General features: G+C 38.6%; 2 protein-coding genes, 1 long non-coding RNA gene and 1 pseudogene across 8 annotated transcripts; 2 read left to right on the forward strand and 2 right to left on the reverse strand.

The window, feature by feature from the left end:
* Positions 1–20,234: 20,234 nt before the first annotated feature.
* LOC109263825 (heterogeneous nuclear ribonucleoprotein A1-like 3) lies at positions 20,235–21,442 on the reverse strand (annotated as a pseudogene).
* Positions 21,443–24,324: 2,882 nt separating this feature from the next.
* On the forward strand, positions 24,325–93,600 carry KLHL7 (kelch like family member 7). 6 transcript variants are annotated; one of them, XM_019443592.2, is made up of 12 exons: positions 24,377–24,413; positions 40,229–40,359; positions 45,205–45,307; positions 46,105–46,198; positions 46,474–46,598; positions 54,052–54,227; positions 56,678–56,852; positions 69,029–69,171; positions 83,748–83,988; positions 86,391–86,592; positions 91,278–91,375; positions 92,283–93,600. In XM_019443592.2, exons 3-12 carry the CDS (start codon positions 45,229–45,231, stop codon positions 92,564–92,566), a joined length of 1,617 nt encoding a protein of 538 aa, XP_019299137.1. In that variant the 5' UTR covers positions 24,377–24,413; positions 40,229–40,359; positions 45,205–45,228; the 3' UTR covers positions 92,567–93,600. The 6 variants fall into 6 exon arrangements, with proteins under 6 accessions (XP_019299138.1, XP_019299133.1, XP_019299137.1 ...); XM_019443591.2 differs by lacking the exon at positions 24,377–24,413 and adding an exon at positions 24,602–24,715; XM_019443589.2 differs by lacking the exons at positions 24,377–24,413; positions 40,229–40,359 and adding exons at positions 24,607–24,715; positions 25,742–25,843.
* On the reverse strand, positions 59,268–100,193 carry LOC109263826 (uncharacterized). The gene is made up of 3 exons (XR_002078411.2): positions 99,870–100,193; positions 60,448–60,521; positions 59,268–59,385 (listed from the first exon to the last, which is right to left on the reverse strand). It is a non-coding gene; the product is annotated as an uncharacterized LOC109263826 (long non-coding RNA).
* A 26-nt stretch (positions 100,194–100,219) lies between these two features.
* Positions 100,220–117,745, forward strand: NUP42 (nucleoporin 42). Its single transcript, XM_019443594.2, has 7 exons — positions 100,220–100,418; positions 102,840–103,068; positions 105,935–106,029; positions 112,283–112,359; positions 113,093–113,179; positions 115,466–115,550; positions 116,771–117,745. Exons 1-7 carry the CDS (start codon positions 100,307–100,309, stop codon positions 117,337–117,339), a joined length of 1,254 nt encoding a protein of 417 aa, XP_019299139.1. The 5' UTR covers positions 100,220–100,306; the 3' UTR covers positions 117,340–117,745.
* Positions 117,746–144,179: the final 26,434 nt, after the last annotated feature.

A 144,179-nucleotide genomic window follows, 5' to 3' on the forward strand; every position in this document is an offset into this window, starting at 1 on the left:
AGTTGACTAACAACTCACCACTGATAAAAGGGCTACAGCCTTTAAAGTTGGAGGTTACCCTCAAAGGATTTGATATAGTGTTATAATTATGATTTTATAGTCTTCAGAGAAATTAACACTGAAGATGTTTATTGCCCTATAGAATGTTAACCAGTTTTGTGTCTCAGTAATGTTTTCTTTGGCTAACTGTACAGACATTTGTGTATGTGTGTGTGTGTGTGTGTGAAAGAAAGCATTAATGGAAACCAGCTCTTTTGTCTAATTGTGTAATTCCTGGTTCCCACACCAGTAATTTAAATTAAAATTAGGCCCATTCTGAAAAAAAGACTTTGTTCAAGAATTTTGCTTTTAAAAGCTCTGTATTGTTCCACACCTTCTCTGACATATTTACCTTCTTTTCAAAGACTGACAGAAATTCACAGGTACTTGACCTATGTCATTTTCTTCTTAGTTCCCACCCTGTCTATGAAGAAGGGAGCCATCTTACATTCACCCCAGAGTATTGCTTTCTTAATAGTTCTGATGACTTTGTGGTTGTGCCCAATAGAGATAAAGTTTTTGCCCACAGTAGCTCCCTGTAGCTCTCCTTCCCAGCCTATCATCAGCTGTCTGCCACCACGAAGGACTTGCCTGGACCATTTAGATACACCAGTATAACAATCTTACCGTCATAAAATACCAAAGTCTTATTATAATAAAATACCAAAGCTCTGTGCCAAGAGAAATGAGCCCAGGGACCTTTTCTGAAAGAATTTTGCAATATTTGTCACTTCCTTGTATTTGCTCTTTCTGTTATTCCTTATTTGTTTTCCTAAAATAAATGGTAAAACTTAAAATAAGAAGAGCATATGTTGAGGGATTATGAGAATATTTTCTCTTTTTTATTTCTGTTCAAATATCTCTCATCCCCTTTGTATAAGCATTGTTAGCAATTTGGTTTATAATTGCTTTCCAGACAGATTTTCTGTGTATTTTCCTTTTTTTAAACACTATTTTTTTTAATTTTGTTTATTTATTTTAAGAGAGAGAGAGAGAGCAAGGGAGGGGCAGAGAGAGGGGAAGAGAAAGAGAATCCCAAGCAGGCTCTGCACTGCTTCATGTGGGCCCCATGTGGGGCTGCAACTCACGAACTGTGAGATCATGACCTGAGTTGAAATCAAGAGTCAGACGCTTAACTGACAGAGCCACCCAGGTGCCCCTCTGTGTATTTTCAATATGTTCTGCTATCTTGCCAAGAGGCTGTCTTTTTGAAGCCTTTCCTCACAATTATGAAAGACTTTCCCAACAGACTTTGAATGTTGGTATAGCAATGAATTGTATTCAACCTATTTGGAGATTTAAAAAATCATTGTAATTTTCCATTTGTTTTGCCTATTGTTGGAAATGCTTGTGAAATATGGGGAAAGATAGATCGAAGTGTGGAGGGGAGGATAGAAAATAAGAGTAGAACCACTTTCTTACACCATACACAAAAATAAATTCAAAATGAATGAAGGACCTAAATGTAAGGCAGGAAACCATCAAAATCCTAGAGGAGAACACAGGCAGTAACCTCTTTGTTATCAGCCAGAGCAACTTCTTACTAGACATGTCTCTGGAGGCAAAGGAAACAAAAACAAAAATGAACTATTGGAACTTCATCAAAATAAAAAGATTCTGTATAATGAAGGAAATAATCAACAAAACTAAAAGGCAACTGACAGAATGGGAGAAGACATTTGCAAATGACATATCAGACAAAGGGTTAGTATCCAAAATCTACAAAGAATTTATCAAACTCAACACCCAAAAAATAAATAATTCAGTGAAGAAAAAGGCAGAAGACATGAATAGACACTTTTCCAAAGAAGACATCCAGATGGCTAATAGACACATAAAAAGATGCTCAACATCACTCATCGTAAGGGAAATACAGATCAAAACCAGGATAAGATATGACCTCACACCTGTCAGAATAGCTAAACTTAACAACTCAGGAAACAACAGATGTTGGCAGGGATGCAGAGAAAGGGGAACACTTTTGCACTGTTAGTGGGAATGCAAACTGGTGCAGCCACTCTGGAAAACAGTATGGTGTTTCCTCAAAAAGTTAAAAATAGCACTACCCTATGACTCAGCAATTGCACCACTAGGTATTTATCCAAAGGATATAAAAATGCTGACTCAAAGGGGCACATACACCCCAATGTTTATAGCAGCACTATCAACAATACCCAAATTATGGAAAGAGCCTAAATGTCCATTGACTGGTGAATGGATAAAGAAGACATATATATATATATATATATATATATATATATATATATATATACACGCGTGCGTGCACAAACACACACACACACACACACACACACACACAACGGAATATTACTCAGCGATGAAAAGGAATGAAATCTTGCCATCTGCAGCAACATGGATGGAACTAGAGTTTATTATGCTAAGTGAAAAAAGTCAGAGAAAGAGAAATATCATGATTTCACTCATATATGGAATTTTTTAATGTTATTTTTATTTATTTTTTTTATTTTAGAGAGAGAGAGCCAGCAAGGGAAAGGGGAAGAGGTAGAGAGAGAGAGAATCTTAAGCAAGCTCCACACTGAGCGTGGAGCCTGACACAGGGCTCAATCCCATGACCTTGGGATCATGACCTGAGCTCATGAAATCAAGCATCATATGCTCAACTGAGTGAGCCACCCACATGCTCCCACTCACATGTAGAATTAAAAAAAAAAAAACAGATGAACATAAGGGAAGGGAAGGAAAAATAAAATAGGATAAAAACAGAAAGGGACTCTTAAATACAGAGAACAAATTGAGGGTTGTTGGAGGCAAGGTGGGTGGAAGGATGGACTAAATGGGTGATGGGCATCAAGAAGGGCACTTGTTGGGATGAACACCGGGTGTTATATATTAATCACTAAATTCTATTCCTGAAACCAATACTACATTACATGTTAACTAACTTGAATTCAAATTAAGAAAGAAAGAAAGAAAGAAAGAAAGAAAGAAAGAAAGAAAGAAAGAAAGAAAGAAAAGAAGCCTAGAGAAGGTGGAAATTAAAATTGTGGTCTACAAGGTGTCAGTGAGAAGGGAGTTAGAGGGCAGAATTCCCACTGACCTTACAGAGCCACTCTCATATGTGTGTTTGTGGGGTTGAGGGGAGGGCAATGTGGAAGAATGAAGATAAATATAACTTCAGGAGAACAACTATTCTTGGTGGCGGGAGGGTGGTACTGGAAGAAGAGGCAGCAGAGGTGTATTCAAGATAAGTCCAGGGTGCCTGGGTGGCTCAGTCGGTTAAGCGTCCGACTTCATCTCAGGTCATGATCTCACGGTTTGTGGCTTTGAGCACCGTGTCAGGCTCTGTGCTGACAGCTCAGAGCCTGAAGCCTGCTTCAGATTCTGTGTCTCCTTCTCTCTCTGCCCCTCCCCTGCTCACGTTCGGCCTCTCTCTGTCTCTCAAAAATAAATAAATTAAAAAAAAAAAAAAAAAAAAAGATAAGCCAGACAAAGATTTTGAAGTTCAGTATTAAGGAATTCAGAAGAATGTGCTTCCTCCCCCCAGTAGACCTGAGTTCTGAAACAGAATTAAATGCCTTGGGCTGAAATCCTTTCATAGAAGGATTCATGGTCATGTTGTCTTCTTAACTAAAACAACATTTCAATTACAAGCTATGGTTACATAAGTTACTATGTGACCCACAAGCAAAACAGTCAATTAAGCAATTATAAGAAATTACCCATCTCCTTAGGTTTCTTCTGTGTTCCAAATAACTCCTTGAGTGTATTTGAGGTATTGTCTTTCATTCCTGAGTCTTTTTTACTAGAGCACCTATGTGTATACTCCACACTTCTTGATGAGAAAGCATGGTGCAAGCTGAGGGCAAAGTACAGGCTAACAGCAACCCCCCTTCCCCAGGTGGGATATGTGTGATATTTCTCCAATGCTCCTGGCTACCCAAGTCAAAGGAAAGGGGTTTAAGTGCTTGCCATGGTAATTAAGGAAACTAAGGCAAATGAAAAATTAAATTCCCTTACTGTCTACAGCCCATTGACAAGTCCTTGAAACAGGCAGAATGACCTCCTTCTAGGAGCTCAGCTGCCTTGACGATGACACTTTGCTAGATGCAAAAGGGAATCTGGGCTTAACATTATCCTGACCCCACAGGATTCTATGAAAGTCTACTTTAACATATAAAAATTCCTTTGGAAACTCCTTTTATCCTAATTCCCCCAAGACATATGCTGGCAATCATACTCCAAGCTTATGGCCCCCTGATATATACTTGAAGGGTCTCAAGACTGAGGTTTTCTGAAACGGTAATAAATGGCTTCTTTTCCTAACAGCAGCTAGCCCCTCAAGGTCCTGGAAACCTTGTTTCCAAAATACCTTAGAGACTTACTTTATCCCTAACCCCCTCCCAACCTAAGAATATATAATCAGTTACTTGTCACACGCTCAGTGCAGCTCTTTCTGCCCACAGGTCCTGTCTCTGTGCTTTAATAAAATCACTTTTCGCACCAAAGACGTCTTCAAGAATTCCTTCTTGGCCGTCGACTCTGGAGCACCCCACCATCACCCCAAAACTTCATCATTTTTAAAACAAATTTTTAATGTTTATTTTTTGAGAGAGAGAGACAGAGCATGAGCAGGGGAGGGGCAGAGAGAGAGAGGGAGACACAGAATCCGAAGCAGGCTCCAGGCCCATAGCTGTCAGCACAGGGCCTGATGAGGGGCTAGAACCCACAAATTGCGAGATCATGACCTCAGCCGAAGTCAGATGCTTAACCAACTGAGCCACCCAGGTGCTCCAAAACTTCATCATTTTTTAAACTGAGTATGTGACTAAATTATACTTTTCCCCCTTTGCATAAGCTTGAAAGACTAAATATGTTTGGCACTTTAATTAAAAAAAAAAGAACCACTATATTCCTGGGCATGGCCACCTGTATTGACATATTGGCACATGGGCTGAAGACCTACCACCTTGTCCCTTTCCCATCACATTTGAAAGAATGTTGACTCATTAACCATATTTTCAATATCAAATTACCTCTTTGAGATTTAGAACCAAAGTAAATGGTTTTGAAAGACATTTTCTAGCCTTCTTACCTGGATATGAATTTTATTTTATTTTATTTTATTTTATTTATTTATTTTTTTTTTTTTGTAGTATAACATTGGTAAAGTGAAGGCAATCTAGTCAATAGTGCTTGACAACTGAATTACTCAGTTAAGAGTTCAGAGCAGAGCCCCATTCTTCCGGGTTCTTTCATGTTCAAGGGTCTTTTTGATCAGGCCTAGATAAGAAGAGAGAATACATAGATATGTAGGAAATGTGGGAAATAAGTACCCACCTCCCCAAAGAAAAGATCTTTTTGCGGTTAACAAAGTAATAATAAGAACCACAATAACACACAATGCTTTTGATTAATTACTATGTGCCAAACACTATGCTACGTGCTTTAATTCCCATAACAATCCTGCAAAGCATGGATTATTACCTCTGTTTTTCTAGCTGAAGAACCTCAGGTTCAGGGAAGTTAAGTAACATGCCTAGGATTACACAGCTAGTAAGAAGTGGAAGCAGGGATGGAATTAGATTGGCTTGATTCTAATACTCCACTTTGCTTCTTAAAAGTTAGACAACAAAAAAGTTCACAAAGTTTTGCCCAAGATCAAGGATAGATCCAGGTTTTGTGGAGCCTAATGGTCATATAACTGGGGGGAGAAAACTTCTTTAAGAAAAACAATACAAAAATATCTTACTTTTGTGATGTGTACCAAAATATGTGAGCACGTGAACACATTGCTAGGGCCTTTCCTATCACTTGGAAGGGGTAGAAGCAAGTAACACTTAAGCTTCATTAACATCATAGCCTACCTCTGTTGGGGATTCAACATTTCAGGTTAACTTTGCCTGGTTAATAGTGAGAGAAGGTGCTTTTTTAAAAGGACATTTTTTGGGGCGCCTGGGTGGCTCAGTCGGTTAAGCGGCCGACTTCGGCTCAGGTCATGATCTCGTGGTCCGTGAGTTCGAGCCCCGCGTCGGGCTCCATGCCGACAGCTCAGAGCCTGGAGCCTGTTTCAGATTCTGTGTCTCCCTCTCTCTGACCCTCCCCCGTTCATGCTCTGTCTCTCTCTGTCTCAAAAAATGAATAAACGTTAAAAAAAATAAATAAATAAAAAAGTAAAAGGACATTTAAAAAAAAATTTTTTTAACGTTTATTTATTGTTGAGAGATAGAGCATGAGCATGGGAGGGGCAGAGAGACGGAGAGACACAGAATCTGAAGTAGGCTCCAGGCTCTGAGATGTCTGCACAGAGTGCGACACAGGGCTCAAACTCACAAACCGTGAGATCATGACCTGAGCTGAAGTCGGACGCTTAACTGACTGAGCCACCCAGGCGTCCCAATGCAACAGGACATTTTGATAATACCCTCTCTCCCTCAACCCCCACTCTGTGCCTAAACATATCCACTGCTGTTGAAAACTTAGATACTGCTGGGAATGAGGGTGTATTGGTCAGAGCCCTCAACACATCCCAGTACTTTGGGGAGGAATGGAAGCGAGAACTTCTTTCTTTCCCTCTCATGTTCAAATGAATCAAAATTGTTTGATGGATTTGGATAGCCCAACCCAACAGGAAAGAGCAACAAGATCCCTAGGAGATAATTTACCACGAGGACAGGGGAAAATAGATGAAGAGATGAGCTGAGAAAAGTGAATCCTGAGTCTGGATTCATTAGTGGATATGCTCCCAACACAGTCGGCTGGAGGCAGACGCGGGCCCATGTGTATCATAAGCATTTGAAGGTGGTAAGGCTGGGCTATATTTGGTGTAGATCCCATTTGACAATAAATTGTGCACTTCGTCCCTGTACAATGAGGAACCTCCATAGCCTGGACTAGGATCTACAACATCCAACATCCTTAGTGGCATAATTAGAGCCACAGCTTGAGCCACAGCTGTCTTGCTTGGCCAAGGTCAGCAGACAGCAACCCTGAGGTTCAGCTTTGGCAACAGTAGTGATAATGCAGATGGTCACTGGCCAACATGGTCACATGGGTCACATGGCCTAGTTGGGGCATGTCTTCTGACTGCTCTGGTTTCAGAAGGCAGTATACTAGGCATCTTAGCCAAAAGTGCAGCAGCAGCACATTCTGGAGTTATACCACCAGGGCAGCTCTGTGGAATCCTCTAACCTCAAGGGGGCACACTGACTTTTGGGTTTGCTAAGAAAAAATAATAGTCAGAATGACAAACATCTGAACATGAATCAGCACCCTTGGGTCTTCTTGAATATACTTGGGGAGGAAGAATATGCATGTCACACTAAATTATGTAGTAAAAGGAAGTGACTGGTAAGGATCATATGAGGACATGTTTTTCCAGGTCACTCTGAATATTTCTCTTTTGCCTCTGCCAGATCCTTTTTCTCTTTGAGCTGTGAGTTAGTAATCTACTTTTGCTCATTTGCATTCTTTTCCTGGAGACTTCATCCTGCATCTTCAATGACTTACTGGACATTTTTACACATGCATTATTTCAAACTCAATTTGCCTAAAACCCACCTCAACAAAATCCAAAAGTAAAATGAACTAAGGACATAAACAGGCAATTCACAATGGAAAAAACACAAATGGACAATAAACATATGAAAAGATGTTCTATCTCATTAGGAATTTTTTAATATTGTTTTAAATTTATTTATTTATTTTGAGACAGAGAGAGAGAACCAGCAGGGGAGGGGCAGAGAGAGAGAGGGAGAAAGAGAATCCCAAGCAGGCTCCACACTCAGAGCAGAGCCTGACCACGACTGTGAGATGATGACCTGAATTGAAATCAAGAGTCAGATGCTTAACCAACTGAGACTCCCAGGTGCCCTTCATTAGGAAGTCTTTAAATAACATTGAAAATCTTTTTTTTTTTTTTTTTTGGCCTGTCATATTGATAAAGATTTCCCCAAAACCTAAGCCTCTACTGTTACAATCCATATCTTAAGCTCTTTTTAAAATGTGACCCCAATGTCTACAAGCTTGTTACCAGCTTCCTCTGTCTACTTGGGACTCTTCTCTCCAGGTGAATGATCCCTCCATTCATCAGTTATCTTCACAAAAAGAACAGAGGAGTTTCTGACATTTAGAGAAGCTGAGAAAACAGTATGGGTCCAACAAAAATCAACTGATTTCTTCTAAATGTTCATTCATTCACTCACTCCTGAGAGCAGCAGAGGATCTGGATAGATGAAAAGACACTCATACAAACCACTCACCTATTTTCACTTGCTACCATGATGCCTTTGATGCTTTCAGGTGTCTTGTAATCCTAAAAGAATCTAAGCTTTTGGGGGGAGGTGGAAGGAGCCTAGAACCATGTTCTACTTCTTTGACTTCTCCTACGGTATTTCTCACATAGAAAATGTGAGATAAATGTTTGTTCATTTCTTGATTACCTTCCACACAGTATAAAAACTTCAAGAATAAATTTAATTCAGAAAGGTATATAGCATGGTTGTTAAGCACCTGAATGCTGAATGCTAGAGTTGGGCAGATTTAATTTCCTATCTTTTTTTTTTTTTTTTTTTTTTTTTTTTTTTAGAGAGAGAAAATGTATGTGCGAGTGTGAGTGGGGGAGATGGAGCAGAGGGAGAGAGAGAGAATCCCAAGTAGGCTCCACACTGCCAGCAAAGAGCCCAACTTTCTGGGGCTCGACCCCATAAAACTGTGAGGTCATGACCTGGCTGAAACCGAGAGTCAGTGCTTAACCAATTGACCCACCCAAGTGCCCCTGAAGTATTTTAGTTTTATGTAGTCCCACGTACTTATTTTTGCCTTGGTTGCTTGTTTTTAGTGTCATATCCAAAAAAGTCATTGTCAAGACCAATATCACAGAGTCTTTGACCTATGTTTTCTTCTAGGAGTTTTACATTTCCAGTCTTAACATTTCATTCTCTAATCCATCTTGAGTTAATGTTTATGAGTGGTATAATTTAGGGTTCCAATTTCATTCTTCTACATGTGACTATCCCATTTTTCCAAATCATTTATTAAAAAGCCTATCTTTTACGCATTGAGTATTCTTGTCTCCCTTGTCAACTATTAGCTAGCTTTATGGGTGAGGGTTTATTTCCATGCTCTCAATTCTATTCCATTGGCATATAAGTCTATTTTATGCCAGTACCATACTGTTTTGACTACTATACCTTTGTAGAATAGTTTGAAATTGGGAAGTGTGCTGCCTCCAGTTTCATTCTTCTTTTCTCAATATTGCTTTGGTTATTCAGGACCTTTTGTGGTTCCATAAAATTTTAGGATTGTTTTTCTATTTCTGTGAAAAATGTCATTGGAATTTTTTAATTTTTTTTTTTTCAACGTTTTTTATTTATTTTTGGGACAGAGAGAGACAGAGCATGAACGGGGGAGGGGCAGAGAGAGAGAGGGAGACACAGAATCGGAAACAGGCTCCAGGCTCCGAGCCATCAGCCCAGAGCCTGACGCGGGGCTCGAACTCACGGACCGCGAGATCGTGACCTGGCTGAAGTCGGACGCTTAACCGACTGCGCCACCCAGGCGCCCCTGTCATTGGAATTTTGATAGGGATTGCATTTAATCTATAGATGGTTTGGGGTAGGAGAGACACTAACAATATTAATTTTTCTGATCCATAAACATGGGGTATCTTTCCATTTGTTTCAACAAAGACTAATAGTTTTCAGTGTACCAATCTTCATCTCCTTGGTGAAATTTATCCCTAAGTATGTTATCACTTTTGATGCCATTTTAAATGGGATTGTTTTCTTTATTTCTTTTTCAGATAGTTTGCTGTTAGTGTAGAGAAACACAACTGATTTCTGTATGTTGATTTTGTAGCCTGTAACTTTACTCAAGTCATTGATTAGTTCTAACAGCTTTTGGGTGGATTCTTTAGGATTTTCTTTTTTAAAATATTTATTTATTTATTTTCAGAGAGAGAGAGAGAAAACAAGCAGGAGAGAGGCAGAGAGAGAGAAAATCCCAAGCAAGCTCAGCGCTGTTGGCGCAGAGCCCAACATGGGGCTCAGTCTCACAAACTGCGAGATCATGACCTGAGCCAAAATCAAGAGTCGATGCTTAACTGACTGAGCCACCCAGGCGCCCCATAGGATTTTCTATATATAAGAACATATCATCCTCAAACAGAGACAATTTTACTTCTTCCTTTCTAATTTGGATATCTTTTATATCTTTGTCTTGCCTAATTTTACTGGCTCAGACTTCCAGTACTATCTTGAGTAGGAGTGATGAGAATGAGTAACTGTCTTTTCCTGATCTTAGAGAAAAAACTTTCAACCTTTCACCATTGAGTATGATATTAACTGTGAGCTTGTCATATTATGTTGAGTTACATTCCTTCTATACCCACTTGTTGGGAGTTTTTCTCATGAAAGGATGTTGTATTTTGCCAAACTTTTCAGCATCTATCGAGATAGTCATATGATTTTTTTCTTTCATCCTATTAATGATGTATCACATTTATTGATTTGTGTATGCCAAACTATCCTATATCTCAAGGATAAATCCCACTTGATCAAGGTGTATGATCCTTTTAATATGCTATTGAAGTCAGTTTTCTAATGTTGCCAATTTTTGCATTTGTATTTATCAGGAACATTAGCCTGTGGTTTTCTTTTCTTGTATCATCCTTATCTGACTTTGGTATCAGGGTAATGCTAGCCTCATAAAATGAGTTTGGGAGAATTCCTTCCTCTTTTACTTTTTGGAAGATATTGAGAAGAATTGGTATTAATTCTTCTTAAAATGTGTGGTAGAATTCACCAAGAAAACCATCTGGTCCTGGCCTTTATTTGTTGCAAGGTTTTGATTATTTTTTTTTTAATTTTTTTTTTTAACCTTTATTTACTTTTGAGACAGAGACAGAGCATGAATGGGGGAGGGTCAGAGAGAGGGAGACACAGAATCTGAAACAGGCTCCAGGCTCTGAGCTGTCAGCACAGAGCCTGACGCGGGGCTCGAACTCACGGACCACGAGATCATGACCTGAGCCGAAGTCGGCCGCTTAACCGACAGAGCCACCCAGACGCCCCAAGGTTTTGATTATTGATTCAATCTCCTTACTTATACTGGTCCATTTAGCTTTTCTATTTCTTCATGATTCAGTCTTGGTAGGTTGTATGTTTCTAGGAACTTATCCATTTCTTACAGGCTATCCAATTTGTTGGTTTATAATTGTTTATAACAGTCTCTTATGATCCATTGTATCTCTGTGGTGTCAGTTGTAATGTCTCTTTCTATTACTGATTTTATTTACTTGAGTCTTCTCTTTTTTTTTCTTGATTAGTCTAGCTAAAACTTTGTCAATTCTTTTATCTTTTCAAAAAACAGCTTTTATTTTTGTTCATATTTTTTATTGTTTTTTTTTTCTGGACTCCATTTTATTCATTTATTCTCTGATCTTTATTATTTTCTTTTCTTTTTTTAATCCAACATTTTATTATGAACATTTTCTTTCTTTTCTTTATATAATTTATTGTCAAGTTAGCTAACATATAGTATATACAGTGTGCTCTTGGTTTCAGGAGTAGATTCCATGATTCAGCACTTACATACAACATCCAGTTCTCATCCTAACAAGTGCCCTCCTCAATGCCCATCACTCATTATTTTCTTTCTTTAGTTTTTCTGAGCTTAGTTTGTTCTTTTTCTAGTTTCTTCAGGTGCAAAGTTAGGTTGTTTGAGTTTTTTTTCCCTTAAAGTAGGAATTCATCACTAAAAACCTCCCTCTTTGAACTGCTTTTGCTGCATCCTTTATGTTTTGGCATGTTGTAGATTCATTTTCTTTTGTTTCAAGATTTTAAAAAATTTCCTTTGTGGTTTCTTTTTTTGACTCATTGGTATTCAGGCATTTTTTAATTTTCATGTATTTGTGGATCTTCCAAATTTTGTCCTGTTATTTATTTCTAGTTGCATACCACTATGGTCACAAAAGATACATGGTATGATTTCAATCTTCTCAAATTTGCTAAGACTTTTTTGCGACATACCATATGATCTATCCTGGAGAATGTTCTGTGTGTGCTTGAAAAGAATGTGTATTCTGCTGTTGCTGGATGGAATGTTCTGTATATGCTGTATATGCTATTAGGTCTATTTGATCTAAAGTACAATTTAAGTCCAACCTTTTCTTTTTGATGGTATATCTATTCTTGAAAGTGGGGTATTAAATTTCTCTATTATCATGTAGTATATTTTTCCCTTCAGATCTGTTAGTATTTGCTGAATATATTGGGTGCTCTAATGTTGAGTACATATGTTTTTACAATTATGATATCCCCTGGATTATTTTTCTCCTTTATCATTATATAATGACCTTTTTTTGTTTCTTGTCACAGCTTTTGAGTTAAAATCTATTTTGTCTGACATAAGTATACCTACCCCTGAACTCGTTTGTCTTCCACCTGCACAGAATATTTTTTTTACATCCTTTTCCTTTGAGACTCTGTGTGTTCTTAAAGATGAAATAAGTCTCTTGTTGGGTCTTGCTTTGCTTTTGTATCCATTCAGCCACTCTATTCCTTTTGATTAGATAATACAATTCCCTTAAATTCAGAATAATTATTGATACAGGAGACTTAGTAGTGCCATTTTATTCATTGTCGTCTGCCTGTTTTGTCATTCTCTTGTTCCTTTCTTTTTTTCTCATTATCTTCCTTTGTGAATTAATTCTCCTAGTGGTATGCTTTGACTCCCTCTCCTTGTTTTTTGTGTATCCGCTGTAGGTTTCTACACTGTGTTTACATGAGGCTATATAAAACATCTTATAGTATATTTATAAGTACATTTTATATTGATAACAACTTAACTCCAATTGCATACCAAATCTCTACACTTTTACTCCCCCTTTTATGTTTTAATGTCACATATCTCCCCTTTTTATATTATTTATTCATTAACAAATTACTGTAGCTATAGTATTATTTTTAATACTTTTATTCTTTAACCTTTTTACTAGAGTTAAGTGGTAAACACATCACCATATTACCCTATTAGAATATTCTGAATCTGACTTCATATTTACCTTTACCTATGTAATATATTTGCGTATGTTACTTATTATCATCCTTTCACTTCATCTTGAAAAATTCCTCACAGTGGCACCTGGGTGGCTCAGTCGGTTGAGCATCCAACTCTTGATTTCGGCTTAGGTCATGACTCCGCACTGAGCTGAGCACGGAACCTACTTGAGATTCTCTCTCACTCTCTCTTTTTCTCCCTTCCTTTGCCTCTCTCCCTGACTCATATGTGCAAGCACTCTCTCTCTAAAAAGAAGGAAGGAAGGAAGGAAGGAAGGAAGGAAGGAAGGAAGGAAGGAAGGAAAGAAAGAAAGAGAGAAAGATTCCTTGCAGCATTTCTTGCAACGTAGGTCTAGTAATGACGAACTCCCTGTTTTTGTTTGTCTGGGAAACTCTTTATCTCCTTCATTTCTAAATGATGATGTAGCTGGATTAGTATTATTAGATAGCAGGGTTTTGGGGTGGGGGGGGTGTTTGTTTTTTTGTCTTTCAACTCTTTGGATATACCATCCCACTTGCTATTTTAAGATTTCTGTTAAAAAATCTGCTGATAGACTTATGAGGATTCCTTAAGAGACATTTTTTTTCCTGCCACTTTTAAGGTATTCTCTTTGTCTTTTATTTTTGACAGTTTTATAACACTGTGTCTTAGAGAAGATCTTTTTGAGTTGAATTCTTAGGAGGACCTATAAGCTTGATAAACTTGGATGGCCAAATCTCTCCCCAGATTTGAGAAGTTCTCAGCCATTATTTCTTTAAATAAGCCTTCTGCCCCCTCCTCCCTCTCTTCTCTTCTCCTTCTGTGACTTCAGTAATTCACAGACTGCTTCTTTCAATAGTATCCTATAGTTTATGTAGGCTTTCTGAAAATCTTTTGTATTATTTTTTCTTTGTTCACCTCTGACTAGATAATTTCAAAGGTTTTGTCTCCCACTTTATAGATTCTTTCTTCTGCTCTATCCATTCTATTGTTGATGCTCTCTATTGTATTTCCCCCCTACTCCATTCATTGTATTATTCTTCAGTTCCAAAACTTTCTGTTTGGTTCTTTTTTATGATTTCTATCTGTTTGGTAAACTTTTCATTTTGTTCATGTACTGTTTTCCTAATTTCATTGAATTGTCTCTGTATTTTCTGGTGGCTTATTGAGTTTCCTCAAAACAGTTGTTTGAATTCTATAGCAAGTAAATCACAGATCTTCATGTCTTGGGGTTGATTACTGGAAAATTGTTGTGATCATTTGGTGAGATCACGTTTCCTTGATTTTTTATGTTTCATGAAGTTTTGTGTTGCTGTCTTTACATTTCAAGTGGCAGTCACCTTCTCAGGTCTTCACTGACTAACTTTGGGAGAGAGATACCTTCCATCAGTCCTGCTACAGATTCTAAGGCTTTCTCAGACCTATGAATATGCCTGCTTCATGCCTATTGCTCCCTCTTGTGGCAAAATTCTTAAACTTGTCTGGGTCTTCCAAAGCAACAGGTCAAGTACTAATAGTCTCCCTTTTGCTTTTATAAAGGTGGTACTAAATTCTCAAGTTTGTGGTCTCTCCCAGGCTTACAGATTTGGGCTTTCTGCATGTGCTCACTAGCTGTCTACAAAAGCTCCCTCTCACTGCCATTGGGAGTATACACAGGGAACTGGCCATGGGATGGGAATGTGTGTGGTTGAGACAAATAGAGTGCTGGGGGTGCCTGTGGGCCAGCTGGGGGGATCTGCAAGCAAGGCATACCCAGTGGTTCATGGGCAAGCCTCCCAATGGAATGCTTGTCAGTGTTGAGGTTCTGTGTCCCTTTCATACAGTCATCCTGAGTCCTGGATGCTATTCTCTCAGCTGTTCACCACCCTCCAGTCATGCAGCTCATGACTTAGTACTCCAGATTGGGACTAGGGAGAAATGGGGTCTTTTTTAAAAGTTCATTTTTGAGAGAGAGAGAGAGAATGAATGCATGAAGGAGGGGTAGAGAGAGAGAGAGAGAGAATGAATGCATGAAGGAGGAGTAGAGAGAGAGAGGACCCCAAGCAGGCTCCATGCTGTCAGCACAGAACCTAATATGGGGCTCAAACCCATGAACTGTGAGATATAATCCAAGCTGAAGCTGGATGTTTAACTGACTGAGCCACTCAGGTGCCCTGAGATAAATGGGTCCTTTTGGCAGCATCCTGCACAAGTGGGAAAGCCAGGTGTTCATTCACATGCTTTCACTTTCCCCTGTGGGAGAAATCATGTGCTGAGAAGGGCTCTCTTAGTACTAAGCTGTGTTGCTTTGTGGGAGAGTTGATACAGGTAGAGTCAAACTGTTCCTCTTACCCTCACCACTGCACTGTCTTGGATTTGTTTGTTTGTCTGTTTGTTTTTGGCTCCAACATTGTGCTGGATCTTATCTGCTGGACACTTGAACTTCCAAAAAGGATCTCTCGTTGTGGGTGATTGCTTAAATCAGTGTTCTCCAGGACCTCCCAGACTATAGCTAAGATAGGCAGATGCCAGTTCATGGGCTACTTCAGGTTCCACAGCCCAAACCAAGGTCTACTACCTGACTCACAAGTGGGCAAGTCCTCTCTCAAATCCCTTGGTATACAGTGCTGGTAACAGAACTAAAGCCAAACAAGGCTACAGCTAAGTCTTCAAGGATATGAAACTGTTTTGGGTCTACAGCTGGGACTACAGTAGATAGGTCAACTGCCTGGGTGCAGGCCTGTCTTCTCAAAATACCCCTCCTAATTCTTGGACTGTACAGGAAATTCACAATCTCCTATCTTCCACACAGGCACTTTTGTTCATGGATAGATGTCAAATTGTTATTGTTGAGGACGGAATACAAGCAAGGGAGGTTTTATTCAGCCATCTTGCTGACATCACCATTAGAGCTTCCCCCAATTTTTCTCCGTGCCCCTTTGTAATCTTTCCCTTTTGTCCCTCCCTGTCCCCAACCCATAACCTAGGCAACCACTGATCTACTTTCTATCAATACAGATTAGTTTGTATTGTCTAGAGTTATAAAATGGAATCATACAGTGTGTATTATTTTTTGCCTGTCCTGTTCTACTCAGCAAAATTATTTTTATATCCATCCATTTTTTTGCATGTATCAGTAGTTCATTCTTTTTTATTGGCACATAGTATTCCACTGTATGGGTATATCACTTTCTTTTGTATCTTCACCTGTTGAATATGGAGTTTTTTCCAGTTTCAGGCTATTACAAATAAGTCTTCTATAAACATTTTTTACAAGTTTTTACAGGACATGTGCTTTCATTCCTTTAGGATAAATACCTATAAATAGAATGGTTGATTTATCTAATGGTTGATTTATCTAATATCGAATCTAATGGGCATATGTTTAATTTTAAGAAACTGCCAAACTATTGCCCAAAGTGGTTATGCATTTAACATTTCCCACTGGCAGTGTATGAGAGCACCAGTTTTTCCAAATCCTCACACACACTTGATATGGTCAGTCTTTGTAACTTTAGACATTCTTTTAGCATGAAGTGGCATCTTATTGTGGTTTTAATTTGCATTTTCTGACATCTACTGATGCTTATTTCCTATCCATATATATGCTTCGATAGAGTATCTGTTCAAATATTTTGCTTTCTTGGTTTCCTGCCTCCGCCCCCCAATTGTTTCTTTTCTTCCTATTGAGTGTTCTTTTATATTCTGGAAATGAGTCATTCATCAGGTATGTGATTTACAAATATTTTCTCCCAGTCTGTAGCTTGTCTTTTCATTCTCTTAACAGTGCCTTTTGAAGAGAAGTTCTTGACTCTTGTGAAGTGCAAATTATCAGTGCCTAGTTCAGAGGGCCATGAAGATGAAGGGAATGATATAGAGAAAATAGGTAACAGTGATTGGAATATAGTAAGTGCTCATTAAATGTTAATCTTTGTTGACTTCATTGAAGGAAAAAATGGCTTAAATAATAAAGACTAATTGTCAGCTTAAATCCCCCACTTCCTTACCACTTATGATTATGAGCTGTATAAACAAAATTTGGGGTTCTGAAATAGTTGAGCACTTATCCATTGCTGGTAAGAATATAACTTGGTACAACCACTTTGCAGAACAATTCGACAAAAGCTAGTAAAGTTGACAATGCATATTTCCTCTCTAAGCAATTCCACACCTGGACCATAGAATCTCACACATATATCCAAGGAGATATGTATTTATATATGAATAGCTATGTTTTGGTGATAGAAAAAAAGTCTAAACAACCTAAATGTACCCTAATAGGAAAATGGATAAAGGATGGATATGGACACAACAAAAAATTACATTGCAGTAAAAAAAAAAATGATAAAGCTGTAAGTATTAAGAGTGATGAGCTTCATAAACATAATATTTGAGGAAAGAAAACAAGATACAAAAAAATACTCCTTAGATTATTTCAAGCCTTTAGCTAGTTTCTAGCAACCTGAAAAAGCTGATTTTGACAGTTCCCTAGTGTTCTTGTCGCTTTCAGGGAGGAATCGATTTTCAGAGGTACAACTTACTCCACCATTTTGCAAGCTGAGGTCACGCTTGTAACTTATATGCTGTATTATAAAATATATGCATGACAAGCATATTTCTACCATTTTTTACTAGAATTCAATGAACACTAAATCTTTTTTGCCTACCATTTTACACAACTGAAGATTGAAAGAAATTTCCACAGACCAGCTTCTGGCTTTATATATTTCACACTTGTTTTTCCTCCACTCCTTATGGTATTGGGCACTGTAGAATATATTGTGATAAGGTCTCTGGCCCTACATCTTTACATTGCAGCACAGAATTGGCACAGTGGGCACAAGGACTATGCCTGGAAGTCATACCTACATTGAAGGGCTGAAAATAACCTAATTATATAGAAGTAACTATGATCCACAAAAGTACATGCTACTAAACCCCAACAAAATGTATCCCAAGCTCAGTTTGTTCTTAGTCATGTCTCAAAAAATCCATGTCCACTCCCACACCACTTTATAGTAAAAGAAATATATAGAGATAAAATCAGAGTAGAATGAGACAACAGACTCAACCTAGTATGGTTACAATATCTTTTAGAAATTTTACAAAACCAAATGACTATATGAACACATTGCTAGGACTCCAACCTTGAAAAGGGCCTATTAGAGATCCTGAATTTTAAGCTTAACCTCACTATATGTCTCTGTCTCTGCCTCTATTTCTCTCTCTCTCTCTCTCTCTCTCTCTCTCTCTCTCACACACACACACACACACACACACACACACACACACACACACACACCACCTGGTCTCTCCTTTGATTTCTCTCTGGATCTCTGGGTTTCTTTTCCTCTATGTAGTTTCTGCAGACTGCTTTACTCGGCTTATCTATGCACACGGCCCTAAGATGGCTGCCTGAGCCCCTTGTACATATACCCTGTAGAATTGCTAAGTGCCAGCTCACTAACATCTATTTGTCCAGTTTCCAGAGAGAAGCTAATTGCTCTCCCCACCAGTTTATTAATTGGCTTTCTTCGGCTCAGGTGTTCAACTTTGATCCAATAAGCTATACCAAGTATAAGTCTCATAGGACAAGGGTAGCTTTAGAGTCCCATACTGTAAGTGGATAGAATATCAAATAATTTGTGGATGGAAAATAGGAACAGGCTAACCTGATGCCCAAGGCAGTATATTATGGAAAACTTGATTACGTTCAAGCAATAGGTACAGCAAAGTCTTTGCCAAAAACTTCATATGTAAATATATTTGGGATTTTCTCTAAGAACATATATCTTATTTCCCAAAATTGTATTCACAGGGATCCTATTTCAGGGGGATAGGGATTGTTCATAGCACTAGAATTCTGAGGAACACATTTTGGGGAATTCTGGATTAAATAATAACAGTGAAATTATTACTCAGTAAAGTAATATTGTTTGTCTCAGCGTGGCACCAATCTAAGCATTTTTGTAATCCTTATACCAGTTCCATGTGGTAGGTTCTATTCTTACAAATAGAGACGCTGAGGCATAAGAGAAGTTGACCAATTTGCCCCAAGTTGAACAACTAAGGAGTGGGGCTGCTTGACTGGCATCCAGGCAAGGTTTCATGCTTAACCTTGTGCTACATAGGCATACCTTGGAGATATTATGGTTCAGTTCCAAATTACTGAAATAAGGCAAAAATCATAATACAGTGAGTCAAATGAATTTTATGCTTTCCCAGTGCATATAAAAATTATCTTTACACTATAGTGTATTAAGCATGCAATAGCATTATGCCTTAAAAAACAATGTACATACATTAATTGTAAAATTCTTTATTACCAAAAATTGCTAATCATCATCTGGACTTTCAGCAAGCCATAATCTTTTCGCTGGTGGAGGATCTTACCTTGATGTTGATGGCTGCTGACTGGTCAGGGTGGTGGGTTGCTGAAGCCTGGGGTGGCTGTGCCATTTCTTAAAATAAGACAACTATGAAGTTTGCTGCTTCAGTGGACTCCTCCTTTCACAGCTGATTTCCCTGTAGCATGTGATATCCCTGTTTGATAGCATTTTACTCACAGTAGGAGTAAAATTTTTTCAAAATTGGAGTCAATCCTCTCAGACCTTGCTGCTGCTTTATCAACTAAGTTTCTGTAGTATTCTAAATCCTTGTCATTTCAACAGTCTTCACAGTTCCTAACCAGGAGTAGATTCCATCTGAAGAAACCACTTTATTTGCTGCTGCATAAGAAGTAACTCCCCATCCATTAAAGTTTGATCTTGAGATTGCAGCAACTCAATTACATCTTCAGTCTTTATCTCTGGTTCTAGTTCTCTTGCTGTTTCCATCATGTCTACAGTTCTGTCCTGCACTGAAGTCTTCAACCCCTCCAAGTCATCCATAAGGGTTGTAATCAACTTCTTCCAAACTCCTGTAAATGTTGACATTTTGACCTCTTCCCATGGGTTATGAATGCTCGTAATGGCATCTAAAATGGTGAATCCTTTCCAGAAGATTTTCAATTTACTTTGCTCAGACTTATCAGACGAATAACTATCTATGGCAGCTATAGCCTTATAAATGCATTTTTATTTTTATTTATTTTAAAGAAAAATTTTTTATTTTTATTTTTAAAAAATATTTTATTACTTTTATTTATTATTTATTCTATTTATTATTTTCTTCTCCTCCATGCATGAGAGGGAGAGAGAGAAAATCTTTTATTTTTAAAGACATAGTTATTCAGCATCATGATTAGATTATTACATTGAGAAATCAACAGCATGGGTGCAAAAAAAATATCTACATTAAAACCCTTTGTTGGAGTGCATTACACTTTCCACAGAACAGAAACTAAAATAAACTGTTATATAATTAGTCATGAATATAGTCCTCGGGTTTTAGCCCATACACATGAATATTGTCTAAAACATGACTCCTTTGTGGCAGCTAGGCCCTGCCACCACCGTGCTTGGCTGAGCTCACAAACCTGTTGTAACCTGTAGCTTCCCTGTCACTTCTCTGGCTCTCCTCTCCTGCTAAGCTTTGTTTCCCAACAGTAATTAAAACCTTCTGCCACTGCCATAGCTACTGCTGCTGCTGGAACTGCCACAGCCACCTTGGTTTCTGGTTTGACAAAGTATTGGCCTCCACCACCATAGGGCACAGAGCTTCTGCCTCCAAACTTCCCTCCTTTCAGGGGTCCAAAATTTGAAGATTGATTGTTGTAATTGCCAAAATCATTATAGCTTCCGCCACCTCCAAAATTGCTTCCATCATTACCAAATCTGTTACAGCCGTCCCCACTGCCACCATGTCCAACACCACCTCGATTGCCACCAAAGCCACCTCGCCTGCCACCAAAGCCACCTCGCCCACTGAAGTTTCCCCCACGACCAGAGTTGTCATTCCCACCACAACCACCACCAAAGTTTCCAGGACCACTTTGACCTCTCTGGCTGGATGAAGCACCAGCCATCTCCTGCTTAAATAGGGCTCTCCTCACTTCCAAGCGTGGCCATTCACAGTATGGTATTTTTGAATGACAATCTTGTCTACAGAGCCATAATCATTAAATGTTACAAAAGCAAAATTCTCTTCTTGCCACTACCTCGGTCAGCCATGATTTCAGTCACTTCAGTTTTCCCATTCTGTTCAAAATAATCTCTAGGATGTGTGCTTCAGGGTCTTCTTTAAGGCCACCGACAGAAATCGTTTTCACTGTTAAGCGGGCACCAGGTCTTTGAGACTCGTCTCTTGAGACAGCCCTCTCTGGTTCTACAACTCTTCCATCCACCTTGTGTGGCCTTGCATTCATGGCTGTGTCCACCTCTTCCACAATGGCGTACGTGACAAACCCAAAGTCTCTGGAGCGCTTGGTGTTGGATCTCTCATTACCACACAGTCTGTAAGCGTTCCCCCATTACTCAAAATGGCTCCTCAGACTCTCATCGGTTGGTTCAAAGCCCAAACCTCTGATGAAAACCGCAACTGTTCAGGCTCTTTGGGAGACTCTGACATGACGGCGTCTACAGGCAGAAAGCAAGAGAGAGAATCTGCTTGATGCAGGGCTCAACGCAGGGCTCTACCTGGGGCTTGCTCTCACAACCATGAGATCATGACCTGAGCAAAAATCAAGAGTAAGTAATCCAATGGATTAAGTAATCCATTGAGCCATGCAGGTGCCCCGATATGTGTTTCTTAAATAATAAGTCAAAATTCTCTTTGACCCATGAGCTGCAGAATGGATGTTGTATTAGCAGGCATGAAAATCTTGCTTTATATCTCCATCAGAGCTCTTGGGTGACCAGGGGTATTGTCAATGAGCAGTCATATTTTGAAAGGAAGCAGATCTCAACAGTGGGGCTAAAATATTAAGTAAATCATATTGTAAACAAATGTGCCATTACCTAGGTTTTGTTTTTCCATGTAAATTTAGCATAATTATTAAGGGTCCTAGGATTTTTGGAATGGTAAATGAGCATCGGCTTGAACTTAAAGCCACCAGCTTCGTTAGCTCCAAGAGAGTAACGCTGTCCTTTGAAACTTTAAAATCAGGCATTGACTATTCTTCCTTAGCTATGAAAATACCAGGTGGCCTCTTTTCCAATAGAAGCCTGTTTAGTCTAGATTGAAAATCTGTTGTTCAGTGTAGCCACATTTCATTAATTGCCTTAGCTAGATCTTGTGCATAACTTGATATGGCTTCTACATCATCACCACTTCACCTTGCACTTTTGTGTTATGGACATAGCTCTTTCCTTAAACCTCATGAACCAACCTCCGATAGCTTCAAATTTCTGCAGCTTCCTCACCTCTCTCAGGATTCATAGAATTGAAGAGGGTTAAGATTGTGCTCTGGATTAGGCTTTGGCTTAAGGGAATGTTGTGGGTGGTTTGATCTTCTATCTAGAGCACTAAACCTTTCTTCATATAAGCAGTAACGCTGTTTCACTCAATCATTTGTATGTTCGCTGGAGTAGTACTTTTAATTTCCATCAAGAACTTTTCTTTTGCCTTCACAGGTTGGCTAACAGTTTGGTGCAAGAGACCTAGCTTTTGGCCTATCTCACTTTCAACATGTCTTCCTCACTAAGCTTAATCATTTCTAGCTTTTGATTTAAAGTGACAGATGTATAGCTCTTCCTTTCCCTTGAACACTTAGAGGCCCTTAGGGTTATTAATTGACCTAATTCCCTCATTGATGCATCTCAGGGAATAGGGAGGTCTGAGGAAAGAGAGACAGGGAAACAGCTGGTTGGTGAAAGAGCCAGAACACACGTATTTATCAAGTTCACCATCTTATATAGGGACAGTTTGTGGCACCCCAAAATAATTCGAATGGTAACATCAAAGGTCACTGATCAAGAGTACCATAACAAACATAATAATAATATAAAATACTGCTAGAATTACCAAAATGTGACCCACAAAGTGAACAAATGCAGTTGGAAAAATTGTGCTGATAGACTTGCTCACCACACTATTACCACAAACCTTAAATTTCAAAAAGTGCAATACCTGCAAAGTACAATAAAGCAAAGCACAGTAAAAGGAGGCATATTCTGCAATACATAAAAGGATTGTTTTAACATCAAATAGGTGATTACTGTTTCTTGGGTTTTTTTGCCTTGTTACAGATGAGTATTCCATCTCCTCACCTGTATTTCTGCTTTGGAATCATGGATCCTTAGTGACTCCCAAGGCCTTAAGAGTTAGAAGACAGGTTTCCACTTCCTTTCAATTAAAATAAATATTTAAATGCACTCATATTCTTCAGTGTCCTGGGGCATTTGATGAAGTACGTAGGGTTTTCCTCATTTCTAATTTCATGAGGAATAAATGGTTTCTATTGCCAGGCTCCAGTATAAAACCTCAAATTATGAACTAGCTAAAATACAAGATCTGAGAACATCTAGATTAAGAGAAGAAAGATAAAGTGCACAGAGGCATAAATGCCTTAGACTTTCGTAAAAATGGAGGCTTATATACCCCTTGCTTTTTCATTCGAGTTATTGTATAGTTTGTCTTCATGAAGAGAAAGCATAATACTTCAATAGCATGTTATTTTCCATAAAACATGTCTCCATATATACCCATATAGACATAGGTAGAAAATCTTCTACCCTCTGGGTTATGTAGAAATTTTTCAGAATGTGAAACAATGTATAATTTCAAATGATCTTGTATATTATCATGCACTAGAAAGATTATTAGAGTCACCAAAAGTCTTTTCATGCGTTCTGTGATTGAGTTCCGGTAGAACATTTGGGTAAGACTAACTGAAGATTTCTGGTTTCTAACCTGATCCTCTGGTTTCAAACACAGTAATCCAGCCTAAGTAGGCAGGCGTTCCACATCAGGGAGACGCCAACGGTACTCTACGTTTTTGCTCTATGAATCCCAAGCAAATAAATCTTGTATTCTGTGTAATACGCCTTTTACTGGCAGTACGTGAACATCTTTCATCATTTAATAAATATATATTGAGCGCCTACAGTTTGCGTCTGATGCTGCAGTGAAGAAAACACCAATCCTGTTCCTAAGGAGCTTACGCTAACGGGAGACACCCTAATGTGTCCTACCGCCTACGCTTCCAAAAAAATATATATAATCTCACCACATAACCTAAATTTATAAAATCTGACTTGGGGAAATGGAAGCGCAGGCTCGTCCTTGGGGCCGCTGAAAGTCAAAACCGTTCCTGCTCCCGGGGGCGACCCAGGCTCCCGCCCAGCGCCGCGTCGCAGGGAGCGGCGCGCCTCTGTGACGCGCACGTCCCGCCCACCGCTCCCTTCATAGTGCCCCGCCCCCGTGAGCGAAGTGCGCAGACTCCTCATCCCGGCTCCAGTTCGGTCGGGACGCCGCTGAGCCCGCGACGTCGCCTCCCGGTGAGTTTCTGAGGGGGCCGCCAGGCCTTGTCCTTCCGCAGTGGCCGCGCCGGCAGCAGGGCACTGCAGCCGCAGTCCCGGCCGCGGTGTTTGGTAAGCAGAAGCCCCGGCGTGCCCTGAGCGTGCAGCCCCCCGCCGCTCGGCCCGGCCACAGCCCCGGGCGTGAACGGAGCTGACGGAGGATGGCAGCCTCCGGGGTGGAGAAGAGCAGCAAGAAGAAGACCGAGAAGAAACTTGCTGCTCGAGAAGAAGCTAAATTGTTGGCGGGCTTCATGGGCGTCATGAATAACATGCGGAAACAGGTACCGCCTTTGTGGGAGTGACGGACGCCAGGGGGGAGGGGGTCCGGGACTCGCGCCCCTGGCTCCCTGGGCCGAAACCGCGCCCGGTGGTGATCGCGACTCTCCTCTGTCCTCGCCTTTCCTTCCATTTTCGCACGCCAGCCGAGCTGCTGTTAGTAGAGGGTCGCGTTAACCATTTGTCGAGCAGAAGCGTCTCCTCGTCTGCCGGTGCTGCGTGGCTCGCAAGTCAGGCTCCTGGGAGACTCCTGGGCTGGCATATTCGGCATCGCGTATCGGTTGTGTAACAGCTCTGCCCTAGTTATCTCTTTGTGAGGCGAGGATCCTTCCATTGGCGAGCCGCCGCGTTAAGGTGTCGTGAGATCTCGTGCGAAGAAGCCCATTGGCACAGCCCAGCCCGAAGCCCCCTCAGAAGGGAGAAGCATTGCTGGCCTGAAATCAGCTACTCTTAGATAAGGATCCCCGCCCCTCGTCTGTGTTCCCCGGGTGGAGCTAGTTGAAGGCAAATCCTCCTGTACGTGTTAATTTAGAGCAGAAACAGTCACCGATAAATACCGCGCAGTCTTTTAAGGCTCCTCTGCGCCTCTGTTATTAAGAGGAGCTCTTTGTTCTGTCCTTGACGTGTGGCGCATTAATGACCGTCTTCACGTCGGCGAAAGGTGGGTGATGAAAAGAACGGATTTTAACGCGGAGGATGTAGACAAGAGAGGTTTTTTGGTGGTTTTTTTTTTTTTAATTCCATAACATCTTATACCAATAAGTATAGAAAAGTCACTTGGTTACCGTAAGCTTTATTTATAGCAAATAGGCTTCTTAGATGTGGGAATGTTTCTGTTCTGTAACTGTGGTCCTGTTTCCAAAGAAGACAAAAGCAGGGTGTATGAATAACTGCAAAACCTGGTTTGCTTATCTAGTGGTTTTGATGGGAATATGGAGAACAGTACAGGAATTTGAGATTTGTAAGAAGATCCTAGCTTCTGATTTCTTGAAGCAAACTCTGACTGCAGGGATCTTGTCTTTGTTCATCAGCTCCTGGCATGGTGCATGAATGCGGTAGATCTCTGTCTGAATGCCTTTAAATCTTCCCCGGCTTTTGTGCCGAAGTCACCGTGAATGTCTGCATTCAGTATTGTATGTACCTGACTTTAATGTATCTATTTTCATGTATACATTCAAGTTCCTTTCATGTAAACCTTTTTATATTTGCAACACCGGTTACTTCAAATTACTGGTGCATTTAACAAGTGTGTGCTCCTAAAGGGTAGTTGAACACAGTTAACCAGTGCTCAAATTTGTTTCCAGCAATCCTCCCCCCCCCACCCCCCTCCCCCATCCCCAGAGAGGTGGTTTCATCTGTGGACTCCAGCATTGTAAAGCTTGCCTCATTCCTTATGTAGATAGGTTGCAGCTGGGTTGCAGCATCAGCTGTTTACTTGAGGAAAAGGGGATTGTATGTTTAACTGTTTGGGTTCAAAAATTGAATTGTATCCATTTCTTAGATTTAGCTTTAGACTATGTTAACCTCTGTTTATCCACTGTTAAACTAGAAATAAAGTTACTGAAAAATCAGGATTCTGTTACTGTGTAGTAGGGGAAAATAGAGCTAGAACAACCAGAGATCTCTTCCACAGTGGTTCACTGATCTTAATCTGCGGGTTCTCTTTTTGTCAATGGCTTTGCATGTTTTTAAGGTATTCTCCAGTACAATTTTCACCAACTTCATGGAATCCTTTTGCAAGATGTGCAGTTTCCTTTGCAGTTGATGTACATTGTACTCGTATTGTTCTGTTTAACGTAACACAGGAGAGACTCACCAAGAATGACTGACAAGGGCATTTGATGGGATTGGCAGAAATAGAAAGTGGTCTGAGCCAGAGGAAGAATGTTTGAATGAGAACCAGTTTTATAAGTGTTCTTGTTCTTCAGTGAATATTTTTGTATTGTGACTCTTTTTGCTTTCCCATATGACTTCATTACTTTGGGGATCAGGATAATGAGTGCCTAGATGACAAGGACCCCTCTGTACACACCCAGAAACATTCTTACAAGAACTTGAGAACACTGAAATTAGAATACCTGAATTCAAATTCCTGCTGTACCATTAATTAGTTTTGTGATCTTAGATAAATATGACTTAGGTCATTTCATCTCTCCATAACATAGCAGTCAATTCTATACGTAGTGGCCAAGGAGGTTGTACAGAGCCAGCAGCCTCAGCTTCTTATGGGCCTCTTTTCCTTCATCATCCTTGCAGTCATTTCTAGCCTTTTATTTTTAAGTAAACTTTCCAATGAAGTAGAGAATTCACTAAAAGGATACAAATCATAAACGTGCAGCTCATTGAATTATTACAAACTAAACACACCATCAACGATAAGAAATAGAACATGAAGAGTACACAAGAGGTCCCCCTTTACACTCTTCTGAATCACTACCCCCCCCCCAAAGGCAACCACTGTTCCAACTTCTGTCACCATAGATTTGTTTTTTCTGTTTTTGAACTTATATAAATGAAATCCTACTGTATATATTCTTGAGTCTTGGCTTCTTAAAGCTAACATTATGTTTGTGAGATTTATTATGTCGTTCTGTGTCACTTTAGTACATCCTCATTGTGCTTAGTATTCCACTGTATGAATACACCACATTTATCCATTCCATCATTATGGACATTTGAGTCATTTCTAGTTTGGCACTATAAAGACAAGTTCTACTTGGAATGTTTTGTGTATTTTGTACATGTCTTTGGATGTGTGCATGTCTGCATTTCTGTTGGGAACTACGTAAGAGCAGAGCTGTGGAGTCATAGGTTACACTACATTTAGCTTTAATAGACACTGTCCTGTAATTTCCAAAGTTGTGTCAGTTCATGCTCATTCCAGTTGTGTACGAGAGAGGGTTTTGCTCTCATCTTTGTCAGCACTTAGTATTGTCAGTCTTTATAACGTTAGCCATTCTAGCGGGTGTATTGTAGCATCTTAATAGGTTGAGCACCTTTTTATTTCCCTAACTTTTTGTTTAGATTAATTTTATTACCTGATACACTAGAGAGGGGCTCTACAAAGGAGGCCTGGGTCATAGTCACTACTGCTCCTATCCAGTTGCTGTCACTGTGTTAATGAAGTCTAGGAGACCCTTAACATTTGAGGGATATGTTTTGAGACCTTTTGAAGTACCACTGTAGTTTATAGTTTTCTCATGTTAAGTGAATTAAAGCATAATTAGAATTTAAAAGCTTATGTTAAAGCGCTATTGAGAATTATGTGAGAGAACCAAAAACTGATCTGAAGACTGGATGCTGAGCAGTTAACTGGGATTATTTACCAACTAAAAGGACTCAGCTTCTGTACAGTCACCTCTTAAAGATTGTTGGGGCGCCTGGGTGGCGCAGTCGGTTAAGCGTCCGACTTCAGCCAGGTCACGATCTCGCGGTCTGTGAGTTTGAGCCCCGCGTCAGGCTCTGGGCTGATGGCTCGGAGCCTGGAGCCTGTTTCCGATTCTGTGTCTCCCTCTCTCTCTGCCCCTCCCCCGTTCATGCTCTGTCTCTCTCTGTCCCAAAAATAAATAAAAAACGTTGAAAAAAAAAATTAAAAAAAAAAAAAAGATTGTTAATTACTAGTAGTCATTTTCTTTAGGGTCTCTTGTGAATAATCTAAACCCTCTGCATTAAATCTTCAGTAAGAGAAACACTTCTTGGGCATGTATTTTCTACCAGCTTTGTTTTACTTAATTCAGCTAACAATTCCCATATACAACTCCCATCATTCAGACCTTCCTATTCTTAATTGCTGCCTTCTCCTTTTGTCTGCCCAGTTTAGGAGATAATCATCTCTCTCTTCACTCCCTTTCAAATGCCCCAGGCTTTCTTGACATTCAGCCTTTTTTTCACATCCATCTGGCCAAGAGCATTGATGACAATTTACCTTATTTGTGCAAGGCTTCCAAGCACAGCTGGAGAATATCCCATTATTGAACAGTCCTCTGCTAGGTAAGTGCTAATTTCAACAGGGCTGTCAGTACTGGTGATCAATCCTACTTTCCATTAATTTTACTGTTTTTCTCTAACCTGAGTCTTTTCTCTATATCCTCATTTTCAGTAGGGCATCCCTCTTGTGATATCACAAATAAATAGAAGACATTAGTTTGGAACTATCTAACTTTTAACTTTCTACCACCAAGTCTTTAAGCCTATTTTGTCACATTTTATTTTGCTACCGTGAAGAAGCTGCCTCTTTTCCATCTAAAGCCAGTGATTTCACCTGGGCTTTGACTCAGTCTGGTTAGAAAAGTTATATTGTTGGTTACTCGCATCTCTGCTAAGCACCCTTAACTTCTTCTTTTCTACTAGACTCTAGCCATCAACATTCAGTCATGTTTTAACCTCCCTAGCTTTTAAGCCAACCAAACCAATACACCTATTCTTAGTCTCAACATTCCCCTGTAAATAATACCTCTCTCCCCCTTGTTAAAACCAAAAGGTGGGTAGATTCACTGCCTTTTTTGGCTCACTGTTGATTTATTCCCTTATCTCAGTTTGACTTTCTAACTCAGCCCTTCAGATGAATATTTATTGAGACCCACTCTATGCTAGGCATTTTGCTAGATTGTGTAGTTGCAGTGATGAGCAAAACCAGACAGTCCCTGTCTTCATGTGGGTTTTGTCTAGTAAGAGAGACATTAGTCAAGCAGTCACACACACACAAATGTAAAATTGCAACAGTGGTAGGTATTATTAAAGAGAAGAACATAGTACAGTGAGGGCATATGAATAAATCATTTGACATCAAGAAGATTTCCCCAGGAAACTGGTAAATGAACTGAGAGCTGAAATAAGAGTAAGGGCACCTTAAGGAGGAGCCTCTTAGGTAGATGGAACAACAAATGCAGAGGTTCTGAGTCAAAAGACCTACTTACCATAGAATGGCAAGTGCAAGATACTGATTAAAGGCCAGTGTGACTGGAGCACAGAACATAAGGGGGAGGATGGCGAACATGAAACTGGAGAAGTAGTTAGAGAACTGTCCATGCATAGTCTCATAAGACATTGGGGGGGGTGCCTCTATCCTAAAACCCCTTCAGATGCGGGGTGTGTGTGTGTGTGTGTGTGACAGAAACAGAAAAGGGATCTGTGAGTATTTGTTTTTCTTTTGAAAAAGATGGTGCCTAATCTGTGGCCAAATGGGAGAACTCTCAGAGTGGTTGTTGGCAGACCAAATAGGAAGTTGTTCAGTAACTCAGATGGTCCCTTGGACTAAGGTGGTAGCAACAGTAGCAATGATGAAAAGATGACATATTCAAGATTTAGGAGGTAAAATCAATAGATCTTGGTGATGATAACTCTCACATGTGGCTGTGATGACTAAATTAGATAGCCAAAGTAAAATAAAGCATGACCTGATGATGTTGGCTATTTTTGTTGCTCTTGTGATATGGTGGTTGATTCGATGCTGAGGGATTTAATACACGTTGTCAGTTATGACCTCTAGGGTTCTAGAATTCATAACTAGATAGATGATGACATTAGCCACCAAGAGAGGAGACACTAGAGAAAAGGATCAAGGCTTTGAGGAAAGGATTATAGGTTGTATTTTAGATATGTTCAGTTCACAATGCCATGAGACAGTAAGGTATATAATGAACTGACAGGTTTGAGAGTTGTGGGTTAAAAGTATAAATTTGTGGTGCACCTGGCTGGCTTGGTCAGTAGGTAGAGCAGTAGAGTGCACAACTCTTGATTTCAGGGTTGTGAATTCAAGCCCCATTTTGGAGATAGAGTTTACTTAAAAAAAAAAATTTTTAAGTGTAAATTTGTGATTATCTGCAGATAGAAGATAACTTTGTTGAAACTATGGAGAGTCAGGAGTCTGGGATAAAGAATAGGAAGGAGCCTATAAAGGAGACCCCTGCCCTCCCCCCCCCCCCCCCCCCCCCCCCCGCAAAATAAAAAGGCCAGAAGAGTAAGAGGAAAGTGAGAATTTTCAGAATCAGGGAAGAAATTGTTTCAGAAGGAGGATGGCAAATTTTGAAGCCTATGAGAAGTCAAGATATGATATAGCAACACAGGGGAGTTGTTGACTGTAGTGTGTTGTTTTGATTGGAAGACGGATGGAAGTCAGATTGGCATGAGTAGGATATGAGACCATTGAGACAATATTTTTGGAGAAACTTGGCCCAGAAGAGAGTAGGGGAGTTCAAATGAAGGTTGTTTGGTTTCATGTGTTTAAACTCGGGAGATATAAGTGTGCTTCAAAACTGAAAGGAAGAATTCATTTGAGATGTTGAGGTTGAATGTATATGAAACAGAATGTATAATTGATAGATGATTCCTGAGATAAGATCTAAAGTAAAGGTAATCTGTCATGGGAGGAGGATAGTTTCTCTTTCATCAGAGTGGGAAGGAAGAGTGGTTGGAAGAGAGGTTTGGAATCAGAATAAAAGACCCTCTGTCAGAGGCTGTCTCTCTGAAAAGTAGCAAATGAGACCATCTGCTGAAATGAAGGAAGAAGAAAATGAAGTTAGAGGTTGAGGAAAATAGTTTTTGTGGAGTGGAAATGGTATGATGGCTGGCAGTATTTTTGAAGGTTTTTTTTTTTTTTTTGAGGTTAATTACCATGGATTTGTAATTAATATTTATCCTCACCCTGGCCTTCAAAGCCCTGTCTGACCTGATCCCATCCTATTTCAGTCAGATTTCATACCATTGTTCTCATAGCCATTTCACTCCAAGGCACCTGTCTTCCTTCAGAGCCTGAAATGTTGTATCAGTGCTTGTAACTCTTTCCCTCTTACTCATGCTCAGTTCTTACCATAAATGGCACTTCCTCCCTGAATGCCCTTCATTGTGTCAAGGGCATGTACTAGATATACTCTATTTCTTTCCTTCACCTATTGATCTTCTTTATTAGACAGATAAACACTTTGTATGTATGTCTTTGCTACTAGGCACTAAGTTCCTTGAGGGCAGGGACAATATCTGTCTTATTCAGTGCTATATTGCCAACATCTACCACATAGGTGTCAAATATTTGTTAAGTAAATAGTTGATGTCATAGGTATGGTTGATAACACCTAGAGATTGAGGAGGAAGTAAGAAAAGACAGGATGAAATTCTAGAGGAACATCAACATTTTAAAGGATAGAAAGAAAAGTGCATTGGAGATTGAGGTGTGGAAGGAAGAAAGACAGCAGGGAATAATGTCATTGAAACCTAGATATAAGTTACAAAGAAGAGGAGACAGGAGTATCAAATGTAGTAGGGAGGCCAAAAAAAGATAGTGTTCCTGGGTTTGAAAAGTGGTGCATTTAGCAAATAAAGTTTTAATGGAATGGTGGGGGGGAGGGAGCAGATTTTAGAGGACAAAGGAAGGACAGAATGGTGAGTACATGGAGAGGGACCTGCCTCCTCTGTGGCCAAGGCTTTCCAGGATGACATTAATGTTCTTTAAACACCAGTGGTATATACCCAAAGAATACAAAAATACTAATTCAAATAATCATGCATGCACCCTAATGTTTACAGCATCATTATCTTCAATAGCCAAACTATGGAAACAGCCCACATGTCCACTGACTGATGAATAGATAACAACACGCATGCAAGCACACACACACAGATGCACACACGCTTTTTATTCAGCCATGAAAAAGAATGAAATCTTGACATTTGCAACAACATGGATGGAGCTAGAGAATATTATACGAAACAAAGTCAGAGAAAGACAAATACCATATGATTTCACTCATATGCAGAATTTAAGAAACAAACAAGCATAGGAGAAAGAGAGAGAGAGGCAAACCAAGAAACAGACTCTTAACTGTGGAGAGCAAACTGTACCAGAAAGGAGGTGGGTGGGTGGATGGGTTAAATAAGGGGAGTAAAGAATGCACTTTTGTGATGCGCACAGGGGTTGTATGGTAGTGTTGAATCACTAAATTGTATACCTGAAACTAATATTATACTATATGTTAACTAACTAGAATTTAAATAAAAATTTCAAAAAAGTAAAATGTACTTCCAAATTAAAAAAAAAAAAACTCTGGTAGTATAAAGTGCATACTGCCATCATGACACTTACCACATGTGTGTTGAATAAATGAATACAGAAGCACATCTTAAAGGAGACATGATTGTATTAAAATTCCCTGTGAGGAGAAGAAAATCAAGATTTGGGAGCTGCAAGAACCATGCCAACCCCAGAGGCCTCTAGCCTCTCTCTAGGACACTGCCTTCATTGCACCTCAGCTCTGACTACCGCCAGTCTGTTTCTCTTTCAGAGTTTCAAATCCTGGAGAGAGAGGATCTGATAGACCTAGTTTGGGTTGAATGTTAACCCTTTGAATCAATGATCTATGCTAAGGAGAGCAAGGTCACGTAGCACAAACATTATCTTGAAAGGGTTATTTTATGTACTTATTTTATGTATTCCATTTCTGGGGAATGGAGAATTACAAGTTGGGTAGCTACTCCAGTGGGCATCTATTACAAAGATTCATATCATTAAAACAGCTGGCATATTATATATTTTAATACATAATAATATAGTATATAATTTAGTTACATTCTGTTGAACTGTCTAAAATGTGGTTGATTAATATTTAAGAGAGGCACTCTTAATATGCCATCTATGCTAAATGTCATAAATTCTATACTCGGTATCAGGTTAGTCTACTGGCAAATGGTTTGCCAGAATGAAATTAGTTCTTTTTTAGACCTTTGAATTGCACTTAAATTCAATCACAATTTAATATTATACTGTAAGCTTTTATCATGAACAATGATTTTAAAATGTCTTTGTATCTTCTATAAAACTTCTTTTAGTCATGTTGTCTTTAGTCACTCATTGCTATGGGAAACAATATGCTATAGTGGAAATAACTTGAGTTTTGGAATCAAACAGATCTGGGTTTGAATCCTAGCTCTTCCTAATTGTGTGACATTGGGCAAGTCAACTTCTTTAGCCTTTTATGTTTATATTTACACAATAATGATTATAATATCATACTGACCTACCTTACTGATGTTGGGGATAGTGAGAGAGAGAATGTGAAAACTCTTGATAAATTATTTAATGTTAAATATTGTTGATATTGTTATCACAACGAGTCTACTGGCATTCTTGGTTATCAGCAAAAGAAATATGTTCTCTCTTAAGTCAAAATAATTTATTGTAAGAAGTTCAGAAGCTTATAATGTTGACCACAGGCTGGAAGATGAGCAAGCATGGCAAACAGGCAGAAATCAGGCATTCTCCGTTAGCTAGGCTTCACAAACCCTGGAGTTCATTACAGTGTAGGCACAGTCTTGACTACCTGCTGCTGCTGCCGCCACCGTAAAGAGGTTTTTCCTCCATCTTTCTATCATTTGCTCAAGATTCAAAATCCTGAAAGTTGGCATATAATTGACTGGCCTTAGATTGTTTGCCCGGTTTTGGCTCTGGTAAGTGAATAATAGAAACAACTGACTTCTAGTTTCCATAATGAGAGGCTCTGAGAATTGCCCTCTCACCATTTTCATAATGAGAAAATTTTCCAGAAATGGGAGGTTGGGTTTTGTTTTTTTTTTAATTTGTTTATTTATTTTTGAGAGGGAGAGAGAGAGCATGAGCAGGGGAGGGGTAGAGAGAGAGGGAGACACAGAATCTGAAGCAGGCTCCAGGCTCTGAGCTGTCAGCACAGAGCCCGACGCGGGGCTTGAACCCACAGACGGTGATACCATGACCTGAGCCGAAGTCGGATGCTCAGCTGACTGAGCCATCCAGGTGCCCCGGGAGCTTCGGGTTTTAATAAGCAGGAAATTGGGTGCTAGGTTGCCAGAATCCACAAATGTCTACTGTGATCTATATACCTCAAGCTGTTAAATACAAACATGTATGCACTTATTCTCATTCCTATAATTAAAAAAAAAAAGTCATCAGTCTTTTTCACTTACCATATCTAACTTGAAGTTCAGGATTATTGGTGATACCAGTTTCTTCTATAGTCTTTTCAAGATTCTTAGGCCTAAGTCTTAATAGATTTATTTGATTGTAAAGGGGAAAGTTTCACATAGTTAAAACTTATATAAATATAAGAGCAAAAGGGTGCCTGGATGGCTCAGTCGGTTAAGCATCCAACTCAATTTTGGCTTAGGTCATGATCTCACAGTTGTTGAGTTCTTGTGCACTGACAGCACAAAGCCTGCTTGGGATTCTCTCTCTTCCCTCTCTTTTGCCCCTCCCCTGTGCATGTGCATGCTCTCTCTCTCTCTCAAATAAACATAAATGTATGTGTGTGTGTGTGTGTGTGTGTGTGCAAAGATGAAAATAAAAATGCAAGCCACATTGTTATTATTTAATATTTTTATTATGCATTGTTTTCATGACTTCGTCCTTCCCTGACTATTCCTATTTGTCTTTAGCCAACTCCTCAAGGTTCTTTTTCTGATGGGATGATCTAATCCTTTATTCCTAGGTATCTTGAACCTTTGGTATTACCTATAAAGTCACATTAGTCTTCCATTAATGCTTATTACTAGCTTTAGCAGTACGAGCCTTAGGCAGGAATTTGATTTTATGATATTTATAAGTTGATTAGTTAGCCTGTTGCTGTTTATTTTATTTTTCTAATGTTTATTCTTGAGAGAGAGAGCACGCGAGCGAGTGTGAGTGAGGGAAGAGCAGAGAGAGGGAGGCACAGAATCTGAAGCAGGCTCTAGGCTCTGAGCTGTCAGCACAGAGCCCGACGCAGGGCTCGAACTCACGAATCAGATCATAACCTGAGCCAGTCGGGCGCTTAACCAGCTGAGCTACGCAGGCCCCCCAGCCTGTTGCTCTTTAATGGATGCTGGCAGAAGACATGAGACTCCTAGATTAGAGACAATAGACTTGATTACTCACAGCATAGCATTATGAGCATCCGTATGTATGTGTCAGTTCCTCTTGCCCCACAAGTACTATGAGGGTGACCTGCCCGGGGCCCAGATGGATATTATACACACAGTGGGTTTGTGTTGTAGCTCTGGAATGAACACTGAGCTTAAGGAATCTGCCATTTTTATAGCAAACAATAAGCAAGCCTGCTCCTTATTCTTGTGAGGGAGAAGGTATCTCATCCCTATGGTTGCTTGCTGGCAACATAATCCTGAGAAATGGTGGCCCAGGGAAAAAGTGTCAGGGCCTTGCCTTCTTGACATGTCCGGGTTTTAAAATATATAGGAATTCAAGAGACCCACAGAGGTCTCTTCTCTCCCAACAGACAAAAGATACCCAAGGGGATCCCCTGAGCTCCAGCTATCTTCTGTCCCATAAAGAGCAATGGTTCCCCACCCCCCCCTTCATTGCCAGGTTCAGAGAACTACCCAAATGTAGTAACTTTTGTTCTTTTTACCCAGTGGCAGGAGGAGGCCAAAATGGCCAGGTTGCAGTTTTAACTTCTAATTCTGTGGAAACATGATTCTATCACTTGAATCATTCTTCTTTTGGGTCCTCATATCTCTAAACTAGCAGAACCCACCTCCAGAGACTGATTGCTGAGATCAGAAGCAAAATATTTGTGAGTGAATCATTAAGCATAAGAGTGAGGGGAGTTTCTTCCATCCCTTGGTTGCCAGGCTAACTCTGGCTATAGAGAAAACATTATTTCTGTATAAATTATGTGTAATCACATCATTTGAAAATGGATTCTACTGCTTAAAAAGTTTGAAAACCACTGTTATAAGGCTTTTCCCTGAAAGGAAAAGACATATATATTGTCTGTGTGTGTGTGGTGTGGGCTGGGAAAAATATTTCTGACCTTCACCTTACTGAAAGAGGAAGCGAGGTATCTTGAACTCATCTCTCTCTCTCCTACAAATTTTGCCCAATGAGAGAGAAGTTCTAATGAAGCTAGGATTTAAGACATTGTTGTTTTATTAATGGTAGGATTACTCTTTTGAGACTTACATACTTTTTGCCCCAAATTTTTATTTAAATTCTAGTTAACATACAGTGCAGTATTGGTTTCAGGAGTAGAATTCCATGATTCATCACTTACATACAACACCCAGTGCTTATAACAAATGCCCTCCTTAATACCCATCACCCATCTAGTCCATCCCCTACGCATGGACCCAGCTCCCTCCCTCAGCCCTCAGTTCTCTATCTTTAAGGAGACTCATATACTTCTACTTAAGGTCTCCATCTGCTAAGGAGGACAGGTAGGATATGTCTTGTGGACTCTATAAGGTGGATTTGGGCCCCGCTATCTCCCCCCCCCCCCCCCGCCATATGAATATGCAAATTTAAAAATTTAGATTATTGGAGTATATGGGTGTGAGTAGGTGGGGATTACTAAGCACTCACCCATCTGTTTTATTTTGTCTCACTTGGCTGTAAATCTTTACATAAACTCCCTGAGTTGAGAATCTCAGAGGGCTGAATAATAGTATTCAGGCACCAGAGCCCCATCCCAACTCCCAACAGAATGTACTGGACCAAGTAGCTATAAGTTCTTATTTCCAAGTTTTTTTTTGTTTTTGTTTGTTTTTTTTTTTTTTTTTAAGTTTTCTTTGTTTGTTTTTAACCTGTACAAGGAGCGTTTTGTTCTTTTTTTTTTTTTTTTTTTTTTTTTTAATTTGTGTTGAGAGAGAGAGCACACATGCATGAGCAGGAGAGGGGCAGAGAGAGAGAATCCCAAGCAGGCTCCGTGCTGATAGTGTGAAGCCTGACGGGGTTCAGTCTCATGGACCATGATATCATAACCTGCACCAAAATTAAGAGTCAGATGCTTAACCAACTGAACCACCCAGGTGCCCCGGGAGTGTTTTGTTCTATGTTAAAGGCATCCTCTATCAATACCTATTCTTCCATGTGTCTTCTGCAGACCACCTTAGGAAGATTATTTAAATTTTTTACTCCAGAAAGCTTTAAAATGAGTAGATAATCTATTAACTCTAGACTGGAAATTCACTTGCATTTCCCATCTAAAATTTTTCTCAGCCAAGGTGTCATTCATAGCTTTCCAGATTATCTGGAGTGAAACAAATGACAGCTTAAAGCGCTCCATCTAATTCCATACTAGCAATATAAAATCCCCCAAATCTGACTGTTATGAACCCACTCATTATTAAATTCCCACATCTGTGATCTCCCTGTGGGTTAAAATTAAAGGCAGTTCCAAATGTGTGCTCTCTCTGGTTTCTTTTTTTTTTTTTTTTTAATTTTTTTTTTTTAACGTTTTTTATTTATTTTTGAGACAGAGAGAGACAGAGCATGAACGGGGGAGGGTCACAGAGAGAAGGAGACACAGAATCTGAAACAGGCTCCAGGCTCTGAGCTGTCAGCACAGAGCCCGACGCGGGGCTCGAACCCACGGACCGTGAGATCATGACCTGAGCCGAAGTCGGACGCTTAACCGACTGAGCCACCCAGGCACCCCTCTCTGGTTTCTTATATGCCAGGTCTCAGCCAAAAAGCATTCACTTAAGTGTTTGGGTAGGTTCTAGGACTTTGTTCAGCAGCTGCAGCCTGGGCTATCTTCCACTGGCGCATATTTAGTTTAGCACCTCCAAAGCTGAATTTTTCCAGTGTCAAGGTGGTTGGTGCCACATGTTTTCAGAATGTCAAAGGGTTCAGAGGACTCTTAATATGAGTACAGCATCCTGATCCCCACAAACCTGAAAAGATACAAGCAAATCTCCCATCTCTACAATAGATGTTGACACCTTACTATACAGTCCTAACCCACGTTGTTCCCAGACAAAAACAACAGAAACGTCGGTTTCTAGAAAACAGAATCTTCAAAGAAAACTTCAGGATATCTTGGCTTTTGGCTTGCCAGTCTGTGTTGGCTATCTATAATTTATAGACTCTAAACTCAGCTAAGAGGAATCACTTATCAAGAGGCTAATAGGGACACTTTACCATATAGGGAAGAATTTTGTCTATGCATTATAATGTTTCACTGGCATAGGATATTTTGTACTTAAAGCAATTTGCCAGGGGGATTTGCTCAGCTGCCAGGTCTTCTAGAATTTCTCTTGTTCCCCTTTGTCCTGCACATTAAAAGCTTAATTTTTCCTTTTTCAACCTTGTGTTCCTCGCACCCCAATGCTAGAATAGTTGAGTTCTGTCCTTTGAGAGAGGATGATCCACATTTGTAGCAGGCAGTCAGGCAAAGCACAGTCTGTAGCCTTGCATTCTCTACAGTTCTGATCCTCCTAGTTCTGCACCCTTGTGTCCCCATTATGATCCTATCCTGCTGTGAAATTCCTTGTATCTACTAATCCTGCCCCCTGAAGGGGTCTTTTTTCCTTTCCATTTTTCTCAGCTGGAGAATGGCCTTTGACTGATTGCTCTAAAGCCTATGGGGACCAACATGGCCTTTGCAGTGTGCTCCTCAGAATCTTACCTTTCCTCATTATTTGAGCTTTCCAGACCTTGGAAACTCAGTAGTAGCACACATATTCCTTTCTGTTACCTGTATGTGTCAAAATGGGCTGTGTCCCTGTTGTCTGTTTCTTTCAGGCATCACCAGCTGAGTTGTTAACCTGTTTAAGTTAAATCTTTTCCTTTCTACATAGTGTGGAGCTAACGTTATTCAGATCAGAATAACTTCCTTTTCCTTTCCTTTTGATTTTGGGCCTAAATGTTTGTTTTGCTTCTTCTTTCTCTAGTGCCTTTCTTAAAAGACACTGTCCTAGTGAAAACAAAGAGGGTCCACGTGTTCAGTATTGATTCAGTTACTGCCAACCCTCAGCAGAGTAATTCCAATTATGGACAAGTTCAGTATTAACTTAGGCTTGGATTATGGCTGGGTCATTTGGCTTCCCTTTAATGTGATCTAGTACTCTCCCTTAGAGTCTTATTTCCACACATTTCCCAGATATGTTCCACTATAGCTTGTAGCCTTCCTGTCTTCCCAGACACACCACCTTGCAAATTATGTAATGGAGGAGCTACTTTATTGCTGATCTTCCTTTTCCAAAAGTTTACAAATCTATCTGAATTTAATGTAACCACCTATTATACCTGTCCTACTCTTTAAGGGCAATCCTGTCATTATGTTCATGATTCCTTACCTTTAGCTTTGAAAGAGCTCTTAAAAATTTCCTAGATCCAGGCCTTTTCTGAATTTTATTTCTCTTCCTCCATTATATCTCTTTGGTATGTATCACCTAAATTGAATAAATAAAGCAAAAATAACTCTTTTTCCTAGTCTTATCTTTTAAAGAGCAGTTATACCAAACTGTATATGCTTTCCCTTTCAAAGCTGTTTGACCTAACATGCCCTGTGTTTCCATTAAGGAAGAAGTCCCCTTTTCCCTCTGTTTATCTGGTGTCTAACTTTTTCTTTCCTTTCCCACTGGCCTTATTGTCATTATGTGTGTTTAAATCCAGTGCTGTTTTTCTTGGCTTTCTGAGAAAATGTGATTCTGAAGGCTTTTTAATTTTTCTCTTAGGTTTTGAGTTTATCATAGCTTTGTTGAGGCTTTTCTAGTATCTCAATCCGAGAAGATTTACCCCCATATAATAAGGGCTCCATTTCCCTTTATCTTTTCAGTGATTTAAATCCACCACCCAACTATAGTTGAATCTGCAGTCTACTCAGGGAGTTATACCCAGGGCCAACTTGAAATCACGCTGTGCAGGACTGATTGCAGAACCTTGTTGACAAGCTACATAAACCCAAAGGTTAGTCATTCCCTGGTCCTCTTCTTGGGATACGATGAAGAACAGAATTTGGGACAGCTGTTTGCATGCCTCCTACTAATGCCAGCACACATTGTTAAAAGCTAGAACCTCCTGCAATGCTGCGGAGCTTACATGGAGCTTCCTACCTTTTGCAGTCCTACTAAGAAAACCTGTAAAGAGAGCAAAAAGGTCATTCTACCAACACTTGCCTGAAATCCTTGCCTCTTTTGAAGTGAACCTTTCCTGACCGAAGGACGCTTCCCACAGAAGTCCCTAATATTTGCAGGCACTAAAGCATTACCAAAGTTTCTGCCTCTGTCTACAGGGCTTGGAGTGTCTATGCATATGGATTTCAACAGCCCTCTTCCACTGTTGGTTCCAAACATTTGAGATGAGTTATGTTCTGCTTTGGGGCAAAATTATAAAAGAGAATGAGCCAGACCGGGCAGTTTATGGTCAGTGACCTCTGCCTTAACTCTTGCTCATCTTGTAGACACTCTTCCACAAGTGACAGTGGAGAAAAGGACTGCACTTTGCTTCTCAGTACTTACTTTCCCCAGAGGAAGAGTACCATTTTTTTCCAATTATCCATTCTCTCATCCCACTTTTTAAATTAATAGACTTTGTTTTTTAGAGAGGTTTTATGTTTACCAAAAACTTGAACAGAAAGCACAGAGTTTCCGTTTTCCCTCTCCCCGTCCCAGTTTCCCCTACTAGTAACATCTTGCTAATACAAGTGTGATACATTTGTTATAATTGATGAGCCAATATTGTTACATTATTATTAACCATAGTTTACATTAGGGTTTTTTCTTAGTGTTATACATTCTGTGGATGTTGACAAATGTATAATGACGTGTATCCACTGTTACACTATCATACAAAATAGTTTCACTGCCTTAAACATTGCCTTCTTACCACATTTTTGAAATAGTATCTTTATGATACATCAAATTCCTGCTTAGTGTAGATCCCTCACATTTCTTAGGTTTACTTCTCAACATTTAATTATTTTGTTGCTGCTATGATGGGTTGTTTTGGTTGTTTTTTTTGTTTTCTCATTTGTGTTTTTTTATGGCTTACTGCTCACATATAGGTTAGCTAATTGCTTTTTCATATTTATCTTATTTGTGTCTAGCCATCTTTTCATTTAGTTCTACAAGTGTTAGGTTTATTTATCTTTATTTTCTACTGATTTTGTTACCAAAAAACCCAGGTTCGGCTACTTGTTGCTTGAAAAGCCAATACTCAAGGGAGGAATTTTGATTGGAAAGGAATATGAGCTTTATTCAGGAGGCTGGCCATCTGGGGAGAAGGGAAACTCTTGTCTGAAAACCAATTCTGACTATTCTGCCTGTTCCAAAGAGTTTTAAAGGAACTTTAGGGCATTTAATCAATAAAAAGAGAGCACAGTGGCCTGTAACCCTTCCTGATTGCATGCAGACTTGATGCCAGCTACAGACATCATCATCACAGTGCCAGGAGGTTGTGTATTGGTGCCCCAGGGGGAGGTTGTGCAAGAGGATTTGGTTCTTTCTAGGGAACAATGTATAACCTGTAGATACACAAAGAAAGGCTTAGTTAATCACATGGGCTAAAAGTGCTTTCTGAAACTTAAAGACTACTAAGTTGGCCAGAGGGGCTGAGGTATCAGCTTCAATTTGGGTAAAATTTCCAGAACAATAATTGAAAAAAGTAGTGACAGCATATGTTTCTTAGATGAGAATGCCTCTTCTGTGTCGACATTAAACGTGATGTTTGCTCTTTCTTGTTTTTTTTTTAATTTATTTTTTAGTGTTCATTATTTATTTCTAAGAGAGAGTGTGAGCAGGGGAGGGGCAGAGAGAGAGGGAGACCCAGAATCTGAACCAAGCTCCGAGCTGTCAGCACAGAGTCTGACTGAAGGCTCAAACCCACAAACTGTAACATCATGACCTGAGCCAAAGTCAGACACTTAACCGAATGAGCCACCCAGGTGTTTCCTCTTGATTCGAATGATCTTCGTTATACAGATGCATCATTTTCTTTATTAAAGAGTATGAAAGGAAATGAATGTTTAATTTTGCCATCTATTTTTAATAGAGTTTTAAAAGTTCAAGTTTTTCTACATGAGGTTTTTCTCTTTTAACCTGTATATATGCTGAATTACATTAAAGAATTATTGTTCTTGAACCCTCCTTGCATTCCTAGAACAATATTTGACTAGTAACACTTCTGAATTCACTCAGCAACTATTTGACAGATCTCTAAGTCTCTAAAAGAAGAAAAAGGTGCAAAGAAAATGTGACCAAAATAGCAACTGGTATTTAAAGAAAAAAAGAAGATGGGGCGCCTGGGTGGCTTAGTCGGTTGAATATCCAGCTCTTGATTTCAGGTTCATGTCATGATCCCAGGGTCATGGGATTGAGTCCCACATCAGGCTCCACACTGAGCGGAGAGCCTGCTTAAGATTTTCTCTCTCTCTCTCTCTGCTTCTCTATCAAGAAGAAAAAGAAAAGAAAAGAAAAAAGCAAGGAAGCATAATAAGTAATGTAAAAGAACATGGCATATGTAAGATGAAACATAAGTTATCAGTAATAAATATGAAGATTAAACTAAATCTGACTTAAAGTAATCTCAGATGGGGGTGGGGGTGCTGAGTGGCTCAGTTAAGTAACTTCAGCTCAGGTCATGATGTCACAGTTCATTAGTTCTCGCCCCTCATTGGGCTTGTGCTGACAGTGCAGAGCCTGCTTGGGATTCTCTCTTCTGTTTCTGCCCCTCCCCCACTTGTGCATGTGCTCTATCTCAAAATAAATAAAACTTTAAAAAAGAAAGTAATCTTAGATGGTGAGAATTTTTAATTAAATCACCTAAATCTATCAATTTATGAGAGGCTAAAAATTCAAAAGCTGAAAATAATAAATACAAAGATGTAACAAGTATGGGGGAGTATAAACAAAAAAATTACAAGATTTTTTTTGTTTTGTTTTGTCCAGTGAACATGTATTGTTCAAAAGGTAGTTCTGTGTAAGTTTGTCCTCAGTTCATATAGATAGGACTTGTTATCTTTCATACTGTCTAACGTAATGCAAGTCTCTGTCTTCCGGTTTTCTGTGGTTACACTCTTGCCAATAGGAGCCTCTCTCTTTAAGTCAGTCCTATCTCTTGTTAAAACCTATTAATCTACTGTAGTACAGTCAGATGCACAATTTGGATACAAAAAGTTCCTCCCTTTCCTTCTACAACATTAATATCCAGCTGGAGATTAATCTTAGAGAAGACTGAATTGCTTTGCAGAGATCTGATTTCTTTAACTTTCTTCAGTGCCTGTAAATTCATGCCACTAGAACTCCCTGTTGCTGAGTGTATATTTTGAAAAGGTTTTTGGCTCCGTTTCCATACAGTTCTACATCTTCTGGAACTTCCTGTCAGCAGCCATAGACCCCTCCCTTATCTAATTTGCTGTTCTCAGTGTTCTTTTTCTCTCCCACCTTTCCTTCTTTTCCTTCCACCTTTATTTTTCTTGCTTTTGAGCAACTAGATCAGTTTCTTTTGGTGGTAACCAAATATTTGGCTTGGTTTTGCTACCTGGTATTTTTGGTGTGGTATGTGGCAAAATCACCTGAAAGCTGACCAAAGGAAATAAAAATTTTAAACTTCAAGACACTATTGGGATAACAGTGGCTTTAACTATAAATAATCTGCATATAATTTCTAAGCAGTAGACCACAGGCCTTATTTAAAAAATCTTTACATAGCTGTAAAAGTGAAATTTTGTTTCTCTCTTACCCAACTATAAAATATAAATAAAGCCCATTTCTTTTCTTGTTCTAAGCATTACCATCTCATTTGGTAATGAGAATATCAGAAACTGTATTAATAGTTTTAGTAAATATTTAAAATTTACAAAAGGCCACATCCTCTGAGCTACTAACCCGACATTTAGATATGTGATAGATTTTCTTTTACTCTGATAACATTATTTTCCTCATATTCCCAGTGCCTAAGAGAGTGCCTAATATATCGCAAGCATCAAATTTTCTCTGAGACTAACCTGGAGGTTACATATGTAACTTCATTAAGAAATTGAAATTTTGTTTGACAAAAAAGATGTTTTTTTCCTTGAAATTCATGTTTAAGGGTTCCAATAAACCTTAAATTTTTTCTTTAATATTTCATTTCCTCAGCATCATAAGTATGTAATCTGACTCTGGCTTCTTTCAGCAATCTAGAGTGATACCATTTTTGCCTTGGTTAGAGATCACAATATAAAAGTGGTTGGTATCCAGCTTGTCAGAAATGCATTTGAGAAAAGTGTTACTTAAGGAAAGAGTGCTGAATGGTGATTTGCTTCGTCCACTCTGTGTATTCTGAGTTGTTTCTGTGAAGGTTACTTTCTTGGGAAATACAGCATGCACACTGCATCTCAAAACAAATAGATAATTTAAAAAGCCCAGATTGTTCTGTTTGAGAAACCATCAAGGACATTGCTCCTATGTCATTTAGTGTCCCCTTAAAATTTTACCATGAGAAAACCCTTAAGAATTTGTGTCAGAAAAAAAAAAAAAAAAAAATGGTTTCCCTAACAGATTAGTAGAATACTTCTTTTCTGATTGTAAAGATCTTTTCTTTTTTTCTGTTTTTACTACTGGGAAAGTCAATAGCACATTTTGATACAGCAAATCATGATAGCACCTCTCTAAGGTCTTCCTAAATAGGTCTTATAAACAGATTCTGTGCTGAAAAAAGACTGGATTTGGACAGAAAATAGAGCTAAAACCTTTGGCAAGCACCAGTTTTATATGTGTGCTAAGCCAGGCCCAATGAGCCCCTTTTAATTTCATTTATTTTTCTCTTGACTAGAAAACGTTGTGTGATGTGATCCTTATGGTCCAGGAAAGAAAGATACCTGCTCATCGAGTTGTTCTCGCAGCAGCCAGTCATTTTTTCAACTTAATGTTCACAAGTAAGTATCTTAAAGTAATAAAACATGTTATTTTTTCCATGAGAATGACTTAGAGTCTAAATTAAAATATCTTTCCAGTACCTGGGTGGCTCAGGCAGTTAAGTGTCCAACTCAGTTTCGGCTCAGGTCATGATATCTAGGTTTCATGAGTTCAAGCCCCACTTGGGGCTCTGTACTGATGGTGCAAAGTCTGCTTGGGATATTCTCTCTCTCTCTCTCTCTCTCTCAAAATAAACTTAAAAAATTTTTTAAAAGAAGAAAATATCTTTCTAAAGCCCTTAAGATATTAAGGCCATAAAACATTGAAGAGATTGGAAAGGGGTTATGATGATGTTTGATCAAAAGAAAAATGTCCTTTCACTAGCACTAGAGGCCCAAGGGGCTTTATTGATGGAGATGCAGTTTCTAGTTGAACAATTGTCATTGTTCTCATAGATTGGCTCCAGTTATATCAGATGTAGTTTTGCTCACAGCAATTTAGAAGAGTGCCACTAAGTCATTTTAGGAGTTGGGGAAATACTAAATCTAGTTTTATGTATCTCTGTTTACTTGGCCCTTTTTGTTTTTTTAAAGAAGTACACTAATCCACTAATTTCTTACCTTATTTTAAGACACATTAAGTGTGGAGAATTAATTTGCATTTGTTATAGGAATGTTGGGCTTCCTGGGATCTTTATTAACAGAGAGCTCTCTGTCCTGTTATTCTTCTCCACATTTAACATGGCCTGGAATGATCTGGTCCTCAGTTAACCTGGTGATAGTAGTCATGTCATTTATATTTCTTCTTTTCATTTTAGCTAACATGCTTGAATCAAAGTCCTTTGAAGTTGAACTCAAAGATGCTGAACCTGACATTATTGAACAACTTGTGGAATTTGCTTATACTGCTAGGTAAGTTAAGAAGGATCATTTCTGTTGTGGAGGAGTAAGGTTGGGATCTACTAGGGCAGAGCATTATCTTGACAAATTGATGTGCTCCAAATTCTTCAACAGGAAAAACCATAAGGATGGGGAAGTTTGAGGAGCTTATGCCATACTCATGCAAGCAAGGACCAAAAAGTTTAATTTTTTGTTTAATTTCAGGAGCTAGTAGGATACATTTTACAAAGCATTATTTAAGTAATAAAAAATTATAGGAAATTAAATTCACTTTAACTTCTTTGCAGAATTTCTGTGAATAGCAACAACGTTCAGTCTTTGTTAGATGCAGCAAACCAGTACCAGATTGAACCTGTGAAGAAAATGTGTGTTGATTTTTTGAAAGAACAAGTTGATGCTTCAAATTGTCTTGGTAAGAAGTCATATTCCTATTTAAAATAAAAACCAAAACAAACTTTAATGTGCATTTTAATAAAGGAAAAAAAAAGTGTCATTCTAAGTGTCCTCATTTAATTTTAAAGACATTGTCCACTAGAAAATACACTTAAAATACATTTTAAGAGACATTTAGGAAGATGCCTATTAACCCGGGCAGGAACAAGCCCATTAAAATTTCCAAAATATAAAATAGCTTTTATAATGAGTTTTTGTGTATCTAGAACAAAAAGTAAGGATTGCGTCTGGTGGTGGTGTGGTAATGTCATAAACATGAATGTTTACCTTTGTTGCAGTACTTAGATTGGTCTGTCATAGATGAGAAAACAGGTTGTGTATATTACCTGAGGTCTTAAAGCTAGTATGTGGAGGAGCTGGAGTTGGAATTCAAGTCCTCTTGTTCTTAACTACTGTCCCATGTTGCCTCTCCACATTATTAAATATGTTATTGTATACTAGAACACTTAAAAATCCTAGACTATAAATTAAGATACTAAGTAAGAGACTGCTATAGCACTCTATTTTATTTTTTTAAGTCTTTATTTATTTTTGAGAGAGAGGTCAGTTGCAAGCAGGAGAGGGGCAGAGAGAAATCCCAAGCAGTCTCTATGCTGTCAGCGCAGAGCCTGATGCGGGCTCAAACTCACGAACCATGAGATCATGACCTGCACTGAAACCAAGAGCCAGACAGACGCTTAACCGACTGAGCCATCCAGGTGCTCCAGCACTCTATTTTAAAGCCATTAATAAAGTATTTTATATTTCATGTCAGGAAAAGCAGAAATAGTTGATCAGAGTTTTCCAAGGTGTGATATGGTATGCTTTCCACTGTGAAATAATCTTTAGTGGCACATAAATGAACATCCAGGTCTTTGTAGTTATATTTTCTTACCCTTGCTGTGATTCAGAGGGGAAAAGAATGAGGGTAGGAGTCCTAGGAAGGCAGGGAGGAGAGGAAAGCTGAATCAAGGACAACCAATGCAAAGATTTTTGACATATGAGAGAAGATGAGGGGTGCTGACAAGCCAACAGCTGGGCAAAGGGCTCCTGGAGATACATGAGAAGTTTGCAAGCCTTCTCTTTCCCCCATTTTTCTAGGCTTCCCTCTAGTAATGAACTAGACAGTTCATTACTCCCATCTGTCACACACCCCTACTGTGAATGCAGAGCAAAAGATCTTTGTAGGCAGGTAGATAAGAAGCAGAATAAATTTTAGGGAGGGATAAAAGGCAGGCAAAGGGGATGGGAATGAGTTTGTGGCTGGTATCCAAGAAAGGAAATGGACCAAATGGAACAGGACAGGTAATAGCTATGCAGGTGAATATACTGGTGGAATTTATTTTAAAGGTGGTTGTAGGTCACAAACGAAAAGACCCATATATTAGGAAATAAAAGGCCAGTCTCTAATCTCATCTGTGCAGCAGAGACACTCTGGAATGAGTCCCTCTATTTCTCTGGGCCATAGTTTGGGGCTCCATTCATCAATAAAATTTATATTCTGAGATTTTACTTATTTCCCCTTATATAAATATGTAGTCTCACAAAATTTATTATAAAAAGAATTCAAAGGAGTTTTTGGAAGATGATGGCTTAAGTACTTCTCCTTAACTCCCTAGCACTCTAAACTTCCAACCAGGTGATTCAACTAGAAAGAAAAACAGCCAGAGTAGGGAGTGGATATGGTGGAACCTGGAGCAAGTTTGTGCTAATCTCATTTTAGGCTTTGGGCTTCTGAGGAGACCACTTGGGAGTGTTACTTCTGGATGCCTTCTGGATCATTGTTTTCAAGAGAGGAAGGATGGTGTAGCAGCCTAGAAGGGAGCCTGATTCTCTAAGCCGGGGTAAAGATAGTGGCCCATCCAGTTGAGCCAAGTGCAGCTACTCTCACTACCCAAGGGAACTGCTGCAGCCTGCATTCTTTTTAGCCCGGGGGTGGCTCTCCCTGTGAACTGATTAGAGAACTCCTTTGTTCTCTGCTGCCCCAGAGATCCCAACAAGCTGATTTCCATGAATTCTAAAGGCACCCATAGTATCTGATGGAAGTGGGCAAAGATATCATACCAGGTTAAAGGAAACCTGCTAGTTCGAGGACAGAAATCAAGTTAAACAGCCAAAATGAATGGCTCCAGTAGAAATTTTCATTTAAGAAATGGAGGAGACCTTAAATAGAAAGGAAAGCCATGATTTTCCATAAAATTCAATTGAATTGAAAAACAGAATGGATATTCCTAAAAATCAACCTAAAGAAAATAAAACAGAAAACTGCCTTATGATAACAACACAAAAATGCAAAGAAATGGAAATCATTAGTGAAAAACAAAAAGACCTGAAAGGAAGATATGGGACACTGATGTGAAGTAGGGATTTCACAAGGAACAAGTGGAGGAAAAGTGATATCAAAGAAATCGTAAAAGAAAACTTATTTGAGACTTAAAAAACTTGAACTTTCACACTTATACCAAGTACCAGACCTGATGGAGTGAGATTTTCCTCTCCTAAACATATCCTAGTGATATTTTTTCACCTCCAAAATCAAGAGAGAACTTTTTATTTTTTTTAATGTATGTTTATTTTGAGAAAGAGAGTGAGCATGAGTGGGGGAGGAGCAGAGAGAGAACCCAAGCAGGCTCTGTGCTGTCAGTGCAGAGCCTGATTGGGGCTCAGTCTCACCAACCATGAGATCATGACCTGAGCCAAAAGTTGGACGCTTAACCAACTGAGCGCCCCGGGTGCCCCAAGAAAACCATTTGACGTGATAAAAATGTTCTGGCACTAGATAGTGGTGATGGTGACACAACATGGTGAATGCACTAAATCACTAATGGTAAGTTTTATGTTGCATGTATTGTATCTTAATTTTTTAAAGTATAATAAAAAGAATTTATAAGTTTTTAGAAAGGGTATGTATGATAGGTTACCAGAAATTGGTCACAAATTCTTTTCATCCTTGTATGTATACCCCTTATATATGTGACTGTAGCTCTTCCATCAAGAAGTGGAGTCTTTTTCCCCTTGTAATCTAAGCTTGGCCATGTGGCTTGCTTTAGCCCATGGGACATTTGCAAATGTGACATGAGCAAAAGCTTAAATGGGCTTTGGGGCTTGCCCTGCTTTGCTGCTGGGGACTCTTCTGCCATCATGAAAAGAAAATTAGAGACCATTTGGGACACAGATGAGTTATACTAGCTGATGTTCCCTTCACCAACCAGCTTGCCTATTACCAAGTATGTGAATGAGGCCAATCTAGACTATACAGTCCCCACTAAGCAACCAGCTGGCTGCAGAGATTAAACCAGCCCAGGTCAAAAGAACCACCCACTTGACCCATAGAAGTGCATCGTTATTTTGAGCCACTAAGTTTTGGTGTTGTTTTTCCTGCATCAACAGATAATTAACATAAAAGTTTACTTAGAAAAGGAGAATCTGAATGACATTAATTTTTTATCTGCAACAGGAAGTTAGAAGACCACAGCATTAGATATGCAAATCATAGAGAAAAAAAGAATTACATTTAAAAACATTGTTCATTTGAGATATTGCAAAGACACAATGTATAATCCACCTGGAGCCTTCTGAGAAAAGCATTGGGGGAACAACTACAGCAAAGTATGGTAAAGATCTCAAGATAGGGATATGCTGCATCAGCTTCCTTAATTGCAAGCGAAATAAACTGACTTTGCTAGTTTAAACAGAAAAGGAATTTGTTGAAAGCTTTTGAGTAACTCAGAATTGGCTGGCTCAGCTCAGTTGGTGAAGCATGCAACTCTTGATCTTGGGGCTGTGAGTTCAAGCCCCAAGTGTGGCGTGAAGTTTACTTAAAATACAAAATTAAATACACAAAATTGCATAGAAATCTCAAATCAAGCTTAGTAAAAGTCTGAATTTGAACAACACAAACTTGTTTAGGTAGATATCACAGAGTGTTTTACTCAGTAACAGAGAACACATACAGTTTTCAGACACCCCTGGAGTGTTTACAAATACTGATCAGCAGCCACAGAAAATCTGGAGCACCTAAAAGAGAAGAGAGACAGTCTACATCCACTGATTACAGTGCAATAAAGCTGTGAACTAACCTCAAAAGGAAAGCTGTTTCCTCCCACTCCATTCTGAACACTAGATATTTAATTGAGAAATTTAGAAAAATATTTTTAAAGAGGTGTTAATGAACTTACAGGCCAAATAGAAATATATGACAATATGTACAGAAAAAAAACAACCCAAACCTTTAGAATGTGACCAAAGTATTCCTTTTAAAAAAAAAAAAAATTTTTTTTTAATGTTTATTTTTGAGAGAGAGTGAATATGCAGGAGGGGCAGAAAGGGAGAGGGATACTGAGGATCCAAAGGAGGCTCTGCACTGACAGCAGAGAGCCCGATGAGGGGCTCAAACCCACAAACCATGAGATCGTGACCTGAGGTGAAGTCAGATGCTTAACCGACTGAGCCACCCAGACACCCCAGTGATCAAAGTATTTCTTAGAAGAGAATTTGTAGTCTTAAAATATTTTCCAAATAAATGCATTTATTTTTATCTTTCCTTGACTGAGTATTCTACTCAAAGAGATAGGAAAAAACTTTAAACACCTAATGAAAGTAGAAGAAAATCTCTTTCAAAGCAAAATTAATAAAATGGAAAAAGAACACTAATAGACTGTAGACTTGGCCAGGGAAACAAAAGCTAATTATTTCAAAAAATGGTATAAAATAGTAAACAAGTCTAATCAAGAAGGAAAGATCATAGAACAAACAACAAGAATTAGAAAAGGTCAAAGAAACAACAAGATATGAACACAAAAGAGAAATAGTCAAAATTGTCTTTAAAAGTTGAAAACCCAGAAATAGAAATGTTGAAAAGGTAAAGATTTGTTCCCAATGAATGCTCCAGGTTTGATGGTTTTATGTGTTAATTCTACCAAGCTTTCAAGCAATAGATTAATTCTGTATTACTTAAATCCAGTGGACATGGATAGAAAACTTTACAGCTCATTCTACAAGGGTAGGATTATTGAGATGCCAGGATTGGACAGATAACACACACGCACACATGTGATTTTAGTTTCACTTAGGAACAATGATTTATGGGGCCTGTGGGTGGCTCAGTCGGGTAAGCATCTGATTTAGGCCCAGGTAATGATCTCACGATTCATGAGTTCAAGCCCTGCATCGGGCTCTGTGCTGACAGCTTGTGGACGGAGCCTGCTTCGGATTCTGTCTCCCTTTCTCTTTGCCCTTCCCCCACTCGCACTCTGTCTCTCTCTCTCTCTCTCTCCAAAATAAACATTTAAAAAAAAAATTTTTAACAATAATTTAAATTCCTTAAAAATAGCAAATTGAATCCAATGAATATATTTTTAAAAATAATACTTTACCAAAAAAAAAAAAATATATTGTAATACTTTACCACCCTGGTGTGAGATGTTGACAATGGAAGAGATTATTTATGTATAAAACAGAAGTATATGGGAACTCTGGTTTCTACTAAATTTTGTTGTGAACCTACAACTGCTGTGGAAATTAAAGTTTGTTAATTAAAACAATAATACTTTGTGACCCAGTAGGATTGACTTCAGAAATGTCAGAATGATTGAATGCTTAAGAATCTAACATAATTTAATATACTACCAAGCTATAGGAAAAAAATATAATCATAGCAACAGATACTGAAGGCACTTTTATATTTCCATTACCCATTCCTGATTTAAAAAAAAAAAAAACTCTTGCACTAGAAATAGAATATCTAATTAACCTGTGTCTGAAGCCAATAGCAAATATTCTTTACATGGAAAGATGCTACTATTCAACTTTTGCTGGAGGTGTCCATTAATGCAATCAGTGAAGACAAAATAAGGTAACAGTAAAAGCTTCCTTATCAGGCATAATCAGAACATTAGTTGGTTGTCTAATTTAAAATGTCATTAAAACAATGAGTGGTCAAATAAGAGAGGCTCTGCTGTAAAGGTGTTTAACGTAGTATGTAAGTATACCAATCTTCCAGTCTTTGACTGTGAGGCCCAAACCTAGTCTGTCAGTATTGATCCATGTCATGTCTTAAATAAATCACACCAATAATATATATAATTTTTTTTTTTTTTTTAGTTTCCTTGAAATGAATTGAGAACTTAGTCTGAGTATAGAATCCCCTTAGAATTTTGCAGTGTTTTTTCATATCTCACCAGTTGTCTTGGTCATATGCCTAATCTGAGCTTTTCTCAAGTTTGTCTGAAATCTGAAGATTAGTTTTCATAGAAACAACTTTCTTTTCACATTCATATATTATTGAAAAGCATGATATTTAATTGGGTTGCATAAATACAGAAAATTCAACTGTCAGAAATTAGTTAATAAACAAATATTGGTTCTTGGTGAAGATACCCTCTCTCTGTTGGGAGCATAGATACAAGCTATAGCAGACTGCTCACCATGAGCATCTAGCATGCCATGGCCTTGGTTGGTATTAGATAATAGCAGTTAATCTGACAAGTTCATTACCAGGCATCAGTTATGAGAACCTCTGTGATATAAATGTGAAAGTATCAAAACTCATTATCTTAAGGCAACATGAGTTTAAACAGAAAATCAAAAATAACTGAAAAATATTCAACCTCTGACTTTGAAGGGGGGCCTGCAACAAAATCACACACAATAATCAGTGGATTTATTTAGAAGGGGGATTGGCCAACTTTTTCTGTAAAGGGCCAGATAGTTAAATATTTTAGACTTTGTATGCCATGCACATGTCACACGTGGTCCTTGTCACTTCTTTTCCCTCTCCCTCTGCCCCACTTTTCTTTTTTTTATGACCCTTTAAAACCATGAAAAATGTTTTTAGCTGCTGACCAGCTGGTTGTGGGCTGGATTTAGCTCATGGACAGTACTTTACAGATTCCTGAAACAGAACATTAATAGCCAATTGGGGAGACACTCCCTCTCAAACAAAAATATAGAATAGCTAGGAAAAGGCTGAATGGGAAATGTATGAGGGTTTATATAAAGAAATCTGTGTTAATTATATTGAAAATCATAAAAAATCTGAGTAAATGGAGATACATGTCACGTTCCTAAGAGGAGCTCCTCTTGTGTTGCGGAACAGTCTCCACAGTAATCCAGAAATGCACTGCAGTCCTAAGTAAAATTATACCAGGATTTTTTACAGTAGAATGTTATAAGCTTATTTTTAAATTTATTTACAAGAGAAAAATGTTTAACAGCAGCCAACAAAAATTTGAGAAAACATTGAAGGGGCTTCTCCTACAAAGTATCAATATTGGCCATACTTAATTCAGCATAGCATAGGCATAGGAATAAACCAGTAGAACAGAGAAGGATCCAGATTTGTTAAATTCACTCAGCCTCATTTTTTTGTTTTCAATGTATGTTTGGGGATTTTTAAAGTTATTTTCTATTCATTTATTTTCTTTTATGTTTAGGTATAAGTGTGCTAGCAGAGTGTCTGGACTGTCCTGAATTGAAAGCAACTGCAGATGACTTTATTCATCAGCATTTTACTGAAGTTTATAAAACTGATGAATTTCTGCAACTTGATGTGAAGCGAGTTACACATCTCCTCAACCAGGACACTCTGACTGTGAGAGCAGAGGACCAGGTGACTAAATTGTCTTCTCACTTTTTTCTTAGTAAAATATCTTTTCTGATTTCTTATGTTTCACATTTGGATACATGACAAGGAAAAGAATCATAGTAGGAGAGAATGTGTTCTTTACATTAAACAGAGTATTCCAAAGTCTTTTTCATAGGAAAAGTAAGTCTTGCGTGCTTGTAAGGCTTGCTCTTTGAGAGAGAGACCATTTGGTAGAAATAAAGCTATTGGGTACCATGGTAGGAAGAACAGTGCTTCCCCCCAAGGAGATCCACATCCTAATTGTCAGAACCTGTTGTGAATATGTTACCTTACATGGCGGTAGGACTTTGCAGATGTGGTTAAAGATCTTTGAGATGGAGAGATTATCCAGGTGGGCCCAGTGTAATCTCAAGCGTCCTTAAGTGTGGAAGAGGGAGGCAGAAGAGTCAGTGTCAGTGTGATGCAGTGTGAGAAAGACTTGGCTGGATATTGCTGGCTTTGAAGATGGAAGAAGAGGCCGCAAGCCAAGGAATGCAGGAGGAGGCTGCTAGATTCTGAAAAAGGCAAGGAGATGCTTTCTCCTCTAGAGCCTTCAGGCATCCCCGCTGACACATGGATTTTGACCCATTGTGACCTATTTTGGATTCAACCTCCATAACTGTCAGATTAAACTGCCGGAGGTGTAAGCTGGGTGCAGGCATTTGGGAGCTGGGTGGACTAACACTTAGAAATGCTGTCATTCAATTATTCCCTGTTTTCAGTCCCACATCCTTCTCTGTATTTTATTTAATTTGTTAAATCAGCAGTAGCAAACTAATAGAGGTACTGTAGGATCATATGCTTTGAGTTACTTTTGTTCTTGAGATAAAAGATTAGCACTGGGCCATTTTTGTCCAGTCTTCTTCATGGCCCAGCGTATTATATTAGTCTACAAGTTGACAGGTTGGACCTGGAAGACCTGACTAGGGAAAAACAAACAAACAAAAATCTTAGTTCTGTGACCCATGACTAAAATTAACTGACTTATATGCATTATGGAAAGGGAATTAAAAATGTAACTAGTCTGAAGAAACCTGGCAAACATTATCTACAGATTATTATTATATCAAGCCTGATGAGCACTATTTATAGGATAATACCGTCAGTGATAAGTCACGTTGATATGCATGGCACCTCCCTAGTCTTCCTCCCAAAACACAGTGCTCCTAGTCTAATCATGAGAAAAACCTCAGACAAACCCAAATTGAGAGACATTTTACAAAATACCTTACCAGAACTCACAACTGTCAAAGTCATCGGAAACAAGGAAAGTCAGCAAAACTGTTATAGTCCATAAGACCCTAGGTGACATAATGAGTAAATGTGATGTGCTCTCCTTTATGGGATTATGGGACAGAGAAAAAAATTAGATAAAAAACTAAAGAAGTTTTTTTGGAAATACGGACTTTAGTTAATAATGGATCATTAGCTGTGATAAGAGTATCATACTAATGTAACATTTTAACAGCTGAGTGCAGGGTATATCAGAACTTTGTGTGCTATCTTTGTAGTTTTTCTGTAAATCTAAAACTTCTCCAAAATTAAGAGTTTTTTTTTTAAAAAAAATAGACCAATTCCCATTAAAAATTAATTCATATGGAGGTCAGAACTTAGGCCATATTAACACCAATCCAAAAGTAACTAATTTAAGTAACTCAAATGTGGCAGGTGTGTTTTCAGTGTGTCTGAACTAGTGATTTGTGGGGACATCTGACTGGCTCAGTCATTAGAACATGTGACTCTTGATCTCATGGCTATGAGCTCAAGCTGCATGGTGGGCATGGAACCAGTATAAAACTAACAGTAACAATAAAAAACTAGTGATTCATAAATCAGGTTGTGTTGATGAACTTGGACAGGTAAATACTACAGTATTATTTTGAAAAAAATTCTTATATAATCTGTAATGTATTTTTTAAACATAGAATTCTTATAAAGTTTCTGGAATGTAGATAAGTCTATCAGTTCACAATTCAGGAATATCATATTGAAATAAAATCATAGATGAACTTCATTTCTCTCGGGATGGACATCCTCTTAGGAAATTAAAGTATTTCCGTGATACCAAGTAAACATATATTGACACTATCATTGACCAGTAGATTTATTTCAGTAGAAATGTACATCACAGCTCCTTCTGAAAAAAGGTTATATTTTGTTTCAAAAAATAAGTTCAATATCCTCCCTGTCATTACATTATATAGTAGTAATTCTAAAAAATATATTACCGACAAGAATCATTAGAGCAGTGTGTAAGCTGTTCTGAAGCACAGGCAAGTGTTGGGGAATGAAAGAAAATGTCTGATAAAATATTGGGAATAAGTGGTTGCGTCTTTATGAGATCCTCCCCTGACCTTCAGTGTGAGAGTAAACATAGGTAATTGGAAATGTTGCTGCCTTGTAAGAACTTTACTGTGCTGTTTTTCCCCCCTTAGGTTTATGATGCTGCTGTCAGATGGCTGAAATATGATGAACCTAATCGCCAGCCATTTATGGTCGATATCCTTGCTAAAGTCAGGTTTCCTCTTATATCAAAGAATTTCTTAAGTAAAACAGTACAAGCTGAACCACTTATTCAAGACAATCCTGAATGCCTTAAGATGGTGATAAGTAAGTTGCCTTAATACCCATTTATAACCTGATCCTGTAGGCAGTTTCTCATGGGCTTAAAACCCTTTAGAATGGATCAGACTCCATTCAAGACTTAGCTCTTTAATTCTTTTTTTTTTTTTTTTTAAGTTTGTTTGTTTGTTTATTGAGAGAGAGAGGGAGGGATTGAGAATGTCCAAGCAGGTTCTGAGCTGAGAGCACAGAGTCCAATGCGGAGCTCGAACCCACACACTGTGCTGAAACCAAGAGTCAGACACTTAACTGACCTAGCCACCCAGGTGCCCCAAGACTTACCTTTTTTAGATTAATAATCCACTGGGGTTCTTAGCTGTCTACCTGGAGGAGACTTAGCCCCAGCCCTCATTTTATAGGAATGTGTATGATAGAAGGTAAAAATTACTTATGCCTTGTCTCCTTTTGTGTATAATAGCTTTCATGTACTTTGTGCCTAGTGTTTCCTTTTTATTTTACTCAGCCACATAATATACTGTGATCACTTTTTTTTTTCCTTTTTGACCAGCCAACAACTGCCATATTTTGTCATTTACTTAGTTTTTCTTGGCTTGCAGGCTAAGTCCCAACCCCTCTGTAAAATGCTACTTAATAAAATTGTACAATTAAACAATCTGTTGCTTTTATTTCTTGTAAACATCCTTCATAGAGCCTTCTACGTATTCCAGTGTGGACTATTTGCACTCTAACCCTGAGACACTCTTCTTGTCCTGGAACTTCCCTTCTCTGCCATCCTGGGATGTCCTTTCACTCCTCTCCTTTGTTAGATCCACTGCCTTCCCAGACCTCAGGTCTTCCCCTTTTTTAATTCTCCCTGTTGAATGGAATGTATCCCATAACAGGTTCCTGAGAAAGAGTATGTCATCAGTAAATATTAGGAGACTTGATGAATCTCCTGTATTTATTTTACCATAAAATGTTGAAGGATAGTTAAACTGGGTATATAGAATTATGTTGAAAATCATTTTAGAAAATTCAAGTTAGAATTTCGAAGGCATTGCTCCATTAACTAGCTGCCAGTGTTTTTCAGAAATCTGATGCCAGTCTGATCCTTTTATTTTTTATTCCTCTTTGTAATTTTTTTGTAATATCCCTGATGTTTTGGAGGTTCACAATAATGTAACTTTGTGTTTTTGTTTTTTGTTTTTTTAGTAATCATGTTGGACATTGTCTTTTCAATCACAAATTTCTCATTTCTCTGTTACTGGTATTATGATTCTTCAATACAACTCTTGTCTCTGTTTCTCTGATCTATCTTCCAGGAGACAGCCTTAATTTTTCTATCATCACTTTTATTTCAGCTATTATTTGTAATTTCTGTGAGTTTTTACTTATTCTCTAATTCCTTATTTCATGGTTGTAACACCTTATTCTGAAGTAGCATTATAGTGCCTTTCATGTTTATCTTGTCTGCATTTTCTGTATTACCTTTGAATTTTGTTTTTCTGTTTTTGTTGTTGGAAGCTTTTCTTAATGTGTTATCTGTGAGTCATATTTATAAGACTAAGTTATTAATAAAGCCAATAGCACTGTATATGTGAGTGGGCTCTTGGTTCTTGGCCTGAACTGTAGGGTAGTCAGTGTAAACACACGTTTTTTTGTTTATTTTTGAGAGAGATAGCAAGCAGGGGAGGGACAGAGAGAGAGGGAGACAGAATCCCAAGCAGGCTCCACACCATCAGCACAGTGCCCGATGTGGGGCTTGAATTCACAAACTGAGATGGTGACCTGAGCCGAAATCAAGAGTCGGGTGCTTAACCGACTGAGCCACCCAGGTGCCCCAACACACATTTTGTTTTTAATTGAGGACCCCTCCAATGTTAGTATCTATAAATATTTTCTCGGATAGTTGGATACAGGCATTTGGGAGCTGGGTGGGGAATATTTTGATATGTAGACTTTCACTTAACCCTTGTCATCAGGCTCATACCCTTCTCTGTGTGATTCTCCAAAGACCAGTCATCATATATCCTACTTGGAGAAGGCATGGCAGGTTACTGGACTGTGCAGTAGGGGAAGGAAACCTGACAATTAAAGTGTTGTTTATTCAGAATTTTAAAGCTCTCTTGTTTTCATCCCCACCCCACTTTCTGGGGGTACTTCCTATCTGCCATTATGAATCTTTCCAGGCTTCTGCAAGATAATTTGCTTGCTTCTCATTGGTGTCTCCTTCCACAACCATCTCTTTTTCTTTTTCTTTTTTTTTAATGTTTTATTTTTGAGAAAGACAGAGCACGAGTGGGGGAGGGGCAGAGAGGGAGACACAGAATCTAAAGCAGGCTCCAGGCTCTGAGCTGTCAGTACAGAGCCCGATGGGGGCTTGAACTCATAAGCTGTGAGATCATGACCTGAGCTGAAGTCAAACACTCAACCAACTGAGCCACCCAGGTGCCCCCACAACCATTTCAGGTTAACATTCTATCTGCTATATGTCTTCACTTACTGAGTTTCAGGGTTATATAGATCTTCTAGTATTATCAAAGGTAGAGTTTGTTTCTTGCTTCATTGTTGTTTGGGATGGCTTTCAAGAGAAGAAGAGAAAAAGGTCTTAAAACTGGCACATTCAGTCTCAAGTTCGTATTATCGTTAAATCTGAATCAGTGTTTTTGTATTATTGACTCTGAATCTAGTGTTAGGGATGTAGTTGGAAATGTCTTCCTTATTCCAAGGTAATTTTTTAATTTCATAAATTCTTGTCTTGTGCACTTAACGGATTTCTTATTTTCTCCTTTTTAAAAAAAATGTTGAAACTTTGTATCCAACTGAAATTTATTTGAATACATAAGAGTCTAGCTTTTTTTCCTCTTTAAATGTCTGGCAAGATGGCCCAATATCATTATTAAATAATTTATCTTTTCCCACTGATTTGAACATCATGAACTAAATTTCTCCTTATCTGTATACACACAAAAATCAGTTTTTCTTCCATTTCATTCTGGTACCTTTTAATTATTGTTGTACCTCATTGAAATTATATGTCCTGGAGAATTTATAATTTTCTTTTTATAAACTTCTACACTTCTTAAAATCTTTTTTAAGATATTTTTGTTGTTGCTGTTGTGAATTGTATTTGCATTTGTCATTACTCATTTCTTTTTAAAACTTGTTCAGTTGATTTCTCTTGCTTTTTCTAGGGATTTAATCTTTTATCTGCAAGTAATGATAATTTTAGATTCTCCCCTCTACTATTTATACCTTTTATTTTGTTACATTGACTACTTTCAATAGCCTTTTCATGACAGTGTGCAGTTAACTAATAATGATAAATGGCAGCCTTGTATTTTCCTTTCTGGAAATACCTTTAGTCCTAGTGGTGTGGATCTGGGTTCTGACTGGTTGGCTGTGTGTGTGTGGTACTAGATGGATATGAATAGAGTGGGTGTCTATAATTAAGACAGTACTTTCGTTTTCCTAAATTCTAAACTTTAATAAGCACCCATCAGTTTGTTTTTTTTTTTTTTTTTTCTGAGAGTTTGAGGATTTGGGCAAATATTGCTATAAGTGTTGTTTTAAAATTTAGTATGCATATTTAAGCTGTACAGAAAGGTATAAAAACTAATAATGAAAATATTCATGAACTTACCTAGCACCCTGAGAAGTCAGTACAGATGAAGCATCCAATGTGTTCCTCCCCAGTGACAGCTCACATTCTTCTACCTAGGAGGAAACAATAGCCCTGAATATGGTGTTTGATCAGCATGCAGTTCTTTACCATATATATAAGCAACATTTAGTATTGTTTTGCCTGTTCCTAAATGCTACATGAATGGTATACTGTATGTATTCTTCTGCAACTTGCTTTTAATATATTTTTTTAATGTTTATTCTTGAGGGAGAGAGAGAGACAGTGAGAGTGGGGGAGGGGCAGAGAGCGAGGGAGATACAGAATCTGAAGCAGGCTCCAGGCTCTGAGCTGTCAGCACAGAGCCTGATGCGGGGCTCAAACTCATGAACCATGAGATAATGACCTGAGCTGAAGTCAGACGCTTAACTGACTGAGTCACCCAGGCGCCCCCTGCAACTTGCTTTTTTTTTTTTTTTTTTTTAATTTTTTTTTTTTTAACGTTTATTTATTTTTGAGACAGAGAGAGACAGAGCATGAATGGGGGAGGGTCAGAGAGAGAGAGGGAGACACAGAATCTGAAACAGGCTCCAGGCTCTGAGCTGTCAGCACAGAGCCCGACGCGGGGCTTGAACTCACGAACCGCGAGATCATGACCTGAGCCGAAGTCGGGCGCTTAACTGACTGAGCCACCCAGGCGCCCCTACAACTTGCTTTTAAAAATACTTTCTAATTTCCATTATGTTTCCTCTTGTGACCAATAAGTTTAGTAGAAGTATGCTTTTAAATGCCTTTGGTCATGGATTTTTAACTTAATTGCATTGTGGTCTAAGAATGTTATGATCAGATACCAGTTTTTTAATATTTATTGAAAGTGTCAATATTTGTAAAGTTGTTTTGTATCTTTTATGACTAATTTTTTGGTCTAGTTAATTTATCAGTTACTGACAAAGTTGTATTATATTCACCCACTATAGTGGATTTCTCCATTTCTCCTATAATTCTGTTAATTTTTCTGTTCTATATTTTGAGGGTTCTAAATATGAGTTTAGAAATGTTATCTTCCTGGTGAATGCAACCTTTTATCATTATGTAATGATCTTCTTTTTCCCTAATACAGATTGTTGCCTTTCTCTATTTTATCAGATATTTATATAACTAAACCACTTTTTATCTGGTTACTATTTTCTTAGCTTATATCTATGCATTCATTCTTTTCAAACATTTTGTGTCCTTATATTTTAGTTAGATCTCTTAAAAACAGCATATAGCTTTATTTTCTTTTTTAAACCCTTTCTTACTATCTTTTAACAGGTAAATTATATTCCATTTAATTTATTGTAAATACTATTATATTTTTAATTATTTCTAATACCTTATTTTGCACTTTTTGTTCATCCCAATTTTTCTATACTTTTTTAATCTCCTTTTGGGTTGAGGTTTATTCCCTTCATTTTTTCCTTCTACTGTTAGAGAAGTTTTATATTTTGTATCAATCTTTTTAATAGTTATCCTTTATATTTTAATATGTGTACCTTAAACATTAATATTTCTACCTGCTTCCATGGGCACCTGGGTGGCTTAGTCAGTTGAGCTTGTCTGACTCTTGATTTCAGCTCAGGTCATGCTCTCATGGTTCGTGGGTTTGAGCCCCACATGAGGCTCTGCGGCTGGCAGCACGGAGCCTGCTTGGGATTTCTCTCTCCCTCTCTCTCTGCCCTCTCCCATTCGCACTGTCTCTGTCTCTCAAAATAGATGAATAAACTTAAAATATATATATTTCAGGGCACCTGGGTGGTGCATTCAGTTAAGCATCCAACTCTTGGTCGCAGCTCATGTCATGATCTCACAGTTTGAGAATAAGAGCCCCACATTGGGCTCTGCTCTGATGGTGAGGAGCCTGCTTGGGATTCTGTCTCTCCTTCTCCATGCCCCTCCCATGCTTGTGCATGTGCACTCTCTCTCTCTCAAAATGAAAAAATAAACAGATTGATTTCTACCCTTCTCTAGAAGAAAACAAGGGTCTTAGGACATTTTAATTCAGTGTATCTCTTTAGGTGTTTTGTTGTTCTGTATTTTAGTTCTTTTTTTTTTGTTTGTTTGTTTTAACTTTCCAAGTGGGACATTATAATTTTTTTTATAATTTTTAAAAAATATAGTGAGTGTTTAGATATATACATGTTTACCAGTTTCTTTGCTCACCATTTCTTGTACCTTAGACCTTCCTTCTGAGATTATTTTCCATATTTCTACATTTATGGTCTGATTGTAATTGCCATTGTAAACGATTATCTGGAAATGTCTTTTTATTCATCCTATTCTTAAATGAAAGATTAAGTGGGCGTATAATTCTAGATTGAATACTTGAAGGTGTTATTTCACCCTGCATCATTACTGTTGATCCCTGCTATTAGTCTAGTTGTCATTCTTTGTAGATGATCTGAATTTTTTCTGTGGCTTTTTACAAGAGCTTTTCTTTATTTGTGGTGTTCAGCACCAAATGTGTATGGGTGTTTATTTCTTTAGTTTATCCTGTTTGGTATTTGTTTTGTTTCCTGAGTCCAATGATCTGTGTTTTTCATCATTTGGAAAATTCTCAGCCATTTTTTTCTTCAAATAATGCCACAGCTTCAGGAATTCTTCAGTTAGAAATGTTGGCAGGTCTTGCCTTTGTGATTTCTAAACTTTCCATTCATCTTTGTCTCGTTGTGTTGCATTTGGGGTAATCCTTCAAGTCTGTATTCCAGTTCACTGATTCTTTCATCTATTTCTATTCTAGTCACTTGTTTAACTTACCCTTTCAGTTTTGAATATTACTTGATATTTCTTTTTTTTTCATAGCAGCCTGGTCATTTTCAGTGGCCTTTCTTTGCTCATGTTTTCAGTTCTTTTATTTCTGTAAACACCTTAAATATAGTTATTTTATGTTTTATGTTTGATGATACCAATATGTGAAGTCTTTGAAGACCAGATGCTGCTATTTGTTGCTTGTTTTGACTCATTTCTGGTTGCTTAATTCCTTATGTGTTTTGTGATTTTTGTATTGTGAGCTTATACTTGTTTGATATTAATCTCCAAGAATATGGGGAGACCTGGGTTGTATTCCTGTGAGTCTTCCCTGCTCTCCTCAAGAGGAGAATAGTATTTGCTTTTGCCAAGTGCCCTGGGGCACAAAAATCCAAGACTACTTTGAATTTTTCTTGGCTTACAGTTTCCTAGATTTACAGATAGGTAAATTCAAACCTCAGCCTTTACAAGGGCAGGACCATCATTATAAATTCTTTGTATAGAATTTATAAAGGAAAGGAAACTTTACCTCTACCTGGAGCTGAAATTTAAATAGGCAAAGTATTATTTCCCCATTCTGCCATAAGGCAGCTTAGTTTTTTGGCATTTTGTTTTGTTTTGTTTTGGCTCATCTTTTCATTAAAGGTATAACAAGTCCAAGTGAATTGGCTTTAGGCAAAGATCTCAGTTCCAACACCTTACTTGTATAAATCTAAGACCTTATCTTCTCTCCCTCATACAGCCAATAAAATAAATTTCTATGTTTCCGATATTATCAAAAGCCCTCAGAGTCGCTCCAGGGTCTCTAAATGCTTACCATTCTAGTGTTTAGTTTTCTCATTTTTCACCCTCTGATCTTGGCTGTGCATTTTTTTTTTTTTTTGCCACTTTAACTATTTTATTTTATTTTATTTTATTTTATTTTATTTTACTCTTCTTACTCTTTTTACTCTTTACTTTTTATTTTACTTTAAGTAATCTTAAGTAAGCCCAACATGGGGCTCAAACCCACAACCCAAAGATCGAGTTATATGCCCTACCGACAAGCAAGCCAGGTGCCCCTTAGCAATGCATTTAAAACATAAAACGATGTTTTAACATTTATTATTTCCAGCATTAAAGTTATTTTGTTTTTGTGGAAGTCAAAACTGTCATGCTGCTATAAGTAGAAGTTAAGCTTATTCTTTGAAGAGGCCTGAAATGTGCAGGCAATGACTGTAATATGCTAAGTTAAGTATACTAATGCTCACTCTCCTGGGCTCTTGAATTCCCAGTCATCCTAAACCAAAAACCACATGGATAGTATCCACAAATGGGACCAACTGTAAGATTTCATTTAATGTGATGATCAAGAAAGCCTCTCATAGGGGTGCCTGGGTGGCTCAGTCGGTTGAGCGTCTGACTTCAGCTCAGGTCATGATCTCACAGTCTGTGAGTTCGAGCCCCACGTTGGGCTCTGTGCTGATAGCTCAGAGCCTGGAGCCTGCTTCGGATTCTGTGTCTCCCTCTCTCTCTGCCCCTCCCCTGGTCATGCTCTGTCTCTCTCTGTCTCAAAAATAAATAAAAAAACGATTTAAAAAAAAAAAAAGCCTCTCATAGAAGGTAGCTGGAACCTACTTTGAACCATAAAGTTGTTTTTGGTGCCTTATCTGGACATTTCATTTAAGGTATAGCTGGTTTCAGGCACAAAGTTAAGGAAATAAATGAAAGAGAAAGGAGCATGTTCCCTCCTGCCTAGGACATCTTTCTCAGGAGTGGCATTAAGTTTGAGTGTCCTAGTAATTAAATAGTATCACTTGCCTCTTAATTTGGAAGTTAAGTAAAATTTTCATTAGATTTATCACACTGCTACTACTTAATAATATTGTTATGGCATTAGGTAGGTTGACCCAATATTGTCCCTTAAATTGGAAAAGTATTATGATATATCCATACAATGGAATGCTTTGTATTTACTAAAAATATTTTAAATGAATATCTAGTAATTTGGAAATTTTTCATAAGTGGTAAAAGCATGAAATAGTATATGGTATACTATCTTTTTGTTAAATGAAAATAAAGAATTTTTAAAAGACTAGGAATATTTTAATCCAGTTAAAGTGTGAAGAGAAAAAAGAGAAGAGGGTATAAGTTAGGGACATATCCTTATGAATACTTACATTTAAGCAGTGGTAGAAGGAAAAGAACCAGGAAAGGAGAATTTATTAAACTGCTTGAACCAAAGGATGGTGTCTTGAAAACCAAGGTATAGAGAGAATTTTAGGAAGTACAGCATAGGTGCCCACTAGTCTCTTAAGTTCATAAAGATGAAAGAAAAAATTGGGACCAAAAAGATACCTTTAGATTAGGGCTTTCACCTTTTGGATTTCACACATGTTAATATTAGATTTTTTGTCATGCCTCCATTCCCACACCGTGTGTTATATTTCTGGTTTCATTGGATAAAGCACTGCACCTGTTTCTTCATACATGATGTGAGCTGTTAAAGACAACTAGCCAATCTCATTCAAGTACAGTATTTAGTTCCTATGTAGATTCTGAATTGATTTAGAAACAGGATGGCAGGATTATTCTGGAAATCCAACCAAGTATAGGGATTCCAGAAAGCCAATCAAGGCTCTGTTATTTATTACTTTTTTTTTTTCTTTTTTAAAAATAAAGACAGTAGGTTATTCTAAAATTCCCTGACTAATACAAGCAGCTGAGACTCTTCTAGGTTTTGGGACCTGGGCAGAGCTAAATGGAGGAAAGAAGACCTCAAACCTCCCTTCTTCAGATCATTAATTACCTTCCTAACATCTGCCTTAGCACTGTCTTTTCAAAGCGGAAGCAAAAAGCACAGTCAAAGCCGCTGCAAAGGGCCAGACCAACTTCTTACTCAAAATTTGCAAGTGACAATACCTGACTCTCAAGGGAATAACTCCCAAAGCAATAAGCCTAAAGAGCAAAGAGCTCCCCAGGAAACATGTCAGAGTATTTGTTTCTAGCCCTGTCCTTGTAGAGAAAAAGCCTACCAGTAAAGCCCTAGCTTATGCTTCCTACAGAGGTCAACACAGTTGGCCACAGTCAGCCACTTTTACCCAGTGGCCTGTTGGTTGCAAACCATTACCTCCTGTCCCTCTCCTTCCTTGCTACCTGTCTTCTCTTGTTGGGAGTGTCCACAGTACACTTGTGCCTGTGTGGAGCCCTCCTAGAGCAGTAGCTCTCAAATTCCGGCATTTCTGATTCACAAAGTCTGGGGTCAAGTATCAAATTCCAGCATTTCTGATTCACAAAGTCTGGGGTCAAGTACAGTAATTTGTATTTTTAACAAGTTTCCAGGCGCTGCTGCTACTAGTGATGGTCAGGCAAGAACCACTATCTCAGACCAGGAACAGGAGGGCTGAAGGGGAGGTCAGCAAACTACACTCCACAGGCTAAAGCTAGCCCTGAGCTAAAAGGATTATAAAAGCAAACAAATCGAGAGTATGTGACAAAAACCATCTGTGGCTCGCAAAGCCTAAAATATTTACTGGCCCTTTCCAGAAAAAGTTTGCTGACCCCTGACCTAGAGCATGTGCCAGAGCCTTGGCTGCAAAGGTCTCCTGCTGTTCCAATACAAAGTGCTTCTACTCAAACTCTGAAATGAAGGAGGTGCTAAATATTGATTTTCATTCCCTCACAAACTTCTCCAACCTCTTTTTATTTGAAAGCCCAGCACAGCATCATGAACAAAGTGTTTTGCGTGTGTTAAGAATTGTTGACATTATTTTGTCTTTGGATCTATAATACTGCACATCATACATAATTCAAAAAGATACAAAAGGGTATATAGTGAAAAGTCTGTCCCCTATCCCCTTGTTCCCTCATGCGGGAGGTTACTTGAGTCTGCATACACATTTACGTACATATCCTTGTATAAATTATGTAACTGTGTATATATGCATAAAATGTACATTTTAAAACACAAATGGTATCACACTGTGTACTCTGCTACATATTGCTTTTTTTTATTCCATGTTAGTTTTGGGAGATTATTCCATGGGTACATATTCCCTTTTTCATTTTTCTTAACAGCCACATACAATACTCCATTATATGGATATACAGTAATTTTTAACCACTTTCCTAACTGAACTTTAGGTTGATAAACTCCTGGAAGAATTAAGAAGAATCATTGACTATAAAGAGTGTGTGCATTTGTAATTTCGGTGGATCACACTATTGCCTTCCAAATAGTAGTACCTGTTCACGTCCCCCACCCCACCCCCCCCACCCCCAGCACTGTATAGAAGGCAGCATGTGCTTCCCCACACCTATATTCTAACCTGTGTCCAGACAGTTTGATCTTGGCCAATTTGATAAATGAAAAAGTATGATTTAATTTGCATTTCTCTAATTAGAGCACTTCAGCATCTTTTTGTGTGTTTAAGAGTTAGTATATTTAAGTAGTTCTTTTTCTGTGAACTGTGTTCAGTTACTTAATGGAATTTTCTGTTAGTAACTGGTCTTTATCTTGTTAACGGTATTTTTCAATATTTGTCCCTTTTGTTGATAAATATTTTCTTAGTTTGTCATCGTCTTTTGGTTTTGTTTTTTTTCTTTCTGCCATGCAGCAATTTAACTTAAAATTGTATGTAGTTAAGTCAGTTTTTTTTGTTTGTTTTTTTTTTTCACGGCTTCTGTGTTTTCTGCCTTAGCTTTTCCACTTGGGGCCTATTTTTAAAAAAGAAAACTGTTGTATTTTTCTCTTAGTACATTTATGAGATTTTTTGCATATTCGGGTATTCTTTTGATTTGGAACTTAGAATAAATTATGAGGTAGGGGTATAACTTTTTCCTTTTTTTTTTTTTTTTTTTTTACATTTATTTAATTTTTACATTTATTTATTTTTGAGAGACCGAGCACAAGTGGGGGAGGGGCAGAGAGAAGGAGACAGAATCTGAAGCAGGCTCCAGGCTCCGAGCTGTCAGCACAGAGCCCGACACAGGGCTCGAACTCACAAACCGTGAACTCATGACCTGAGCCGAAGTCCGACACTTAATTGACTGAGCCACCCAGGCGCCCCATAACTTTTTTCTTTATATCATTATCTAACATGATTTATTGAGCAACCCACCTTCCCATGCTGGTTTGAAATAATACCTTAAAAGTTTTTCATTGTTAAATGGCCATTGACAAAATGAAGGAAATGCTAAATGAAAAGGATCAGGTTAGATCACAATAATTCTGAACTGTCATTGCATTTTCAAATCATCTAAGGCATCTACTTTCTCGAAGTGTGTATCTGAATTACCATGGGATTTTGTTAAATACGTAGATTCTGATTCACTAAGCCTAGTAGGTTCTGGGGTTCACTATTTCTAATAAGCTCCCAGATGCTAAAGCTGTTGGTCTTTGAACTACATTTTAAGTGGCAATACTTGTGCCTGGGCCCCTCCAACAGAGTTTTTTACTGTATTCGTCTGTGGTAGTTTCAGAGATTTCCGAGGTGATTCTAATGTACAGTTAGGGTTGAGAACTGATAGATTAGGAGATCTGAATTTCAGTAACTATTATTTTGGCAACTATTGCTTGAAGAGCCAGATAATTACCTGGTGTAAAGTAAGTGGGTTTGGCGTTCTTAGCCTAATAGTGATTGCTGAGAATAATAAATTGGTGAGGACTCCAACCCTTACACATTTTCCTACCTTTTCCCCCTCTTTCCTTAACTGCTTTAAAAGGATAATAGAAAAACAGTTACAGAAGTAAAAGCACTATTATATTTGGTTATTTCCTTTTCAAAGCATCAAAGTGCCTAAAGTTTTTGAAAAGTTGCTATATGTTTTTCCACAGGTGGAATGAGGTATCATCTGCTGTCTCCAGAGGATCGAGAGGAATTGGTAGAAGGCACAAGGCCCAGAAGAAAGAAACATGACTACCGCATAGCCCTGTTTGGAGGCTCCCAGCCACAATCTTGTAGATATTTTAACCCAAAGGTAACTGATTTTTATTGTTTTGGTTTTTGAAAGCTCAGAGCACATAAACACTCATCTGCCACTAGTAATAATAGCTCATACGTTTAGAGAAGTTACAGTTTGTGTTGTTCTTTCACATATCTTTTGATATACACAGTTGTCTTCTTTAACAAATAAAGAAATTGAGGCTACTCAGATTTTAAATGTTTCAGTAATTGCTCTGGAATGCAGGGTAGTAACCACTGTACCAAAGAAAATGGAAAACTAGTTCTCCTATCTTATCTCATTTTGTTACTAACCCCTTGCATTCATTACGACTCCTTGTTTCCTTTAGGTGCTATTTTCAATGACAATATGGTTCTGGAGCTGTATGTGGGTTGTTGTTGTTTTTTTTTACTTTAGTAATTATGTTTTAGTGTAAATTAATACATACTCATTCTGGAAAATTTGAAAACCTAGAAAATCACAAAGAAAACAGATAAAGTTACCTTTAACTATGTAGAAATAATTATCAATTTTAATGTGTTTTCCAGTACATGTTATACCATTTGGACAAGCAGAGCCTGAGTCATAGGTCTAGAAATACAATTTTTAATAGACTATTAATTATAACCTTGAGAAAGGCCACTTACATTTCTACCCCTCGTTTCTTAGTCTTGTATGTTTTGGCTATGGAAGGGATAATACCATATTCTGTTAGTACTAAATGTGTTGCTGAGGCAGAGCACATATCACAGTCCTAAAATATAACACCCCAACCTTGCAAGGTGGTACCCATAACTGGTGTTGAATCTAAGCATATAATGGTCTCTTTATTATTTTGTTGGCCCATTTTTGGTTGGTGATAGATACCTGATAAGTCCAGAGCATCCTCTTGACATCAGGATGCTTATCTGATACTTGTTTCTTTGGAGGCAGTCTATGTCATACTGTAGTAGTGATGTACAAAGCATTTGTAATATGGTGATGTTGTCAAGTGTACAAGAGAGAGTGAAGTCCAAGCCAAGTCCAAAGTATTAGTTCCAATGAGGGCAGAGCATTGTCCCTTTAACAGTGGAGGGGTCCCAGTGCAGTTAGCCTGGTATTAGATAACTAACTGGTTCCCGCAAGGTTTGGTAACAAATCAAGGGCTTAGGATTGATCAATATTCCTGACAAAGTGGGAGCTGACTAGTGGATAGCCACATTGGCCTTAGGGCGGGAAAGTATGTTAGCTTCCATAGCTGCTAGCATATGTAGCCTCTGTCATTGACCCTGTGGTCACTCATAAGCCCATTGAGCACAAGCATCAGATTGAAAAGGGAAGGTATAGATGGCAGTCCTATCCATGTAATTATTAAGAGACTTTACTGGTGGGCGCTCTGTTAAGAATTCATATGGGATGCAAGTTTGTGTCCTTTCTAGAGGGCCATCTACATTATCCTTCCTTGAATCTTTCTGTCAACAGTCTTACATTGTTGCTTATTTCAGGTCTGCATCCATCTGGGTGAACCATTAGCTACTGTCAGAATTGATAAAAACTGATCTTAGCCTGTCTCTCCTGAAGGGCATAATGGAAGATAAAAGGAACTACTTGAAATTCTGCCAAATCAGAAGGTTTCTTCTGAATTGTCCTTTAGTACCATTTTTGAAGGGACTAAAATGCTTTAGCAGTCCCCTCTTGACTAGTACTATCACAAATGATCCAAGCTCAGGTCTTTCAAATTCATCAGCTGATTTATCAGGGACCACCTCCACAAAGACATAACCCTGGTCGAAGGAGAAGACCTCCTAGGAAGGAGTTGTGATTCGTCCTTTCGGGTATTCTGTGCCTTTGGGACCTCCGTAAGTGCAGGGTTATGTTTACAAACCAAATGACTGGTCAAAGGCATGCTATTTGTGATTTGATAGATCAGGTAAAATGGTTCAAAACAGGTTAATGATATGGTCAACCTGGTTTCCTTTGGTGTCAGACATTTGCTGTCTGTCACAACCTAGTGGCCAGCCAGGAGCTATGTACTGAAAAAAATGGGTTGGCCTTGCTCCAGAATCCCAGGGGCATGCTCCGTGATCATACTGGAACATGCCCCAAGCTATAAGCAGCACACTGGTCAGTACATTGATGCCCCAGGATCACAAAGTAACCTAAGCAGCCAAGCCATTCTACTATAGCCTGTCCTACTTAGAAGGTTGTCTCCTGCTCTAGCTTTCACTTGCAACTGGCAGCTTTTTGGTTTACCCTATAAACATATACAAGTGGGACACTCAGTTACAGGATCTGTTCCATCTGTAGTATGTAGGAGATACTTGGGGCAGCAAGCTATAGCCTTCGTTTCCAAGGAGCTATACCAACATGCTGTAGATCAGAGCTTAATGAACTTTGTCTATAAAGGACTTCATAATAAATATTTTCAGTTTTGTAGGCTACACAGTCTCTGTCATTACTGGTCAACTCTGATGCTATAGCAGGAAAACAGCCATAAACTACATGAACAAATGGGCATGGGTGTGTTCTTGTTTATTTACAAAAATAGGCAGTGATTTGCCAGCCCAGTTTTGCCATCTGTAGGCCATAGTTTGCCAACCCAGCTCTAGACCTGTGCACATCTTTGAACTTTGTAGTGACTATATTCTAGGCTAAGCTTCTGTCCTGTCAAGCACTTGTCTTACCACTTCCTGTTCTCCAGAACTGATCAGAATTATGGGCATCAATATAGGAAACCAGGGTGTGACAACCTTTGGTAAAGTGAGATAGACCAAGGGTCCTGCAGCTGAGATTATAGCATACAGAGTCCTCTCTTGACTTGAGGTCAGACCATGAAATGATTTTGTTTTCCCTGCCAGCTGAAAAGAAATCCCATCGAATGGTGTGGATAGACAGTAACAGAAATACTCATAGCAGAGTGTTAGCTATATACCAAGTGTTAGCAGTAGTTTCAATCTGGTCCAGTCAGAAGACCACACATGACCCTGCTGCAACAATTAGAGGCATTAGTCTCAGCAGTTCTACAAAGCAGCAGTTCCTCCTCTGTTTTGGTAGAAAAAGAGGCCTTACCAAAGAAGGCTTTTCCTTCTTACTGTAGTATTTAACACCACGACCCATGAGTAAATATACTGCCAGATAGCAAGAAGACCTCTCTCCAAGGAGGGAGGGTTGGGTTAGATTGGTTAAACAGCATCATGTTTGGACTGTCCCTGTTGGTCTGGTCTCAACTCATCCATCCGTCTCTGGCCCATTCTTCCATCTCCAGAATATAGGCTGTATTTTCTTTACTAAAGACATCTGGCTTCCTTTCTCAGAAGACTGGTGTCTGGCAGGTACAACAAGGCTTCATGGCCTATGTGGTACAACCCAGTAAGCACAATGGTGTTGTGCTTAAGTGATTGATACACCTACCCATCTGTTTCACACCAGGTAAAGTTAAGACTTCTTGCCATTTCACTGTTTCATTGTTTTTTAATTTTTCAGGATCCATTTGAATAAAGAGCAGGAAACTTACAAGTATGATCTTTTTTTTCCAAGCAAAAATTGAAATCATAGGAGTTTATAATTCTATGAACCACAGCTTTCAAGTGTTGATAATAACCCCTTCTTGTTACCCAAAGCCTAACTACAGTATTGATTTTTACAGTTAAAAGCAAAAAACAAAAACAAAAAAACCCTAACTATACTTGTGGTGAGCAGAGCATAACATATAGACTTATCAAATCACTATGTTGCACACCTAAAACTAATGTAACATTGTGTGTTAAGTATACTTCAGTTTCTTTAAAAGGAAATGAAACTACATTTTGGTAGAAAATATTTTATATTAAAGTAGGTGGCTATTTTGATGTATGGAGGGACAAGGAGATCTTAATTTCATTTACGAGGCTGAGCATTGTAGAATGTGGCAAATGTGGAATGACTCCCAGCACTTTATTTTTGGTGTGTAGTTCTAACCCTTTCCTTGATTTTTTTTTTTTTATTGGACAGTGAAAAAGAGACACATATTCTATACAAGCCTGAAAGTAAGACTGTAACTCCAGAATTCTCATTCATTGTCTTACTTTGCTCTTATAAATGCCTGATACATACTTAATGTTCTTCCCTGTATGCAACCACAAATTTTTAGGCTTTCAATGGAAAAATTCAAATAATTAAGGAAATAACCAGAAATAAAATTATACTCATTCCATCAATTCTCTTATGCCCTGAAGCTAACACCATTAGAATTCCACTAAATGTTTATTAAATGTTTCTATTAGAAGTATCACGCCCTCCCTTCTTTTTGCTATAAAATTTTATCTTGAAAAACTCACCCATTACTATTATTTGTATATAATATTTTAATATAAGTTGATTAGTCTTTATTATATCTAATATTTAAATAATTGGGAAGGCTGATTTCATTATAAATTATTGTTATTTATCTTGAATCTCCCAAAGTGAACACTATTTCAGTATTCAAGTAGATTGCTTAATAAGAAGTACTATTCAGAAATTATATTTTATTGAATTTAACCTTTCATCAGTTAGAATTCAGAAATTCAGATTTGACGGTCATCAAGTGGGCCCCATTTGTGTGTGTGCTATATGCACCAAAAATTATCATTTCCATTGAATTGATCTCCTTTAAAGGAGGCAATTTAAGCAGTATTATTACTTAATTGAATTGTCTAGAATTAAGGTGGTATCCCTATAAACTATTATCATTAGATATTCCTTGGATATCACTGGTGAGAAGAGGCAAATATATTAATTGCTGACTGAAAAATGATAAAATCTTATTTTTTTTCCTGAGTATTGACAGAAAAAGGAGTCTTGGGTTGCTGTATTGAATTGAAATGATGTAATTCTTGTTATGATCCTTTTATAAAGTCTGTTGAGTCTTCCTTTCTCCCATCTGTACCTGTTTTTAAAGTTTTCAAGTGCTTAGTGATTACTAAAAAAGTTATTTATGTGTAACCATGCTCTACTCTTTTAGTACTGGTATTCTCAAATTGTAGGATGGGAATGTCTTATGATATTAATGCCTAAATAAAAGTTGACTTAATTGACCAGTTTTTATATGGACTGTTACTACCGGTAAAATGATGAGCTCTAAGGGCTTAGAACTTGGTAAAGGTCTTGGCTTGCCACTTCAGTATAGTAGAGAAATAGGAGACCGTGTCCTAGAGAAAAAGGGATTCTGCCTATTCCCTGCCAAAAACAAATAAGGACTGAGACCCAACAAGGTAAGGGCCAGAGCCTGTAAATTACAAAGGCAGAAAACCGTATGGTGCCGTGTCATATGAAACCATCAGGTTCAGAAGGATTACCCTGAGTACATTTTCTCATTCAGAACTCTGACAGATTCATCACTGAGCTTAGTGTCTGGCCCAATGTGGACACTCAAGTTTGAAAGGATGAATACACCAAGATAACTTTATATATAACACTTCACAAGCAGTTTTGTCAGTTTTATAGGACTGGGTTTAAACATAGGTGGGCCCTAAATCAAAAGAAATGAAGTTACCTTCCACTCAGAACACATTTTCCTGCTGGAAATATTGTTTGTTATAGGTATCAGTGTGCTTCACAGTGCTTTTTCTCACAGCATCATAGCCACCTTACCTCTTAAACAGGCCTTCACTGAGGAGACAGTCCCACTCTGTGATCAGGGTGGAAATGGGCAGTTATACATTGCATATTATTTTAAAAGACATGTACACGAAGAAGTGTAAATCTTAAATTAAAAAGTTAATAAGGCACATGGGGAACCTAGAAGAGTAGGCTCCTTTGTCAAAGAGCAACTCTTGATCTCAGGGTTGTGAGTTTGAGCCCCACATTGGATGTAGAGATTACTTAAATAAAAAATTAACAAAGCTTGTATGAGAGTGTATCAGTTGTGTTTGCCACCAGCAAAAGAGTGCTGTAGAAGCAGTGCACAGAGGTAAAAGGAAGAGCACTGCTCAAAGGATCAGGAGCGCCCATAGGAACAAAATATCCAAAGTGGGCAGCAGTCATCCCAAGTGGATTGGATCCTGGCTGTGTACCCAGGGGCCGACATTGTTGGAACGCAAGTGTGGGTCACCCTGGGTATCCCTTCAGCTTCGTTAGTTGTCGTTATAATAGGCATCCAGTGGTAATAAGGTCCTCTGCAGCTTGGGCACAGTAGCTGTTCCGTAAGCTTGTTTGCATGCAGTTTGGTTAGAGAGGCGGTACTCATTCATATGGAAGAGACTGGAGTACATTCTGAAGTAAATTCTCAGGAGAGTGCTCTTCCTTCCTAAAATGTCTTCTAAAATATTGAGAGCCTCAGTTCTTCTCTCTTCAAGCATCTCCACCACACACTATTTTGTAGTTTTATTCTAAAATCAACCTGACAGCCCCTTGCTGTCACTCTTCAGGGATCTGTTTCTTTTTGTGTTTAGTCACTGCGTCTGCAAGAAACCCCAGTGAAGTACAGCTAACCACAGGAGGGATGATACCAGACTCATTCTCTGTAAGCCATAGTTATCATAAATTAACAGATCAATCCCCTAAAAAAGTCTGGGAGAGAGCAGAAATAGAGCTGTAGCTTTATTATTTTGTTTTGTTTCTGTAATAGAGCAGTAGGTATTTGATTAAGGGGTGTAAGGGGGAAGGAATGAGAAAACTAAACATGGCATCTGTGTGTGGTGGTGCTTTAAAGACTCCAGCCATTCTGAAATGAGCCGGAGAGTAGTGGGCATATGAACACAGGACTACAGGGATAAGGGTCAGGTTGAGGGTAATCCTCAGAGAAGTAGAAAAATTACCACTACCATGGCACTTGGAATTTTCTCTTGGCTAATTTGGGTAATTGTTCATATGATGACCCAGAGGCACAGTAAGATCTGTCATCCTAGAAGTATTAAATCACGTCCAAATAGGTTTGCTGTGATTATTTTCTTTGAAAATTGATGATCAGGTTTTAAGAGAAAATTATCCTCAGTGGTTATAAACAACAGAACATATCGTATGGACTATGTCCAGAAGCAGGAAGCAGTTAGAGGCTGAGGTCAGTGAGGAAGCCACTGAACACAGCCAATCAAAAGTCCCAATATGGGATGGACAGTACTGGCCTTGTTGATATGAAGAGCTCCACCTGAGTTGGATTTGTCCATGGAAGCTTCATGGAGGTTTTCTTGAGGGAAACTTACTGGTAGAGTTTGGATAGGAAGAAAGAGAAAAGACAAGAATATATTGAATCCTAAGTATGTTTGCATCTTTTTGGTTTGATAAGTATGGTTATTAAAATTTTTCATGTGAGCTTCCAAAGTATTACTTAGCTGAATGGAATCTAACTTTGTGCTTTAAAAAAAGAAATTAGATGTAGGTGGAAGAACTGAAGGACTAGGCCATTGGTCATTTTTCTTTTGTGATGCCCTTTTTTTTTTTTTTTTTTTTTTTTTTGGTTCTTTTTCTTTGTTTTATTTGTTCTGTTGGTTGGTTACTTTTGTTTTGTTTTTGTAAATGAAAGCACCTCTTTAGGAGAAAGAGCATTTCAAGTTTAGGGTATATGAACTAAGGCAAATCAGTCTTTCTAAACTTCAGCTTTCTGGTCTATTAAGAAAGTTTAAAGCTTCTCAGCATTTGTGTGAGCATCAGTTATGTTCATTTGACTCCATCTTTTCTTTGACCTTCACTCACTCAGCTTCTCCCTGCCACATCTTTAGGATTCTTCATCTTCCATATATTTAAACATAAAAAGGCTTCTCATCTTCCTTTGTTCATCTCCTTTGTCTCTTCACCTTCCCCAACTCTTCCAAACCTCTTGCCTGCCCTTGTCCAGCATCTCCCCTACTCTGTCCATCTGAGACAGCAGATGTTCATCCCATCTAGTGAGAACAGTTTATTAAATGAGTCTGTTACTGCATTTCAAGATTTGAGACAGTCATTTAAAGCGTAGTGTGCCTTCCTGTGCCAAGATTTGCAATCCCGCGTTAGGGCTGTAAAGGCAGATCTTGTGTTGAAGTAACTGGCAGAGCGCTAGCATAGGGGCGCTTCATGGATTCTCCACGCAAAGCACAAGGGCTGTTATAAAGCCTAACATCCTTCTCAGGGTCCACTTTTGCATTGAGCTTCATTTCATATTTAAATTTCTGAGTAATTCAGGTTTGAGTTTTGTTTTCTGGTGGTATGGTATTCATCTGAGAGTTGAAGGGAAGACATTTTGTGACTTTATAAAGCCGCAGGTTTTTTGTTTTAAAGTCGGTCCCACGCCCAGGATGGAGCCCAATGTGGGGCTTGAACTCATGACCCCCAAGATCAAGATCTGAGCTGAGGGGCGCCTGGGTGGCGCAGTCGGTTAAGCGTCCGACTTCAGCCAGGTCACGATCTCGCGGTCCGTGAGTTCGAGCCCCGCGTCAGGCTCTGGGCTGATGGCTCGGAGCCTGGAGCCTGTTTCCGATTCTGTGTCTCCCTCTCTCTCTGCCCCTCCCCCATTCATGCTCTGTCTCTCTCTGTCCCAAAAATAAATAAAAAACGTTGAAAAAAAAAAAAAAAAAAAAAAGATCTGAGCTGAGACTGAGTCTGACACTTAAACCTACTGAGCCACCCAGACACCCAGCAGCAGTTATTCTTAATCAGTAATTCCCTTTCATCAGGTCTCTGCCCTTCCTTCAGGCTCCTTGCTAATTTTAACAATCATTAACAGCTGAGAAATGGCCACTTACATGCTTGTTGTTCCTTATTTATCTCACAGTTTACTACAGCACAGCCGTGCCCCACCCCCCCCACCCCCACCCAGCCCCCACTGTGGAAGCCCTTTCTTCCTAACTACAATGCTGTATTTCTTGAAGAACTTAAATTACCAGAGCGTTTTCTCCTAATGGCTGATTATTTAAATCCCTTTCTGGAGTTTGGAAGGTTAATATGTTCTCAGCAATATTTGTGTGACCCTGTTGAAAATAGTGTATTTCAAAATGGGTATGGCCTGAGAAATTACTTGGCATGATCAAATGTTTGCTTCTGAAAACCAGAGTGCCCTGGTAAGTGTGCTGTTTGGAAGGAAGGCAGAAAGACTGCTTCTGATCTGTCCTGTAGTTGAAACTCAGCCTCATAGTATAGTAGCTATTTATGTGTTTCAGTTCTTAAAACCTGAAATTAATTTTACTTCCACCTTTGTGTTAAAACATTAGCACTATTATAAACATCTGCTCTGAGAAGTTGTTTCCCTTGTACCATACTTTTGCTACCATTTGCCTGATTGATGTATTTACTTTTTCTGTTTGTTTGTTTTTAATGTTTATTTTTGAGAGAAAGACAGAGTGCGAGGGAGGGGCAGAGAGAGACGGAGACACAGGCTCCCAAGCAGGCTCCAGGCTGTCAGCACAGAGCCCGACATGGGGCATGAACCCATGGACCACGAGGTCATAAACTGAGCCAAAGTCGGACGCTTGACCGACTGAGCCACGCAGGTGCCCCTACTTTTTCTGTTTAAATAAACACATGTAGAAAATTCAAATATAGCAAGATATAAAGGAGAAAGCCAAAGCATTCCCAGTATCAAAAGACAGTTCTCAGAAGTTAGTGAATATCATTCCAGTCCTCTCATTTTACATATATAAGATCATACTGTACACGCTATCTTGTAAAAACTATTTTTTACTCTTTCGGCATTTATATTGTGGAAGTATTTTCATGTCAGTGAAAATACCATCCTTTCAAAGGGCTACAGAGTGTTCCATCATAGGGATATAACATAATTTATCTGAAGCTAAGGATATACCATAATTTGTTTAATGCTTATCTTCTTCATGCACATTTGGCCTAATTCCCATTTTTCCCTGTTAAAATACCCCTGCAGTGAAACATCTTGTATATGCCAAGTTTACACTGCCCCAATTTTTTCTGGAGAGTAAATTCCTAGGAGAAGAATTGTTCTAGCTAAGGATAAAGATGGAAACTCTTTCAGTTTACCAAAAAAGTAGATAAAAGCTTGGTTCCTAACATCAGCTACTGTTTGTTGGTGGGTCATAGGTTTCCTGTACCTCAGTAGTGTAGCCACCAGAGGCCCAGGGACTAGAGTGACAAGATGCACACTGGAGTCAGTATAGTTTAAAGACATCACTACAATGAGGAACTGACTCATTGGACTAGGAGCCCCGTGCAGCATCTACAGTCTTTGACCTTTAGAAAGTCAAAAATGAAGGTGGTTCAGCTGAAAGACATTCCCACAAATCTGGCCTATTTCCCAATAAAAACATTCCCATCAGTACGCTAAGCCTTCGGCCAAATACCATACAAAGACATGGGGGAAATCACTGTTTTCAGAGAGGCTGTGGTTTTAGTGCTCAATTATTATTTTTCTAAGTGATAAGATATGGAGACTGTGCATGAGGACCTCAGTGGCCCTCTCGCCAGCATCTTGATTGGTAGATGAGGGTGGTTCAGGTCCTTTGATGTCAAGTCAAATGCCCAGAGTGACTTAGCTAGAAATACAACAGGAATAAGAAGAACCCAGATTATTCCACTCCCAGTCCAGTGTTCTTTCTAGGAGGCCCTATAAGAAGATTTTTAGAGAGCAGGGCAGCGTAGGAGTTAAGAGCACAGCTTTGGAGTCTTGACAGATTGGGACTTAAATCTTGGATTCACTACTTTCTAACGCTGTGATCTTGACATGGTACTTAACTCTCTAAGATATCATCATCTCTAAAATAAGCTTATTCCTCATGGAGTTATTGAGGAAATTAAATAAAATGTTTTAAGATATTTCAGCATAGCTCCTGGAAGAGGAAGTGCTTGAAATAAGTCAGATAATGGCTTTACAGAAAGTGCTTACAATTTGTACATTGTCAACTCAGATTAGATTGACTCCTTGAAGTTTCTGCAAGAAATCTTAAGGGTTTTTTTCCTTTTATTTATTTAATTTTTTTGCCGTTTTGTTAATTTTGTTTTCCTTTTTTTCTAAGACCCCATCTTTCCTATGTTTGCTTGGTTTCCTCTCAAAATGATCCAAAATAAAATTCTCAAGTCTTAAAAATAAAAAGTATTTCTTTTATTTTGGATTTCCCTTGTCTTGGTTGTTAAAATATCTGTGTGTGGTGTCTTTATTTTTTGAAGATTCATGTGTTTTCAGAATGCAGATTGTATAAAATCAGTCCTTACTCTCAAGGAAAACAGCAAGCTGATATTTTTGCCTTGAGAGATTTAGAGAGGTGATTACAGCCCCTCACCTCAAGAAGCATTTCACTGTAGTACCACACCACTGCTGGAAAATCATACAGGACACGATGTAATGGAGTGCTCAGTCATCAAGCCCAGACTTAAGTGTGGTGGGGATTCAGAAAAAGACAGGGAAGCCTACAAAAAGGAAAGAAGCCTTGAGCTTGAAAAAAATCTTGAATGTGGTATATATCACAGCAGAGACAAGAAAGGCTAAGGACAAAGGAAGACAGGACTTTATACACGGGTGTATATGTGTGTGATGCATAAATGAGTGATGTGTCAAAACTTCCTTCTACCTGTGTCTTTTCCAGGCTTTCCAGTTATCCCATTTTCATATCAGCAGTCAGGCACAGAAACGTGCATGAAATTGATACTCAATAAAACTTAACTGAGTTACATTGTTTTTAGAGTAACAGTTCATGCCCACACATATACAATGTAACTCTAGTGCTATGTATGTGTCTGGACTTACAGGAAAGCTGCGTGTCTAACTTGACCTGTAGCCTAGGAGCTCAGAGCCAATAAGCAACCCTTCCTCTACCTGCAGACCCCAGGTTGGGAATGGTCCTATTGCTAGGATAAGACCTGGCATTCCTACTCACAGAGGCTTTAAGTCAGACTTCTAATCTATATTTTTACCCTCTCTGCTTGCTCTCTCAACTGCACACATTATCTCCTAGGCAGTATAACAAGTTATTAAAGGGCAAACATCAAATCACCTTCTTAGTATTGTTTTGGATGAAGTGTAGATGGGGGGAGTTAGTAGATGGGAGTGAGATCTACCATACGTACATGTGAGTAAAAAAGCTCCCTTCCCTCAAACATGGATACAACCAAAGCCAGGTATTTTCAAGCACAGGTGCATACCTGTGTATACCTGACAGGTGTATTTAATGAGCTAAAATATAAAACATTAAATTTTAGCTGAAATGAAGTCGGATTTACATCCTAGGTAAAAATCTTGCAAAGGTTATTTCATCTATCTGCCTTGAAGATGAACTCTTAGGTAAGAATATTATATGTAGTTAGTATTTATCAAGCTTAGCGTCTACAATGTACATTGACCAATGACAGTATTTGGAGAATTGAAAAAGATTTAAAAATTTGAGGATTTCTAAAGAAATCAGGGCCCAAATTGCAAGTAGATACAAGCATGTGCATGTGCCTATCTATTCCTGGTCACACATGTGTGCACACACACTGGATAATCATTTTCCCCTTGAGCTTATAGTTCTAAGAGCACAATTTATTTTAATTCTTAAATCTGAAGCCTAAGCCCTATGTGACAGGTACATATGAGAACTCATTTATTCCTTACTCAAACCCTTGGGTAGTATCAAAAGTTAGAACTATTCTATTATCAAACTCTTGGGAGTTATTTGTTTTGTTTTGTTTTGTTTTTGGAACTTCATATCCTAGCGTCTAAATGTTCAAACTCATTTAGCTAAAAGAAAAAGTATTTTGTTTATGTGTTTAATCCCAGCTCATACATGGGCAGTTATTTTTAATTTGAAGAGTAGCGGGTCTTAGAGATCATTTAAAAGGATCTATCACCCACTTTCTCATCCTGAAATAAAGGAAGAGCAGGAAAAGATAATGTTCTTGAGAATATCTTTAGAAATTATGGGAAAATTCCCATATTGCTTTCTAATAATATCAAATAAATTGGGTGTAAAAGTGGCAAGACTTGAGATTCAGTGAATTAACAATGTATCTTATTAATGAAACTGAAGTTCTCTACTTATAAAGTTGGTCAGTTGGGAATTATGAGTAGATTTGCAGAATATGTAAGAGAGTCATTAGTTTACTTTTGAGGGATCATTCCCTGTAGAGTATGGTCATTACTTTCTTAATTTTTTTTCATTCTGTGGTATGCAACTCTAAGAAAACAAATTTTTAAAATAATTTTCCCATTTTTCAGTGTCCATTGAGCAAAACAAACTTTGGGAAAATGTTATATTTATCCTATAGTTTTGTATGCCTGCCATAGGTACACCACTGAGTAACCGAGGGGGATCCCAAATTAAGAATAAAGCAAGGATTAAGACTCTTGTTTTTCTAGGGGTGCCTGGGTGGCTCAGTCAGTTAAGCATCTGCCTTCAGCTCAGGTCATGATCTCGCGGTTTGTGAGTTCAGGCCCCACATCAGGCTCTGCACTCAGTACTGAGCCTGCTTCAGATCTTCTGTCGCCCTTTTCCTCTCTCTCTCTCTCTCTCTCTCTCTCTCTCTCTCTCTCTCTCTCTCTCAAAAATAAAAATAAACATTAAAAGAAAAAGAGAATTTGTATTAAAAAATAAAAAGTCTCTTGTTTTTCTGGTCACCTAAAGAGCAAAATGTTCATCATCACAAGGAGTCAAGGTGCTCTGCATAAGGGGCTCTTTTTCCTGAGACTTCCTGGTGTTGTATGATGCTTTGATCTAATCTGATGAATGCCTAAAACAGTGGGCGCTAGTGTGACAGATATCCATCAGATTTTCCCAAAGGGCACTGAGCGTTAATAATCACACACAAACTGCTTTGCTCAGTGACAGCAGGAATTGTTTGGATTTCTGCCAGTCCCAAATTATTTTTAGACATTTTCAGAAAGCAGCAGAAACACTATAGCTTCCTTGTTCAAAAAAAAAGAGGGGGGAGGGGTGGAATCAAAGATGCTGTAGCTTTGGGAGAATCCCCATACATTTACACAGAAAAAGGTATCCTTGGATGTATCAGACATAGTGAGGAAACTAAATGGTGCTGTGAACCACCCTTATTGTGAAGTACTGATTATGTGCTCATTTTTAATCACTGGGAAGAAAAAAGTGACCTTCCAGCCTAGTTGAACAGATTCTTCAAGTATTCCATAGTAAATATCACAGCTTTAAGAGTCCATCTGAATAAACTGGCTCAACTGAATATTTTTAAGTTAATATTACAGAAGTCCACAAAATACCTTCTCGCCTTAGATGTCAGGAAGATCACAGCACCTTAAACTTCATGTTAGCCAATGATTATTTACATCTCTCAGTGTATCTGGCAGGGAAGGGATGGCTAGAGTTACATTTGAAATAGGCCTTTTTCTAAGTAACAAAAGTACTTCACTTATTTTAGAATTTTCTTGTATTATTATGCTTAGTAACAGAAGGAATAGGAGACTGGTGGTAGGGATGCATTCAAATGTGTGACAGTTTAATCTGGAGCCAGAAAACACCCAAAGCAGCCACTATCTTCCTCTCGCCCTCTGCCCCCACCTAACCGACATTCTGAAGAAATCACACAAGATTAAGTTAGATAATATCTCAAGCCAAACATTGTGATATGTACTCTAGTAAATTAACAAACATATTTTGTATTTTCTCAACTATGTCTTTGCCTCATCTGTATCAATTTGCCTCATCAGATCAATGCCTCATCTGATCAATAAGATAAGATCATCTTATCATCTGATAAGTTTTGCATTACTGACCATTTTTTTCCTGTTACAGGATTATAGCTGGACAGACATCCGCTGCCCCTTTGAAAAACGAAGGGATGCGGCATGTGTGTTTTGGGACAACGTAGTGTACATTTTGGGGGGCTCTCAGCTTTTCCCCATAAAACGAATGGATTGCTACAATGTCGTGAAGGATAGCTGGTATTCCAAACTGGGCCCTCCGACACCTCGAGACAGCCTTGCTGCCTGTGCTGCAGAAGGCAAAATTTATACATCTGGAGGTTCCGAAGTCGGTAAGGACTTACTCGGTATCTTTGTTTGCAAAAAGTGTTTTACCAAGTATCTTGGTAAAGTTTCTTGGCTTTTCATATTTATATAAACAACTGGTATGGTCTTTTTCACATAACTTACATACACATCTGTCACATTGTACAGCCCATTTCCCTGAAGGTTTACCTTACTTCGTTAATTTTACAAGAACTTCAGCTTCCTGAGTTACGTTAACTGTCCCATTTTTCTCTCATGCCGTCTAGATTTTAGTTCTATGTAAATTGCTTTAAGATACATAATATTTGCTTTAACGATTTCAGAGTGTGGCTCACTCATAGACTCTTTAAGATCCCTTTACTACATTCTTGCTTTTAAAATCTATATTGCCTTTTTAGAACAGCATATGGGCTTGGGTGTAAAACACCTTTCTCTTTAATGGATAATTTGTTAGCATCAGGAGTGATCTTTTTCTAAATGAGTAGTTTTTCTAAATGAATATTCTAGGCGCAGACTGGATATATAATAGCATTTACATGCTTTCACCTTTTCAGATAATTTCTTTAGCTAAATAATGGGTTTATAAAGAAAACCAGGAAGACCAAGTAAACCTAAGGTACAGAATTTAAATGTTAATTAAGTCTTTATTTTCTTTGATAATTTTTATATTAGGCCAGAGAATGTTTTACTTTTGGTCAGCATATTTATCTGTTTGATGTTTTTACTCCCCCACTAGAGGTCAAAAATATTTAGATTCTAAAATATTAGAAAATTTAAAGTTTTTTTTAAGTTTATTTTGAAAGAGAGGGAGCATGAGCAAACACTGGGGAGGGTCCGAGAGAAAGGGAGAGAAAGAATCCCAAGCAGGCTCCGTGCTGTCAGCATGGGACCCCATGCAGGGCTCGATCACAACCTGAGCCAAAATCAAGAGTTGGACACTCATCCTCGTGACACCCAAGAAACCCAGAAAAATTAAAGATTTTTAAAATGTGACTTAAGAAGTGACCTTTCCCCCCTTTCTTTTTTTTCCTTTTTTTTTCTTTTCCCCCTTTAAAAGCATTCTTCATAGAATGTCTATGAAGACATATTTCAAACACAATAAATACTAAAGATAATAGAAAGTAACTGTTCTATAGATACACTTTTTATAGAAAGTATAATATGTAACTTTACTTCTTCAGCAATTACTGAGTTTTTTACTTAAATAGTAATTTCTTATATCTGCCACATACTCTGTATTTCCCCTTAATATCAACCAATTGAATCTATCAAATTGAAAATGTTCAAGGGGCGCCTGGGTGGCTCAGTCGGTTAAGCGGCCGACTTCGGCTCAGGTCATGATCTTGCGGTCCGTGAGTTTGAGCCCCGCGTCGGGCTCTGCGCTGACAGCTCAGAGCCTGGAGCCTGCTTCGGATTCTGTGTCTCCCTCTCTCTGACCCTCCCTCGTTCATGCTCTGTCTCTCTCTGTCTCAAAAATAAATAAACGTTTAAAAAAAAAAATTAAAAAAAAAAAAAAGAAAATGTTCTAAAAGTTAAAAAGAAGTTAATGTTAATCAGGATGGTTGCTTCTTCCATTTGTTATTCCCTGAATTTTGCCTTCTGTAGACCTTGGTTGTGGTTGAGAATTATAAGGGTGTTGTTAAGCATTAGCAAAGTCCAGAAGAGTGGGAGATGAGAAATCATTTGGTTAAATTTTAATGTTTTTCTTCGGAAGGAAAAAAGCACCTGTTTCTTCATTAGTATTATTTCTAAAATTCTCTATTGAGCCCCTATAACTTGCAGAAGTTGCAAAACAGGATGAATATATGTTTTGCTATTAAAACGTATAATCAAATTACACCAGAGTCATGCAGTAGTACCTTGAGAATATACTTCAGAATGGCCCAGCATGACTTCAGGGCTTACTCACACAACCACTAAGAGTAGTCAGGAAGAATAGTTTTGTTAATGGTGCAGTGACTATTACAGAATGTTAAATTATAATCCTTAGAATATTATCAGATCATAGTTTTCAGAGTTTAAGGTATGGATTTATCATCTATAAATAACTATGGTTTTCTCCTCTATAAACATTTGAAGTTTGGATAATTCCCATCATGCATAACTGGGCTTGAAGACATACATAGTGTTATTTATTTAATTTTTCTTCTGAATTCAAACCAATCTTTTCCTAAATTAATTACCAATAAATAAGTATCTTCAGCAGATCCTTTTTTTTTTTTTTTAATATTTTCTAAGGTCTATACAAACAGGGTTAGCTTTTTCTTAAGCTATTCCTACATTTTGCTGTTATTGTTAATTAAGTTTAGAAAAGACTCTACAACTGTAAATTCCTCCCTCCAGTAACTAGTGACTTACTTCTACAATCAGCTCACTCCAAGCCCACACACACACTAAGCTAAGTCTGGTTGGGCCTTTTCTTTTACAGGAAACTCAGCGCTGTATTTATTTGAGTGCTATGATACAAGAACTGAAAGCTGGCACACAAAGCCCAGCATGTTGACTCAGCGCTGCAGCCACGGGATGGTGGAAGCCAACGGCCTGATCTATGTTTGTGGTGGAAGTTTAGGGAACAATGTTTCTGGGCGCGTGCTGAATTCCTGTGAGGTTTATGATCCTGCCACAGAAACGTATGTATCAGTTTAAAAGTCCTATTTTAAAATCATGCAAGAACAGACCTGTTCTTAAGTCATTGAAATCACACTGGGTATAATTCATCTTTTAAGTAACATCGTTCTTTAGATATAAGGGTTTGTAAACTTATGTGTAGAAGTGTGTGGGAATAACCTTATGCATAACTCATTAAAACTACACTGTATAAACAAAAAAAAAAAGTCTTCTTTCAGTTAATTGTACGTAAGCTCAGAGGAAGAAGATGGCAAAAGGCAAAGGAGCCCAACAGAAGAATTTAGTTCTCATATCAAGAATGTGCATACGCTTGGGAATGTGCTAGGTTTGGGACATTCATGGCCTGGACCACTCCTCTATGCTTTAAGAAATGGCTTGACCTTATATACCCTGTGGGAGCTGCTCTCTTTCTGTTGTTTGTGCAGCAAATGCTGTGAATGGAACAAGTATGACTTGATTCATCAAAGTCATAAAATACTTTTGTTTGAGGTCAGGAAGTGTAGGGAAGGAGAGGGAAAAATTTATGATCAGTAGTAAATTTGCCTTTAATTGGGAATATCATATATTGATTGGTTTGTATCATTAATAAATTGTACCCCTAGGTATAATGTCTTAATTCTGAGTTTGTATGGGTAGATACAGATTTTTCCAGTAAGATTATTCTTAAATCCAGGAAGTAAGTAACTGCTTTTTTAAAGACAAAATGCTAAGGAAATAAATGGTCAGGCAGCTTTTCTAACCTTATAATTAATGATGGAACCTGTTCAATGTAGACAAAGACAAAGCTAATGTGCAAATTACTGAACAGTAGGGGGCGTGGGTAAGTAAAATGCCATTAAACTAATAAGGAAATGACCACGGGTAATATCCAAGTCAGACCTTTTTTTGATACTCAGAAACAGCCAAAGAGATTTGATAAGACAAGTAACTTACTGATTTGAAAGCATTGTTCTTCCTTTACCAGAACCAATTATTAGGTAAATATGTTCAACTTAAACATTATGCCAAAGAACTGCACCATAAGTCTTACGTTCAAGTTTTACATTTAGGAAATGTTGCCAGCTTATAAAACATAGAAGTCTTCTACTCCAGCTATTTTTTTTTTTTTTTTTTTTAGTGAAAAGTAATAATTTAATTATAAAATGTGATTAGCCATGTACCATTATTTACTTATACTTCCACCCATTTTTAATGGATTTAAAATGAGTAATTCCTTCCCCAAACAAAGCTGCAGTTACAGTTGTTCTTTTCTCATTTTTTTTTGCCCAGCTGGTTACCAGTGCTAGTAATAGAATTGAAAGCAACTTATCTTGAAACTTACCTTTGCTGAAGTGTTGAGACTAGAAAATCTCTCAGAGATCATCAAATTTACTATTCCTTAGTGTTTTTCAAAATATACCTTTGTACTTGCCAGAACACACTGGGGATACCCCTTATCTCATCCCATCATCTGTCAGTTGAGCTATTCACCCCATCTTGTTCCAAATTACGGGAGGGGGGTGTATGCCAACTCTCTTCCCTCCTGTATCCCTGAGATACCTCTGCTTTGCCTCTGAGAAATTTTATGCTCAAAAACTAGTACTGCATATTAGTTGGAAAACTGTGGTCTCATTCATCCTGCTGCCTAATTATTTTTTTCATTTCTAAAAAAATCTCTTAAAGTAGAACCCATACCAGATAAACACCAGGATTCTAAATTTTGAGATCTTTATTCAGGCACTGTCAGTGTAAATTAGTATATTCTTATTCATAGCAGCAGGGAAGAAGTATAAAGGAATTCTGCCCCTCAGTATTTTTTTTTAAAGTTATTTATTTTTGAGAGATAGAGAGCAAGAGCAGTAGCTGGGGAAGGGCAGAGAGAGAGAGAATCCCAAGCAGGCCGGTGCAGAACTCTACATGGGGCTCAGTCTCACACACCATCAGATCATGCATGACCTGAGCTGAAATCCAGAGTTGGATGCTTAACTGACTGAGCCACCCGGGCACCTCTGCAACCTCAATATTTTATTATTATTATTATTATTATTTATTTATTTACTTACTTACTTATTTTTGAGAGACAGAGAGTGACAGAGCACAAGTTGGGGAGGGGTAGAGAGAGAGAGAAGGAGACTGAATCCAAAGCAGGCTCCAGGCTCCGAGCTGTCAGCACAGAGCTCAGTGCGGGGCTCGAATGCACGAACTATGAGATCATAACCCGAGCCGAAGTCAGACACCCAACCGACTGAGCCATCCAGGCGCGCCTACAACCTCAATATTTTTTAAAACTGGATCAATACATTCAATTTAGGGGAATATTTTAAAACTTACACAACTTAGCACTTCTTTTGTATATATTGAGCTTATGTATGAAACCTGAATTCTCTATATTCTCTTCAATGCCCTTAACTTTACCCTAAGTGAAAAGCTAGTGTGACTATAATGATTCACATCCCAAAATGAAAAGTTATATGCTACAGTGATTTCCTTTTTTAAGTGTTTTGTAACTGGTTTAATTGGAAGCTAAGAAATGAAGCCTGTGGAAACAACATGACACAGTTTATGCAGTCAGACTTTAAGAAAAACTTCTAAACACTAAAGTTCAGGTTGGGGAGAGCATGGACACAGTACATACTCCACATATGAAATTACAGGAAGAAGAAAATGTATTTTGGGAAACTTCCTACTCTAAACCTTCAGGAGACTTAGCTACAAAGATCTTCCTCTACTTACAGTGGGGTTACATCCTGATAAACCCAATGTAAGTTGAAAATATTGTTACCTTGCAAATGCACTTACTCCACCTAACCTGGACATCATAGCTTAGCCTAGCCTACCTTAAACATGCTCAAAACACTTACAGTAGCCTGCAGTTGGGCAAAATCAGTTAACACAAAAACTATTTTATAATGTGTTGAATAGGTCATGTGATATATTGAATACTGGACGTGAAAAGCGGAATGGCTGTACAAGTACAGGATGGTCCTAAGTGTATCAGTTGTTCACCCTCGTGATCATCTGGCTGACTGGGAGCTGTGGCTCACTGCTGCTGGCCAGCATCACGAGAGAGTATCATACAGCTGGCCCAGGAAAAGATCAGAATTCAAAATGTGAAGCACAGTTTCTACTGTATGTGTTTCACTTTTGCATTATCATAAAGTCAAAACATCGTAAGTCAAACCATCATTAGCATCAGACCACCCACCATACATACAAATATACTCTTACTTTATATCACGGACATATGTGGAGAAGAAAGGGGTATATATTTTGAATTTTTCCAAGTCAAATACTATGTTTATTGCATTTTGACAGCTCACCATATGAAGCTTACTGCGTGGAAAGGCAGTGGAGGTCCAGTGTGGCTCCCATGTCTGAGCTGTTTGCTGGAAAAGACCAGCATGGGCGAGCATGTGTATTTACCCTGAAAAAAAAAAAAAAAAAAAAGGACCAGTGTTGCCCACCTCACCTTACAGAGTGCTCTGAAAATGAGAGTGGTGACTTTCAAATATCTTTTAAAACAAACAAAATTTATAGATATAAGGCAACAAAACAGTTGCTAATATTTCAGTTAATCATTATGTCCTAATTATTTTGAAAAAATTATAAATTTAACTTTTAAAAGAAGAGATAGGGGTGCCTGGGCAGGTAAGTTGGTTAAGTGTCCAACTTCGGCTCAGGTCATGATCTCACGGTTTGTGAGTTCAAGCCCCGCGTCGGGCTCTATGCCTACAGCTCAGAGCCTGGAGCCTGCTTTGAATTCTGTGACTCCCTCTCTCTGTCCCTCCCCTGCTCGTGTGCTCTCTCTCTCTCAAAAATAAATAAACATTAAAGAAAAAAACTTTTTAAATAAGAGATATAAATAATCATATTAAGGAGTTACACTTATGTCCAATTTCCTGTTTGTTTTTGCTTGGAGACTTTTGATATGTTAGCTGTTGAGACACAAACAAGCCTGTGTGCCAGTACTCCCTTCACAGTCAGAAATGTCAATTGGGTATATTGGATTATATGCAAAAGAAGGGATTGAGTCTCATAGAAAAAAGTAACAGTTGTGTGTATGAGGCTGTTAGCTATGATTTAGTATTCTTCAACACTTGTGTCCACATTTATATTCTCAGTCTCATTACATATAGTAGTGGCTGTGAACAAAATAACATGCTAATAAGGTATTAGACACAGTGACAGTACTTTTGTTACTAGAGCTGCCTAAAATTCGAGTGTACATTTGAAGGTGGACATGTGAATAGTAACAGATACTACTCATTTGCTGATTGCTAGAGCCAGTGTTAAATTTGTATTTTACTCATACATAAATATTAATTAAAACCATGTGTGACAATATTAGTATTTTATACTTAAATACCTTCCCTTTTTTCTTTTTGTTACCATTTTAACAAATTATTGTGAACTACAGGGATTGGATTTCCTCCAAAGACGTGTTAGCAGTCTCCAGATATTCTCTATTTCTCATATTCTATCGAAGTTGAAAGGAGTAAAATCCCCATTTACCTGACCTTTAAATAAATTCCTCAAAACCATGTTAGACTTTTGTTTTCTAGCCTCTCAGGTGTGTGTGTTTGTGTGTGAACACATAGGTGAGTGGTAAATGATCACTTTAATTGGGATAACAAACCTTTCTTATAAATTAGTGTGAGTACTTTACCTCCTGTGAACAAGTACTCTAAAAACTTTCTTTTATTTTCAGATGGACTGAGCTGTGTCCAATGATTGAGGCCAGGAAGAATCATGGACTGGTATTTGTAAAAGACAAGATATTTGCTGTAGGTGGTCAGAATGGCTTGGGTATGTGATATTAATTCACTGTTTAACTTTCCCAGTGAATTTGCTGAGACCTCCTTCTCTTAAATTTTGTAAACATTTCTTAAAATCTAAATACAAGCATTTATCACACACATTATTATACTTATTTTTATAGTTTCTGGGAACTATTTTATGAGACATTGCAGTGTATTTAACATTGCTGTCCATGAAATGTAGGTAATGTCCACCTCACACATTTCCTGGGTAGTAGTATCATAATAACCAAAGAACTTATTGAGTAACAGAAACATTGGAATTAAAAAAAGAAAAAACTTTAAATACAACTTTTAAGATTTGTATACAGACCCTGCATGGCATAATTTCCTAAACATTTTTAAAATTTGCATGAAAATATCAATATTACTATTTTTTAAATAAATAAATTTGACTTTTTACTTTCTTAAATAATTTATAATAAAAAATCTTATGGAGAATATGGACTGAATCTATAGTCCACAGACCTGATTTTAGTACCTTTTAGCATTACTTAAATATATAACAAAGAAATACCTTCTTTCCCTTTTCCTGTCTCTCGCCATTGGTAAATTGATAAATGCCAGAAGGATAATTTGAATAATTATAATCAAAGTTAATCAGAAGGAAAATCCACTGATTCACTTTTCCAGAACAGAACATTTTTAATTTTGCAAAATAAATATAAATATTTAGGATTCTAAACCAACAAGTAAAAATTAAGTTAAATTTGTATCATGTTAAAGTAAAAATAAGAATAGGTGGTAGATTTCTGGGTATTCATTGTAAGATTCTTAACTGTTCTGCATGTTTGAAAATGTTCGCAATAAAATGTTGGGAAAATGCAAAAAAATAATACTTTAAGAGATCTTAGAATTGTTCATATAGTCGTTCATGTAATTTTATTCTTTTGAAGGTGGCCTGGACAACGTGGAATATTATGATATTAAATTAAACGAATGGAAGATGGTCTCACCAATGCCATGGAAGGGTGTAACAGTGAAGTGTGCAGCAGTTGGCTCTATAGTCTATGTCTTGGCGGGTTTTCAAGGTGTGGGTCGATTAGGACACATCCTTGAATATAATACTGAGACAGACAAATGGGTTGCCAACTCCAAAGTCCGAGCTTTTCCAGTAACAAGTTGTTTAATTTGTGTTGTTGATACTTGTGGAGCAAATGAAGAAACACTTGAAACATGAAAAGTGAATGGACTTCAAGATTTATTGGAGACTCAAAAATATGGCCACCAGTGCTTTGTTCCAAGAGTTTGGTTACAAAGGTTTAGTTTGGTGTTTTGTTTTGTTTTGTTTTTAAGGAAATTTCAAGTAAAGTAAGATCGCTATAAAATAGATGTTTCTTTTATATGAATTTCCTTACTTAATTCAAAGACCATATTTTAGCTGGCCACTTAACCAAGACATACCTAGTGAGAAAACTTGAAAAATCATAAGCATTTGGTGAAAATACAAATTCTTGAATGAATTTTACATGTGTAACTATGATTATGGCAGAGTGGGGATTGGCTCGTCAGTGAAGCAGTCTCATCTTAGCTCTAGATTCTATTTTCATACATCATAGAAGTGCTATGTAGGTAGGTCTACTTGTTTCTGTTCAGTCAAGAACGAAGACATAGTATGAAGTGTAAGTCAAGACAGGCAACTCCAATGAAGCAGCTTAGTCTCACCTAGTTTTGCTTGTCTTCATTTGTTCCATTTAGTGCCAAATTTATTCCATTTTAAAAGCAAGCCAGAGTGAGTCAAGGCATACACATATTCTCTCACAAAACTTCATAAACACATTTTGGGCTTAGAAACATACCCAAGTCCTCATGAAATATATTCAATTAAATATATTCCATCTTTTAAACACAAAATGTCAAGCTTAGCACGCCGGTTAATTTATAGTACTGTTTTACCCCGTGGTTAAAAAATGATTATGCCTCTTCACTCACTGTTAAATAAAATAAAATCATAGTAAGAATGATTAGCAAAAGATAAAGCTATTTATAGTAAATTTCTAGGTTACTAGAATAGCACTGATAGCTATACAATATCAATGTTGACTTTGAACTTCTTATGGATTTAAAAAGATACATGATTTCTTTTTGTTAGCAGGACGCATCAGAGAGGTTTGACCCAGGTATCTCCTAAAAGTTTTGTAATAATTTGAGTTAAATGTTTGTCATCTCGTATTAATTGCTTTTATGTGGTCAATAAATCTTTTACAAACCCAACTACTCATTTCTTTCCTAGTAATGTTTTGCCCTTTTACATTATGGAATGTATGGAATGAGCCATGTAAAGCTGTCACCATCAGTGTTTTTATCCAATTATATTAAATATTTTTTAACTTAAAATAGACTGCTAAGTTTTATTCATCTTTCATTTTAAATGTGTTAGGCAACGGTTGTTTTTAAAACTTGTGAACCATTGTTTCTGTTTTGATCTTCATTGTTTTATTTATATGGGGGTTATAATCTTAAATCCTAAAAATGTTCAAATGAAAAAGAAATTATAAAAAGCATAGTGATAGTATTTTTATTTATGTAGGGTTTTAATGCACATAACACTTTTCTTGAAATGTAATTTACATATCCTACAGTGCACCCATTTAAAGTATACCATTCAGTGGTCTTTAATATACTCACAGACTTGTGCAGTCAGCATCACAATTTTGGAACATTTTCATCACCACAGAGAAGAAACCCCATACTCATTAGCCATCAGTCCCCATTGTCCCCTCTATTAGTTTCCTGTGGCTCCTATAATGAATTACCACAAACTTGGTGACTTTAAAACAAAAGAAACTTATTCTTTCTCAGTTTAAGAGGCCAAAAGTCCTAAATCGGGTTGTTGACAGAGTTGCCTCCTTCTGGGTAGAGGCTCTGAGGCAGAAAGTGCCCACACCTCTCCCCTAGCTTCTAGTGGTTGTTGGAAACCCTTGGCATACATTGACTTGAAATTGCATCATTAAAATCACTGCCTCTGTCTTCACATGTCCTTTCCTATGTGTCTCTGTGTCTTGGTGTGGTGTTACAAGGACAGTAGTCATTGTATCTACTACAATGTAGATCTACTAGACTAGATCAGTCTAGTATGATCTTAATAACATCTGCCGAGACCCTGTTTGCAGATAAGGTCACAGTCTGAATTTCCAAGTGGACATGAATTATAGGGGGACATTACCCACCCTGGTTACATACCCCAAACAAGACAACCATTAATCTTTCTGTCTCTGGATTTGCCTATCTTGAATATTTTTATGTTGGGTTGTGAATTTTGTGAAATTGAATTAGAAAAAAAAAATGTCCACTTTAATTTCTTTGAGGGCAGAACATCCATTTAACATGATTTGGTTATATTAATTTAATACAGTTATCTCCCATATGGAATATGCAGCACTCTTTGAAATATTGATTTGGTTATATTACTTAATTTAATACAATAATCTCCCATATGGAATATGCAGCACTCTTTGAAATATTTTATTTTTTAAATTATGTTTGTCTTTGAGAGAGAGCATGGGAGGGGGGCAGAGAGAGAGAGGGAGACAGAGGATCTGAAGCAGGCTCTGCACTGACAGCAGTCGGGGCTCAAACTCACAAACTGAGATCATGACCTGAGCTGAAGTTGGATGCTTAACCAACTAAGCCACCCAGGCACCCCTTATTTGAAATCTTTTAAACAGACTAGCCTTTTCTTTAGGCTGTATCAACTGACCAGAACACACTGTAAGTATGTAGAGAGATTTGATGTATTGTAACGAAGTGGTTTGGGGGGAGGGGGGTGGTGTTAGTAATCTTAGTAATTACTAATTAGTACCTATTTTCTGCCTTGGAAATACTCTGCAAAATTGTCAATGCCAGGATAATGAGTAATGATGACATGATATATCGGCAAGTATTTTTTCTATTCCTTTTTCCTCCCCACAAAATTCCTGTCCTTCACATAAAGGTCTCTACTTTCTTTTTAATCACCCTGTGATATGTTAATACTATATCCTTTGCAGTGACACGATTTTGATGACAGAAGTTTAGTTGAAATTTTAAAAATCACAACTTGAACGTAAAAAGTTTAATGTCTTCAAAAAATGTTGCTATAAAAAAAACAGTACTCAATTACAATTTTGACTTAGCTTTCAAAAACCTGACCTACAATCTTAAAGGAAATTTTGAATCACAAAAATAAGCCATTAAATAAACACATATTAACCAAGCAGTCTATGTTCCTTTTGCCTTATATACTGTTAACAGCAAAAATTTGAGATTTGCCGCATAGGCCAGGGTAAGGGAAATATTTGGAGGAAATTTTGTTTTTTAAGGGTGATGCCATTAACATATACCCACAATGTCAGAAAATTCAGTCCATTCCAACATGACACCAAATTAAGCCCCAATAATTTGGCAAAATGAAAGACAATTTCAGGCTGCATCTTTCATCCTGTGATAAATCCTTTAACACTCTTTTTCTTACATTTGCCTCAAAAGACTTAAAAGTTTGAATTTATTTTCACCTTCCTAACTTCCTCCTTTGCAAGGCTATTTTTGGGAGAAATAAAAATTTTAAAATCTGTGCTGGGAAATTGTCTGAAATGTTACTAACTAAAAAGCTTTTTAGTTCCCAGACCTTTAAGCCTCCTCTCATAACAACAGTAATTGGGTTCAGGATCTGGTTTAGTCAGTTCTTATACGGGATTTCTCTGACTTTATCTTCCAACCCTCTATTGAATTTGTTTTCACTAGCCATGTTTAATTTCTAAGAACACTTTTTAAAAAATATTCTTTCCTATAGGATTCTGTCCTGGGGATACTTTAGTTTCTTTAACGTTTTCTATACACCTTGATGTCTTTCAGTTAACTCTTCTTTTTCTGTTTGCTCTTTTCTGTTGGAGTCTTTACACAAATATCTGATCCCTGGCTGTGTATTTATATTTAAAATGAGACATTTAAAAATAATTTTTGTGTACAGAGGTGGGCTTAATCTTCAGTGAGCTTTGATGCACCTGGGTGGCTCAGTCAGTTAAGCATCTGACCTTGGCTCAGGTCATGATCTCACAGTTCATGAGTTCAAGCCCCATGTTGGTCTCTTTGCTGTCAGTACCAAGCGTGCTTCAGGATCCTCTGTCCCCCTCTTTCTGCTTCCGCACCCCCCTCCCCATTCTCTCTCAAATAAACTTGTAAAAATAATTATAAAAAAGTAAAACTTATCAGTGAGATTCGTCATATGATGAGGAAATGGCCACTTATTTTTGTTGGGGATCTATCGGAGATTCATAGATACTTTTCTGAGATGTTTGATTCTCAAAAAAAAAAAACTTCCAAACTCCTGGACCTTGGGTGGGGAGGGCAAGTTGGGGAAAAAGGGGACTGTAAGCCTGGCTGCAAGATTTCTGGAGCTCAGGCAAAGGGGACAATAAACATAAGTTGCTTTGTCAGTACCATAATTTCCCCTTTGTCGTTGATGTCCTGGATTCTGAGGCACCTCTGGTTACCTCTGTCACCCCACCTGCCCCTTTTTTTTTTCCAAGAAAAAACCTATCTCCCATCAGGCACGAATAGTTGCCTCACTAGGTGGATTTATGGAGCTAAATTCTAACTTCACCACTTACAGACTTTCAGTCTACTCTTCTCTGGTTACCTAGAGGCTTTTAGTTCCTGAGGCTTTTCAGCCTTCTCTGGGGACATAGATATTTGATCTTCTAAGTAATTGAATATTCTTCCATGGGCATTCAGTCCTCATAAATTGTGGTTTGAAATTTTGGTTATCTCCTAGTATAATGAAAGATGGTGTTTTTGCTTTTCCCTCTTATTTTGAGATGATTTTTAAGAGGAAAGGGGAGGGGTCATTAGTATTTTCACTCCACCATTCCTTCCTGTGACCCCACTCCTGATTTTTCCACCTTCCCCTTCCCTGACTGATCACTACTGAATTCTGCATCCATTGGCCCTACGCTCTATTGTCTCACACAGCACTCCACCAAGATGATCTCCATTGGGATCTGGGCTTGCCCATCTCCCTACCTTCACACACCACCATCTCACCCTCACAGCTTCAGCCACATTATTTTAGGTCTTTGATAACCCAGCAGAGTCCTTATACATGTTGGTGTTTGCATAGACAAGTCAGTGGCCACAATGAGAAACTGGTTAATACAAGGGGATTACTCAAATGTGAACAGTGGGAACCAAGTTTCTCCTTCCAATCAAAGGAGGGAGTTAGAAATACAGGAGCAAGATAAATCCTGTGATCTTGGGATAGAATTGGAGGTTATCAGTGTAAACTCCTAGTTTCTAATACACATAGACACAGAAATAATGTGTTGGTGTAAATGTGTGTCTGTCTATAGTACATATTTCCTAGCAATGCCCATGAAAGGGCTTGGGAGCAAAGACCTCACAACAGCAATCAGAAAACTTAAAGTTCAGATCATGGCTTCTAAGTACCATTAAAAGACCCAAGATTCTTGGAGAAATGGCTGATTCCAAGACTGGATCAAGGAATGCATAAGATGAGCCTGGCAATCTTTTGGGCCAAGGAGTAAAGAAGTGCTCACAGAATCATGCGATGTGTCAAAAAACAAAGGAGCTTACAGGGCTCTCGCTGGCCAAATTGGGGAAGATATGAACCTCAAAATAATGACTAATAGATTATAACCCACTGAATAAAACTGGAAATCATGAGGCCATACTGATAGGAATAAATGAATGAATGAACCAAAAAGCTTGAGGAGGAATGACATCTTTATACTTTCAGAGTATCTCCCCACAAAGTCCTTACTAATAACAAAAAGGAAAAGAGTCATTGTAGAGTGAAGTAGCTTAGCACACACCACCTTATCAAGTGATCAGAGTGAGGTAGTGAGACAAATTGAAATTGTGCACAATCTGGGAGGTACAATGTGAAGACCATGGCTTCATTTCTGTGATAATCCTACCAGAGATGCTCAATCTGAATCCAATCATGAGAAAACATCAGATAAATCTGCATTGAGGAACTTCTACCAAATAACTAGCTATCAAGGTCTTGAAGTAGTGTTAAGGTCTTTAATAGTGTTATGCTCTTGAAAATCAAGGAAATACTGAGGAAATGTTCCAGAATGAAGACGACTAAAGAAATATGAATAAGGCAACAATGATTCTAAACTGGACCCTTTTTTTTTTTTAAATATAAATATGTTTGTTTATTTTTGAGAGGTTGCACGCGCATGAGCAGGGTAGGGGCAAAGAGATAGGGGAACAGAAGATCCAAAGCGGGCTCTGTGCTGACAGCAGTAGGTCCCATGCGGGGCTCGAACTCACAAACCTGAGCTGAAGTTAGATACTCAAACGACTGAGCCACCTGGGCGCCCCAGTAGTACATAAATAGTAACATCTTGATTTTGGTGACTGCACTGTGGTTATGTGGGAGAATGTTTTTGTAGGAAATACAGGAACTATTTGGGTGATGGGGCATCAAGTCTGCAATATAGTCTCTTATACTGTATTTGTAAATCTTCAATAAGTTTCAAAGTAAGTGAATTGAATAGGCTTTTTTTTTTTTTTTTTTTTTTAATAAACTAGGTTAGGGTGCCTGGCTGGCTCAGTCAGTCAGAAGGGCATGTGACTTGATCTTGGGGTCGTGAGTTCGAGCCCCACGTTGGGCACAGAGATTACTTTAAAACATTTTTTTTTACATGTACTTATTTTTGAGAGACAGAGCACAAGTGGGGGCAGAAATAGAAGGAGACACAGAATCCGAAGCAGGTTCCAGGCTCTAGGCTGTTAGCACAGAGCCCAACACGGGGCTCAAACTCACAAACTGAGATCATGACCTGAGCCGAAGTCCGACGCTTAACCGACTGAGCCACCCAGGCACCCCTAGAGATTACTTTAAATAAGCTAGGTTGTACCAGTTATTCCCAGTGCTTTGATAGATTCCATTGTACTCAAAATCCAAAGATGTGAGCAAGAACTATGACCAATCATCCTAAACCACCAGAGATAAACCTGTATTCCAACAAATTCATATTCATTGCCTCCTTGCAACTAAGCAGACTGGGAACCAGGGGGAGAGTAGGGTGTCTCACCATACAAAGGAAAAGACAGTTGTAGGATTTTGTGGGGAAGATGGATTTTAGGTAAAATTTGGTAAGCTCAAAGCAAAGCAGAGTTGTGTGTAAAGGCATCAACATCCAATCTGGACTGAGAAGTGGATGTAGGGTCGTTTTCTTGGAAACTACAAAATTAAGAAAAATATGGAATGCTCTTTTCAGGAACCCGAAGTTCCACACCTGGGTAGAAATCGATGCTACTTCTCTCTTCGCTCCTCCAAGGAAGAATGGGATGTTTCATTCTTAAGGAAAACAATTTCAAATAGCGGTGTTTATGTGGACTTTAAACAACTAACTTTCTCAGTGTAAGAATGTAGTGTTTATAGGAGTTGTTATGATACTTTTCAGTTGCTGTCTGTCCTTGAAGGAACCAGTTTCCTGTTAACCTTATAACTGGCTTTATGTGTTACCCACCTGATGAATGGCTGGGCAGATTTTTGCTTCCTCAACAGCAGAAATGAAAAGTACGATTCGGTCTCTCAAACTACAAGTACTCCTGTCCTACAGGGCCTTGCTGAAGATCTGTTTCCTTAACCTGCTTTCTTCTCATTTCCGACCCTCAAGCCTCCCTTAAAGTCGGAGGCCTAGTACCACGCGCAAACACGCCTCTTTCTCCACGTTAACCATCCAAACATTCCGCTTTCCCAAGACAAGCTCAGTGAGTGGGGGCCGCCCCGTTCTTCTCAAACCCTATTGGGTAAAATCCACGCCTCTCATCCCAGGGCGGGACAAGAGAGAAAGGGGCGCGAGAAGATGACATCACGGTAGCGGGGTGGGACCTGTGGTTGCATTGGGCTCTCCTTCCGCTGAGGGTGCCGCCTGAAGACCGTTCCGTGGGCGACGCCGTCGCTATGACCATTTGTCAATTCTTCCTTCAAGGCCGGTGCCGCTTTGGAGACCGGTGCTGGAACGAACATCCCGGCGCCGGGGGTGCGGGCGGGGGACGGCAGCAACAGCCCTCAGGTGACGTTCTCCCCGGTCCTACGCCGGTAGCCGACTAGGGAAAGGCCTGGCCCGCGGGGCTCGTCTGGTTGGGACCGGGCGTCAGGCGTGAGGCCCGCCACTAGGCTTTGCGGCGCTGTGCACTAGTCCGGTGACGCTGAGTTGCTCGCGTCGTCCCCTCTTCAGCCCCGCCCACCAGGCTGGGTTCAGGTTCTCTCCGACGCTTTTATTAGCTTGTTAGCCCCTGGGTTGTTTTTTGTTGAGGGGATGAAGACAGGGACTTGGCCTTTGTTACTAATGAGAAACAATGAGTTTTTAGGTCGGGAGTACGTGGAAAGCTACCTTGTCTGTGGGTGGTAATGGTCCGGAGAATTGGTGTAGGTCGACCCAGATGCCTCCTTGCTTTACTACCCTTCTGAGTATTTTTTTCCCTTGTCACCTTAAATATAATTTTTACCAAACTTTTTTCCAGAGAGAGGCTAGCAACTGGGGTCAGAGCCTGGATTCTTAACTTTGGAGAAGTTGCAAACTCCTTTCAAAATCTAATAATAGCTACAAAGGTATACCCCAGGTGAATGTACATGTTCATAACATTGGGGGTAAAATTAGAAGGGTGGGATGCCTAGTTAAGAACTGTGAGTTATGAGGGAAGGAGGGTGGAGGACCGCGTTGACCTACTATCTGGGCCTTAGTGATTGTCAAAGTTTTTGGAATATTTAAGCCAATCGTGGATGATGTGAAAGGATGGTGTTCAAGATGAGGGAACAAAAATGAAACCATATTACAATGCAAAGTTTTAAAGTTCAGATGAATAGTTAGGTTTTATTTTCTAAGGATTGACGGTAGCCCTTGACAGTGTCACAAGATGCTGACCACCTCTCCAACTCTTCCTTCCCTTCCCTCTTGTAGGACTGTTCATCCAACTCTTCATGTTGCATTGTGGTTTCACGTCTGATCCCTCCTCGTCTTGGAGACAGTCCTTTTGCATCACCCACCATTAGTCTAGTGAATATTCCAAACCAAAAATTATGACTCGGGGTTTGATAAATGTGAGTGTATTTCCTAGAAAAACCACTTAATATTTGACATTCTTTGAAGACTCACTCTAAATGTAGTAATTAAAAAATAAATGTTGAATGGATTAATGGTTGAAGAAACTCATTAAGTAAACAGTGTATTTAGTTCCCAGAAAGGAATGCTTCTAGAATTAATAAGTGAAGGCCAAAAGCTATATACAAAAGAAAGAATGAATTTCTTCAGGGTGTCATCCCCCAAAGGATTTGAAACTTCAGAAAAATAAAATACCATTAACCCTTTCATGAGGAATCTGGCCCAGCAATCTGCTCCTTTTTATCATTGGTTTTATTAAGTAGTTTTAGAAATGGGAGATGAATTTTCAAGAAGGAATATATCTCCCATCACTCCAGTTTTTAATATATTTCATGGCATATCTCCTAATTCAGTCAAAAACAAGGTGAATTATCTTGGCCCCAACTAGGAAGTGATGAGTAAATGAGGTACTTTAAGTGAGAAGATTTTTTTAAATACAGAGAGATGAGAGAGTCCTGTTGGTTCATTTCGATAATTATGAAATATTAGAATCTGCTCATAATAGAACTCAATGCATTTTATTCACATGTAAATTATAATCTCCCTATGAAAGAGAGGTGGGTAATGGTGTTTTCCCAGAGGGAAGATGGAGTCAAATAGATTTAAGCATCGGGGCGCCTGGGTGGCTCAGTCGGTTAAGCGTCCGACTTCAGCTCAGGTCACAATCTCACCGTCCGTGAGTTGCAGCCCCGCGTCGGGCTCTGGGCTGATGGCCCAGAGCCTGGAGCCTGCTTCCGGTTCTGTGTCTCCCTCTCTCTCTGCCCCTCCCCCATTCATGCTGTGTCTCTCTCTCTGTCTCAAAAATAAATAAACGTTAAAAAACAATTAAAAAAAAAAAAAGATTTAAGCATCTATTCAAGGACGGAGGGTAGGATCTAATTTTTTATATTCAACAAACTCTTTAATACATTGTTCATTTTTCAGACTTTACTGCTGTGTAAGGGCCCAGTAGGAGAGCAAAAAATGGTAAAGACAGAACTTTTTATCCTGAAGGAGCTTATGGTTTAAGATAGATCCTAAATCCATTATCAAGCAATTATTTATTTAATAAGCTTATATCATCTTAACTTAGTAATATATCATTATTTTTCTGTGGATTTACAGTCCTCTCAATCTTTTTAAGCAAACAAACAAAAAATGCCACTAGACCATTACATGATGTGTTGGTTACAAGTAAATATATAAATCAAAAATGAAGAATTTTGTGATTTAAAATGAGTGGAAATGTGCTTCTTAAATCTTTGCATAATGTCTGCACATAATAAGACAAAATGTAATGAAATTTTTAGAGTTTTAAAAAAGGAGTTGCCAATAAAATTGTTTTGTTTTCAGGTAGTAACAGACGTGGATGGAATCCCTCCAGCCAGAGATACTCCAGTGTTATCCAGCCATCCAGCTTCTCCAAATCCACACCATGGGGGGGCAGCAGAGATCAAGAAAAGCCATCTTTCAGTTCTTCGGATTCTGGAGCTTCAACTAGCAGGAACAGGGGATTTGGACTATCCCAGAATCCATTTGCTTCACCCAGCTCTGATGAGCAGAAAGATGAAAAGAAACTTCTGTAAGTGGAAGCCTTCAGAAAAACTACCCATTTGCTTATTTTTTTCAAAAGTACCTATAATATTTTCTTTAAAAAAGAAGTAATACATTATTAAAAAATCAGAATAAGCAAAAAGAAGAAAAAGCACCCATGATCCTATTACTCACAGATAACTATTTTGCATATGTCACAGTAGACTTTATTTCACTTAAAAATGTACCACCTTGGGGCACCTGGGTGGCTCAGTCAGTTGATCATCCAACTGGATTTCAGCTCAGGTCATGATCCCAGGGTCATGGGACTGAGTCCCACATCAGGCTCCACGCTGTGGAGCCTGCTTGAGATTCTCTCTCTCTCTCTCTCTCTCTCTCTCTCTCTCTCTCTCTCTCTCTCCCCCCCCCTCCCCCTCTCTCCCTTTCCCTGACTTACACACTCTCTATCTCTAAAGTAAAAATTAAAAAAAATATTGGTCACCTTACCATACCAGTACAGTGACTCTCAGGGCTAATTTTTTTTCCCACTTTTCTATGGCTAACACTATATTGTGAATATCTTTCTAAAGTAGTTCTGTTTAAATTTGTTGCAAATTATGAGGTCTTTGCAAAGTATGAGGTAATTTAAGCTATTTGTAATCTTGGTGGTACTTACAACATCTGGCATTTTTCTTTCTAAAATTTTTATTTCACCTACCCCATTGAAACTGATTTCATTTGATTTCCTTCATTACTGTGGAGTATATTCCTTATGATTTCTTGATCATGGTAGAATGTATGACTGGTGCCAAAATATTCCCTGACTCTCTGTAACTGTTGCCTCAGCTCCCCACTTGAGGACAGAACTTAAATATACTTGTTAGTCTTTTATTTCCCATAATAAATTAGAACAAGTGGTAAACACTTTGAGCCATGTACTACATACAATTGAGTTTTTAAAGGTAAAAGAGCAAACAAAGCCTTCCTTCCTATATTTGATGTTGTAAAATAATTTAAAAATTATTTAAAATTCTGTGATAGCTAAAATTTTATTAATTGTGGCTTTTTGGATAGTGGAGGGAACCATTTAATTTAGAGTCAAATCTATCCACACCTTCGCCAATAAAATAACTATATGGACATGGGTCTGTTTTCTGTTCTGCAAAATATGAGAATTAAACAAAATGGTCTCTAAAATCCTGCCCACTTTATTTTTTTATTTTTTATTTTTTTTAACATTTACTTATTTTTGAGACAGAGAGAGAGCATGAACGGGGGAGGGTCAGAGAGAGGGAGACACAGAATCCGAAACAGTCTCCAGGCTCCGAGTTGTCAGCAGAGCCCGACGCGGGGCTCGAACTCACGGACCGCGAGATCATGACCTGAGCCGAAGTTGGCCGCTTAACCGACTGAGCCGCCCAGGCGCCCCAAATCCTGCCCACTTTAAAAAGTTTAAGGTTCTGGGTGCCTGGCTGGCTTTACGTAGCTAAAGTGTCTGATTTGATCCCAATTCAGGTCTTGATGTCAGGGTAGTGAGTTCAAGCCCTGCATTGGGCTCCCCGCTGGGGTTGAAGCTTACTTAAAAAAAATTTTTTTTTTAACAAATTAAATAAAGGGACATCTGAATGCCTTGGTCAGTTAAGTGTCTGACTCTAGGTTTGAGCTCAGGTCATAATCTAACAGTTCGTGAGTTTGAGCCCTACATCGGCTCCTTACTGATGGCACAGAGCCTATTTGGGATTCTATCTTTCCCTCTCAGAGTTTCTGCCCATCCTCTGCTCATTCTCTCTCTCTTTCAAAATAAATAAATAAACTTCAAATACATACATACATACATACATAAAATTAAAATGTCATGGTTCTGTATTACTCATATGGTGCTTTGTGTCTTTTTCCAGTTAAATGGCCGTTGATGTTTATGATAACAAAGATTAAAGTTAGTATTGTATATCTTATTGTATTTTAGTTCTTTAAATATGTATAGTTGGATAGTTCTCACTTAATAAATGTATTGGTTAATGGTTCAGCTTACTAGAAAACCAAAACTATAAACTTTTTTGGTATTATATTTTTTTGTTTTAATTTTTTAAAATTATTTTTTAATATTTATTTATTGTTGAGAGAGAGACACAGAGTTCAAGCAGGAGAGGGGCAGGGAGAGAGGCAGACACAATCTGAGCAGGCTCCCGGCTCTGAGTTGCCAGCACAGAGGCCAACGCAGGGCTTAAGCTCACGAGCCATGAGATCATGACCTGAGCTGAAGTTGGCTGCTTAACTGACTGAGCCATGCAGGTGCCCCCTATTTTTATTTTTAATGTTTATTCATTTTTGAGAGAGAGACAGAGACAGAGACAGAGTATGAGTGGGGAGGGGCAGAGAGAGAGGGAGTCACAAAATCTAAAGCAGGCTCCAGGCTCTGAGCTGTCAGCACAGAGCCCGACGCAGGGCTTGAACCCAAGAACCACAAGATCATAGCCTGAGCTGCAGTCAGACCTTTCACTGACTGATCCACCCAGGCGCCCCTAATTTTTTTTTATTTTAAAGAGCGCTCGAGCAAAGGAGAGGGGTACAGGGAGGGGAAGAGACAGAGATAGAGGATCCCAAGCAGGCTCCCCACTCAGTGTGGAGTCCAACACAGCTCAATCCCACAATCCTGGGATAATGACCTGACCCAAACCAAGAGTCAGATGTTCAACCAACTGAGCCACCCAGGCACCCCAATATTACAATATTTAAAATCATGAAATATAGTTCTTATTCTATAAATTCTGCTTTAAAGAATACTCTTCAGAAAATACAATTGAAAAAATCTGAAATTATATGTTTACTATAATTTAAGATTTGAGTCATTGAAAATTATAAACAATAAATTTTAACAAGCAGATTAAAAAGTTCCTTTTCTCTTTTTTTTCCAGAGAAGGAATTATAAAAGATATGGAAGTTTGGGAATCATCAGGGCAGTGGATGTTTTCTGTTTATTCGCCAGTGAAAAAGAAGCCTAATATTTCAGGTAATTGAGAAATTGTATGTTTATAAATTGTGTTTTATAACTCTTAGTTTCTAAAACGAAGGTCATGCTTAATAAACTAATCTCAAACTTAGCTACAGTTAGGAGAGTTTAGACATTGTTTAAAGTATTCCATTTTTCTGGCGGAACTTCATAATTCAGAGATAGAGATTAGAAGATACAGTTTTTTGAGGGGGAGCCTGGGTGGCTCAGTCGGTTGAGCATCCGGTCATGATCATGACTGGTCATGATCTCGTGGTCTGTGAGTTCGAGCCCCGTGTCGGGGTCTGTGCTGACAGCTCAGAGCCTGGAACCTGCTTCGGATTCTTTGTCTCTCTCTCTCTCTGCCCCTCCCCCGCTCATGCTCTGTATCTTTCTGTCAAAAATAAATAAACATTAAAAAAAATTAAAAGAAGATACAGTTTTTTTAAAGTATGTAGTTCTCATGGGAAAATAGTGAAATCAGGACCCACCCCAATTCCAATTCTGTAAGCCCCCAAAGAGTCTCTGCCTTCTTGGTTCCCTATAGGTACAACTTTCAAAACTCGTAGCTGCTAACATTGAATAGAAGATTCATATCCTTTTTGTCATTAAGGCCTTGGCTGCCTGATTCTCTTCTCCCTTCCCTGTATTTCCTTCCAAAGATAGTTATTTTTTGTAAAGCGTGTTGAGACCTATTCTGGAGATAGCATGTAAAGGTAAAGAGCTTTAGCTTGGCTACAGGGATAGCATTTCTTTAGAATACCCTTTTTCCTCCCTGTTTTCTTTTGTGCGTAGTCCCTAAGCCCTTTCTGAACTCAAACCTAGAGCACCACACTTTTCTAATCCTATTTTGGGTGGTCCTGGGCCCTCTGTGCTGTTGAGTAAATAGCAAGTACCTCGCAGATGAGAGCCCCTGCAAACCCTCAGAACTCTGGGATCCCTACTCTGTCTCAGCTCTGCCTGCTTATTCCCTCTGAGCATTTGTCACACCAGTCCTTAGTTATTTATTCACTCAGCTGTTCAACAAAATATTTACTGAATTTCTTTTGTGCCAGGCCCTATTCTAAGTTCTAAGAATATAGTGATGAGCAGGATAGACAAGCTCCCTTGCTTACAAAGCTTATGTTCTTGAGGGAGGGAGACAGTAAATAATACAAATAAATCAGATAGTTTTAGATAGTGTTTTCTATAAAGAAAATAAAGAAGTACTGAACCTTTTTTAATCAGTTTGGAATTAAACCTAATGTCTAATGCCCTAAAGCAATGGTTCTCAAACTGTGGAATATAGATTCCTACGTAGGATTGCCAGATAAAATATGGGACACTCGGTTAAATTTAAATTCTTTTTTATTTAGGTAAACAAAAAATATTTTTAGTATATGAAATCCCATGTAATATTTAGGACATACTTATACTAAAAAAGTATTTGTTATATATCTGACATTGAGATTTAACTGGGCATCCTGCATTTTTTTTAATGTTTATTTTGAGAGAGAGAGAGAGAGTGCTTGTGCACGGGGGAGAGGTGGGGGTGGTGAGGACAGAGGATCTGAAGTGGACTCTGCGTTGACAGCAGGGAGCCCAGTGCAGGCTTTGAACTCTCGAACTGTGAGATGATGACCTGAGCCGAAGTCAAACAATCAACTGAGCCACCCAGACACCCCTGGGCATCCTGTATTATTTGCTAAATCTGGCAGCCCTATTCCTGAGACCCTTTTAAAGGCTGTACAAATTTGGGGTGCCTAGGTGGCTCAGTCAGTTGAGCGTCCAACTGTTGATTTGGGCTCAGGTTATGATCTCACAGTTTGTGAGATCCAGCCCCACAGTGGGCTCTGTGCTGACAGCATAGAGCCTGCTTGAGATTCTCTCTCTCCTTCTCCCCCTGCCCCTCCCCTTCTCACTTGTACTTGAGTGCGCACACACATGCTTTCTGTCAAACTTTTTTTAAAAAGCCTCTACAGGAGCGCCTGGGTGGCTCAGTCGGTTAAGCGTCCGACTTTGGCTCAGGTCATGATCTCAAGGTATGTGAGTTCAAGCCCCGCATTAGGCTCTCTGTGTCAGCATGGAGCCCACTTCAGATCCTCCCTCGCGCTCTCTCTCTCTCTCTGCCCCTTCCCTGCACTCTCTCTCTCTCTCTCTCAAAAATAAACTTTTAAAAAAAATAAAAATAAATTTTAAAAAATTTTCGAAAGGCTCTACAAATTCAAAAATATTTTCATAATAATATCAAGACATTAATTGCCATTTCACTCTGTTGACATTTGCACTGTTGGTGCAAAAGCATTGATGGGTCAAACTCCTTGTATCTTAGCATGAATCAAGGCAGAGGCAACATAACTGTACTAGCAGACTACATTAGTCAATAAAAAAAATTTTTTTTTTAATTTTTATAAGTAATCTCTACACCTAACATGGGACTTGAACTCCGGACCCTGAGGTCAAAAGTCATATGCTCTTCTGACCAAGCCAGCCAGGCACCCCAATAAAAAAACTTTTTAATGCCATTTTCACTTACAGTTTTTGATGAAGAGGTAAAAATAGTGATTTTATTAATCATGACCCTTGAGTGTACACCTTAAAAAAATTTTTTTTTAATGTTTACTTATTTTTGAGAGAGAGAGAGACAGAATGTGAGCGGGGCAGGGGCAGAGACAGAGGGGGAGACACAGAATCTGAAGCAGGCTCCAGGCTCCGAGCTGTGAGCACAGAACCCAACGTGGGGCTTAAGCTCATGAACTGCAAGATCATGACCTGAGCTGAAGTCAGTCACTTAACCAACTGAGCCACCCAGGCGCCCCACACTATTTTTTAGAGAGAGAGAGACAGAGACAGAGAGAGAACAAATCAAGCAGGCTCCACACTCAGCACTGAGCAGCATGCAGGGCTCCATCCCATGACCCTGGGATCATGACCCGAGCTGAAATCAAAAGTCAGATGCTCAACTGACTGAGCCACCCAGGTGTCCTGTATGCACACTTTTTTTAATCTGTGTGACAAAATGAGAAGCACACATGAAATGCTTCTGCCACGTACTCAGATATGATGGTTATCTTCCTTGAGGGAAGACACGAGTGATCCTTTGAGTTGTGAGCTGAACCAGCCACTTTTTCCATAGACCGTTTTTACTTGAAAGAATGACTGACAGCTATGGTTATCTAGACTTAGGAATTTGGCAGCATTTTCTAAAAAAACAAATGGAGTGAGTTTGTTGCTTCAAAGAAAACAACTGTTTATTGCCAATGACAAAATTCAACTTTCATGTGAGAATTAGAATTATGGAAAACTGTTTTCTGCCACTGTCAGCTTGATGACTTAAATATCTCTTAAAGTCTCTTCTGATGAGATGGACAGTGACATTAACAAATAAGAGTTTTTTGATATTGTAAAATGGCATGTGGCAATATTTGAAAGTTCTAGATGACTCAATGAACCAGTAGTTTCTAAATGACAATGTACGATGTTATAAAAACATGCATGGCTGAAAAATTCATTCTAAGCACAAGATAAACCACTAGATTTAATATAATAATACAAAAAGTTAATTAATATTAAGGCTTAAATTTACATTATAGCTAAACTTGTAAGAACCTAACACCACAATTACCTGAAAAGATTATTAAAGTCCTCCTTCCCAACTCCCTATCTGTGTTAGAACAGATTTTCTTCATACACTTCAGCCAGGTAGTATATTGCAACAGACTGAATGTAGAAGTAGATATAATAATCCAGCAGTCTTCTCTTAAAACCAAACATTAAAAAAATTTACAAACAGACCCTCCATCACCAAAGAGATGATGACTCACTGAAAGCTCAGAAGAGGGTTAGCATTTTTTAGCAATAAAATATTTTTACATTAAAGTATGCAAAAAAACATTTACAAACATAAAACAGTGCCACTCATCTCACTAAATTTTTATTTTTTGCTTGAAAAATAGTTTTTTAATTTATGTTGATATGTAATTGGTTTCTTATTTTTATGTGAATTAATAAATATGTTCTATTATTTCTTATTTTTCATTTTAAATATGGTAAATATGTATATTATAACCTATATAAGCAAAAGCTCTTTGGCATTGTTAATGATTTTTAAGAATATAAATGGGTTTTGAGACCAAAAAGTTGGAGAACTGTTCTTAGACATCAGTTGTAATGAATTAACTCTCTATGCATCTAAAATGATACTGCTTTTTTACCCCCTTGGGATAACTGTGAAAATAGTCACTCAGATAATTTTCTGTGTTCTGTGGTTCAGATGAGGAACAGCTGGAAGGAGGATAAAGTAACTGGAGGGACAGTTTTTCTTTAGAGTAAGTTATCCATTCTTACAAAGCAGGATTGGAGCGGAGTCCTAAGTGAGAAGAAGGTGTCTCTTATGGGAAGATTTGGGGAAAGCATTCCTGGCAGTAGGAATAGCTAGTGCATAGACCCTTGTAGGAACAAGATTGGCAAGTTTGAAGACAAGTGAGGCCAGAACCCCTGGAGGAGAGTGAATGAGAGAAAGAGTAATAGGACATAAGGCCATAGAGTCAGCCAAGAGCCAGATCATGTTGGACTAACTGTAAGGACAGCCATGTGGAACTTTAAGCAGAAGGACATGATCTGATTAGAAAAAACTCAGTCGGACTGTTGTATGAAAGAAGTGGTCTGTAGGGAGTGCTGTGGGGTGAAAACTAAAATAGTGGCAAGGAGATGAGTTAGGAGACAAATGCTGGTGACTGACTGGGTTAGAATCACTAGCAGTGGAGACAGAATTGGTCAAATTCGTAGTGTGTTTTGGAATTAGAACTTGGCAGGATGCTGATTAATTAGATGTGGGGAAAGAGATAAATACAAGGAGATTCCTAGGTTTTTTGGCCTGAACAGTTATTAAAGATGGTATAACGACAAGTTGTTAGAGGGAATCCAAGGTTCTAATTTGAACATTTAGTCTTTTCTTTATTCTGGGGTGTAGAAGTCCATGGAGTTAATGATATCTGGGTTACAAGTAATTCTCTGTAGGAAATATCCTGAATGTTGTTTTTCCTTTCTTAAAAAGTTTCCTAATTATAAATTTACAGCTGTTGCCATAGAAAACTTGAAAAACACAGAAATACATAAATAAAATAAAGATCACCTGGTGTCACAAACTATAATATTTCAGATTATTCCTTTCAAAATATGCACACACAACCATATTTCCTGTTTGTATATATATAATTAGGACCATAATCTAGTTTTGTATTCTACTTTGTTGTTTTCAGGTTGTCTCTATTACTAAAAATACTAGAATGAACACCTTCATACATAAAACTCTTTGATTATAGGTCTCATTATTTTCTGAGGTTAAATCCTAGAAATTCTATTAAGGACAGAAGGTACAAACATATTTAAGGCATTTGACACGTACTGACAATTGTCCTCCTAGAAAAGTGCCTTTCTGGTTGCCTTAAAGGCAATTTAGGAGAATGTCAATTTTACCACACCCTTACTAACAATAAATACCATCCATTTTTAATTTTTGCCATTAAGTAAAGTATCTTATCTGTATTTTAAGTTGTATTTTTAAATTGAACTTTTTTTTTAAAGAATTTTTTTTTAAGTTAGTCATTTATTTTGAGAGAGGGACAGAGAGAGCAAGTCAGGGAGGGGCAGAGAGAGGGAGAGAGAGAATCCCAAGCAGGCTCCACACTGTTAGCACAGAGCCCTATGTGGGGCCCAAACTTACCAATTGAGATCATGACCTGAGCAGAAACCAAGAGTTGGATGCTCAACTGACTGAGCCCCCCAGGCGCCCCTAAACTGAACTTTTTTATTTCACTTACTTACTGGGTATTTGAATTTTTTTGTGAATTGCCTGTTTCTTATGTTTGCTCCTATTTGTTTGTCCTATGGATTTGTAAGTGCTGTTTACACATTGACATTAGCTCTTTTCCTGTCATATATGTTAAAGTTACTGTTTTCCATTTGCCTTTTAATTTTGCTTATTATAGTTTCTGGCATACAGAATATTATTTTAGACAGAAATTTGAATGTATATGTAGTTAACTCTTGTATTATTCCTTACACTCCATTTATCTTTAGAAAATTTCCCCCTTTAAAGATCAAATATCCAACTATATTTTATTTTAATCTTATACTTTATTAAACATATAGGCTTTGAAATTTTTCCTTATGATTATGAAAACTTTCTTATGATCAACATTAGCATATATTCTTGTCTAGGACTTCTAGCTTTACTATACTATCAAAAGTACTGGTATTTATTTTAAAGATTCCAATTGATTCCTCACTTCAGGTTTTACAGACATTTCACCAGAGGAATTGAGGCTTGAATACCATAACTACTTAACCAGCAATAACTTACAGAGTTATGTAAGTTTGTTTCCTATTCATCTACCTTAATACCAGATTAGCTGTTAATTATAGTCTTCTCTGTTTGTAGTGGCTTGCTTGTACATTGGCAAAGTGGATGAGGTCTAATAATTTTTCTCAAGACAAGGCTATTTTTATTTTCTAAATTACTTTCTTTGAAATTGGTTGGTTATCTAAAATGGTAATAATATATTTTGACTATATAACTAGGAATGTCACTGTTTTTCTTGCAAATTATCCAGTGATCAGTCATAGAAGTCAGACCCTTTCATCATTTGACACTTATGGAGCATCTATTAGGTACAGACACCATGATGAATTCTAGAAAAGCAGTGAAATAAGACACAGTCTGTGGTACGGATTAACATTCTCACAGATATCAAAAAATAAAAAAGCTGGACTTCAATAAGTTAGTGCTTAAAAGAAATGACATAAAGTGTATTTTTGTGTTGTCTACGGTCATGATCATGCATTTCAACTAGTATACATGTTTGTTCCCATCCAGATAGAACTACCTCTGTGCTGCCACATTACTTGAAATTCTAAACCAGGTGACACAAGGTTTTGGAGAACAGGGAGGGAACTATAGCTGGAACATCTTGGGCAAATTGTACGAGTAATGGGCCATAAAAATGTTTTCTAAACTTGTGATTTTAGCAAATAAAGACATGAAGTTAGAGAGACTAACTTAAATACTCAGAATTGACTGATTATTTTTGTCTTCTCTCTTTAGCTAAATTCCCTCCAACAGTTAATAAATCAGTGGAGAAACAGAGTAAATGAACTGAAAAATCTAAATACATCGGCTAACATAGCTTCGGTGAGTATTGGGAGAGTTTTCTACAGGGAAGTGTCTTATCTATTACTTTTTTTGCAGAGAATTTCACTTCGGATTTAGAAAGCAAAGCTAAAGTTCTCTGTCAAGAATTATGATTCACATTCTCAGGATTGTATCATTTAAAATCACAGTCCTGGAATTGCTTTCTCTCTGTTCCTCAGTCTGAAAAGCACAGGTAACTTTGCTTTCCTTAGGGTAAAGTTTTTGACTTAAGTAGTCTAGTTTTGAAAATGTTACATAAATTCAAATATACCAGGTTATTAGCATTTACAAAGAAATTGCTTTGAAAAATGATCTGGATACACATTTAGACTACTGTTTGCTTTTGTGACTGGAAAACACTCACCATCTATTCCCTGACCTATATAGAAATGCCTTTAGTAGATGTATACCCACTTGTCTCCAAAGATACATGATCCTGACTATAGCATATTCATTATCTTGGTCAATAAAGTTATGATGTTTCTATTCCCATTAAAACTTCTTAAGGACCTTATTTTGAAATAAGATATTTAGAGTTTCCCAGACGATTTATATTTCTACCTTCTAAAAAGGATATGATGGTTGTCACTGCCTAACTTAGTAAATGACTGTGTGACAGTTGCAGTGCTCCACCCCTTTCTTAAATATGTACTTCCTAAACAGACTCTTGTGTAAGCTAATTTCTCCACCGTTTAGTTGTTATAATGCCGTTTAAGTTTAGTAGGACTTCTTGAAGGATTCTGTCCGTACATGAGAGGTAGCCCACCATCACCATTACTGATGTAAAGGGGATAACTGAGTCCAAAGAACTACACAACTACCCTCAGGGTTAGAAGTTCCTTGCTCTTTGCCACTTTTCTAGGTGCCCCTCCATAGGTTAAGATCTTGGACAGCCCCACCCACAGTGGGCTTAGCATATATGAGTAGTTCATTCTTTATTCTTTTAATGCAGTGTATGAATATATGTTTATCTGTTTACCTGTTAATGACTATTACACTGAAGGAGAGAAGCTGGACCAAAAAAAAAAAAAGTACATACTATGTGATTCCGTTTATATGAAACACTAAAGAAAACAAACCTCATCTATAGTGATAGGAGATGAGTTCTTCCCTGTACCTAGCATTTGGGAGAGAGTTGACTGAAAAAAACACAAGGGAACTTTTAGAGGTGATGGAAATGTTCTAAATCTTGATTGTGGTGGTGACTAGAAGTTTGTCAAAACTCACTGAGATACATATATACGATGGATGCATTTTATTGTGTATAAACTATACCTCAATGAAATTGATTTTTGGAAAATGCTATTGAGGCTTCCAAATAAGAGAAATTATATCTGTTTGAGTTAGTTAGGAAAAACTTCTTGGAGGTAAGGAGTAAGGGAAAAGTTCCTTGAAAGGGATTTTAAAGGAGTGCCTGGCTGGCTCAGTCAGTAGAGCATCCGACTCTTGATCTCAGGGTCATGAGTTTGAACCTACATTGGGTGTAGAGATCACTTAAATAAATAAAACTTAAAAATAAAATAAAAGAAAGGGAGATTGAGATTTCACTATGCAGAGATGAAAGACATTTCTAGAGTAGAAAATAGTAAGAACATAAAGTATTTTCAAGGAATAGGAAATGTTCAATAGATTTTAGTAGTAAGTTTTTAATTATGTAATTGTGAATCAATTCAGTTCAGGCATCAGAATAAGTAGACTAGGTAGCCTCCAAAGGCCCTTTGCCTGAAGTCTAGATTTTTTGATAATCAATCTAGTCATTAAAATGTATTATTAAATTTTTTTTTCTGATTTTAATATAAATTCATTGAAGAAATTTAGAAAATATTTTAGAAGCATAAGTAAAATTAAAATCACCCATAATTCATCACTCATAATTCATGAGTTGCTCTTAACTCATTGAAATTAGTCCATTTTTTCCTATGCATATTCATATTGTGGGCATTTTTCTATGGTAAACATTTTTAAGTGCACATTTAAAAAAATTTTTTTAACGTTTATTCATTTTTGAGAGAGAGTTGGGGGGGCTGGTGCTCAGAGAGAGAGGGAGACACAGGCCCAAGCAGGCTCCAGGCTCTGAGCTAGCTGTTCACACAGAACCCAATGCAGTGCTCAAACTCACAGAACATGAGATCATGACCTGAGTTGAAGTCGGATGCTCAACCAACTGAGCCACCCATGCGCCTGGTAAGTGCACATTTTTAAAATTTAATTTGGCTGTGAATTGAGAATTATTCATCAACTAATTTATTATTTACCTGCTCTTTTTTTTTTTTTTTTTTTTTACAGCTCTCAGATGTAAAGGGTGGAGTAAATCAAGCAGCAGCTACATTTGGATTTGGCAGTATGCAAGGAATAACATTTGGGCCACCAGGTAAATGATAAAGTGATGCAAGACTTTATCCATTTTGGAAACAGGATTTTAGAGGTTTCAGATCATAAAGTCTGAAGGTGTGTTAAGGGACATTAAATTACCATTGCAGATTCTACTGTCTTCCATAATGGAGTTTCAAAGAATTTGGCTCATCAGTCATTTGTGAAATGGAGGTCAGATGGAGCATGTTTTTTGAAAGACCCTATGGCTCAAGCTTTCAAAGTGTATTTTAGGAGTTTTTTCAAAAGTTTTATAGGAATACATAGTAACTGTTGTAGCAGCACCACAATTGAGGACCTTCTTTTCACTGTGTATAACAGCATAGTATTGTCTCACGTGGCAATACTGTGTCACTTTTTGTTTTTGGTTTTTTTTTAGTTTAAAGGACAAATTTTTTAAGTTAGGACACAGGTGAACAATGGTTCTTAGAGACAAATAAAAATGCAAATTAGGACTGAGGGTTTCAACTGTCATAAAAAGTATGCAAAAAATGGCAACTCAGGAAAAATTTAGGCAAAAACTAGAGATGTCGATTATTAGAGTATGATTTCATCATATTCATCTTAGTTGAGAGCTGGAAGGGGCTTGAGAATCACTCCATCAATACAGGAGGAAACTGAGATGAAGTGACCACTCTATATTTGCTTAAAAGAATATAGCTGGCGCGCCTGGGTGACTCAGTCGGTTAAGCATCTGACTCTTGGTTTTGGCTCGGGTCATGATCTTGCGGTTGGTGAGATCACATCCTGCGTTTGTCTCTGCACTGACAGCATGGGGCCTGCTTGGGATTCTCTCTCTCCATCTCTGTCTCTCTGTCTCTTTCTCTGTCCCCCCTCCCCAAAATAAATATCTTTTTAAATTAAAAAATTTTTAAATAAAAGAATATAGCTGAGGAAAGAGTTACTTCTTTGATAATGGATATAGCTGATTTACTTGGGGCACACGAGCACAGAAAGCGAAAGTCCACCTCCTAATCCCAGAGGTTTCTCAAAGCTGTTTCCATGAGTGTGGATAATCATGGTACAAATGAGATCAGTACAGCAGAAAGACAGGACGACAGGGTTTTAATGGGTTTGTTCTAGCTTCTTCTTTTCACTTTTTCCAATAAAGCTTCTCAACATTCAAACGTGGCAGAAATAAGAAAAAAAGGAGGGGTGGTTAATATGGTTACATTTTCTGACTTATCATAGGTTATTTTTTCCTTTTTCTGTTTTTTTTAGGTTTTCCAGTGCATAACAGCAGCAGTGCTAATGCTCAGAATTTTAGTTTTAAACCAAGCTCTGGATTTGCCTCTGCCGCTTCTGGAAGTCCTTCTGTGTTTGGGAATACTCCAGCGTTTGGAGCCACACCCCCTGCCAGTTCTGCCATCACTACTTCCACTCCAACATTTGGATTTGGGAAACCTGCAATCACATCTGCTGCTTCATTTTCTTTTAAAAGTCCTGCAGCTTCCAGTTTTGGATCACCTGGATTTTCAGGATTTCCAGCTCCCATGGCAGCAGGCTCTGTTGGAGCCCCAGCCTTTGGAAGTGGCAATTCTGTGGCTGGTTTTGGTAATCTAGGCTCACATTCTCACAGTGCTTTTTCCAAGTCATCCAGTGACACCTTTGGAAATAGCAGCATATCCACCTCTTTACCAGTCTCAAATGGCAGCATCACAACAGATAATGTGTTATTCACACCCAAGGATCAACTAACAGCAGAAGAACTGGAGCAGTTTCAATCCAAGAAATTTACTCTGGGAAAAATTCCATTAAAGCCACCACCTGTGGAACTTCTAAATATTTGAAAGGACAATTTTAAATACAGAAAAGAACAGCTCTTAAAGTTGTTTTGAGTGGTATATATATAATTTCTCTGAGTGGTTCACATATATACGTATATATGTACATATATACGTTTAAGGAATATAAGCTTTCAATAGTAACTTCAGGGGTTTTGAAATTCAATATTTTTTTCATAAAAAATACTCAAGAGGTTTTTTTTTTTTACTTTAATTATGAATGGAACTGGAAAAACTGTCAGTGTGCACTGAATAAAGTGCTTTTCTCATTCTACATCACTTTACTGTCATACCCTTTAAAGGTTTACCTGTAAACATTTTTTTTTTTAGGAAGGAGATCTTTCCTAAAGCCATTAGGGGAAAAAATGCTTAAATATGTAGCTTATTTACCAAATAAACATCAGTAACATCACTTTCCTTTATGTTAAAATTCTCTTAAAGAGAAATAAGTTTTTAAAGGGCAAAAATGTATTTTTCAGGTCTGTGGAGACATTTTCCCCTCATAATTTTGTTTCCCCCTCAGTTTTAACTTTCTCATGGACCACTATTTGAGTATTCTTCAACAGTTTTAGGCAAATTCTTAAATGGGCCCAGGATTGTAAGAGAAATGGGAATTGTGGTCTCATGTGAATAGTGTCTGTGGTGGGGTTAAGATTCACCAGCTCTAGTGAGCTTCTCTTAGAATTCTCATACATGTTGGGTCTCCCTGTGTCCTTAGATTGAGAGAGGAATGCTTCTATCTCTTATGTACAGTTGACACAAGAAGCCAAAGACTCGTCATGAGTTGAGGCATATGTATCAGAGTTCTGTGCTCCTCCCTCAAGCCTCCAGAAGGACAGAGCTAGCACTACAAGAGCAGTTACCTGACATAGATCTGGTGTTGAGCTGATATAAGTGAAAACAGAATCTTACCTAATAAAAGGCACCCCAAATGATTTTAGCACATATGCAAAGCATTCAGTCCTCAGAGGATCCAGTTGTTACTTCTTTCAAAGAACTCTATGACTCCCAGCTAACACTTCTGGAAACCCAAAGTTTGGGATAGAATCTATAGCCAAGGGGTATATGTTTGGAGCCATTCTTGGTGTAGAAATGGTAAATAGATCCTAAGTTTCTGCTTTGGTCTCAAGCTCTAAAGACTTTTCAATGTTTATTCCAACTTACAGGTGACACCAGGAAATTTCCTACCCTAATGGAATGAACCCTGTGCTACCAGACTTCCCAGTCTCCCATGGGTCCCAGCTGAACTTCCCAGTGTCCTGGAGGCTCTGAGGATGCAGGTTACGGGTCTAGTGTTTCTAAATTTGCCTGATGAGAAGGATTACCTGAGGTATTTGTTAAATTATATATCCAGAATAATACATATCCACAGGGCTAGACCTGGGGATGTGTTTTTTACCAAGTGTTTCATGAGATTCTACAAGCAAATTTAGGAAACGGGGGCCTGTCTAGTTGCATATACACTACTCAGTAATATGTGATTTGGGAGTTCTGTTGTAATTGCTGAAGTGCATTTTATGTGCTTTCACGCACACGTGCTCACCTCCCCCACCCCCCACACACGGTGTGGTGAACTTAATGAGATTCAAGGTTGTCAAATAGTGCTGCTGTCAAAAAGCACAAAGAAGTGCTATGGGTTACTTAACAGTGTGAGGAACTAAAGCAAAGATGTTTACACAGTAGAAACCAGCAGTGTGCGTGCATAGCAGTATCAGGAGTCAAAGAAGGCCAGCTTAGACCTGGCTAAGAGGCAGCAGTGCTTCAGAAAATAGAAACAGGTACCAATGAGGTGGTGACCAGGTAGATTGAATTTCAAGACCCTGAGAGCGAGTGGAAGGGAAAAAGCAACCCCAAGAGCATGTGCTACCATCTAGATTTATTCAGTAAGGCAGGAACCAATTCTGGGTGAGCTGGTCTAACTGGAAGGTACACCCCCAAATAAGCAAAATCCACCTCCCTTCACAGCTGCTGCAATGGCTGTCCCTGTTTACCCAGGATGAGAGCAAATTACAGAATTGCAAATAAGGTTTTATTACAAGTAAACTTATTTAACCAGCTTGGTTGTCTGATCACAGATTAGAAGTCTAATAGCTGAGAGCTGATTAGAAAAGGAGAAAAAAAAAGCTGAGATTATCACTGTTCAAAAGGCATAACGTGATTTAGCTACATAGTATTATTCATAAGAATAAAATCATTCAGTCTAGTGTCCAACAATACTAGACAGCCTTTCTAAATGGCCTAAAAGAGGGGCGCTTGGGTGGCTCAGTTGGCTAAGCATCCGACTCTCGGTTTCAGCTCAGGTCATGATCTCACAGTTTCATAAGTTCATGCCCTGCATGGGGCTCTGTGCTGACAGTGCAGAACCTGCTTGGGATTCTCTCTCTCCCTTTCTCTCTCCCCTCCCCCTCTGTCTCTGTCTTTCTCAAATAAACTTAAAATAAATGACGTAAAAGAGAATAACTTGGAAAAGACTTTCTTCTGTAGTCAATGGACAAAAGCCTGTTATAAAATAGTATGTACAATGTGGTCCATTTTAGGGGGAAATTGTATATTCATAGGGAGAGGAAAGCCTGAAAGTTCATAATAGCTCAGATTTACTACTGTAAAAAAACATTCACAACATTAAATTTATCATCTTAACTATTTTTAAGTGTATAGTAGTGTTAGGTGGTGTGTACAACATTCACATTGTTGTGCAACAGATCTCTAGATCTCTTTCATCTTCCCACACTTGAAACTATCCCATTGTTTGTATGAACTGCATTTTCTTTAACCATTCATCTGTTGATGGGATTTGGGTTGCTTCCACCCAATGGAAGCTACTGCAATAATGCTGCAGTGAACATGGGTGTGCAAATATCTCATTGAGATCCTGCTTTAAATTCTTCTGGATATATTTCTAGATGGGGAATTGATAAGTCAATGCAACTCTTATGTTTAGTGTGTTGAAGAACCTCTACACCACTTTTCACAGCAGCTGCACCATTTTACATTCCCAGCAGAGTTCCAATTTCTCCACATCCTCTCCAACACTTACTTTCTTGTTTTGATAGTAGCCATCCTAATGGGTGTGAGGTGATATCTTATTGTTGTTCTGATTTTCATTTCTCTTGTGATTTGTGATATTGAGCATCTTTTCAGTTGCTTCTTGGCCATCTGTATATTTTCTTTGGAGAAGCGTCTATTTAAGTCCTTTGCCAATTTTTTAATCCAGTTATCTGTTTTCTTCTTGAGTTGTAGAAATTCTCTATATAGTCTGTATATTAACCCTTTATGAGATATATGATTTACAGATATTTTCTCTTATTTCATAGATTGCCTTTTCACTCTGTTGATGGTTTCCTTGGACAGATGGAAGTTTTTTCGTTTGATGTAGTCCCATTTGTCTACTTTTGCTTCTGTTGTCTGTGCTTTTGGTATCATATTCAAGAGACCATTGCCAACTCCAGTGTCATGAAGATTTTTCCTATGTTTTCATCTAGGAACTATATAGTTCTAGGTCTTACATTTAGGTATTTAATCCATTTAAATTTATATATATGGTGTAAGGTAAGAGTCCAATTTCATTTTTTTTGCATGTGGATATCCAGGTTTCCCAATACCATTTGTTGAAAAGACTGTCTTTTCCCCATTTTGTAGTCTTGGCACCTGTGTCAAAAATTATTTGGGTATATATATGCAAGAGTTTGCTTCTGGGTTCCATTCTGTTTCGTTGGTCAATACATCTGCCTTTATACCAGTACCACACTGTCTCATTAGTGTTGCATTGTGTTATGCTTTAAAATCAGGAACTCTGAGGCTGCCAGTTTTGTTCTTTTTCAAGATTGTTTTGTATATTTGGGATACTTTAAGATTCCACATAAATTTTAGGATTTTTTCCTACTTCTGCAAAAAAAAAAAATACACACACACAAACACACACACACATATATATATACATACATGTATGTACGTATACATGTATATAAAAATATATATATATGCCATTGAGATTTAATATAGATTGCATTGAATATTTACATCACTTTGGATAGTATGTATATTTTAACTGTATTAAGTTTCCTGTTCCATAAACATGGGATGTCTCTATTCATTTGTATTTTCTTTCTTTTCTTTAGCAATGCTTTATAGTTTTGAGTGTACAAGTCTTTTACCTCCTTGGATATGTTTATTCCTAAATATTGATGCCATAGTAAATGGGATTATTTTCTTCATTTCCTCTTTGTATTAATTATTGCTAGTGTATATAAATGCAACTGATTTTTGTGTTGACTTTGTATCCTGCTACTTTGCTGAAAAATTTTTTAAGTTTATTTATTTTGAGAGAGAGTGAACATAAGTGGGGGGAGGGGCAGAGAGAGAGAGAGAGAGAGAGAGAGAGAATCCCAAGCAGTCTCCACACTGTCAGCACAGAGCCTGACTCAGGGCTTGACCTCACAAACCATGAGATCATGACCTGAGCCAAAATCAAGAGCTCAACTGACGAGTCATCCAGGTGCCCCTTTGCTGAAATTATTCATTGTAACAGTTTGTGTGTGTGTGTGTGTGTGTGTGTGTGTGTGTGTATTGAGTGTTTAAGGTTTTGTACATATAAGATCAAATAATCTGTGAGCGGAGATAATTTTACTTTTTTCCTTTCCAATTTAGGTACCTTTTATTTTTTTTGTCTAATTGCTTTGGCTAGCAATTCTAATACTATGTTCAATAGTAGTTGAAAGGAGGCACCTTTTTTAAAAATATTTTTTAAGTTTATTTTTGAGAGAGAGAGAGAGACAGAGTGCTAGCAGGGGAATGGCAGAGAGAGAAAGGTAGAGGGAGACACAGAATCTGAAGCAGGCTTCAGGCTCTGAGCCTGACGCAGGGCTCATACTCATGAGCCATGAGATCATGGCCTGAGCTGAAGTCAGATGTTTAACCTACTGAGCCACCCAGATGCCCTGAAAGGAGGCATCTTTGCCTTGTTTCTTTGGTTTTTTTTTTCTTAATGTTTTATTTTTAAGACAGAGAGAGACAGAGCATGAGTGGGGATGGGGCAAAGAAAAAGGGAGACACAGAAACTGAAGCAGGCGCCAGGCTCTGAGCTGCGAGCACAGAGCCCGACGCAGGGCTCGAACTCACGAACTGTGAGATCATGACCTGAGCCAAAGCTGGCCACTCAACCAACTGAGCCACCCAGGCACCCTGGCCTTGTTTCTGATCTTAGAGGAAAAACTTTTAGTCTTTCATGGTTGAGTATGATATGTATTCACTGTTGAGGTAGTTTCCTTTTACTCCTAGTTTTGAGTGTTTTTATCATGAAAGAGTGTTATATTTTGTCAAATGCTTTTTCTGCATCAATTGAGATAGTCATGTGGATTTTGTCCTACATTTGTTAATGTAGTGTGTTACATTGATTTTTTTTATTATTGAGCCATTCTTGCATTCCACATGTAAATCCCATTTGATTATAGTGTATAATCCTTTTAGTGTGCTGTTTAGTTCAGTTTACTCGTATTTTATTGAGTATTTTTACATTGTTACTCATCAGGAATATTTTTCTACAGTTTGATTTGCTTGTGTCTTTACCTAGGTTTGCTATCAGAATAATGCTGGCTTCATAGAATGAGTTTGGAAGTGTTTCCTCTTCTTCAATTCTTTGGAAGGTTGTGAGGAGGATTGGTGTTACCTTTTTAAATGTTTGGTAGAATCCTTCAGTGAGTCATCTGGTCCTGGTTAGGAGGTGTTTGATTACTGCTGGAATCTCCATACCAGTTATAGGTCTGTTCAGATTTTTTATTTCTTTATGATTCGGTCCTGGTAGGCTGGTTGTTTCTGGGAATTTATCCAATTCTTCTAGGTTATCCAATTTGTTGTTTTAGAATTATTCATAGTAGTCTCTTATAATCCTTTTAATTTCTGTGATATCAGTTATACCCACAGTTTCAATTCTAGTTTTAGTTATTTTAGTCTTCTATCTCTTTTTCTTAGTCTAGCTAGGGCTTTGTTAATTTTGTCAATCTTTTCAAAAGACAATATCTTAGTCTGCTCAAGCTACCATAAAATATCATAGACTAGGTGGCTTTAAAAAACAGGCATTTATTTCTCACAGTTCTGGAAGCTGAAAGCCCAAGGTACCAGCATGATCAGGTGCTGGTGAGAACCCACTTCCTGGCTTGCAGATAGTTGCCTTCTTGTTGTGTGCTCACATGGCCTTTTCTTGGTGCATGTGCATGAAGACAGAGATTTCTCTCTCCCTCTTCTTACAAGCCCATAAATCCCAACATGAGGTTCCCATCCTCATGACCTCATCTAAATCTAATTAACCTCCAAAAGGCCCCACCTCCATATACTATTGCATTGGGGATTAGGGCTTCAATATATGAATTTGAGGAGAAATAGAAACATTCAGTCCATAACACACCAACTTTTGGTTTCATTGATTTTTTTCTTTTATTTTTCTGTTCTCTATTTCATTTGCCTCTGCTCTAATCTTTATTATTTCTTTCTTTCTTTCTTCTAAATTTAGATTCCATTTGTTCTTTGTCTCCTCAAGGTGTAAAGTTAGGCTATTGATTTGAGATCTTTTTTTTTTAATTATTATTAGTTTTCTTTATTTTTGAGAGGCAGAGAGAGCACGTGTGGGGTTAGGGTGGAGAGAGAGGGAGACACAGAATCCAAAGCAGGCTCCAGGCTCTGAGCTGTCAGCACAGAGCCTGATGTGGGGCTTGAACTCATGAACTGCGAGATCATGACCTGAGCCGAAGTCAGACGCTCAACCGACTGAGCCATCCAGGTGCCCCGAGATCTTTTTTAATGTAAGCACTTACCATTATAAAATTCCCTCCTAATACTGCTTTTGTGCATCCCATAAGCTTGAGTATGTTGTGTTTGTTTTCATTTGTCTCTACATATTTTCTAAGTTCCCTTGTGATTTTTTTCTTTAACCCATTCATTAAGAACATTGTTTAATTTCCACATATACGTGGATTTTCCTTCTATTGATTTCTAGTTTTATTCCATTGTGGTCAGAGAATATACTTTGTATAATTTCAATCTTCTTATATTTGCTAAAACTTGTTATGTGGCCTCGGGCACCTGGATGGCTCAGACAGTTAAAGCATCTGACTTTGGCTCAAGTCATGATCTTGCGGTTTGTGTGTTTGAGCCCCACATTGGGCTCTGCTGACAGCTCGGAGTCTGGAGCCTGCTTTGGAGTCTGTGTCTCCCTCTCTCTCTCTGTCCCTTCCCGGCTTGCACTCTGCCCACCTCTCTCTCTCTCTCTCTCTTTCTCTCTCTCCCCCCAAAATAAATAAACATAAGTATATATATATTTTTAAAAAACTTGTTTTGTGGCCTAATGTGGTATACCTTAGAGAATGTCCATGTGCACTTCAAAAGAATATGTATTCTTCTTCTGTTAACTGTTCTATGTATATCTCTTAGGTCCAGTTGGTTGATAGTGTTGTTCAAGTCCTCTGTTTTCTTACTGATCTTCTGTCTGGTGGTTGTATCCATAAATGAAAGTGGAGTATGAAATCTCCTAATATTGTCTTGCTGTCTATTTCTTCCTTCAGTTCTGTCAATGTTTGCTTCATATATTTGGGACCCCTAATGTTAGGGGAATATATATTATAATTGTTATATCTTTTATTTTTATTTGACCCTGTTAGCATTATATAATGTCCTTTTTTTGTATTGTGTGATAGTTTTTGTCTTAAAGGCTATTTTGTCTAAATATGGCCTCCCCTGCTATTTTCAGCCAGCTGTTTACATAAAATATCTTTTTCCAACCTTTCACTTTTAGCCTATGGTGCCTTTAGATATAAAATGTATCTCTTGTAGACAGTATATTAATTGGATCTTGTTTCTTACCCATTCAACCAATCTGTGTCTTTCAGTTGGTACATCTAAAATCCCTTTACCTATAAAGTAATTGCTGACAGGGAAGGAGTTACTATTGCCATTTTGTTCATTGTGTTCTGCCTATCTTATGGCTGTTTTATCCTTCTTTTCTTCCTGCTACCTTATTTTATGTTTCATTAATTTTTAAATTTTTTGGGGGGTGCCTGGGTGGCTCAGTCAGTTAAGCGTCCGACTTCGGCTCAGGTCGTGATCTCGCAGTCCGTGAGTTTGAGCCCTGCGTCAAGCTCTGTGCTGACAGCTCAGAGCCTGGAGCCTGTTTCCGATTCTGTGTCTCCTTCTCTGTCTGACCCTCCCCCGTTCATGCTCTGTCTCTCTCTGTCTCAAAAATAAATAAAGGTTAAAAAAAAATTTATAAATTTTTTTAGTGACATATTTTGATTCCCTTCTCATTTTCCCTTTGAGTGTATTCTATAAATAGTTTCTTTGTGGTTATCATTGTAAAAGCATTTTAAAGTTGTAACAGTATATTTTAAACTGTTAATAGCTTCACTTCAATCACATAAAAACTTGCCCCTTTACATCTTTGCACCCCCCCTTTGTTATTGAGACACAAATTACCTCTTTTTATATCACATATCCATTAGCCATATATCTATATATAATTGCTTTTCATGTTTTTGTTTTTAAAATTCTATACCAGAAAGTGATAGATGCACCTGCATTTCAACACTACATAGTTCTACATTTACGTATTTACTTTCACCACAAGAGTTTTATATTTTTGTATGGTTTTGGTTGCAGTCTATCATCCTTTGACTTCAACTTAAAGGACTCCCTTCAGCATTTCTTTTTATTCCCAGTTTATTGACACTGCAGTGCTCAGGTTCTGACCACATACATCCACAGTGGGCACAGCAGTGTTTTCCATGGCTGCTTCTTAGTCCTCAGTTTCTTCAGTCCTCATGCTTGTTGAGCCAACAACATCTGGCACACATTTCCTTGGGCTGCAGTTCCAGAGGCTTGTACTACTTGCCCTTGTAGAATTCTCTGAGATTCTCTTTCTGAGTCTGGTCAATGTGGCAAGAACCCAGATGATGGATTTATGAACAACTTTGATCTTAGCTTGGATGCCAATCTGTCACTTTGGTGACACACAGCTGGGATAGCTTCATCTTCTAGTTGTCCAGCTATTTCAGCAGTTCCTCCTTCTTACCTTGAAGGTCTTGGGGCTTAATCTTGGCCATGGCTGCACAAGCCATCTCTGCCACCTCCAAGGGAAAGAGCGCATCAGCATTTCTTATAGGGCAGCTCTAGTGATGAGAAACTCTCTCAGCTTTCATTTATCTGGAAAAATCTAAATTTCTCCTTCATTTGTTGAAGGGTAGTTTTGCTGGATATGGTATTCTTGGCTGGCAATTGTTTCTATCAGTAATTTTTTTTTTTTTTGAGAGAGAGAGTATGCATGAGAGGAAGAAAGGCAGAGGGAGAAGGAGAGAGAAAATCTTAAGCAGGCCTGACTCAGTGTGGAGCCTGACTCAGAGCTTGATCTCACAATCCTGATAGCATGACCTGAGCCGAAATCAAGAATCAGACACTCAACTGACTGAGCCACCCATGCACCCCTCTTTCAATACATTAAAGCCTTGGATTGTGAGTAACTTATTCTGTGAGTGTTCTGCAATACGAACAAACATTTCTAATAAATTTTAACTTGATAAACGAGCAGTGTCTTGTAATACGAGTAGCACATGATGCCAAATGTCACATGATCACAACTGAGACAATGGTTCTTGAAATTCGATTTGATATACAAGTGCTTTGGATTGCAAGCATGTTTCTGAAATGAATTATGCTCACAAACCAAGGTTTTACTGTATTTAAAAAATGTTTTTTAAATGTTTATTTTATTTTTGAGAGAGAGAGAGTGTGTGAGTGGGGAAGTGGCAGAGAGAGAGAGAGAGACACAGAATCTGAAGCAGGTTCCAGGCTCCAAGCTGTCAGCACAGAGTTCGATGCAGGGCTCAGACTCACTAACCGTGAGATTATGACCTGAGTCGAAGTCAGACACTTAACTGACTGAGCCACCTGGTGCCTCTACTGTATTTTTAATATATCATCCTACTGCCTTCTAGCTTGCAAGGTTTCTGCTGAGAAATCTTCTGATAATCCAATAGATGGTCCCTTGTACATGACAAGGCACTTTTCTCTTTCCACTTTCAAGATTCTCTTTGTGGCTTCTGACAGTTTGATTATGATATGCCTTGGTATAGTTTTCTTTAGATTTATCTTAGTTGGAGTTTTTTTAATTTCATGAATTTGTATGTCCATTTCTATTTTTAGATTTAGGATATTTAAGGCCATTAATTACTCAAGTAGGCTTTCTGCTTCTTTCTTTCTTTCTTTCTTTCTTTCTTTCTTTCTTTCTTTCTTTCTTCCTTCCTTCCTTCCTTCCTTCCTTCCTTCCTTCCTTCCTTCCTTCCTTCTTTTTCTGAGGCTTCCATAATGTGTGTGTCGTTCTGCTTTATAGTATCCTATAAGTCACTTAGGCTCTCCTCATTTTTCTTCAGTCTTTTTTCTTTTTTACTTCTCTGCCTAAGTAATTTTGAAATTCCTACCTTTGAGTTCATTGATTCTTCTTCCTGGTTAAATCTGATGCTGAATAGTGAATTTGTCAGTGCAATTATTGTTGCTTTCATTTTCAGAATTTCTGTTTGACTCTTCTTCATAGTTTCTATCTCATCATCGATATCCTCATTTTGTTCATGCATTGTTTTCCTGATTTTGTTTAGTTGTCTGTGCTCTCTTTTAATTCAGTGAGCATTTATTTGATGCTTATTTCACATTTGTTAGTAACTCATATGTCTCCATTTATTTGGGGTCAGTTTCAGGAAATTTAATTTTTTCCTCTAAATTGGTCATATTTCCTTGTATGTATGTATGTCTTGTTATCTACTGTTGAAATTTTGACATTTTAAAAATCACCCATCCCTCTCAGACTTCTTAGTCTGGTTTTGTACAGGAATGACATTCTCAATTCAACCTTGCTAGAGATTCTGGACTTCTCAAGCCTTTTCTGGGGATGTGTCCTTTTTGGGCTTGTGTGTAACTTAATTAAAGAGGTTTGCCTATGTTTAAGCAGTAGTTCCACCTGATGTCTGCTGGTGGCCACCCTGGTGCTGTAGTATGCCACATGACACTGGAGCTCCACCTAGTGTCTATCTGTGGTACTGCAGACTGGTGCATGTTGATCACTTGTTCTCAGAGTTGAAGCTCCCAACCTGGCTCCTGGTTGTCAGGCAAAATGTAAACTAGGCCCTTGGGCAGTCTACATAAAAGAATGTTGGACATACATTCTGCTTCTTTCTTCCACAGGAAGGAGATGGGAATTAAGTGTTTCCTCCCAATAGTGCTACACTATTAGCACTATTAGAAGGAGGGGCTCTGGCAAGAGAAATTGCCACATATTTTCCTACCAGGCTTTAATATTATTGACTTTGAACTCACCTGGAATGCAGGAACCTCTTGACTGAATTCTAGATTTTTTAGACAATTGGTTCAGGCATTACTGTTAAATCTGTGTCTCCATAGGGGGAAGAAGGGGGAAGGGCTTCCTTTTCTACATCTTACTGATGTCATTTCCAATAGCTCCATAAACCAGTAGGTTTAATGAGCTTTTGCAGTGTTTCAAACAGTGTCCTAAATATTTTACATCTATTACCTAATTTAATCCTCAAGCCCTATGATCTGGGTCCTATTATCATGATGCTTATTTTCTAAGTGAGAAAATGACCTATCCAAGGTCACTCAACTGGCAAATGGTTAAATTGGAATTCAAACACAGGACTTAGAAACACATGCTTTTCTGATGAACATGTATACAAAAATTCTCAACAAGATAACTAGCAAATCGAATCCAACAGTATATTGGGCTTCATGCTGGCACTGGGGAGCATGCTTGGAATTCTCTCTCTCTTCCTTTCTCTCTGCCCCTGCCCCACTCACTTTTGCTCTCTCTCTAAAATAAATAAACTTAAAAAAAAACAAAAAAAAAAACTTCTGCACAGCAAAGAAAACAACCAACAAAATTCAAAGGCAACCAATGGAATGAGAGAAGATGTTTGCAAATGACATATTGGATGAAGGGCTAGTACCCAAAATCTATGAAGAACCTATTAAACTCAACTCACAAAAAGTAAATAATCCAGTTAAGAAATGGGCAAAAGACATGAACAGACATTTCTCCAAAGAAGGCATACAAATGGCTAATGGACACATGAAAAAATGCTCAACATCACTCATCATCAGGGAAATACAAATCAAAACCACAATGAGATACCACCTCACACTGTCAGAATGGCTAAAATTAACAATTCAGGCAACGACAGATGTTGTCGAGGATGTGGAGAAAGGGGAACATTTTTGCACTGTTGGTGGGAATGCAAACTGGTGCAGCCACTCTGGAGAACAGTATGGAAGTTCCTCAAAAAGTTAAAAATAGAACTACCCTCAACCCAGCAGTTGTACTACTAGATATTTATCCAAAGGATACAAAAATACTGATTCTAAGGGGCACATGCACACCAATGCTTATAGCAGTGCTATCAACAACAGTGAAACTATGGAAAGAGCCCAAGTGTCCATCGACTCGTGGGTGGATAAAGAAGATGTGGTGTATGTGTGTGTGTGTGTATGTATACCTCTCACCTGCTCTACAGGCCCTAGAAAGTTCATGCAAACACCCTCTTCCTCCTGCAGCAGTGTTGTTCAGAATGACTGGGTGGAGGTTCCAGCAGTCCTCTGCCACCCCAAAGTTATTGGCTGAGACCCCAGGCTTCCTCCATGCCCATTGGCCTACTCTGCCCACAGGTCCCTGGGCTGCAGAGGGGCTGGCTACAGTGGTCCTGACCTTTATTGCCAAGGGTACGCCTCTTTGCTGGGTTGTTCCTTTCTAGCATATGTGTGTGATTGTATGGAACAGTTTTAGGAATTGTTTCTAGCTTAGAGGGACTAGTGTCCTCCCAAGTCGAGCATTTGGGGTATGGAAAATTGTGGTGTGTGGTAGGGTTTTTGTTTTCTTTTGAGTCTTTATTTTTTCCTTTGGTCTTCTGTCTTTTTCCTAACCCTTTCCTTTCTCCTACATTGGCCAGCTTGGGCCCCTTCTGTCTGCCTATAGCATGTATCCAAGGCCAGAGCTCAGGACTGCAGGCTGGGTTGGTGGCTCCTCTGCCTCAGGAGCGTGGGAGCTGAGAAGGGGCTTTTAAGAAATAATAAGAAAAATAAAGTGTTTGACAGTTTCCACCTACTCAGATCCTCAAAGGCTGCAAGGTTTTGATGACGTAGATTCATTAGGAATGTCTCCTTGCCAGCCAGGGCCAAGCCCTAGACCTGCTGAGAGCAGAGGTCCTCCCAGTACCCAGGTTGCCACCACCCCAGGTACCCTGTCTTACAGAGGCCCAGGCCTGAGAATGCAGAAATCTGGGACAGTTACCATTCCTTTTCAAGGGCCAGAACTCCTTTGCCAGCGTGGATTCAAGTCAGGACTGCATAACTAAACCAGTTGCAGTTTTATTTTATTTTTTTACAGCTTTTTCCCCCAAAATGATTTGTAGTTGTGTGTGCAGCACTTTGCCCTGATGTGTGTGCTCTGCAATAAAAAAAAAAAAATCTAGTATGTTTTGGAAAAACAACAACAACAAATAATCCAGTGAAGAAATGAGCAAAAGACATGAATAGACACTTATCCAAAGAAGACATCCAGATGACTAACAGACACATGAAAAAATGCTCCACATCACTCATGACCAGGGAAATACAAATTAAAACCACCATGAGATACCACATCACACCAGTCAGAATGACTAAAATTACAACTCAGGCAACAGCAGATGTTGGCGAGATGCAGAGAAAGAGGAACCCTTTTGCACTGCTGGTAGGAATGCAAACTGGTACAGCCAATCTGGAAAACAGTATGGAGTTTCCTCAAAAAATTAAAAATAGAACTAGCCTACGACCCAGAAATTGCACTACTAGGTATTTATCCAAGGGATACAGCTGTGCTGTTTTGAAGGGGCACACGCACCTCCATCTTAATGGCAACACTATTGATGATAACCAAATCTTTCCATTGGTAATGACGTGGATGGAACTAGAGTGTATTGTGCTAAGTGAGATAACTCAGAGAAAGACAAATACCATATTATTTCACTCATGTGGAATTTAAGAAACAAAACAGGTGAACATAGGGGAAAGGAAGGAAAAATAAGAAAAACTGAGAGGGAGGCAAACCATAAGAGACTCTTAGGTATAGAGTAGCTATAGAGAACAAATTGAGGGTTGCTAGAGGGGAGGTAGGCAGGGGATGGGTTAAATGGGTGATGGGCATTAAGGAGGGCACTTGTTGTAATGAGCACTGGGTGTTATACGTAAGTGATTAATCACTAAATTCTACTCCTGAAACCAATACTACACTATATGTTAACTAACTTGAATCTAAATAAAAACTTGGAACAAAAAAAAAAGTGTATGCCTTTAACTACCATGCTATTCTAGATATTAGATTATGGGGGAGATATTTCTTTTTTGTTTGTTTGCTTGTTGCTTTTTGCCTTTTGCTTTTTTCTATAATACATGTGCATTACCTTTGCAATACATGTATCTCCCATTTTTCTTATAGGCATGGAATTTGTAGGATGGAGCATAAGACTTTTTAGATGCAAAGGCTTAATTTTAGCAGGATTAGTTACTTAAGTTAAATTCATTCCCCTAAAATTCAAGATAAATGAGACACTCAGAAGGTACAAACTTCTTAGCCCTTCTTTCCTCCCTGAGCTTCCAATTCTGTTTCTTTTACCCTCAGCAAAGAAACAGTGTAGGAAAAAGACTAAGACATTCTCCCAGCTGGGGTGATGGTAGATGCTTCTCTTGGCTCCCTTCCAACCCCATTCTTTCACTTCTGCCTTGCCACTTTTGTTTCCATTCCTTAAAAAAAGAACACGCGAAGGCTTTAAAAATGTGATGGAATCTTTTAAGAAGGAGGCTTTAGAGTATGAAACAAATGAATGAAGGCATTTTCTTTGCCCCAAATTTTAGTTTACGTTTAGAATTACTTTAGAAAAAGAAACTCAAGTGGTCCAACCTCAATAACTCTCATGAAAAACAAATTAATACGAGATACCACTTCTTGCCCATCAAATTGGCAGAAACTAAAGTCTGACAACAACAGGTATTGAAGAAGATGTGATGTTGTCGAGACCTTGTGAGCTGTTAATATGAGTGTGGATTGGTGCAAGCACTCGAGGCAACAGTTTGGCAAAAGTCCACACCATTTACAGCCTAGTGGTTCCACTCCTCTTTGCTTCTCAGAAATGGTTCTAGGACCAGCAGCATCAATACTTCCTGAGAACTTGATACCAATGCAGAATCTCAAGCCCCGTTCCAGACCTATCGAATCAGAGTCTGCGTGTTAACAAGATTTTCCAGATGATTGGATGCACCTGAATATATGAGAAACAATTGCGTGTGGAGAAAAACGTGCAAATCTACGCACAGTATTGTTTGTAGTACAGAACATTGAAAACAGCCAGAAGTCCATTCATAGGATAAATATCCGGTGAAATGGCGTTTATCTGTACAGCAATTCCAGTCATATCTACGAACAGCCAAAAAAGCACCAGTACAAATTGATATGTAGGGTATACCCTTTAAAGTACAAAATGCAAGAATAATATTCTGTTATTTATGAATATATAAACATAATAAAGGAATAACTGCATGAGAATAAGCACCAAATTCAGAATCAAATTGACTTAGGGAGGGAAAAAAGGAATGAGATTTTGGAGGCATGTGACATTTAAAATTTTTTTTAAACATTTATTCATTTTTGATAGATGGAGAGAGACAGACCATGAGTGGGGGAGGGGCGGAGAGAGAGGGAGACACAGAATCCAAAGCAGGCTCCAGGCTCTGAGCTGTCAGCAGAGAGCCCAACACAGGGCTCGAACCCATGGACCACAAGATCATGACCTGAGCTGAAGGTGGATGCTTAACCGACTGAGCCATCTAGGCACCCCTATCTCTGTGACATTTACTCTAAACTTAATATGACAGTGGTGACATTTGAAAGTACAAATGATGAGTACATAGTTATTCATTATATTATTTTCTATGTTTTTCCATATATTTTAAATAAGTTTACACATTTATAAAGATTTAATTTAGGGGGGGAAAGGAATCCCTTATTTTCCACCCTAAATTGTGTATTATCAAGTAACTTTTAGATTTCTGAAGTGATCACTACGGATCAGCTGCTTTGTCAAACTGTATCCAAGTCTTTTGGATTAAATATGCCACCCTGATGAAGCTTGTCTTCAAACACCTAAGCACAAGAAGGAAAACTACTCTAGGAAACTGACTGTGGATAGAGACAATGTAATTTTTGCTGCCAGACTGATGAAATGTTAAGGGTACACAGATTCTTATGGAGCAAAATGAAAATTATATTTGATTCACTAGTTTGGGTATGGTCATGTGCTTGTCTCTCTACTTATACCAGACAAGGTAGATAATCTAGAATCTATGTTAACTAGCTACTTTGAAGCTCTTTTCTCAACCACATGTCATCAACCAGCTGGAAGTCTCATCTTATTTCCTTGTCATTTATAATGTAAACAGTATTTAATCCTGTCATCGGTAAAGCAGGGGAATAGAGGGATTCTCTGCCATTAATACTTCTTTTGACATGGTGGTTGTCAAGCTTTTTCCATTTGGAGAAGTTCTAGTGACTGCATGACTCACATCTCCTTTCCACCAAAAAAAAAAAAAAGTCAAGAGAAGACAGTACTGGAATTATTTATTAATCAAGAAGCTACTCAACTCAGGGACATTTACATAATTCAGTAGAGAAAACACAGTCTTGTATAAGAAAAAGATTGCCTGGTTTATTGGAATTGTTGCTCTCTGATATTAAGGACCCACCAAATGCAAATGCTACACTAAGGATTCAGTCCTAAAACCTACTGAGCAGGTTTGGAAATGACCCTGAAAGATTATCGAAAGGTCCAAAGTATCAAGTCTCTCAAGGAGCTCATCATCAAAATGAAGATGAGCAAGAATAGAATCATCTATGCAAATTCAGATGGTAACATATATTCAAAGGCGCTGCAGTGAGAACATCAAAAAGCCACAGAGTAGAGTTAATGGAGCCATCATCAGCCGGTGGTAATTTCCCAGAGGAAATGAATTTTAATAGTATGCAGAGGGAAAGGAAATCATAATGGGAAGGAGAAATAGCCAAAACAGCCAGGAGTGAGCTTCTAAATAGAGATAAGCTGAGCCCGGGAAGATCACATTAACTTTATTATATAGAGTTTGAAAAGCTTCTTTATCTCTTTAGATAAAGAATCTTTACTAACTGGGTGAACTTGGGCAGGTTAACTTTCCCAATCCTCTTGTCCATAGAGTAGGTAATATCCACCATCTAGTGACTGTGTGAATCAGTAATGAATGTAACATGCTTAATTGAGAAATTATGTTCAATGATTACATTATTTGAGCAAAAATAATGCTTGTACACAATAGAGAATTCAAACCACACAGAAATTCATAAAATAAAAGTTATTGTCCTCTTTCACAATAGCATTGTCTTTAACATTATTGGGCGATTTTCTCATTTTTATATATATTTTAAATATTTATTTATTTATTTATTTATTTATTTATTTATTTATTTATTTATTTATTTTGAGTGTGAGGGCAGGAGCAGAGAGAGAGGGAGAGAGAGAATCCCAAGCAGGCTGTGCACTGATAACTCAGGGCTTGATTCCACAACCCCAAGATCATGACCTGAGCCGATATCAAGAGTCAGATGCTTAACTGAGTCACCCAGGTACCCCTCATTTTTGTATTTTATACACATTCTAGTAGTTATTATCATTATCAGTGCTATATACTGTTTTTCATCTTGTTACCTTAACAAAATGTCTTGAAGAGCCTTCCAAATCAGCATGTATAGGTTTACCTCACTCTTTTTTTTTTTTTGAGTTTATTTATTTTGAGAGAGAGAATGAGTAGGGGAGGGGCAGAGAGAGAGAGAGAGAGAATCCCAAATAGGCTCCTCACTGTCAATGTAAGGCCTCACTCAGGGCTCAATCTCACGAACCATGAGATCATGACCTGAGCCTAAATCGAGAGTCAGACACTTAACCAACTGAGCTACCCAGGTGCCCCATAGGGAATACTATTTTTAAAAAGAGTGGGGTGTGCCTGGGTGCCTCACTTGAGCCTCCAACTTCAGCTCAGGTCATGATCTTGTGGTCCATGAGGTCTAGCCCCGCATCAGGCTCTGTGCTGACAGCTCAGAGCCTGGAGCCTGCTTTAGATTCTGTGTCTCCCTCTCTCTCTGCCCCTCCCCTGCTCGTGCTCTGTCTCTCTCTCTCTCTCTCTCTCTCAAAAATAAATTAAAACATTAAAAAAATTTTTTTTAAAGAGTGAGGTAGGGGTGCCTGGGTGGCTTAGTCAATTAAACATCTGGCTCTTGGTTTACACTCAGGTCATGATTTCACAGTCTGTGGGTTCAAGCCCACATCAGGCTCTGCTGACAGTTCAGAGCCTGCTTGGGATTCTCTCTCTCTCTCTCTCTCTCTCTCTCTCTTTCTCACCTTCTCTCTCTGCCCCTCCCCTGCTTGTGCACACTCTATCAAAATAGTAAAGATAAAATAGTATTCCACTGTATACATTAAAAATGTATAGATAAAATAGTATTCCACTGTATGTCCATTACTTAATTTATTTAACTATGTCTATTCATGGGCCGACAGTGCTTCAATAGGACATTCTAGAGCGTATATCTTTGCACCATTGTGCAAGTGTTTTGTCAGAAGTGAAAATGCTGAGTTGAAAGTATGAATAGTTTTTTATTTTAGTAGACTTTGTTAAATTGATCTTTGACATGTCTTACTAATTTATCCTTTCTTCCCCCATCCCTCCACCATGTAGTCCTGAGAACAGAAGACACAGCCTACTTACATTTCAGAGGTAATGAATTTGTTGTCATTGAGTATATACAGCATATGACATATATATATGTCATTGAGTATATACAGTATATACATTCCCTACCAATGAGCCCCCTGAACCACTACTGTACGGACAGTGCTTCAGGTCTTGTTGGGTTTTTTCCCATCAAAGTTAGAAAAACCCAGAGAGATTGGATTTCCAAGTGCTCTGAAGATGCCATATGTCCTGTAAACAGGTTTGCATAATGTGCGATGGTTGAGTGTACAAGCCTGTCATTGACCAGAAAGATGAATCTCATCAAAACACAAAGAAAACACAGCGCACCCATGGGGGCAGAATTGAGAGAGGTGATTCTAAGAAACAACTCCAGCTTCCTAACTGGCCAAGTAGTTTCTAACAAGCCAAGTCTGAGACCAAAATGGGCAAAGGGAGAGGAAAATGAGGCTCTATATAGAGAACTATACAGTGAGGAGAACTATCCCCAAGTGTCTGAGACACCTCCTGGCCTCACAGCTTTCTTCTTCTAGCTTAGATTCCATAGTCCATGAGTCCAATCACTCTTGAAGGTATATAATTACAACTCCTCTGCGTTCCTTCCTCCAGGCAATTTCCTGCCAACCTGAGACACTGGCCAGCTGTCTTCCATGGCCAGCACACCTGCAGAGCAGTGTAGCTGCTACAGAAAGCTACACCATGAAGTCACGACCTTCCCTCTCAGTAATGCTACCCAGAAAGCCACAAAGTTCCTCCAGGCACCTGCTCCCAACTAAGTTTTTCTCCCTTCCTTTCTTCCTTCCTCCTTCCATCCCTCCTTTCCTCCTTCCATCCCTCCTTCCTTCCTTCCTCAGTAATCTCTACATCCAACATGAGGCTAGAACTCACCACCGCAAGATCAAGAGTCGCGTGTTCTACCGACTGAGACAGCCAAGCACCCCGACCTAAGCTTTTTTTTTTTTAGCATTTATTTATTTTGAGAGAGAGAAAGAGAGAGTATGTGCAGGTGGGGGAGAGGGGCCGAAAGAGAGGGAGAAAGAGAAAGAATTCCAAGCAGGCTCTGTGCTGTTAGCATGGAGACTGATGTGGAGCTAAATCTCACCAACCATGAGATCATGACCTGAGCTGAAATCAAGAGTCAGATGCTTAACTGACTGAGTCACTCAGGTGCCCCCCACATAAGCTTTTCTATACCTTTTCTATATCATCTCATCTGTCTTCTCTCTGAAGAAATGATCTTCCTCATCCTTCATTGAGAAATTAGAAGCCTCAGAGAGGACATTGGTCATTCTCTTCTGTACTCCAAAGCCAGCCCTTCACACATGCTATGGGACACCACCAGTGGTCCACTTTTCTCTTGAGTCACCTGTTCTTTGCCTTCAGTAAGTACCCCCATAAACATTTCACATGCTGTAGCATCTCCCTGCTGGGGGAAAACAAATACAAAATGCTCTTGACCTTGTCTTCCAAAAACCACTGCCCCAGCTCTCTGTTTCCTGTAAAAGCCACACTTCTCTAAATGTTGTTTCACTCTACCACTCTCCTCCCCCACCCATTCTCACCTCACTCTTCAACCCGTCCCAATTTGTCTCAGCCTTCATTTCACTGAAACTGTCCTTGCTAAGTTCTCGGTACTGGTCAGGCCTCTTTCCGGCTCCCTTTTCACACTGACAACATTCCTGCAGCAGCTCCAGACCCTACATCTCTCAGAGAGTTAGTGAAGAAAAAGAGTCTCTCCCAGGATTCCCAACAGAATCCTCACAGCCTCTCACTGGCTCTGATCAAGACCATGTGTCCATCCTGGGTCAGTCACAGAATTCACCGAGGCTCTTCTGATGACCTGACCAATCTCCGATACAAAGGTCTACCTTCTTTTTAACAGCTGCATAATATCCCATTGCATGAATATATCATAATTTATTTAACCTCTCCTTTGCTGAAGGACATTAGGGTTTTTCTACCAATTTCCTAACACAAATAAAGCCATTCTAAGATGCACATTCTAGGACCCTGCCCCCCTACGTACACACTCACACTCACACGGTTCTTTCTTTACTAACCTCACCAAGCACATGACTGCTGAATTGTGCTTTTTATGCTTTTAAGGAACTTTCCATCACACCACCAGCATGGCACAATGTAAGTTCCTGTGACCACTCTGAGAAAGAGGAAGGGGGAGGGGACCCCGGAGTCTGCAATGTCTAGACATTGTCTTCATTGTCTTCAGGTCACCAAAGGTAGTCCAGCTGTCAATAGAGGGGCTCTTTGAAGCTTCCCCTAAAATTAGAAGGAAAATAATTTTTCAAATTTCTATGGAAGCCTCACTTGCCTTCCGATCTTTCTGAGTCGAACTTTTGTGGGTGGTAGGGTAACATTTCTCCTAATCTGTTCTACCTCTGCTTCTACCTTAACAGTTCAAAAGAACTGCAAAAAATCTTGGAATTTCCAATTTCACCTCTTTTACCATTGTCTAAGGGCTGCTTCAGCGCAAGCCATAGGAAGAGCCACTACCACGACCCTCCTACCTCCATCTTCAAAGAGGTGACATTGCCCCCAGTCCACTACGTGACTTCTCAGCCCTTCTCTTGATCCCCTGGCTTTGTGGCAAAAGCCCTTGCCTCTCCTATGATGCCCTTATCCAGCCAACCCACCACCTTGAAGCCATGAATCAGCACTCCTAAGCTAAATGAATGGAGCATGTCTCAGAAGCATGTCATGTATCCTTTCTGCTTCTGATGCCTGATTTAAAATAACAACAACAACAACAACAATAATAATCACTTTACAAACCTTTCTGGGCTAACCTCAGTTTTGAAGTTCTAGTATGCAGCTCTACCACTGACCAGATAGATCTCCAGTCAATACCCAATTACACTTTCCGTCCTTGTTTTGTTGCTGATAAATAAGCTTTCTCTTCCCTGACCTTGCAGAACATTTATTTTTGCAACTGTTTTCTCTTTTGCCTTTATATCCTCTATTGCGCCATGAGAAAACACCAGCAATGCTATTTGCCACCCCTTACAGCACAGGTCCTCTTCTTCCTCCTGCCCTGCCCCTCCCACATCTGCAGTATGGAGTGAAAACACACACTGAAAATATTCTCTCTCCAGCCTCTCTGTGATGGGATCCTCACCCCGCTTGTAGTGTGCTCAACTCCTTGGGGGCTCCCAGAGGAAGTCTCAGCCCACATTGGAATATGGTCTTCCCTCAGGCCACATTTGCCGATGTTTTAAAACAAAACTTCCTTTTACTGGTGCTTGGTAAGCTGAATGAACAAGTACCACTCATAAAATAGAGAATTTATTATAACTGCCAGCATTGTTTCTAAACGGCTCTACAGACACTGTACTACTGGCATTAGTAAACGTATTTGTTTTAAAGACAATTTTACCCAAAGAAGCCTTGATATAGAGGCAGGAAAGGTGTACAAGTTATAGATCCTACCTTGTGATTATTTTGATTATTTTCCAAAACCCAATTTTTTTCAGGCTATAATAACGTGTGTATGTACATCTGGTGCTTAAAACACAAGTTCTCTGCTCCCGTCAAGTCCCATCACCGACAGCACTGCTCTGGGCAGCCCCATGAGACCCGGATCAAGTTTCTCCTTCCGTGTGTCCCAGGATGTGGCATGTCTACCACTTAGAGGTACAGGAGATGACTTTACAGTACATTATCTTTCTATAGATAGAAAAAGACACAACCAGTGCATCAAACCTCTGCATTTGGAGTACTATTGTTTAGGATGAGATTAAAGTGTTGATGTGGATTCAAAGATAAATATTAAGTAAAAAGTACACAGAGATGATAAAAACCATAAAGGTGGTACAAGAATGAAGTTGATGACCCTGCTCTCTCTCATGCTGCATAAAACATGGTGCTTCATCAGAGTTCATTAATGTGATGCCTGACCGTCTTCCATGCTTCTTCCAGCAATATTCTTTTTTACATTTTTCAATGTTTATTTATTTATTTTGAGAGAGAGAGAGAGCGCACAAGCAGGGGAAGGACAGAGAGAGGGAGAGAGAATCCCAAGCAGGCTCCAGGCTCACCACGGAGCCCCATGTGGGGCTCAGTCTCATGAACTGTGAGATCATGACCTGAGCCAAAATCAAGAGCCGAACACTTAACTGACTGAGTCACACAGGAGTACCTTAAATTATTTTTTAATGTTTAAGCAATTTTCTTTTTATTTTTTTATAATTTTTTAAGTTTATTTATTTATTTTGAGAGAGAGAGAGAGAGAGAGAGGGAGGGAAGAGAGAGAGGGAGAAAGAGAATCCCAAGGAGGATCTGTGCTATCAGCACAGAGCCCGATGTGGGGCTTGAACTCACAAACTGTGAGATCATGATCTGAGTCAAAACTAAGAGTCAGATGCTTAATCGACTGAACCACCCAGGCGCCCCTATTTTTTTTAAGCAATATTCTAAATAAGCTGCTGTAGGCAAAGCACATTAACCTAGTGGCTGGCTTTCTGTGTTTGCCTGCTTCCTGCATAGCTGGTGCAACAAGGCAGAACCCACCGGCTGGAATGACTGTGCTGCACTTGGGTATCAGAGAAGGCTATCAGGCATTTATCTGTTCAGTGGCCAGTGAGTTGATTTGGATTTGTTTTAGTTTTGAGAAAGAGGAAGAGGTTGGTAGTGATCTTCTCCCCAGGAGCCCTGGACAGCTGACTCAGTGTCACGGGCTTGTTGGCCTGGCAGCATTTCAATGGCAGGCTCAGACTCTCGCAGAGCAAATCCCATGACTTCATGGGACTGCCCGGGTCACTGTTGTGCCAGAATGTTCTTGTGGATGATACTGTTGAAGTGAGTAGGTCCTGAAAAATCTTTTTATCTTAAAGGAATGTTATGAGAAGAGTCCACTTGATATAGGGTTTTATTTATTTTTTATATTTCCATTTTTTAAATGTTTTTATTTTTGAGAGAGAGAGAGAGAACAAGTGGGGGAGGGGCTGAGAGAGAGGGAGACAGAGGATCAGAAACAGGCTCTGTGCTGACAGCAGAGACCCCGATGCGGGGCTTAAACTCACAAAATGTGAGATCATGACCTGAGCTGAAGTCAGATGGTTAACTGACTGAGCCACCCCAGTGCCCCTAGGATTTGATTTCTTTTAACAATTGTCATTTAGTTTATTGCATTACAACTTTTTTCTAGAAAGGATATGAAATGACTTATAAAAATACATACAATAAGATAAAACTTTAATAGATGAGGAAACTGGGGCAAAAGGAGAAGGAGGGCAGGAAAGATAAAATGGAGCCAAGAATGAAGACAGTCACAAATGTATGCATCAGGGGCTCCACGGTGGTGGCACAGCTGGCTCACCTTCCTCACAGCCAGACAGCAAAGGCAACAATGACGTATATGGTCCATGGTGACCCTAACGTTTTCTTTCTAAAAACAAACCACTGCTCAGGAGAAGGCTAAGCATCCCATGTGCTGAGATCAAAAAGAAGTTTCTAGTGTACATGTGATGCTGTTAACAGGGTCCTCAATGATTTCTCTGGGATGCACCATAGTGGCTTCACAGGGCTGTTTTTTACCACATCCTTCAGCAGAGTTGGGAGCTTCAGGCCAAAGCAAGCATTGGAAATCAATGTTACAGGGAACCAAGACTATGCCTTTGAGGACACATCTCAGCTGGTTAGCTTAACCCCTCGGTGGGTTTCAGAGGGCCTGGTGGCATGGCCAGATGACACCTCCATAGCCATTATTTCTAAGCCAGCTCTGCAAACTCGTCAGCACCGAGGAGTTCAGGGAAACACTCCCTGACAGCCTAGGATGTGGATGTGGCCCTTCCAGGCTGCAGTGCTATGTGCTCTAAGGCGCCAACTGGAGGCAGGACCCAGAATAGCTCCATAATTTGTGGGCCAAGGGCAAAATGAAAATACAAGTTTCCATGTGCAAAACTTAAGAATTTCAAGATGGTGACAGCAGAGTGGTGAAGCAGCCACAGGGCCCTTGTAAGGATGGAGCCCCGTGGGACTGCACAAGTCACACACCTATGGAGCAGCCCTGGGTGCATTGAATAGCCTCATGAAAAGCTGGAGAAACTAGTGAGGACACAATATGTGTTTGTGTTGGCTAGATAATAATTATTTTAATTAATAATTATTGGTTTTTTTAATTAATTTATTTTTGAGAGAGAGAGAATGTGTGTGTGAGCAGGGGAGGAGAAGAGAGAGAGAGGGAGAGAGAGAATCCCAGGCAGGCTCTGTACTGTCAGTGCAGAATGGTGAGATCATGACCTGAGCCAAAATCAAGAGTCAGACGTTTAACCGACTGAGCTACCTAGGTGCCCCTAATAATTATTGTTTTAATTAATGGTATTGCAAATGCAGATACACAATACACTGTGTTTATTTTATTAGTTTTTTGTTGTTACTGTTTTCATTATTATTATTGTTGTTATTATTATTGTTATTTATGTATCTGAAGTTTAGCACAATGGACCAGGCTGGAGATTGTTTGGAGTCAGCAGCATGCAGTAGGCCTTTAAAGCCATGAGAGTAGATGGGCTCACCTAAGGACTGCATGCAGGTAGAGGATTGGAGCACCATGACAGCTAGGGGTCAAAGAGTTGGGAAGAAACCAGCAAAAGAGATTGAGAAGGAGGGAGAGGACAGGAGTGGGTGGGGTGCTGGACTCCAAGAAAAGACAGTGTAAAGAGGAGGAAGGGGATCAGCTGTGTTTGATGATGCTGTTGGGTAAAATAAGATGAAAACTCAGAATGGACCATCAGATTTGACAATATGGAGGTCACAGTGACCTTGGTAAGAGCTGTTCTAATGCAATGGTGGGATGGGGACCCTGACTGAAACGATTTCAAAAAAGAATGGGAGGAAAGGTTGTGGATGCAATGAATGTGGACATACTTTTTAGGAGTCGTGCTGCAAAGAGCAGACAACAGGGACAGCAGCTGACCAGCAAGCATGGGAACCTCAGTCCTATAACCACAAGGGACTGAATTCTGCTAACAACCACTTGAGCTTGGAAGAAGACCCTGGGGTCTAGAAGGGAGATGCAAACCAGCTAACACCTTAATTGAAGTCTGTGGGACTTTGAGCAGAGGGCCCAGGTAAGCCGTGCTCAGACTTCTGACCCATCAAAATCAGGAGACAATGAATTGGTGTTATTTTAAGCCACAAAGTTTGTAGTCATTTGTTATGCAGCAACAGCTAACTAATATAATGGACTAAATATAAAATGATATTAAGGAATTATTAGAACTGTCACAATTTGGAATTACAAAAAATGTTCTTGCTTTTTTAGTGACGGGCATTGAAGTATTCAGGAAATGTCTGGGATCTATTTTAAAATTATAGCAAAAATAAACAGATGAACAATATATGAAGAAAATATGGCAAAATGCTGTTAGCGTGAGACCCAGGTGATGGATATACGGGGAATCGTTGCGCTGTTCTGTTTTCATGTATGTCTGAAATTTGTCATAATAAAATGTGAACATATAGACATAGATATGGGTGCCTAGACAGAAAAGTTCAGGCTTAAGTCTCCTTTCTCCTCCCTCTTGTCCTCTTCCTCCTCCTCCTCCTTCTTCGTGTTTTCTAATTGTCACTTTCATTTGTCTCATTTACGAGGCTGCCCCCTACATTGGCCTGCTGTCTTTCTGAAGGATGTACCTGTTAAAGAATATTTTCATAATTCTCTCCTCTTAAAAGTTGGATTAAGCCTCTCAGCTGCAGCCTCGTGTGTCACGGAGCCCAGCGTGAGCTGACCCACAGGGATGGCCACCTCCCCGCAGCAGGTCTGCTGCAGGCCCTGGGGCTGAAGTGTCGTGGAACAATGGCCCTTATTCGCAGCAGGGCCCCCTTTCAGGAGCCTGGTGTGTTCTCCTGATGCCAGCCCCAGCTGTCTTTTTCACCATTCTGAGCTCTCCTCACCACCTCTGATGGGGGCCTTGATTCTTTCTCAGAAACCCGATTCCTTCGGCAGAAGCCACGTGTTCCCCTCAGGCCCCATCTGACAG

This window comes from Panthera pardus, unplaced genomic scaffold, assembly GCF_024362965.1.
Source record: "Panthera pardus isolate Hobbes unplaced genomic scaffold, ASM2436296v1 HiC_scaffold_8, whole genome shotgun sequence".
Lineage (NCBI taxonomy): Eukaryota > Metazoa > Chordata > Mammalia > Carnivora > Felidae > Panthera > Panthera pardus.

What these genes read in the sequence shown, in the direction of transcription:
- NUP42 (XM_019443594.2), top strand. Translation starts at nt 100,307, where the DNA reads ATGACCATTTGTCAATTCTTCCTTCAAGGCCGGTGCCGCTTTGGAGAC. An exon ending in GCAATAACTTACAGAGTTAT is followed by an intron (nt 112,360 to 113,092) that starts GTAAGTTTGTTT and finishes TTCTCTCTTTAG; the next exon opens with CTAAATTCCCTCCAACAGTT. An exon ending in CATCGGCTAACATAGCTTCG is followed by an intron (nt 113,180 to 115,465) that starts GTGAGTATTGGG and finishes TTTTTTTTACAG; the next exon opens with CTCTCAGATGTAAAGGGTGG.
- KLHL7 (XM_019443588.2), top strand. Translation starts at nt 24,596, where the DNA reads ATGGCAGCCTCCGGGGTGGAGAAGAGCAGCAAGAAGAAGACCGAGAAG. An exon ending in GAATTTGCTTATACTGCTAG is followed by an intron (nt 46,199 to 46,473) that starts GTAAGTTAAGAA and finishes ACTTCTTTGCAG; the next exon opens with AATTTCTGTGAATAGCAACA. An exon ending in ATGCCTTAAGATGGTGATAA is followed by an intron (nt 56,853 to 69,028) that starts GTAAGTTGCCTT and finishes GTTTTTCCACAG; the next exon opens with GTGGAATGAGGTATCATCTG.